The 123,694-nt window shown below is 45.0% G+C and overlaps 7 protein-coding genes and 1 pseudogene across 17 annotated transcripts; 5 read left to right on the forward strand and 3 right to left on the reverse strand.

Moving 5' to 3' along the window:
- Positions 1-1,375: 1,375 nt before the first annotated feature.
- Positions 1,376-16,724, reverse strand: LOC121567061 (porphobilinogen deaminase-like). 2 transcript variants are annotated; one of them, XM_041877004.2, is made up of 15 exons: positions 16,538-16,724; positions 15,680-15,783; positions 15,430-15,483; positions 14,889-14,961; positions 13,702-13,751; positions 13,443-13,498; positions 10,983-11,060; positions 10,502-10,579; positions 10,321-10,396; positions 10,051-10,164; positions 8,273-8,311; positions 4,206-4,325; positions 2,119-2,172; positions 1,926-2,012; positions 1,376-1,791 (listed from the first exon to the last, which is right to left on the reverse strand). In XM_041877004.2, the coding sequence occupies exons 2-15, from the start codon at positions 15,704-15,706 to the stop codon at positions 1,618-1,620; spliced, it is 1,080 nt and encodes a 359-aa protein (XP_041732938.1). In that variant the 5' UTR covers positions 15,707-15,783; positions 16,538-16,724; the 3' UTR covers positions 1,376-1,617. The 2 variants fall into 2 exon arrangements, with proteins under 2 accessions (XP_041732938.1, XP_041732937.1); XM_041877003.2 differs by lacking the exon at positions 16,538-16,724 and having other exon boundaries at positions 15,680-15,819.
- Positions 16,725-19,532: 2,808 nt separating this feature from the next.
- On the forward strand, positions 19,533-27,480 carry LOC121560688 (coatomer subunit delta-like). The gene is made up of 10 exons (XM_041873610.2): positions 19,533-19,877; positions 21,094-21,357; positions 21,651-21,830; positions 21,940-22,145; positions 24,252-24,413; positions 24,596-24,761; positions 25,018-25,165; positions 25,310-25,418; positions 25,663-25,867; positions 26,006-27,480. Exons 1-10 carry the CDS (start codon positions 19,875-19,877, stop codon positions 26,093-26,095), a joined length of 1,533 nt encoding a protein of 510 aa, XP_041729544.1. The 5' UTR covers positions 19,533-19,874; the 3' UTR covers positions 26,096-27,480.
- A 14,785-nt stretch (positions 27,481-42,265) lies between these two features.
- LOC121560654 (latexin) lies at positions 42,266-47,859 on the forward strand. 5 transcript variants are annotated; one of them, XM_041873580.1, is made up of 7 exons: positions 42,266-42,848; positions 45,708-45,872; positions 46,121-46,183; positions 46,448-46,622; positions 46,787-46,923; positions 47,239-47,301; positions 47,389-47,859. In XM_041873580.1, the coding sequence occupies exons 1-7, from the start codon at positions 42,609-42,611 to the stop codon at positions 47,506-47,508; spliced, it is 963 nt and encodes a 320-aa protein (XP_041729514.1). In that variant the 5' UTR covers positions 42,266-42,608; the 3' UTR covers positions 47,509-47,859. The 5 variants fall into 5 exon arrangements, with proteins under 5 accessions (XP_041729514.1, XP_041729518.1, XP_041729537.1 ...); XM_041873584.2 differs by lacking the exon at positions 42,266-42,848 and adding an exon at positions 45,349-45,431; XM_041873603.2 differs by lacking the exon at positions 42,266-42,848 and adding an exon at positions 45,355-45,435.
- Positions 43,152-51,619, reverse strand: LOC121560642 (elongation factor G, mitochondrial). The gene is made up of 18 exons (XM_041873571.2): positions 51,437-51,619; positions 51,119-51,271; positions 50,760-50,892; positions 50,368-50,572; positions 50,155-50,271; positions 49,857-50,007; positions 49,564-49,718; positions 49,312-49,396; positions 49,030-49,167; positions 48,663-48,764; positions 48,463-48,519; positions 48,206-48,343; positions 47,924-48,006; positions 44,948-45,110; positions 44,397-44,541; positions 44,111-44,271; positions 43,935-43,988; positions 43,152-43,725 (listed from the first exon to the last, which is right to left on the reverse strand). The coding sequence occupies exons 1-18, from the start codon at positions 51,509-51,511 to the stop codon at positions 43,594-43,596; spliced, it is 2,247 nt and encodes a 748-aa protein (XP_041729505.1). The 5' UTR covers positions 51,512-51,619; the 3' UTR covers positions 43,152-43,593.
- A 6,692-nt stretch (positions 51,620-58,311) lies between these two features.
- LOC121560626 lies at positions 58,312-77,379 on the forward strand. The gene is made up of 7 exons (XM_041873567.2): positions 58,312-59,935; positions 74,096-74,195; positions 74,414-74,627; positions 74,884-75,088; positions 75,316-75,417; positions 75,548-75,619; positions 76,235-77,379. Exons 1-7 carry the CDS (start codon positions 58,742-58,744, stop codon positions 76,442-76,444), a joined length of 2,097 nt encoding a protein of 698 aa, XP_041729501.1. The 5' UTR covers positions 58,312-58,741; the 3' UTR covers positions 76,445-77,379.
- Positions 77,380-79,499: 2,120 nt separating this feature from the next.
- c5h19orf54 (chromosome 5 C19orf54 homolog) lies at positions 79,500-84,189 on the reverse strand. 5 transcript variants are annotated; one of them, XM_041873550.2, is made up of 7 exons: positions 84,036-84,189; positions 82,628-82,822; positions 81,939-82,007; positions 81,618-81,742; positions 81,400-81,529; positions 81,061-81,131; positions 79,500-80,249 (listed from the first exon to the last, which is right to left on the reverse strand). In XM_041873550.2, the coding sequence occupies exons 2-7, from the start codon at positions 82,777-82,779 to the stop codon at positions 79,912-79,914; spliced, it is 885 nt and encodes a 294-aa protein (XP_041729484.1). In that variant the 5' UTR covers positions 82,780-82,822; positions 84,036-84,189; the 3' UTR covers positions 79,500-79,911. The 5 variants fall into 5 exon arrangements, with proteins under 5 accessions (XP_041729484.1, XP_041729470.1, XP_041729458.1 ...); XM_041873536.2 differs by lacking the exon at positions 84,036-84,189 and adding an exon at positions 83,311-83,567; XM_041873524.2 differs by lacking the exon at positions 84,036-84,189 and adding an exon at positions 83,104-83,564.
- LOC121560609 (U1 small nuclear ribonucleoprotein A) lies at positions 83,714-86,603 on the forward strand. 2 transcript variants are annotated; one of them, XM_041873563.2, is made up of 7 exons: positions 83,714-83,849; positions 84,229-84,301; positions 84,427-84,599; positions 84,740-84,940; positions 85,127-85,294; positions 85,473-85,561; positions 85,816-86,603. In XM_041873563.2, exons 2-7 carry the CDS (start codon positions 84,229-84,231, stop codon positions 85,973-85,975), a joined length of 864 nt encoding a protein of 287 aa, XP_041729497.1. In that variant the 5' UTR covers positions 83,714-83,849; the 3' UTR covers positions 85,976-86,603. The 2 variants fall into 2 exon arrangements, with proteins under 2 accessions (XP_041729497.1, XP_041729492.1); XM_041873558.2 differs by having other exon boundaries at positions 83,715-83,849; positions 84,226-84,301.
- Positions 86,604-115,229: 28,626 nt separating this feature from the next.
- Positions 115,230-123,694, forward strand: part of LOC121560571 — a 62,221-nt pseudogene continuing 53,756 nt past the window's right edge.

Here is a 123,694-nt window from a genome sequence, read left to right on the forward strand (position 1 = left end):
AATAAAGGAGTGGTTTTGCAGGTGGTGACTACAGACCACTTCTCAGTTCCTATGCTGATGTTTTGGTCACTTTTGAATGCTGGCGGTGCTTTCACTCTAGTGGTAGCATGAGACGGAGTCTACAACCCACACAAGTGGCTCAGGTAGTGCAGCTCATCCAGGATGGCACATCAATGCGAGCTGTGGCAAGAAGGTTTGCTGTGTCTGTCAGCGTAGTGTCCAGAGCATGGAGGCGCTACCAGGAGACAGGCCAGTACATCAGGAGACGTGGAGGAGGCCGTAGGAGGGCAACAACCCAGCAGCAGGACTGCTACCTCCGCCTTTGTGCAAGGAGGAGCAGGAGGAGCACTGCCAGAGCCCTGCAAAATTACCTCCAGAAGGCCACAAATGTGCATGTGTCTGCTCAAACGGTCAGAAACAGACTCCATGAGGGTGGTATGAGGGCCCGATGTCCACAGGTGGGGGTTGTGCTTGCAGCCCAACACCATGCAGGACGTTTGGCATTTGCCAGAGAACACCAAGATTGGCAAATTTGCCACTGGCGCCCTGTGCTCTTCACAGATGAAAGCAGGTTCACACTGAGCACATGTGACAGACGTGACAGAGTCTGGAGACGCCGTGGAGAACGTTCTGCTGCCTGCAACATCCATCAGCATGACCGGTTTGGCGGTGGGTCAGTCATGGTGTGGGGTGGCATTTCTTTGGGGGGCCGCACAGCCCTCCATGTGCTCGCCAGAGGTAGCCTGACTGCCATTAGGTACCGAGATGAGATCCTCAGACCCCTTGTGAGACCATATACTGGTGCGGTTGGCCCAGGGTTCCTCCTAATGCAAGACAATGCTAGACCTCATGTGGCTGGAGTGTGTCAGCAGTTCCTGCAAGAGGAAGGCATTGATGCTATGGACTGAGCACATCTGGGACATCATGTCTCGCGCCATCCACCAACGCCACGTTGCACCACAGACTGTCCAGGAGTTGGCGGATGCTTTAGTCCAGGTCTGGGAGGAGATCCCTCAGGAGACCATCCGCCACCTCATCAGGAGCATGCCCAGGCGTTGTAGGGAGGTCATACAGGCACGTGGAGGCCACACACACTACTGAGCCTCATTTTGACTTGTTTTAAGGACATTACATCAAAGTTGGATCAGCCTGTAGTGTGGTTTTCCACTTTAATTTTGAGGGTGACTCCAAATCCAGACCTCCATGGGTTGATACATTTGATTTCCATTGATACTTTTTGTGTGATTTTGTTGTCAGCACATTCAACTATGTAAAGAAAAACGTATTTAATAAGATTATTTCATTCATTCAGATCTAGGATGTGTTATTTTAGTGTTCCCTTTATTTTTTTGAGCAGTGTACTTTGTATCCCTCATTTACTCAAATGTTTCCATTATTTTGGCAGTTACCTGTACATTAATGTTCTGGCACTCCAAGCAGGCTCAATCAAACTCTGAATAAAAACACATACTATTCAAACCCAGGTCTGGTGGTGCTGACAGTGCTATTCAATATCATGAGTCCTCAGTCAGCCATGTGTGAGCTTTAATATTAGTGTGGACTACCGGTGAGTGCAGGTTACACCTCCAGACCCAGCTGGGGGCACATAGAGTGAGTTTATTGTGCATCGTTGAGCTGCCTGGCCACGGTAAGGATCTCCTTAGCCCCTTTACTCAGCAGTAGATTGGCCAGGTCTAGACCAAGCTTCTCAGAAGCATCCTGGGCCGGGCCTGGCATTTTGTTCGCTGTGATGCCAGCGCGCTGGACCCCCTCATCCACTTGCTCTTCCACCTACCACAGAGGAAAAACTATTTAAATAAACCAAATAAATATGCCCTGAGAAGGGAGCCCCTTGGTGAGCTGATATGTTTAATGAGAAGAGTTCACTTGTGTTCTGACTGGGAGTTAGAAATCAGTAGTCTGACCTTATTGTCTGAAGCAATGCCGGTCTGCATGGTCTCCTTGAGACTGTCTGAACCATCCAGGCTGTACACTGCACCCGTCAGGTAGAGCTGGGGTTAATAGAACACAACAGTTACAAAAACATACACGCAGGTACGCAACCATGGATATGCAATGACACACAGGCACACGTTAGCAAATGTCATAAGCCCTTACCTGAGAATCCTTGACTTCAGTGTGGACAGCAACTGGTACACTGCAACCCCCCTCCTACAACAAGCGAAAGTGATTACACTGGAGTGTAGACAGTCAAATATAATGGGACATACAAGAAAATATAGACAATTGGTTAAAGGGGGTAATCTGCAGTTGCTGCATAATTTTTTTTATGATAAATTAATACAATAAAATTAAATGGTATTCGTCACATGCTTCGTAAACAATAGGTGTAGACTAACAGTGAAATGCTGACTTATGGGCCATTCCCAACAATGCAGAGAAAATAAAATAGAGAAATAATAGAAAAGTAATACCACGTAATAATAAAAGTAATAATAAATACACAATGAGTAATGATAACTTGGCTATATACACTTGGTACCAGTACCGAGTCGATGTGCAGGGGTATGAGGTAATTGAGGTAGATATGTACATACTGTTTAACTAGGAATAAAGTGATTATTCAACAGGACAGATAATAAACAGCAGCAGCAGCGTATGTTATGAGCCAAAAAAAGGGTCAAAGCAGATAGTCCAGGTAGCTATTGGTTAACTATTTAACTAACTATACTGAACATAAATATAAATGTAACATGCAACAATTTCAAAGATTTTACTGAGTTACAGTTCATATAAGGATATCAGTCAATTTAAATAAATTCATTAGGCCCTAATGTATGAATTTTACATGACTGCACAGGGGTGCAGCTATGGGTGGGCCTTGCAGGGCATAGGCCCACCCACTTGGCAGCCAGGCCCACCCACTGGGGAGCCAGGCCCAGCCAATCAGAATGTGGAGGTCCTGGGCTGGCGTGGTTACACGTGGTCTGCGGTTGTGAGGCCGGTAGGACGTACTGCCAAATTCTCTAAAACAACATTAGAGGCAGCTTATGGTAGGGAAATTAACATTAAATTATCTGGCAACAGCTCTGGTGGACATTCCTGCAGTCAGCATGCCAATTGCACGCTCCCTCAAAACTTGAGACATCTGTGGCATTGTGTTGTGTGACAAAACCGCACATTTTAAATTGGCCTTTTACTGTCCCCAGCACAAGGTGCACCTGTATAATGATCATACTGTGGATGGATTATCTTGGCAAACGAGAAATGCTCACTAACAGGGATGTAAACAAATTTGTGCACAAAATTTGAGCTAAATAAGCGTTTTGTGCATATGGAAAATTTCAGGGATTTTTTTTTCAGCTCATGAAACATGGGACCAACACATCACATGTTGCGTTTATATTTTTGTTCAGTTTATTTAGCAGTCTTATGGCTTGGGGGTAGAAGCTGTTCAGGGTCCTGTTGGTTCCAGACTTGGTGCATCGGTACCATTTGCCGTGCGGTAGCAGAGAGAACAGTTTATGACTTGGGTGGCTGGATGCATGAAGTTTTAGGGTCTTCCTCTAACACCGCCTGGTATAGAGATCCTGAATGGCAGGGTGCTCGGCCTCAGTGATGTACTGGTATACTGAAATGATTTATACCCATTGATTCTCGAGGAATATAATTTATAAATGCCTCATGAGCTTAGTTCAACTGTCGTACCCCATCAGAACACAAAATATAAGCTTGCCTCCAAACATGCTTAAAACTATCATTTTTAAATCTTAGATGGTCAGTCCTTGCATTCATAGCTCTGTCTACGAATTTGTGAGTGGTTACATTTCTCCAGACACATCCCTCAGCCTTTTACCAAAATAAAGGTGGGGTGGATGCTTTGTGATTGTTTCAATTCCGGATTGCCCCTTTAAGTACTGTTTATGTGACATAGTTATAAAGCCTAACATTATTTTTATTTTTGTACTGTAACGTCTTCTACTTTCACTTGCAATAGTACCTCAAAGGCCGGTTTCCAAGACAAAGATTAAGTCTCGCCCTAGACTAAAAAGTCATTTCAATGGTGATTCTCCATTGAGCATGCTTTTTAGTCCAGGACAAGGCCTAGGCTAATCTGTGTCTGGGAAACTGGTCCTGTATGAGTATCTATATTAAGTAGCATCGACAATGCACTAGCAGCCAACAATTCACAGATACAGTGGACACACTATAATAAAACATCTAGGAGACAGAGTGAGACTTGCCAGTCGTCTGAGGAAGGCTCGCTCTGCTATACAGCGCAGGACCGTGTTGGGGTCGTGCAGAACAGACACCATCTCCAGGATGTCCTTGTCTCTGGCCCGCACCTCAATGGCAAGTGCCCCCTGGAACACAGCCAAGCAATGGACCCTCAGTCAGTTAAGACCACGCTGAAAATTCTAATCCTCACATACAGTGGGGAAAAAAAGTATTTAGTCAGCCACCAATTGTGCAAGTTCTCCCACTTAAAAAGATGAGAGAGGCCTGTAATTTTCATCATAGGTACACGTCAACTATGACAGACAAAATGAGGAAAAAAAATCCAGAAAATCACATTGTAGGATTTTTTATGAATTTATTTGCAAATTATGGTGGAAAATAAGTATTTGGTCAATAACAAACGTTTCTCAATACTTTGTTATATACCCTTTGTTGGCAATGACACAGGTCAAACGTTTTCTGTAAGTCTTCACAAGGTTTTCACACACTGTTGCTGGTATTTTGGCCCATTCCTCCATGCAGATTGTCACGATCGTCAGGGAGAGACCAATGCACAGCGTGATGAACAAACATACTTTAATAGTTAACGTGTAAACAAGATACAAAACAAGAAACGACTCGTGAAGTCCACGGTGACAATGACCGAACACGGAACAAAAACCCACAAACACAAAGGGAAAACAGACAGTTTAAATATGGCTCCCAATCAGAGACAACCAGCCAACAGCTGACACTCGTTGCCTCTGATTGGGAGTCACTCAGGCAAAACATAGAAATAGACGAACTAGAACCCCCAACATAGAAACACACCACATAGAACACACACACCCTGGCTCAACAACTAGAGTCCCATAGCGGACTGCGACCGCGCCTCAAAAAGAGCAAAACAGGGGAGGGCTGGGTGGGCATACCTCCTCGGCGGCGGTTCTGGCTCCGGGCTTGCCCACCACCCTCCAACAAACCCCCCATAGCGCCCCTGGTCCGGTCTGGCCCCGCTGGCTAGAGCTGGACTGGACGTAGCAGGAGCGGTTAGCTTCAACTCCGTAGTGGAGCCGTTGACCGGTACCTGGTTAGGCACCGTGACCCAGGCACGGGTTGTGCCGGACAGACGACGCGCACCCCTGGCTTGGTGCGTGAGGCAGGAAAGGACCGGACCTGGCTGACGATACGCACCCCTGGCCTGGTGCGTGGAGCAGCAACGGGCCTCACTGGACTGACGACTCGCACCCCTGGCTTGGTGCGAGTGGCCGGAACGGGCTGGACCAGGCTGACGACTCGCACCCCTGGCTTGGTGCGAGTGGCAGGAATGGGCTGGACCAGGCTGACGACTCGCACCCCTGGCTTGGTGCGAGTGGCAGGCACGGGCTGGACCAGGCTGACGACTCGCACCCCTGGCTTGGTGCGAGTAGCAGGAACGGGCTGGACCAGGCTTACGACTCGCACCGTAGACTTGGTGCGAGTGGCAGGAACAGGCCGGGCCGGGCTGGCGATGCGCACCGTAGACTTGGTGCGAGTGGCAGGAACAAGCCGGGCCGGGCTGGCGACGCGCACCGTAGGCTTGGTGCGTGGAGCAGCAACGGGCCTTACCGGGCTGGCGATGCGCACCGTAGGCTTGGTGCGAGGGGCAGGAACAGGCCGGGCCGGGCTGGCGACGCACACCGTAGGCTTGGTGCGGGGAGCAGGCACGGGCCGTGCCGGACTGACAAAGCGCACCACTGACTTGGTGCGGGGAGCAGGAACGGGCCGGACCGGGCTGGCGACGCGCACCACAGGCTCGATGCGAGGAACAGGAACAGACCGGACCGCACTGGGGACACACACCTCTGGCCCTACGCGGGGATCAGGAACGGGCCGGACCGGACTGGTAACACACCCCAGTACCTCTCGCCGTGCCTCCACACTTTCCTTCCCCTTAGTGACCAGTGGCCCCCTTAACATGGCGGCCTCCTCTGCCAACCCGCTGGACCGCTCTATCGCGGCCTCCTGCTGCCCCGACGTCGTGAGCCCCCCCCTAAAAAATTTCTGGGGGTCTCTCCTCCCCGTGGGCCAGGCCTCTATAGTTTTCGCCCAACTCTCGCTCTTCTGCCTCCAACTCCAGCCATTCTGCTCTTCATTAGGCTTGACCCAGTCGAGACTCTTCCTCCACTGTTCCCAAGTCCACCCTCTCTGCTCTTCACTCGGCTTAGCCCAGCCGAGACCCCTACTCCATCGATCCCAAGTCCTTCCTCTCTCCTCTTCACGCTGCTTGGTCCAGTTTTGGTGGGTTTTTCTGTCACGATCGTCAGGGAGAGACCAATGCGCAGCGTGATGAACAAACATACTTTAATAGTTAACGTGTAAACAAGATACAAAACAAGAAACGACTCGTGAAGTCCACGGTGACAATGACCGAACACGGAACAAAAACCCACAAACACAAAGGGAAAACAGACAGTTTAAATATGGCTCCCAATCAGAGACAACCAGCCAACAGCTGACACTCGTTGCCTCTGATTGGGAGTCACTCAGGCAAAACATAGAAATAGACGAACTAGAACCCCCAACATAGAAACACACCACATAGAACAAACACACCCTGGCTCAACAACTAGAGTCCCATAGCCAGGGTGTGACACAGATCTCCTCTAGAGCAGTGATGTTTTGAGGCTGTCGCTGGGCAACACGGACTTTCAACTCCCTCCAAAGATTTTCTATGGGGTTGAGATCTGGAGACTGGCTAGGCCACTCCAGGACCTTGAAATGCTTCTTACGAAGCCACTCCTTCGTTGCCCGGGCGGTGTGTTTGGGATCATTGTCATGCTGAAAGACCCAGCCACGTTTCATCTTCAATGTCCTTGCTGATGGAAGGAGGTTTTCACTCAAAATCTCACGGTACATGGCCCCATTCATTCTTTCCTTTACACGGATCAGTCGTCCTGGTCCCTTTGCAGAAAAACAGCCCCAAAGCATGATGTTTCCACCCCCATGCTTCACAGTAGGTATGGTGTTCTTTGGATGCAACTCAGCATTCTTTGTCCTCCAAACACGACGAGTTGAGTTTTTACCAAAAAGTTCTATTTTGGTTTCATCTGACCATATGACATTCTCCCAATTCTCTTCTGGACCATCCAAATGCACTCTAGCAAACTTCAGACGGGCCTGGACATGTACTGGCTTAAGCAGGGGGACACGTCTGGCACTGCAGGATTTGAGTCCCTGGCGGCGTAGTGTGTTACTGATGGTAGGCTTTGTTACTTTGGTCCCAGCTCTCTGCAGGTCATTCACTAGGTCCCCCCGTGTGGTTCTGGGATTTTTTGTGATCATTTTGACCCCACGGGGTGAGATCTTGCGTGGAGCCCCAGATCGAGGGAGATTATCAGTGGTCTTGTATGTCTTCCATTTCCTAATAATTGCTCCCACAGTTGATTTCTTCAAACCAAGCTGCTTACCTATTGCAGATTCAGTCTTCCCAGCCTGGTGCAGGTCTACAATTTTGTTTCTGGTGTCCTTTGACAGCTCTTTGATCTTGGCCATAGTGGAGTTTGGAGTGTGACTGTTTGAGGTTGTGGACAGGTGTCTTTTATACTGATAACAAGTTCAAACAGGTGCCATTAATACAGGTAACGAGTGGAGGACAGAGGAGCCTCTTAAAGAAGAAGTTACAGGTCTGTGAGAGCCAGAAATCTTGCTTGTTTGTAGGTGACCAAATACTTATTATCCACCATAATTTGCAAATAAATTCATTAAAAATCCTACAATGTGATTTTCTGGAGAAAAAAATTCTCAATTTGTCTGTCATAGTTGACGTGTACCTATGATGAAAATTACAGGCCTCTCTCATCTTTTTAAGTGGGAGAACTTGCACAATTGGTGGCTGACTAAATACTTTTTTTCACCACTGTATACAGTGCCAAAAGGGGTCTTGGCCGAAGGCCTGGTGATAATGGGTTATTAACTCTGATATACCCTTTCAGGGTAAAATATTCAGTTTTAACAACTGTTTAGCATTTTTTGTTATTACACAATGGAATAAGGACCACAGGTATAAGAGTTAAAGTTGCCAATGTTTCCTTCATAAAATACATCTACCCACCTGTCCAACAGCGTACATACAGTCCTCAGGGCCCAGGATCTGCAAATGCAAAGACACAAATTAAAGATACAGTGCATTTGGAAAATATTCAGAGCCCTTCACTTTTTCCACTATTTGTTACATTACAGCATTATTCAAAAATTGATAAAATTGTTTTTTTTCCCCTCATCAAATCTACACACAATACCCCATAATGACGAAGCAAAAACTGTTTTTTAGCAAAATGTTTATTTATTTAACTGAAATACCACATTTACATAAGTATTCAGACCCTTTACTCAGTACTTTGTTGAAACACCTTTGGCAGTGATTACAGCCTTGAGTCTTCTTGGGTATGACGCTACAAGCTTGGCACGCGTATTTGGGGAGTTTCTCCCATTCCTCTCTGCAGATTCTCTCAAGCTCTGTCAGGTTGGATGGGGAGTGTCGCTGCACAGCTATTTTCAGGTCTCTCCAGAGATGTTTGATCGGGTTCAAGTCCGGGCTTTGGCTGGGCCACTCAAGGACATTCAGAGACTTGTCCCGAAGCCACTTCTGCGTTGTCTTGGCTGTGTGCTTAGGGTCGTTGTCCTGTTGGAAGGTGAACCTTCGCCCCAGTCTGAGGTCCTGAGCGCTCTGGAGCAGGTTTTCATCAAGGATCTCTCTGTACTTTGCTCCATTCATCTTCCCTCGATCCTGACTAGTCTCCCAGTCCTTGCCACTGAAAATCATCCCCACAGCATGATGCTGCCACCACCATGCTTCACCGTAGGGATGGTGCCAGGTTTCCTCCAGACGTGACGCTTTGCATTCAGGCCAAAGAGTTCAATCTTGGTTTCATCAGACCAGATAATCTTGTTTCTCATGGTCTGAGTCCTTTAGGTGCCTCCTGGCAAACTCCAAGCGGGCTGTCATGTGCTTTTTACTGAGGAGTGGCTTCCGTCCGGCCACTCTACCATAAAGGCCTGATTGGTGAAGTGCTGCAGAGATGGTTGTTCTTCTGGAAGGTTCTCCCATCTTCACAGAGGAACTCTGGAGCTCTGTCAGAGTGACCATCGGGTTCTTGGTCACCTCCCTGACCAAGGCCCTACTCCCCCGATTGCTCAGTTTGGCCAGCACCTGGAAGAGTCTTGGTGGTTACAAACTTCTTCCATTTAAGGATGATGGAGGCCACTGTGTTCTTGGCGACCTTCAATGCTGCAGAAATGTTTTGGTACCCTTTCCCAGATCTGTGCCTCGACACAATCCTGTCTCGGAGCTCTACGGACAATTCCTTCGACCTCATGGCTTGGTTTTTACTCTGACATGCACTGTCAACTGTGGGACCAGAATATAGACAGGTGTGTGCCTTTCCAAATCATGTCCAATCAATTGAATTTACCACAGGTGGACTCCAATCAAGTTGTAAAAACATCTCAAGGATGATCAATGGAAACAGGATGCACCTGAGCTCAATTTCGAGTCTCATAGCATAGGGTCTGAATACTTATGTAAATAAGGTATTTCCGTTTTTTATTTTCAATGAATTTACACACATTTCTAAAAACCTGTTTTCGCATTGGGTATTCTGTGTAGATTGCTGAGATTAAAAATAAATAAAAAATCTGAATAAGGCTGTAACGTAACAAAATGTGGAAAAAGTAAAGGGGTCTGAATACTTTCCGAAGGCACCGTATACAGTAGGCTTACATTTTGTCTAAAAAACACATACAATTGAATCTTGATGAATTAAGATTAATTTTGATTTATCTCTATGGTATGGACAAAGTGTTGTAATGTGGAGTGTTGGATGTAGCTACCTGGCTGACTCGGCTCTCCCAGCCCATGCGACAGAGTCCAGCTGCAGCCAGAATAATGGCAGAGAAGTCGTCCTTTTCATCCAGCTTCTTCAACCTTGTGTTGAGGTTTCCTCGCTGGAAAAAACACACTAAGGAAACAAACTCACAACTCTCTATAGATGTATTCATTACTGATATGATGTGCATCAGATTCGAAATAAAGATTCTGTTTTGATCTTTCGCTATACTGTGAGTGGCAGTGAGAGAAAGTAGCAGTGAGAGAAAGGATACAATATCTTTAAACTCCAGGTGGGGGAATCTTTTCTTTAGCTGAGCAGCCCGTCGCAGGGAACTTGTGCCTATCACACTATGAAGAAAACCCATCAAGATCAATGTCGAGCCACTCCTTTGAAACAGAATGGAAAATAATCTTCAAACAATGTCATGAGTAAAATTCAACTGTGTTTCGTACCTCTTGTCGGGCAGGGTGTCGAGGGATTTTCCCATGTTTTTGGGATGCAAGACCACTGCGTCATGGGGGTTCTCCCGCCTTAAAAGAATAGGAAGCAAAAAAACGATTTACCATGAAAATATCGGAGGCTACTTCATTCCACAGTAGTGGTGAGACAATCCTACTTCAATAGTCCATATTCAGATAGTGATTCACTCTAGTGCGCTTGGAGTATTCAAAATAAATGTATATACACATAGCTGGCTAGCTAGATCATGATTTCAAATCTACATTATCAATTAAATCTATGTGTAGGAACCTGTAAAAACTTTGAAAGAAAGATATTTAAATATATTACAATATGTGAGTAAAACTGATAGTGTTTCACACCAAATCAGTATGTTCAAAGGTTTGAACACCAACAAAAGAGTCCCATATGAATTAGGACAGTGTGTTTGATTTCTCTGTGGATCCTTACAGAGGCACTATTGTGTCGACTTACTTTAGCACAGCTCCTATGGTAAAGCCAGGAGGTAGAGTTGTGGGCAAGTCCTTCAAAGAGTGGACCACCAAGTCTACCCTATAGGAGACACAACACAACAGAGTCATTTATTTAGCAACACTTCAGAGTGAAGACTCTGGACATAAACACCTGCACAGATCAAAGTCTTGAAGACATCAATGGTTTTGTCTGAAGTTTTGAAGCTACTCAACATGTATGCCATTACATTGTAATAAAGGAAGTACGTCAACAGCAGTAGCTTTCCAGATTAGGGCTGATAGTAATGTAGCCTACAGCTTGAATGTACAGTGCCTAGTGAGTGTCTACTCACCCCTTGCACAGTCTCCACATTTTGCTGCCTTTAAATGAAAATTGATTAAATTCGATTTTTTTCCTACTGATCTACACAACCAACTCCACATTTCCGAAGTGAAAGAAAGTTATAGAATATTTTCCAAATTAATGAAAAGTAAAAAACAAAGATGTCTTGATTGCGTATGTCTTTACAGCCCAGAGTTAATACTTGGTGGAAGCACCTTTGGTAGTCATTACAGCTGTGAAACAATTTGAATCAGATTCTACAAACTTTGCAAAACTCTAAGGGCAACATGTAGCCATAGATTTTGTCAAAATGTCTCAAGCTCAGTACATTTGGTTGGGAGTCATTGATGGACATTAATATTCAAACCTTGTCTCAGATTTTCAAGCAGATTTAAGTCAGGACCGAGACTGGACCATTCAGGAACACTCAACACCTATTGTAAAGCCATTCTGATGTGTGCTTGGCATTACAATTTGTGTACTGTCCCGCTGAAAAATAAAACTCTATTCCAGGTTTAGGTATTCAGAAGCCTGAGGCAGGGTTTCGTGTAACTTTATATGTGGGCTTTTCTCCTTTCATATATGAATATACTTTTTCTATTTTACCCCCTTTTTCGATCTTGTCTCATCGCTGCAACTCCCCAACGGGCTTGGGAGGTGAAGGTCGAGTCATGCGTCCTCCAAAACATGACCCGCCAAACCGCGCTTCTTAACACCCGCCCGCTTAACCAGGTAGCCAGCCGCACCAATGTGTCGGAGGAAACGCTGTTCACCTGACGACCGAGGTCATCCTGCAGGCACCCGGCCCACCACACGGAGTCGCAAGAGCGCGATGAGCCAAGTAAAGCCCCCCGGCCAAACCCTCCCCTACCCGGACGATGCTGGGTCAATTGTGCTCCGCCCTATGGGACTCCCGATCACGGCCGGTTGTGATACAGCCCAGGATCGAACCCAGGTCTGTAGTGACGCCTCTAGCACTGTGATGCAGTGCCTTAGACCGCTGCTCCACTCAGGAGGCCCCTTTCATATTTTTTTTATCCTGAAAAACTCCCCAGTCCCTGCCGGTGACAAGCATACCCATAACCTGATGCTGCCACCACAATACTCGAAAACACATATGATTAACAACATTGTATTCACTCCACATTACTAACCTGTATGACAAAGTGAAAATAATGAAGCCTATTTTAGAAAAGCCACTCCAAATCATCCATTCTGTTTGCAACAAGGCTGTGAAGTAATACTGCAAGATAACACTGCAAAGAAATGGACTTTTTGGCCTAAATTAAAAACTACAGGCTTGGGTCAAATCCAATACAAACACAACACAGAGTCAAGCATTGTGGTGGCAGCATCATGTTATGGGTATGCTTGTCACCGGCAGGGACTGGGGAGTTTGTCAGGATAAAATAAAATATGAAAGGAGCAAAGCCCAGGTAAAAAGTTAGAGGAAGACCCGCCTCAGTCTTCTGAAAAGCTAACCAAGGGATAGAGTTTAATTCTTCAGCGGGACAAACACACAATTTTTTGTCAAAGACACACCAGAATGGCTTTTCAAGAGGTGAGTATTCATGAGTGGTCCAGCCTCAGTCCTGACTTGAATTTGCTTGAAAATCAGAGACAAGGTTTGAATATTGCTGTCCATCAATGACTCCCACCCAAATTTACTGAGCTTGAGCCATTTTGACAAAAACAATTAATAAATGTTGCCCTTAGAGTTGTGCAAAGTTGGTAGAATCGTATTCAAAATGATTCACAGCTGTAATGGCTACCAAAGGTGCATCCAACAAGTGTTAACTCTGGGGTGTGAAGACATACGCAATCAATACATTAAATTAATTTTGAACATTTTCTATTATATTTCTTTAACATTGAAAATTTGGAGTAGGTTGTGTAGATCGATAGGAAATAAATCAAATGTATTCCCATTTGTGATTACATTTTAAGGCAGCAAAATGTGAAGCCTGTACAAGGGTTGTGTAGACCTTCACTAGCGACTGTCTATTACAAGGCTTATTCACACACAAGAGACCACTATAATCACAATTTTTTTGACAACAACATTTTTCTTGACAACACCCAAGCCTGACAAGTGGATCCAGCTGAAATGCCAGCTCCCGGTGACAAAATTAGACTTACTCGTTCCTCTCCAGAGCAGTCTCCAGTTCTTTGGTGAAAAGGCTCTTCTCTCCAATCTGCATTTAGAAAGCAAATAGGTTACTAACTGTTAACCCCATAACATTTTCAGTTCAGACCATAAGTTTATATGTACACAATGGAGAAAATACTGTATATTCTCATGCCAGTGTTTTTTGCACACTACTGAGTCCAGTAAAATGAACAATTTGGGAACAATTTAGTTCTCATGAGGCACGCTTTAGTATATAAACAGATTTACCTTTGATAATGCTGTGTCAAGGATTTTGTCCCCTGTTGTTGTCATGCCAACTGAAACAGAAAGACAAGGACATATTGAAAGTGATATAGTCATTTAATTAATGTATTGTACATATCTTATTGGTGATGCATCTCCATAGTCATAGATTACTGCACTATAAGTAACAGAACATACAGGTAACTGCAAAAAATAAAGGAAACACCAACATAAAGTGTCTTAATAGGGTGTTGGGCCAGCACGAGCCAGAACAGCTTTATGCACCTTGGCATAGATTCTACAAGTGTCTGGAACTCTATTGGAGGGATGCAACACCATTCTTGGGGCGGCAGGTAGCTTAGTGGGTAAGAGCGTTGTGCCAGTAACCGAAAGGTCGCTGGTTCTAATCCCCGAGCCGACTAGGTGAAAAATCTGTCGATGTGCCCTTAAGCAAGGCACTTAACCCTAATTGCTCCTGTAAGTCGCTCTGGATAAGAGCGTCTGCTAAATGACTAAAATGTCAATGTAATTCTTCCACAAGAAATTCCATAATTTAGTGTTTTGTTGATGGTGGTATAAAACGCTGTCTCAAGCGCCGCTCCAGAATCTCCCATAACTCTTAGATTGGGATGAGATCTGGTGACTGAGACGGCCATGGCATATGGTTTACATCGTATTCATGCTCATCAAACCATTCAGTGACCACTCTGCCCTGTGGATGGGGGCACTGTTATCCTATGGCGGCATAGCCATGGAAGCCCAAAAATTGCCTAAATAATGGCCTGCCCAGCCTTTTTATACATGACCCTAAGCATGATGGGATGTTAATTGCTTAATTAACTCAGGAAACACATATATGTGGAAGCACCTGCTTTCATTGTACTTTGTGTCCTTCATTTACTCAAGTGTTTCCATTATTTTGGCAGTTACCTGTATAAAACCTTTTTTTCATACACTCTTAGAAAAAATGGTTCCAAAAGGGTTCTTCGGCTGTCCCCATAGGAGAACCCTTATTGGTTCCAGATAGAACCCTTCTGGGTTCTAAGTAGAACTATTTTGGTTTCCAAGTAGAGTCCTCTGTGGAAAGGCTTCTACATGGAACACAAAAGGGTTCTTCAAAGGGTTCTCCTATGCGGACCGCCAAAGAACCCTTTTAGGTTCTAGATAGCACCTTTTTTTATAATAGTGTATTGCGGGACACCTGGACTCACCTATTTCTAAGTGGACATCGGGGTACAGTCCCTTCAGCTTTTCTGCAATGCTGTCCGTCTGAATACGAGCCAGCTGAGGTCAACAAATTAACAGAAATCAATTCAATTTGGATGACATAATTTGTGTGTCTGCATTTTGGATGGTTGGTTTCTAGCTAGTTCACTTCTTGGATAATATTGAATATAATATTCAAGAAGCAAATATTCAGCCGTGCGTCACCAAATCAGTGGGACATGAGCATAAGAGGCTGTAGCAAAAGGCTAGACATTAGTGAAGCAGTGAACAAACTATATCTGTTGCAGGAGGTGCAGAAGTCCCTGACTGCTGTATCTGAGGGAACAGAGAGGGGAACCTTATCTGATAAGGAGTTGCCACGCTCTGTGCCCCCCATTCAAAAGCTTAAGCTGTTTCGCCATTCAAAAGTTTAACTCTACAGTAGTTTCACTGACACTGGAAAAATAGTTAGTGTGAAATGACATTACCTGAAAAAAAAAAAAAAAGAAGCTATTTGGTTCCACTCAACCACCAAAGATATCTTACCTGGCTCTTTCGGGTTCCAATTCGTATGACCCGGCTAACTTTCCCATTCCCATCCTGTTGGAAAAACATGAAAGCAATACATTACAACAGCCATTTTTCCAATAATGGAGTTTTTAAACTTCTACTTGTAGTTGCAGTTCATGGCAGTTATTCCCTTCGTATTATGTCAACTCCTTTCACTGTAAGCCACATTTAACTGCTCCATATAACAAAATATATATAAACTCTGCTTAAATTGCTTTCCTCTTACCCTGATGTACTTATAAGGTCCCTCCATAGTTCTCAGTAAACCTTAGCTTCTCCACGCAGAGCAGCACTTTGTGTCGTCTGTAGAGCTGTGAAAGCCTGCTGTGTCTATGTGGGGAGCAGGGGCAAGTCATATAGCCTAGCCCTACAGATACTGAACAACTATGCCTCTTAACTTCCTACACACCCATTTCCCTGGTCCTAGCTGATAAGTCAAGAGTGCCGATTCATTGTGTCAGTTATTATGAGCAGGGAGGGGTAGTGATGGACTTTAGAAAGATCATTTGTTTAGGTATTTTCCAAATGGTTATGAAATTGACATGTACTGTATGTATGTGGAAAGCACCGATATGAAAAGGATAGATTTTTCTGTTTTAATCTGATCCCATTCAAAGCTGGCAACCTTTAGGTTTTATAGGACAAGACAAGAGTTGACCCACTGGATAATGCAAACATATAGTACAGCAGCTATAGAAGCTCTGACAGGCAGCAACATCATATTATGCAGTTATTTACAGTTAATTTAATGAATGAACTCCCATAATTTATATTGCAGGAACTGTCAACCTGCCATTAGAAAGGAATAGCTAAGACATAACATTACATTATATTAGCTTCTAATCTACAGGTTCAATGGGTGTGGCTGCTGATGGTGAGGCACACGTTATTTGTAATGAAACCCTTTGATATATGAGATGTATTCTCCAATGGTAGAGCTCCGAGGTGCAGAAAGGCGCGTGAGTAAACCAATCAGGGCGTTCCGGGTTGGCTGTAAAAACGGCGCATGCCTCACTGCGCGGAATATTATCACTGAGGTATGAATGTTATGAAAGAGTGCTAGCTAATTAGCCAAGTCTCTCACCTGGAAATTATTCTCTCTCTCGACGTCTTAGAGTGGCAGTAATGATCAGCGAGTATTGTCTTTGTCAGTGACAATTATTCCCGACCTGCAATCCATGAGAATATAGCTAATTCCTTGTAAACAGGGATGAAAAGGGCATATTATTATTTAAATTAGTGTAAATTGTGCCGACTGCCGGTGCCCTTCTGACGTCACGCCACGGAATTTCATTTAACTTCCGTGCGCTTTGGCTGCGTTCACGAACAGCTAAAAATGCTACTTGCAAATGTGTTCTTGGTCACACAGTAACCGTTTGAAAACAGCCCTATTTGTTGATTTTCTTATTAAGGTGTTTTATCGATTTAAAGTTCATTTCACTAGGAAAATGAGCCAACTTACTAAGAATGGCCTTTTTTGTACATTGACAATTTATAAGTAAAATGTGCGCAGCTGACCACTGTCTTCTATCGAGACCATTGTCATTGAGCAATAAAAGAAAGGGTCAAGACTGGAGAGCTAGCTACTTTCTATTTAGCCTATTTCTAGTTTTTTTCTCTTTACAAAAACGTGTTCAAGCCAGAGATAGATTAGATGGATATAACCCGTTTTAGCATGGACATTGCCATTGAGGGCTTCCATCATTCAAAGTAGTCAACTGGGTGGTGATTCCTATGAGTTGGGAGCAATCAGCCAATCAAGAAGAAGAAAATTGAATACTTTAAAATGGAGATAGCCTCAATGGCGCTGCCCTGGATGTCGATTAAGGCAGCCCCTCGCACCTCTCTGATTCAGAGTGGTTGGGTTAAATGCGGAAGACACATTTCGGTTGAATGCATTCAGTTGTGTAACTGACTAGGTATCCCCTTTCCTTTCCATGCTATCATAGACGCTATAATGGCACAGATATAAAGATAAGTCCTCTATCGAAGAGGCAGGGAGGGATGGTGATGAGCTGAGACAGGCGGTAAAATGACGGACAAGAAAAAGAGGAAGAAAGTAAAACATATTATGAATAAATATGGAGTGGGGGATTGCACAATCCTTCTGGAAGATCTGGTGAAGGAGAAGATGGTGGACAAGAAAAAAAGGAGAAAAGTGGAATATGTTTTGAGTGAATATGGAATGGAAGATCTCATAGAACTTTTGGAAGAGCTGGAGGAGTAAATTGAACGTGACGAGAGTGAGGATGATTTAACTGTGGTGGCAGGTGCAGTGATGACTGCTGAGAAGAAGTTGAGTGTCGAGGAAAGCAGTGTGGTGAGGGAGGTTGGCGTCAAGTGCAAAAAGAGGGATACATGCTCCAGTAGTTCAGAGATGGAACCTGGCGAGAGTGAGGATGAAGTACCTGCGGTGAGGACCGCCGAGTTCAGGCCTCGTCCCCAGGATGATAAGGATGATTCTGGCCCAGTGGGAGTGAGATTTATAGAGAGAATGGATCCTTGCATTTTGGCTGATCCATATGTGGTGTCAGGTTGAGTGGAGAAGAGGTTGGTGAAGGTAACTCGGAGTGGACTCGTGATGATTTATTGTGTTTCCTCCGCCCAGAGGGAGCGGGCACTCCGGATTACACGATTAGGGACAAGAATTGTGACTTGCTTTGCTCTTCGGATCAGGGTGCTGTTGAAAGGAGTGATAACGGGGTTGCATTAAGTGTTGAGGGGGAGCAATTGAAATAGAAGATTCCCGGTGTCTGCGATGCCCTTCGTTTGGCGAGACGTAGACATTGTCTGTCATGTTGAGTCTATACCAGATTATGTCAAGGTAGGAAGTGTCAGTTGTCCCGTGAGAGTTTTTGTTCCGACAACACTACGGTGTTTTAGGTGTCAAGTTTATGGGCATGTTGCAGCAGTGTGTAGGAGGGAGATGCCTAGATGTGAGAAGTGTGCCGGAGGGCATGAGATGAAGGAATGTGTGGTATCAGTGGAGAAAGTTATACAGTATGTGTTAGTTTTGGGGGTGCCCATGGGGCTGGAGATCAGAGGTGTCCGGTGAGAGAAAGGCAGATTGAGGTAGCCAGGGTTAGAGTAGTACAGAAAGTGTTTTATGCCGAAGCAGTGAAGAGAGTGGTAGAGAAAGATGGGTACAGTGTGAGGGATCCTGAGAAGATTTGTGTGAGTAGGCAAAGACCAAGAGAGAGTGATGGGAATAATATGTGCTTCAGTAAGGTGGGCTTTTTAGCATTATAGCCATGGCTGTCAATTGTATTGCAGAAATGGATCGAAAGTCACAGAAAATAGAGGTTGTGGTGGCAGAGAAGTACTTGGGATTGCGAGGATTTACTGCAATACAGCTGCAGGGGGTGTTGAGTAATAGTGTTATGTACTCTCAGACCATGGGTCTGGAATAGGACTAGATATGGTTAAGTAATGGAATGCAGTGGTGGATTATTTAGAGAGTGCTAATAGTTGGCAGGGCAATTTAACTTTTTCCCAACTTTGTATTACCGCATCAAATAATGTAATGTAGGTAGGCCGTGAATGGCCTCACACACCAGTACACTAGGTGGCGGTGTATGAACCTAAAAGTTGGATAAGATCCGCCAACCAAATTCCAAAGAAGAGTATCTATCCAAAATGTTTTATAACTAAACCGAAATAGACCACAGCCTGTCGTTTCCAATGGGAACAAGTGAGTCATAGTGGGCAGAACACGCAAAGAAGTGGGCAGAGCCAAGTACGAGCTAGCGAGATCCTATATTTCCGTTAGGGAAGGCTTACTCTGTGAAGTGCGCATGTGCAATAACTCAATTCGCCTTTGCGCTCCTTCTAAACAACGCGATTTTTAAAAACGTTTGTAAAGTGTAAAGTCTACAAAACTTAGTTCACTCTGTTCATAACATATTCTAGTTTTGGGAACAGAAAACTGTATTGAGATCAAATGTTTCTTCGATGAGAAAATGTGCAGAATCTCGGCCAAAATCCATCTCGTTCCATCTTCTCCCACTGCTGGCCAGTTGGCTTCCTGTCACTACCAAATTTGGTAGATCAAATATTTGGTAGTGAGTGGAAATGCCAAGCGGATGCTTCACATTTATACATCCGGTGAAATATCTGTCTCATTGTTCTATCTGTGATCTATCGCAATGGTTCAAGCACACATCGCGCAACATTTGACGTTGTGAAGTTTTCCACGACAAAGCGAGCGAGTGGTTTATCAAGGAAGCAACTCCTCTGGTTGGAGACGTGGCTCTGCCTAGCTGCCATATTGAAGCAACCCACGGTGAAGCACTACTAGCAACAAACAGCTTAGCTAGCTATCCAACTATATTTTCGTTCTAAAGGCGCTTTAGATATACTGGAACTCGACTGAGCAAACACCATCGGAGATTGAAGATCGTTTTCCTAAATAGAGACCAAAAATGGTGAGCACAGAGACACATGTCAAGGCTTTATCTTTTCCGCTTTAGCTTGATCATGACAACAAACATTAGCTTGCTATCATTAGCTAGCCCCGCCTTGGCACAATGAAATTAAAAACAAATCAAACTTCACTTGCCAAACAACCAAAGGTAGCCAGTCAAGGTTATTAGCTAACTTAACTATGTAATGCTACTATTACTTAGCAGCTATGTATGTAACGTATCGACGTTAGTAAGCTAGCTAAGTTAACTAGGTAACTTAACGTTACCACAAATGTCAGCTACTAGTGCTTGGTGTCAGTTCAGTTAGCTAACGCTAGCTGGCTAAATTTACTAGCTAACTAGGTAGCAAGCTAGCTACAATTTAACTAAGTTAGCTAGATCGATATTTGCATTTCACAGGTTGTCTACTGTTGGCTGTCTGCTAACTGTGTTAAGCTATGTTGGCTGGTAACGTTAAATACTTTGCCTTACTAGGCTAGTTAACTAACTAGCTAGCTAATTATCAAGATATGTCAACCAATGGATCGTGGCTGTTTGACAGTGTCATTGATTTGCACAAGGTAATCTAGTAAATTAAGTCGTTTGGATCAATACGTTATCATGCCTTGCTCCTGGTATTCTGTGATGGTAAGTGACTGAAGGGGACTGTTCACCTATAGTAAATTGTAGCCAGCATATTCCGACCCTACCTTTACACTTGTTTACACACTGAGCTGTACTTGAGCTGTACTGGGGTCAGAACGCAATCCTGGTTACATTAAGACACCATTGCGCTTGGGTGAGATATGGGTCAGAAAACGTACCTCAATGCAGGGATGGGATATGCCACTGTACTCCAAATTGTACCTTTCCACACTGATACATCAAGAAAATTGAAATACTGCAATTTTTCCTGGAAAACTGCCCATTTGTCCTCATGCTAACTAGCAGTGGCATATCCCGTCCCTGCATTGAGGTATGTTTTCCAGATCATATCTTGAGCTGGCTCCACAGTGTCTTAATTTAACCACAATTGCTTTCTTACCCCAGCGCAGCTCAGTGTAAACCAGCGCAACGGTAGGGTCGGAATCTGCTTTCTAAGTAAATTGGCACATAACTACCTTTCTTGGCCAACATATTTGTACCACTTATGGTTACCCTGTCTATCACTCTGTCATCATTAATGAAGACATCCCACTTATGAACGAATGTTTGTGATTCTCTCTGCTCCCTGCAGGTGCTTTTGGCAGCGGCGGTGTGCACCAAGGCAGGCAAAGCCATCGTGTCACGGCAGTTTGTGGAGATGACCCGGACGCGTGTTGAGGGCCTCCTGGCTGCCTTCCCCAAGCTCATGGGCTTGGGCAAGCAGCACACGTTTGTGGAGACGGAGAGCGTGCGCTACGTCTACCAGCCCTTGGAGAAGCTCTACATGGTGCTGATCACCACCAAGAACAGTAACATCCTGGAAGACCTGGAGACACTACGGCTCTTCTCACGTGTGGTATGATACGATCCAACACATCTTTATTGATCCATTACACAGAGACAATGGAAATTGTTCATTTTGCGGTCATACTATCCAGGACCCACCACACAACATACCCACAAACACGACAGGCTGGGAGCAGCACAGGGGATAACCCTACGCTGTAACAGCCCACTGCCGCTTACGAGTTCAAAATTCATCCATCCCACCATTAACTTCAAATGGGATCATATCCCACTGTAAACTAGAAAGGTATTATGACTGTTGGTTTGATATTGAAGCATTCAGTTGTGTTTTTCTCTTTTCAGATCCCAGAGTACTGCCGTGTGCTGGAGGAAGGGGAGATCTCAGACCACTGTTTCGACCTGATATTCGCCTTCGACGAAATCGTGGCCCTGGGCTACAGGGAGAACGTCAACCTGGCCCAGATCCGCACCTTCACTGAGATGGACTCTCACGAGGAGAAGGTGTTCCGGGCAGTCAGAGAGGTGAGACACTTGTAGCTAAAATGCCCATAACGTCCAGAAGACGTGTGTGTGACATTACCTTATAGTAACCATGATTTGAACGTTTTTCCTCATCTGCTCGGCCCCACAGACCCAGGAGCGAGAGGCCAAGGCAGAGATGCGGCGAAAGGCCAAAGAGCTGCAGCAGATCAGGCGAGACGCAGAGCGCTCGGGGAAGAAGGTGCCGGCCTTCGGCGGCTTCGGCAGCGCCGGGATGAGCAGCATGTCCTCAGGGTCCATCATCATAGACACCATCATCGAACCCGAGAAACCCAAGATGGCTCCCGTCCCAGTCAGGTACAGAAATGATGGAATTTAGGTGTTGAATTTGATTGTGTGTATAATTGTCTTAGACTGTGCTCCAATACACAGTGATTGGCAGATAGGGCCCAGAGTTTCTCCTGATAACGTGACCAGGGTGGGAAATTAACTTTTTGGTCCAACAGCCACTGTGCCAGGCACATTTTTTTGTTGCCATAATTACACCAAAAATCACAAAGGCTGAGCATGCTTTGTAATGTTTCTAAAACAAGAAATGTGTTAGTAGTAAGAAGTAATGTGGTATATTGCTCCATTCAATTTCATTTTTGTGACCTGAGTCTTTTAACTAATGTATGTTAAAAGCAATCATTTAGTTACAATAGTAAAACAAATAAACTGTTCTACAACTGAACGTTAAGAATCAACAAAGTGCCTGCCCTGTCACAAAATGCTGAGTGATACGACTTATTTATTATTATTTTAGTTCAGGGCTCAAACACTGACATTTTTTACAAGGAGTACATAAGTTGATATTTATGAGAGCACAATTAAAATATGCGAGTGTTTTAATGATAAGACATTACTAAAAGTTTATGAATAAAAGGTTTTTGGAGTGTTCCATGCTCAATCAAGCACAATGTACCCTGAAATATTTGAGTCATTAGGTGAGACAAATGTTCAGCTGCTCCTTTAAGGGGGGCCATTACCGTGGTAACTGCACTCAGTGTCTGTCAGAGAAGATTGAGCATTTCTGCGCTAGCAACAGACAGTTGCAGCAAACTCTAAATAATATTGGAAAAACAACCTAGCGTGTGAACAAAACGATGTAACTAGACAAGAAACATGAGGACAAAGTCACACTTTAGTCACACTTTCGTCAATTCGACCAACTTCTACATTTGGGCTTTGGATTGAAAAAAACTGTTCCCAAATGCTTTGTGTAACCATCCACCAATGTGGCTGGTGAAATAAATTATTTCCAGTCAATGCCCAAAATTCTACCCGCATTTAGCGGGTGTTGATTTCCCACCCTGTGCCGACGACACAACAGTGGTAGGCCTGATCACCGACAACGATGAGACAGCCTATAGGGAGGAGGTCAGAGACCTGGCCATGTGGTGCCAGGATAACAACCTCTCCCTCAACGTGACCAAGAAAAGGAGATGATTGTGGACTACAGGGAAAAAAAGAGGACTGAGCACGCCCCCATTCTCATCGACGGGGCTGTAGTGGAACAGGTTGAGAGCTTCAAGTTCCTTGGTGTCCACATCACCAACGAACTATCATGGTCCAAACACACCAAGACAGTCGTGAAGAGGGCACGACAAAGCCTATTCCCCCTCAGGAGACTGAAAAGATTTGGCTTGGGTCCTCAGATCCTCAAAAAATTCTACAGCTGCACCATCGAGAGCATCCTGACTGGTTGCATCACCGCCTGGTATGGCAACTGCTTGGCCTCCGACCGCAAGGCACTACAGAGGGTAGTGCGTACGGCCCAGTACATCACTGGGGCCAAGCTTCCTGCCATCCAGGACCTCTATACCAGGCGGTGTCAGAGGAAGGCCCTCAGAATTGTCAAAGACTCCAGCCACCCTAGTCATAGACTGTTCTCTCTGCTACCGCACGGCAAGCGGTACCAGAGTGCCAAGTCTAGGTCCAAAAGACTTCTCAACAGCTTCTACCCCCAAGCCATAAAACCCCTGAACAGCTAATCATGGCTACCCGGACTATTTGCACTGCCCCCCCACCCCATCTTTTTATGTTGCTGCTACTCTGTTAATTATTTATGCATAGTCACTTTAACAACCCACATGTACATATTACTTCAACTACCTCAACTAGCCGGTGCCGCCGCACATTGACTCTGCACCGGTACCCCCCTGTATATATAGCTTCCTACTGTTATTTTATTTTACTTCTGCTCTTTTTTTCTCAACACTTTTTTGTTGTTTTATTCTACTTTTTTATTAAAAATAAATGCACTGTTGGTTAAGGGCTGTAAGTAAGCATTTCACTGTAATGTCTGCACCTGTTGTGTTCGGCGCATGTGGCCAATAAAATTTTATTTTATTTGAACTGACCATGAAAAACTCTGGGCCACAGATACAGAGGCTGGTACTGACGATCGTGTGTCTCCCACAGGCCGACCGGATCCAGCAAAGCCCTCAAGCTCGGCGCCAGGGGGAAAGAGGTGGACAACTTTGTGGACAAGCTCAGGGGAGAGGGGGAAACCATCACGTCCAACACAGGGAAAAGGCCTTCGCTTGCATCCAATGTCCTACCACCACCAGTTAATGTGGAGAGGTACATTATTCTTGTTTTTAAATTTTTATTTTTGATAGTAAGCCAAGTTTATGCATCTGTCTTTATCTTCCATTCAATGTCTGTGCATGTGCTTTACTATTGACATAATTCCCATGTGTGATTGCAATGTGTGTGATGATAACCTCAATCTTAACCTTGACACCTGTGTATGTTTTCCTCAGTGTCCACATGAGAGTTGAGGAGAAGATCAGCCTGACCTGTGGACGTGACGGCGGTCTACAGAACATGGAGCTCCTGGGCATGATCACCCTGAGAGTGACTGATGACAAGGTCGGCCGCATCCGTTTGATGGTCAACAACTACGACAAGAAGGGAGTACAACTGCAGGTGAGTTGTTCAGATCCAGACTGACCCATGACCTTTTGGAAATACTCCTGGATGGTGTTCAGTAGGGCACAACATTGCGAATCCAGTGTTCTTATTTGACTAGTAACCCCAGCACCATTTCAAAATGTTTCTCCCTGTGTGCTCCTACTGAACACGGCGCAATGTATTAGAAGATTTCTGTAACAATTCATGCCATATCAGAGATATAACGTATGTCCACTGTGTTGGAATTGATTGTATCTTCCCTGGTATTTAGACACATCCCAACGTGGATAAGAAGCTCTTCACTTCAGACTCTGTGATTGGTCTGAAGAACCCAGAGAAGTCTTTCCCCCTCAACAACGATGTGGGGGTACTGAAGTGGAGGCTCCAAAGCACAGACGAGGCCCTCATACCTCTAACCAGTGAGTCTCATTCCAATGCCTTTCTCAACCTGTCATCCTACCGGCACCATCTGTGATCTGGAATTATTGTGGTATGTTTTATGATTTATTTAGTGTTAACTATAGTCTATTTTTAAATGTCATTGCGCCTTGTTTTGTCTGTAGTAAACTGCTGGCCTTCAGAGAGTGCTACTGGCTGCGATGTGAACATTGAGTATGAACTGCAGGAGGAGAGCCTTGAACTCAACGATGTAGTTATTGCTATCCCAATCCCGTGAGTACATGGGTGATGAATTTTCTTGTAATGTGTTGAGACTGTATAACAACCTTGCTTGGTTCTCTTTTGGCTGGTTTCCCAGAGACAGATTAAACATAGCCCTGGACTAAGAAGTATGTGCAATGGAGTTCCTCCATTGAGGTAGTTTTTAGTCTAAGACTATGCTTCATTTGTGTCCGGTAAACCAGCCCAAAGTTGATGGTTGCGTTGTTTACAGTATTGGGTGTATTTCCTGGTGCAGGTCTGGAGTTGGGGCACCTGTGGTAGGAGATGTGGACGGAGAGTATAAGCACGACAGCAGACGGCACGTTCTAGAGTGGATCCTACCCGTCATAGATGCCAAAAACAAAAGCGGCAGCCTGGAGTTCAGTGTCACCGGGCAACCCAACGACTTCTTCCCCGTCAACGTGTCCTTCGTGTCCAAACGCAATTACTGCGACATACAGGCAAGTTTCAGCTTTTTTTACGTTGAAGCTTACTATGGACATTTAGTCCTACAGTCAATGATGGAACACAATGCTCTTGCTGACATTGTTATCCCTGCAGTTCACTGGTCACATTGCCTTTTTCTCCTATTCCCTCAGGTTGCCAAAGTGACTCACGTAGAAGGAGACGCACCAGTAAAATTCTCTTTAGAAACTTCGTTCCTCGTCGACAAATACGAGATCCTGTAAAAAAAAATCTACGTCAAAGCTCCGGAGAAGAGAAAATAAATACTTGCCTGCACACCCGCCTGTGTAACATTTGAGACTGTACACATCAACAGGACTCAGCCCTTCAAAAGCCCTTCCTGCGGCGGAGCGCATTATTGGTGTATTTATGTTTTTATGAGCGAGAAAAGGATCTACAGTATATTTAGAGTTCAATTTAACGAGCAGCGAAACATGCTGTTATTCGCCGAGGAGAGGCAGGAAGTCACAACACAATGACTAAAGGGGAAGCAGAGGAGAGAGATGGGTGGTGCTCTTGTTGAGGGGGGAACGGTACTAGCTACAGACAAGCATCAAGGACGTGTTCACTAGGACACACAACAGAAAATATTTCACAAAGTTTTGGAACGGAAAACGAAAAATGATTTATTTCTAATTTGCGGAAAACTAAAATTAGCTTTCTAATTATACAAGTCCAGGTAGTCCCTCCCTGATTCAGTCAGTTTTCTTCCATTTGGTGCATAATGAACATGACCCTGTTGTGTTTGCTGAGGAGCTGGTCAGTATTCAGCTGGTTCATCTCCCTGCTTTTGAGGTTGAGTAATTAAAATCATCCCCACCTCCAAAGAATCATGCATCCTCTACCAGAGACATTTGGTCTTTTATACATTGAACAATAAACATTGGACCAGATTTTGAAGAAAGCAGGACTACCCAAGTGGTCTTTCATGTTTAAAAAAAAATAATAACTGCAGGCTCACCAGAAATCAGTTTTACCCACTAAAGGCAGGATTCTTCATTAGATTGATTCATCTGAATATGTTGCTTGAGGTGTTGGCTGTGGTATTGAGAAACCGTTAAGATGGAAAAGAGAGCATGAAACCATGAAAATAACAGCCAATTCACAAGGCAAACCACTGCATTTGTGGCTATAGGAGTTCTTGAAAAGTAATAATTTAAAAGCTCCATGGCAAGCTCACCGTTTACTGTTTACAAACGTATCAGTTGTTGAAAAGGGAGATCCGATCAGTATACTGTGGTCCATAATAGCTCTGTGTTCTTCCTTCTGTCATCAAACCAACATCAATAGAGGGAATACTGTGGTCCTATTGCAAGGAGGATTCTGCTGCCAGTGACACCATCTCCCTCTGATGACTCCAGTCAGTCATTTACTCCCATGACGAGCGAATGCTCTTTAAAATCCACTTCATCATAAGGACAACATGTAGTGGTTTCATATGGTTTTGTTTCAATGTTTTGTTTGTATTCCCAGAATTTTAATGCTAATGGATTTTGAAGATGGCTAGATGGGACATTTTAACTGTAAAGAAATACAGAGGGGGAATCACAACATTCCAGTATAAAATGTGAAGAAAAAAGTATATAATTGATTAAAGTGTATTATTCAACTTTGTGGTCTTTGTCTATTTCTATTTTTTTGGATAATTAATGCATTTCAATGACGTTATAGACAGGTTGGTTGTTTAGCAACAAAACTGAAGCATGTGCAACTATGGGGCAAAACAGATTGGGTTGGCTTGGATTGTTGACAACATGTAAACTATATTTTGTCTACAATGTTTATTGAAAACATACATTTTCACAGTGAGCACTTGTCTCAAATACATCATTACAGTTGTTGGTTAGCCAGCTAGTGAATTTGAGCCATATTAGTATAGACGTGACATCCGTCAAAACACCTGAAAACAAGACATGGTATCAAAAACAAGATAAAACTAGCTGAAACGAATCACCTACGATTCCCCACATGGCAGATTGTCATTGTGCCTCGTTTTCGTGACTTTGTCAACTAACCCTTTTTTTATATACTAGGTTTAGTATGATCTTAGCCGAACTCTGCATCGCATGCTCCCTTAAAAGACCTTTGCTTGAAAAATGAGAAAATATTTTTAAAAACTGTGATGTTACTGTTTGTCCCGCTTGATAGGCCGTAGCAACAACAGCAAGTATAGTCCAAAATAGTCTGAATTAATCTAAGATAAATCAAGAAATCTGTCATTTTTACATTTTTGCCTGGTAGGTCTTAGTTTCGCAATTTTACATTTAAAAGATGTTTGGTGCAGTAAAAAAAGGTGCATGAAAACTAGTCGTCTCTTGTAGCTCAGCTGGTAGAGCACGGCGCTTGTAACGCCAAGGTAGTGGGTTCGATCCCCGGGACCACCCATACACAAAACTGTATGCACGCATGACTGTAAGTCGCTTTGGATAAAAGCGTCTGCTAAATGGCATATTATTATATATTATAATTATTATATATTATAACCTACACTTCTGTAAGGAATCCCCACTTCTTTGAGTTTGTTTTATAAAAACATTTATATTTTGTTTTTATATTACTTTGTTTTCGTGTTAGGGACAGAAAGTTGTCTGTGTGAGAGGCTAGCAGCCATTTTATTTGCTGTATAGTTTCTGTTTTTTGGGATGTCACTTCTTGCCACTGTGGGGCAGTAATGCATAAGGTGATGGGTCAGATCATAGGTTAGGTCAGGTTTAAAGGTAGACAGCGAGATGACGTAGATGCACCAAGTAAACAGTAGTAGTAGGTCAATTTCCGCAACAACCAGGAGTGTTTGAAGGGCGAGGTTAAACTTCTCCACTGTTTTGGTCCCGTAGCTACAACATTGTAGCAGCGTGAAGCGCGCCTGTGCACATGAGCAGATACTCTGTGTGAGAGCCTTGCATCACGCTCATCTCAATATCTGCGGTGCTGCTCATGGCAACGTCATCTCGCTGAGTCTACCTTTAAATTATAAAGTCAATCTCAATGTGACCTGCCAGATTCGAAAAAAAACTTGAAAACCCTGTTAGATATTAGCCAAAATGTTTTAGTTTTTAAAAAACTAAAACTGAACATAATTTATGATGGTTTTTTATTTTAGTTAATTTTGGAGTCAAAGATAATAGTTTCAGTATAGTTTTCGTTTTTAAAAACGGGTTTGTTAATTATTTGATTTCATTTTAATAAATTGTATTTTTTTCATGATTATTTTTTGTTTCAGTTTATGTTTACTATAATAATCTTGAGCTGGTCTGACCAGCAAGGTCTAGCTGGTTAGGCTGGTCGACTAGCTGATGATGCTGGTGACCAAATCATGCTGGTATGCTAGTGACCAAGCTGGTCTAGCTGGCAAAACCACACCCATCATTATTATATTTCCCAGCATGCTCAATTGCAGTTAGATTTTTTTTTGTTGTTTGTTCATTGTCTGTGTTTTTGCACATATATTGATTAATGAATCTTATGCTACACAAAGATAAATAACATACATTTTTATAAACTAATCCAATCTGTTAGTTGGATTTATTGCACCTGTTACTGAAATGGTTGTTCCAGTTTAGATGGTTTAGGTAGTCTCATATATTCTTCTTTCTAACCCGGGCAGTCATTCTGAATGCAGATTGTGGGTGAATAAAAATTACAATAATCCCCACTCTGGCTGGATTCCAATAGGAATTAAACATCACTTTGCAAACCAGCATAATGTGACTTGTAGGCCTGATGTGGCCACTGCATTAGGGAAAAACTAGGACCTTAAAGTAAGGTCTTATGATATATGTAATGTATTGTCTTAAAGATGCAGTCCGGGATTTTTACATATTGTACGAATTGGATTTGTAAAAGAAAATTGCAATTCATAACATATATAAAATGGATGACATAGTACACAATTATGCAACATTTTCGGGGACCCATTTTGGCTAGTGAGCACTACTTTCAAAACTACTCGCTGAAATTATACAAAACCTTTGGAGCATCACTAACAATTAAGCACTTTCATGCTGGTTTTGCTGGTGACCAGCATATACTAGTACGCTGGTGACCAGTTTATGCTGGTATGCTGGTGACCAGCATACCTGTATCACCAGCATAAACTGGTCACCAGAATACCAGCATATCCCATCTGGACAAGAGGAATACCTATGTAAGAATGCTGTTCATTGACTATAGCTCAGCATTCAACACCATAGTACCCTCCAAGCTCATCATTAAGCTCGAGGCCCTGGGTCTGAACCCCGCCCTGTGCAACTGGGTCCTGGACTTCCTGACGGGCCACCCCCAGGCGCCTACAGGGAGGAGGTGAGGGCTCTGGGAGTGTGGTGCCAGGAAAATAACCTCTCACTCAACGTCAACAAAACAAAGGAGATGATCGTGGACTTCAGGAAACAGCAGAGGGTGCACCCCCCTATCCACATCGACGGGACCGCAGTGGAGAAGGTGGAAAGCTTCAAGTTCCTTGGCGTACACATCACTGACAAACTGAAATGGTCCACCCACGCAGACAGTGTGGTGAAGAAGGTGCAACAGAGCCTCTTCAACCTCAGGAGGCTGAAGAAATTTGGCTTGGCACCTAAAACCCTCACAAACTTTTACAGATGCACAATTGAGAACATCCTGTCGGGCTGTATCACCGCCTGGTACGGCAACTGCACCGCCCGCAACCGCAGGGCTCTCCAGAGGGTGGTGCGGTCTGCCGAACGCATTACCGGGGGCAAACTACCCGCCCTCCAGGACACCTACAGCACCTGATGTCACAGGAAGGCCAAAAAGATCATCAAGGACATCAACCACCCGAGCCACTGCCTGTTCACCCTGCTATCATCCAGAAGGCGAGGTCAGTACAGGTGCATCAAAGCTGGGACCGAGAGAACGAAAAACAGCTTCTATCTCAAGGCCATCAGACTGTTAAATAGCCATCACTAGCACATTAGAGGCTGTTGCTGCCTATTGAAATCACTGGCCACTTTAAGAAATGGAACACTAGTTTAAATGGAACATATGTTTACATATCTTGCACTACTCATCTCATATGTATATAGTGTATTCTATAATATTCTACTGTATCTTAGTCCATGCCGCTCTGTCATTGCTTGTCCATATATGTATATATTCTTAAATTCCATTCCTTACTTATATTTGTGTGTATTGGGTATATGTTTTGAAATTGTTAGATATTACTTATTAGATATTACTGCACTGTCGGAACTAGAAGCACAAGTATTTCGCTACACCCGCAATAACATCTGCTAAACACGTGTATGTGACAAATACAATTTGACTTTGATTTGATCAAAGTGTCCAAAACAACAAAGGCTGGTCACCAGCAAAACCAGCAATAGCTTACAATGCCTAGTATTCGCACCCCTTGACTTTTTCCAAAGTTTGTTGTGTTACAGCCTGAATTTAAAATGGATTAAATAGCGATTTCGTGTCACTGGCCTACACACAATACCCCATAATGTCAAAGTGGAATTATGTTTTTTTAAGTCAGTAAGTATTCAACCCCTTTGTTATGACAAGCCTAAATATGTTCAGGAGTAAAACATTTTACTTAACAAGACATAGAAAGTTGCATAGACTCACTCTGTGTACAATAATAGTGTTTAACATGATTTTTGAATGAGTACCTCATCTCTGTACCCCACACATACAATTATCTGTAAGGTCCCTCAGTTGAGTAGTGAATTTCAAACACAAATTCAACCACAAAGACCAGGGAGGTTTTCCAATGCCTCGCGGAGAAGGGCACTTATTGGTAGCCAAAATTAAATGTCCCTTTGATCAGGGTGAAGTTATTAATTACACTTTGGATGGTCTTAATACACCCAGTCACTACAAAGATACAGGCGTCCTCCTTCTTAACTTGCTGGAGAGGAAGGAAACCGCTCAGTGATTTCACCATGAGGCCAAAACAGTTACAGAGTTTAATGGCTGTGATAGGAGAAAACTGAGAATGGATCAACAACATTGTAGAATACTCCACAATACTAACTTAATTCCAAAACATGCATCCTGTTTGCAATAAGGCACTAAAGTGAAAAAAATTGGCAAAGAAATTAATCTTATGTCCTGAATATAAAGCGTTATGTTTGGGGCAAATCCAACACAACACATCACTGAGTACAACTCTTCATATGTTCAAGCATGGTGGTGGCTGCATCATGTTATGGGTATGCTTGTCATTGGCAAGAGCTAGGGAGTTTTTTAGAATAAAAAGAATGGAATAGAGCTAAGCACAGACAAAATCCTAGAGGGAAATGTGGTTGTCTGCTTTCTAACAGAAACTGGAAGACAAATTCACCTTTCAGCAGGACAATAACCTAAAACACAAGGCCAAATATACACTGGAGTTGCTTACCAAGACGACATGGAATGTTCCTGAGTGGCCAAGTTGCAATTTTGACATAAATCGACTTGAACATCTATGGCAAGACTTGAAAATGGCTGTCTAGTAATGATCAACAACCAACTTGACAGAGCTTGAAGAATATTGTACAATCCAAGTGTGCAAAGCTTTTAGAAACTTACCCAGAAAGACTCGTATCACAGCTGTAATCACTGCCAAAGGTGATTCTAACATGTATTGACTCAGGGGTGTGAATACTTATGTAGGCTAAATAAGATATTTCTGTATTTCCTTTTCAATACATTTGCAAAAAAATCTAAAAACATGCTTTCACTTTGTCATTATGGGGTGTTGTGTGTAAATGGGTGAGAAATATATATATTTAAGCCATTTTGAATTCAGGCTGTAACAACAAAATGTGGAATAAGTCAAGGGTTATGAATACTTCCTGAAGGCACTGTATGCTGGTCTATGCAGTTTATTTTTCATCAGTCTCCTGACACCTTCTCATGGTGTGCATGCATGCTTATATCTTATATCTCAACAGGCAATTCTCAGAAAAGGAGTGGAAGTGGATGAAAATAAAAAATATATACAGTGCATTCGGAAAGTACTCAGACCTCTTCCCTTTTCCACATGTTGTTACGTTACAGCCTTATTCTAAAATGGATTAAAACAAAATCTTCCTCATCAGTCTACACAAAATTCCCCATAATGACAAATCGAAAACAGGTTTTTAGAAATTTTAGCAAATTTATAAAAATAAATAAAAAACTGAAATAGCGTCTTTACATACAGTACCAGTAAAAAGTTTGGACACACCTACTCATTCAAGGGTTTTTCTTTATTTTTACTATTTTCTACATTGTAGAATAATAGTGAAGACATCAAAACCATGAAATAACACATATGGAATCATGTAGTAACCAGAAAAGTGTTAAACAAATCACTCTGCTTCTTGGTAAAATAGCCCTTACACAGCCTGGAGGTGTGTTGGGTCATTGTCCTTTTGAAAAACAAATGATAGTCCCACTAAGCCCAAACCAGATGGGATGGCGTATCGCTGCAGAATGCTGTGGTAGCCATGCTGGTTAAGTGTGCCTTGAATTCTAAATAAATCACCTCAGTGTAACCAGCAAAGCCCCCCACACCATCACACCTCCTCCATGCTTCATGGTGGGAACTACACATGCAGAGATCATACGTTCACCCACACTGCATCTCACAAAGACACAGCGGTTGTAACCAAAAATCTCAAATTTAGACTCCAGACCAAAGGACAAATTTCCACCGGTCTAATGTCCATTGCTTGTGTTTCTTGGCCCAAGCAGGTCTCTTCTTATTATTGGTGTCCTTTAGTAGTGGTTTCTTTGCAGCAATTCAACCATGAAGGCCTGATTCACGCAGTCTCCTCTGAACAGTTGATGTTGAGATGTGTCTGTTTCTTGAACTCTGTGAAGCATTTATTTGGGCTGCAATTTCTGATGCAGATAACTCTAATGAACTTATCCTCTGCAGCAGAGGTAACTCTGGGTCTTCCATTCCTGTGGCGGTCCTTTTGAGAGCCAGTTTCAACATAGCGCTTGATGGTTTTTGCGACTGCACTTGAAGAAACTTCCAAAGTTCTTGAAATGTTCCGTATTGACTGACCTTCATGTCTTAAAGTAATGATGGACTGTCGTTTCTCTTTGCTTATTTGAGCTGTTCTTGCCATAATATGGACTTGGTCTTTTACCATATAGGGCTATCTTCTGTACCCTTGAATGAGTAGGTGTGTCCAAACTTTTTACTGGTATTTTTTATTTTTTATTTTATTTTACCTTTATTTAACCAGGTAAGCCAGTTGAGAACAAGTTCTCATTTACAACTGCGACCTGGCCAAGATAAAGCAAAGCTGTGCGATAAAAACAACAACACAGAGTTACATATGGGGTAAAACAAAACATAAAATCAAAAATACAACAGAAAATATATATACAGTGTGTGCAAATGTAGCAAGTTATGGAGGTAAGGCAATAAATAGGCCATAGTGCAAAATATTTACAATTAGTATTAACACTGGAATGATAGATGTGCAAGAGATGATGTACAAATAGAGATACTGGGGTGCAAATTAGCAAAATAAATAACAATATGGGGATGAGGTAGTTGGGTGGGCTAATTTCAGATGGGCTGTGTACAGGTGCAGTGATCAGTAAGGTGCTCTGACAACTGATGCTTAAAGTTAGTGAGGGAGATAAGAGTCTCCAACTTTAGAGATTTTTGCAATTCGTTCCAGTCATTGTCAGCAGAGAACTGGAAGGAATGGCGGCCAAAGGAGGTGTTGGCTTTGGGGATGACCAGTGAGATATACCTGCTGGAGCGCATACTACGGGTGGGTGTTGCTATGGTGACCAATGAGCTAAGATAAGGTGGGGATTTGCCTAGCAGTGAATTATAGATGGCCTGGAGCCAGTGGGTTTGGCAACGAATATGTAGTGAGGACCAGCCAACCAGAGCGTACAGGTCACAGTGGTGGGTAGTATATGGGGCTTTGGTGACAAAACGGATGGCACTGTGATAGACTACATCCAATTTGCTGAGTAGAGAGTTGGAGGCTATTTTGTAAATGACATCGCCGAAGTCAAGGATCGGTAGGATAGTCAGTTTTACGAGGGCATGTTTGGCAGCATGAGTGAAGGAGGCTTTGTTGCAAAATAGGAAGCCGATTCTAGATTTAACTTTGGATTGGAGATGCTTAATGTGAGTCTGGAAGGAGAGTTTACAGTCTAACCAGACACCTAGGTATTTGTAGTTGTCCACATACTCTAGGTCAGACCCGTCGAGAGTAGTGATTCTAGTCGGGTGGGCGGGTGCCAGCAGCGTTCGATTGAAGAGCATGCATTTAGTTTTACTAGTGTTTAAGAGCAGTTGGAGGCTACTGAAGGAGTGTTGTATGGCATTGAAGCTCGTTTGGAGGTTTGTTAACACAGTGTCCAATGAAGGGCCAGATGTATACAAAATGGTGTCGTCTATGTAGAGGTGGATCTGAGAGTCACCAGCAGCAAGAGCGACATCATTAATATACACAGAGAAAAGAGTCGACCCAAGAATTGAACCCTGTGGCACCCCCATAGAGACTGCCATAGTTCCAGACAACAGGCCCTCCGATTTGACACATTGAACTCTATCTGAGAAGTAGTTGGTGAACCAGGCGAGGCAGTCATTTGAGAAACCAAGGCTATTTAGCCTGCCAATGAGAATGTGGTGGTTGACAGAGTCGAAAGCCTTGGCCAGGTCGATGAAGACGGCTGCACAGTACTGTCTATTTTCGATCGCTGTTATAATATTGTTTAGGACCTTGAGCGTGGCTGAGGTGCACCCATGACCAGCTCGGAATCCGGATTGCATAGCGGAGAAGGTACGGTGGGATTCTAAATGGTCGGTGATCTGTTTGTTAACTTCGCATTCAAAAACTTTCGAAAGGCAGGGCAGGATGGATATAGGTCTGTAACAGTTTGGATCTAGAGTGTCACCCCCTTTGAAGAGGGGGATGACCGCGGCAGCTTTCCAATCTCTGGGGATCTCAGACGTTACGAAAGACAGGTTGAACAGGCTAGTAATAGGGGTTGCGACAATTTCAGCGGCTAGTTTTAGAAAGAAAGGGTCCAGATTGTCTAGCCCAGATGATTTGTAGGGGTCCAGATTTTGCAGCTCTTTCAGAACAGGAGCTGTCTGAATTTGTGTGAAGGAGAAGCGGGGGGCATGGGCAAGTTGCAGTGGAGGGTGCAGAGCTGGTGACCGGGGTAGTGGTAGCCAGGTGGAAAGCATGGCCAGCCGTAGCAAAATGCTTGTTGAAATTCTCGATTATTGTAGATTTATCGGTGGTGATAGTGTTTCCTAGCCTCAGTGCAGTGGGCAGCTGGGAGGAGGTGCTCTTATTCTCCATGGACATTACAGTGTCCCAAAACGTTTTGGAGTTAGTGCTACAGGATGCAAATTTCTGTTTGAAAAAGCTAGCCTTTGCTTTCCTAACTGCTTTTGTATATTGGTTCCTAACTTCCCTGAAAAGTTGCATATCGCGGGGGCTATTCGATGCTAATGCAGTACGCCACAGGATGTTTTTGTGCTGGTCAAGGGCAGTCAAGTCTGAGGAGAACCAGGGGCTATATCTGTTCTTAGTTCTGTATTTTTTGAATGGGGCATGTTTATTTAAGATTGAGAGGAAATTACTTTTAAAGAACAACCAGGCATCCTCTACTGACGGAATGAGATCGATATCCATCCAGGATACCTGAGCCAGGTCAATTAGGAAGGCCTGCTCGCTAAAGTGTTTTAGGGAGCGTTTGACAGTGATGAGGGGTGGTCGTTGACCGCGGATCCGTTACAGATGCAGGCAATAAGGCAGTGATCGCTGAGATCCTGGTTGAAGACATCGGAGGTGTATTTAGAGCGTAAGTTAGTCAGGATGATATCTATGAGGGTGCCCATGTTTACGGATTTAGGGTTGTACCTGGTAGGTTCGTTGATAATTTGTGTGAGATTGAGGGCATCTAGTTTGGATTGTAGGATGCCCGGGGTGTTAAGCATATCCCAATTTAGGTCACCAAGCAGTACGAACTCTGAGGATAAATGGGGGGCAATCAATTCACATATGATGTCCAGGGCACAGCTGGGGGCTAAGGGGGGTCTGTAGCAAGCAGCAACAGTGAGAGACTTATTTCTGGAAAGGTGGATTTTTAGAAGTAGAAGCTCAAACTGTTTGGGCACAGACCTGGATAGTATGATAGAGCTCTGCAGGCTATCTCTACAGTAGATTGCAAATCCACCCCCTTTGGCAGTTCTATCTAGACGGAAAATGTTGTAGTTGGGGATGGACATTTCAGAATTTTTGGTGGCCTTCCTAAGCCAGGATTCAGACACTGCTAGAACATCAGGGTTGGCGGAGTGTGCTAACGCAGTGAATAACTCAAACTTAGGAAGGAGGCTTCTGATGTTAACGTGCAGAAAACCAAGGCTTTTACGGTTACAGAAGTCAACAAATGATAGCTCCTGGGGAGTAGGAGTGATACTGGGGGCTGCAGGGCCTGGGTTAGCCTCTACATCACCAGAGGAACAGAGGAGGACTAGAATAAGGATACGGCTAAAGGCTTTAAGAACTGGTCTTCTAGTGCGTTGGGTACAGAGAATAAAGGGGGCAGATTTCCGGGCATTGCAGAATAGATTCAGGGCATTATGTACAGACAAGGATATGGAAGGATACGAGTACAGTGGAGGTAAAGCTAAGCGTTGGGTAACAATGAAAGAGATAGCATCACTGGAGGCACCGATTGAGCCGGTCTCGGCGTGTATGGGGGGTGGAACAAAGGAACTATTTGAGGCAGTTTGAGAGGGACTTGGGGTTCTACAGTGAAATTGTATAATAAGAACTAACTGGAACAGCAATAGGCAAGGCATATTGACATGGGAGAGAGGCATAAAGCAATTATTAGAGAGAGCTAAGACAACAACTGGTAATGGCGATAAAGTTTGGGCTGAGGTATTCAGACCCTTTACTCAGTACTTTGTTGAAGCACCTTTGGCAGCAAGTACAGCCTCGAGTCTTCTTGGGTATGACGCTACAAGTTTGGCACACCTGTATTTGGGGTGTTTCTCCCATTCTTCTCTGCAGATCCTCTCAAGCTCTGACACTCACAAATGAGTTTCACACATGCTCTAGAGCCTACCCCGCTTACCCCTTCAAAAATGACTGGTCATTGGTCAAAATAATCAGATCAGATTGTGATGTCATGCTTTGGGCCAAAAACTCCCACCTGAACAGGCTGAAATTCCAGGGGCCTCATTTATTAGTCATGTGTAGGCACAAATCTGTGCATAAACCATGCATGGGATCATTTCCACGCAAAGTGTCAGATTTATGCCACGTGTTCAGGTGATAGTCGGAACTCGAAAATTCTGATATTTCCGACTTGCTAACTGGTTAAATGCTGCACGTGTATAACTACAACCAGTTAGCAAGTCGGAAATGTCAGCGTTTCCTAGTTCCGACTACCACGTAAACGTGGCATTATTGATATGAACGTTTGCTTGAGAGTGTGTGTAAATTTACGCACAGCCGTGACCATGCCTATGCACAGTGCCAGGTGGTGGAATATATGGAATAAGGGAACTACTTGTCAAGCGTAGAATGGGGAAAATATATGTTGAAAATGTGTGAAATTGTGAGAGTAATCATTGTATTTCCATTGTGAATTCATGCAAAATATCTTGACATGCTATATAATTTGACCACATCACTGCATGTGTTACAATAATAGTCCATATAAAGTACAGTAATTTGTTAAATTAGAAGTATGTGTGAGAGTGAAACCATTGTTGAAATAATATAAATCGAATGAGAGATGGCTGATATTAATGTTGGAAGATATGGTGGCGGGCACACGTTTTTAGAGACAGGTGGGACTTTTTTTTTGCAAAAAGTACAGACTGCCTCATCAGATATCGTTTGACAGCTGAAGGCCTGAAGCCAGACCCCAAGAAGGTGTAGGCAGTGTAGCAAATGCGGCCACCTACAGACGCAAAAGCAGAAAAGCAGTGCAGCTACTGCTTAGTTTTGTAAATTACTTAGCCAAATTCTTGCCTCATCTGTCTGATGTATGTGAGCCACTGCGTCGGCTGACCAATAAAGATGTGCTGTGTGCGTGGCTTCCTCAACATGATGCTGCATTGGAGCAAATCAAGAAATTGGTAAGCAACCAACCAATACTGAAGTACTATGACCTCTCTGAGGAAGTGACCCTACAATGTGATGCAAGTGACAAAGGCCTAGAGGCAGCAGAAGGGGCAGCCCATTGCACTCGCTTCAAGGACATTGACACCCACAGAGCAAGGATATGCCCAAATTGAAAAGGAGTGCCTAGCCATTGTGTTCGCCTGTGACCGTTTTGATCAATACCTTCATGGTAGGGACTTTATCACGGTGCACACTGATCACAAGTCGCTTGAGGTTATCTTCAGAAAACATTTTCTGTCTGCCCCGAAGCGACTACAAAGGATGATGCTACAGCTTCAGCGTTATCAACTACAGGTAGTATACAAGAAAGGAATAGAGCTTCACATTTCTTGTCTAGGGCTGGCCAGACACAAGAAAGAGTACGCCCATCCTGGTGAGGGAAAGAGTCCGCCCATCCTGGTGAGGGAAAGAGTATGCCCATCCTGGTGAGGGAAAGAGTACGCCCATCCTGGAAGAGGTCGTCTACAAAGGCGACAGGGTGGTTGTGCTAGAAACTCTACGCCCAATGATTCTCGTATCCATGCAGGGCACTCAGGGGTCGAAGCTAGTCTCAGGAAAGCCAGAGACTCAGTATTCTGGCCCAACATGTACCCAAGAAATTAAACATTTTGTGGCTGTGTGCAGCATATGAAATGCTAATCTACCTAAGCAGCAAAAGAAAATGCTGCAGCCACATGACATACCAGCATGTCCTTGGTCTAAAGTGGGAATGGATCTGTTCACAGTCAAGAATGTTCCTTTTCGGGGCCTCCCGAGTGGCACAACGGTCTAAGGCACTGCATCGCAGTGCTTGAGGCGTCACTACAGACCAGGGTTCAATCCCGGTCTGTGTCGCAGCCTATCACGCTCTTGTGACTCCTGTGGCAGGCCGGGCGCATGCATGCTGACACGGTCGCCAGTTGTATTGTGTTTCCTCAGACACATTGGTGCTTCCGGGTTAAGCGACAGTGTGTCAAGAAGCAGTGCGGCTCGTGTTTCAGAGGTTGCATGGCTCTCGACCTTCGCTTCTCCCGAGTCCGTACGGGAGTTGCAGCGATGGGACAAGATGGCAACTACCAATTGGGGAGAAAAAGGGGTAAAAAATAAATGAAAGAACATTCCTTTTCTGATTATAGTGGACTACTATTCAGATTTTTGGGAGGTGGAGAAAGTGATTGACACAACAGCCGCTTGCATCATCGACTGTTGTAAGCAGCAGTTTAGCAGATATGGCATACCTGACAGTGGTGTAGTTACGGATAATGGGCCCCAGTTCACGAGTCAAGACTTGGGAGTTCCATCATGTGACCTCCTCACCCTACCACAGTCAGAGTAATGGTAAGGTGGAGTCAGCAGTGAAAATAGCAAAGACTCTCATCACAAAGGCTATGCAGGAAGGCACAGATGTGTGGAAAGCCATTTTGGCGTGGAGAAATACTCCCACAGAGGTCTTCAGCAGCAGTCCTGTACAGCGCTTAATGTATAGACGCACTCGCTCTCTGTTGCCAACAACTCCCAAGCTCCTCACACCAAAGGTCATTAGGGATGTTCAGGCACACAAGCGTGCATTTCAGGACAATTCAAAACCTTACTATGACCAGCACGCAAAAAAATCTGCCTGTAATAAAACAAGGCCAAGCTGTCAGAGTGCTCCTGGCACCTCAAGCCAGGGATGCCACATGGAGTCTTGGCACATGCATAGGGCACATCAGCGCAAGGTCATATGAGCATAGGGCACAGGAGGGCCACATAGGAAGAATATCCTCTGGATGGTGTGTGCAGGACACATAATGAGGAGACGGGGAAGACCCCACCAGGTCAGTTATCTCTGCCGACCGTGCCTCCACAATTTCAGGAGGACGTGGAAGAGGAAGGAGAGGCCCTGAGGCTCCCAGAGGTGCCAGGAGAAGCACTGAGGCTCCCAGAGGTGCCAGGAGAAGCCCTGAGGATCCCAGAGGTGCCAGGAGAAGCCCTGAGGATCCCAGAGGTGCCCAACGTACCACTGCGCCACACTAGGACAAGGGCTAACATAAGACCGCCCCTGCGGTACTGGGACTACATCCCTTAAGAGATGGACAATAAAAATACAAATAAAAATGAGAACAAAATAAGAAAGGAAAAAGGTGTTGATAATGTAAATTGGTATTTTCACTGTGGTATTAAAATGGTATGAAGTGCTCGAGCTAATTCTATATGAAAAGGAAGATGTTGAGATAATGGGCATAATGCCAACCCAGAGATGGCGCTAGTGGGGCACCTATCTAGGATAGATAAATAGGTGCATTATGAGTGTCTGATTAGAATGTCGTGACCTGTAACACCTGAGTAAAGGATTACGCTTGCATCTTATCTAGCTCTCCGACGTGAGTTATTCACATACACATATTAACACCAATGTTATTGGATTTTTGTGAGGATTTAAGATCTAAGTTAATAAGGCCATTCCGGTGCACATCCAAGTGCTATCCACCCTCGGGTGTTTGGCAACCGGAGCTTGCGGATCGGCATCTCACAGCCCTCGATGAGCCAATGTTTTGGATGCAATCATCAGCAAAACGTACAGTAACGCATACAATTTCCATACACCATCGCACAACAGGTTGAAGTCAAGAGGGGTTTATTTGCCATGATGCCATCAATGGGTTCCCAAATATGAACGGGTCAATAAAAGGCACACATATTGGCATAAAATCACCATCCCAAAACGATTTCAACTATGTGAACAGAAAAGGCTTCCACTCTTTATGTGCATATGACGCGCTAAATATGCTGCTGATGGGGTGGCTAGGTGGAACGCACAGCACACCTCGTTCATTCTGCAGAACAGCATTGTTGGCCTATACGCCTACAGGAGGGAGCTGTTGAGGATGGATGGCTTATTGGTGAGTGTTGCCTACTCATTTTAAGTTTATTTGCCATTGCTAAAGCAACTTGAGTTGTCCTAATGGTCCTCTCGTTGTAGATACATTTTTATTTTTTACTGGTGAAGCCACAACTGAGCGAGCCAAAAAAAACATTTTGGTTGTCCTCATCTCTGACACTAGCACCTCTATTTCAGTGTCTGAAAAGTTTCTCTAATTTTTTCCCTTTGTTTCATGGTATGGCGTTGTATTTTCCCCCACGGACTTTAAAGGGATGATTTTGACCATATATGGTTAATTAGGGGCGTTTCGAAATGCAAACAGCCAAGGTCGTAAGAACGATTGGTATTTATCAATGGTTATCTCCTACTGGTGTGCTTATGACGCTCGTAGGATTGTTAGATAAATCACATTTTCCTATGCGTACGAACATTCTAAATTCCGTTTAAGTAGTGTTTTAGAATAGTTGATAAATGAGGCCCCAGGAGTTTTTTCTTCAAAAAGCTTTTACATTAAAAGGGCATTATCATTTTCACAATTTCAGCGTTATTGCGACCTCAGTGTGGAATATCACGTTGAAGGCACTCCTTTAAATAAAAAACTTTTCTGGAGGACTGCTCTACTCAGTGTAAAGTGTGTAGGCCTACATTTGAGACCAGAATGGCAGAAGAGCAGTTTGTTTAGATAAAGACCAAGAAAACAGAACAGGCAGCTAGGTTTGGACAGTGTTAGTTTCCTCTCACTCCATATCCACCATCTCTTACATAACCCTGAACTGGATGCCTATTCACACTCAGCTTGCATTCCTTAGGACCACAATCCTCTTTGGCATTAGTTTTCTGTTCTCAGATCTTACAGTGTGGAGTATGGGCTGGACGCTGCTTATCCTTCTGGTTGTTCTGATCGTGGTCCAGGGGAACCCGACCGTGACTGTCAGAACTGGGTCAGGACCACCAGTGGGGTCCGATCAACACCCAAACAGTGTTCCTCTGGGCGAGGACACACAGACCACTACAGAGGTGAGTGAGCTACAAACCCTTACAATCCTCTACTCAGAGAAGAGTTACGTCAGCATAGATTCAGGAGACTTGCTGTATAGGCCTACATAACATGGAGAACGAGTCTCCAGTTTGTTTTGCATGAAAATACTGCTTTGACTTAACTTTGTCCAGCTTCTTGCTGTGATGTACATTAGATAGTATTTCACAAAAGAGTTGTGCTTTCCTGTCGAATCCAGATTAGATCAAATTCAGGCAACCTAAAATTAACACATCAACCACATAACCATCTGCTAAGTAAAGGAAGGGACAATGTCAGCCTGGTGAAATGATGTATTATATCAATCTTATTTAATCATCATTACAACATATGCTGTACATAGTACAAAACCAGTTAATTACATGCCCAAGTTTAAGTCCAAACTTTGAGCTTGCCTCAAGTCGTCATAAAAACTGCTAGGCTGTGGGACAAGGCTGTTTGCTGGAGAGAAGAGGCCGAATGGAAATAAAGTCAGTAATAAATAGATACTTTAGGACAGTGTGGGGAAAAACGAGGGGGTGAATCAAGGGAATTCACTTGGTCATCTCTGTCTGATCATTTGTAGCATTTTGAATGCACATACGATATATTACACCCACCTTGGTAAGGCAGAGCCCAGTATGTTTACAGTTGATTGAGCACTGTGTATGTTTGTGTGTGTTTGTCGAGCATTCCATTGTAGTACTGTAATGTGTTTACAATTCAGTGATTGTGTGTTGTTCACGCTCAGTTCTTCCACTTCCCCTTCTTGGCAGGCAGCTGTCCCGTTGACTCCAGGTATTTGTTGATGAGCTCCTCCTGAGTGCCTGGCAGACAGGGCTGGTATCTGCTGTACTCCATGGTGTACTCTCCTTTCCCCTGGACACAACACACATATACCCACACATCAGTTCTCTAGAAAGGATCATGGACTGAGAAATTACTTTGGTCCAAAGAAATTAACAGAAAAAATGAGCAAATGCAAACTCAATTCAATATCATTGAAAATGTATGGCTTGATATCCTGGACTTTTTTTTTAATGACTAATTGACATCTTGACATCCGACTAGAGCAGCCAGTGCCTTACCTCTGTACAGGACCGGAGCTCTGTGGCGTAGCCAAACATGTCATTCAGTGGAATCTGGGTAGAGGAAATGGAGATTAACCATCAAATACACAGTGAATGGACAGACATTTAACCTATCCTGTCTTTGCAGAAAGAAAAAGGCATAGGAAGTATGAATAGGACAGAGCTGCACTCACATCAGCATACAACGTAAAGTAGCCCTCCGCCCCATCCTGCCCACTGATAACGCCATGGCGACGGTTGACCCCGGCTATGACTGTCCCTTGGAACTCATCGGGCGCCACAATTTCTACTGACATGATTGGCTCCAGCACGGCAACGTTGGCCTTCTCCATGGCTACCAAGAGAGGGACATGGATGGAAGGAGACAATCAGTAGGTTTGTCAAAAAGCTGAGAAGCACGGAAAAGTTATAAAATATGCGAGAACAATGGGGGGTGTATTCTGGTTGGTTGACACCCACCTTGTTTAAGAGCGCCCTCCCCTGCACGGATGAAGGAGATCTCATTCGAGTCCACCATGTGATGTGCTCCGTCTTCCAATAGGAACTTGACGCCTGAGATCTTGTGACCAGTCAGAGGGCCTTTCTCACACGCCTCTCTGAATCCCTGCAGGAGAGAGGGAGGAGATGGAGAAAGAGTGACGTGGGCAAACTACGACCCGCAGGCCCGTTCAATCCGGCCAACGGGGGGTTTGAGAATTATTTTAAAAAAATATATATATATATATATATATATATATATATATAAATTATAATGGACCTATATATTTTCAAATTAATGCACTTTTTGTAGCCCACAAATTCATTTTGACAAACTAATCGGTCAAAATAAAAATATGTGCAGTCCTTTGTTGAATTTCGAAATCCCGATGTGGCCCTCAGGTCCACCCTTGGGGTATGAGATAAGAGGTCTACTAGAATTTCTATCTGAATAAGATACAGGATTTTTAAAATCGTAATTACACTTACTCAAGGGCCTATGTGTTTTTCAGACTACAGCCAGGCATGCATACCTTCTCAACAGCCGGCACAAACTGTTTAGGGATGTTGGTTCCGACAGTCTGGTCTTCAAACTCCACTTTTGTGTAGTTTTCTTGGTCCAAAGGCTCAAGAACTCCTATCACTTTACCGTACTGCCCAGAACCACCAGACTGCTTCTTATGGGTGAAGTCAAACCTGCAGAGACATGCACATAGCCAACATCAGTAACTCATTCAGAGAATTTTCATTAAAGCATTGCTAGGTAAAGAACTGCCATAGTTCAATACCGAAACGATCAATACTCACATTAACATAGACAAAGTAGCTGTATGGTCATTTGCCATGCTTTTATGTTACAGTAAAGAGAGGAGAGGGGAAATGTGTGGCCTGTCCCTTTAAAAAGGGGCAGTCCTAACTGAATTCCTGGCTTGGGCGGAAGCAGGAAGTTGTTTCTCCCCCTGCATGTGGCTGCACTTCCAGCTGTCTGAGTGTCTAACCGCAACAGCCTCTCAACAGGCAGGTAGTTAGACTTTCCAGGCACAGGCAAGAACACTGTTTCCTCCCTCTGACACTTCTACCCTCCCCTTACTCACTAAATGTCTCTATATTCTCTCCCTTTCTCCTTATCTAGAACTAGGGCAGGACACTACTTCCTCCACCCTGCCCCCGCACACACAGAGGTCAAAGTCCCATCAGAGCAGACGGACTCTCCCTACCTGTCCTCACCGCCCTCTTTTCTCTCTCACTCATTCCCCCTGTTTGCTCTCATTCCTCTTCTCTCCGGCGGATTAGGGGGAAAGCGAGGTGGTGGAGAAAGTGATGACGACTGGCATGCTGAACCCAAGTCACTACCCTGCCCGTCGGGCAGCCACGGTGGTCCAACACTACCTGAACACCCGCTACGGCTCACCCTACAGGTGGATCTTTCTCAGCAAAGTACACAGCGGCAGCGCAGAGGTAAGAGTGGAGATAGAGGATCAGCATACTTTGGGGAGTGTGTTGGGCGGGGGCAGTTAATATTACAAGGCAAGGAAGGAAAGATCCTTGAAGGGGATGGATATGGGAGGTCTGTGCGGATAAAAAGTCAATTCTCAATAATGCATACAGTGGGGGCTTGTGAGGGGCGACGGCTTTATGGAACATAGTTCTGTTTACTTACACTTGTCTTAAGTGGTTCATTTCTGCTCTCTCTCCCTGACTGTCAGGATGTGGCAGAGATGGGGAGGAAGTATCAACTGGAGCTTACCATGCAGGAGATGATCAGTAACGTAAGATCCGATTCACATTCTCAGTGACTCACTATCGCACAGAACAGCTGTATGAATAAATACAAGGTGTGTTCAGTAACCATGGCTACACTGCCATGGTGATAAATACGCCTGTGTTAGAGCAACAACCTATTTTCCTTCTCTTATTTTTCCTCTCCCGTATCTTCCCCTAACATACCGCTACTTTCCTTTCCCCAACTCTCCTTTCATATTTTCACTTTCTTCTCCCCACCTCAACCCTCACCCTTTCCTCTCCCTATAAAGGTTTCGGGGCAGTGCTCTGCGGAGCTCCTCTTTCCAGGGGGAGAGGGGCAGAGTGCTCCCCAGGTCCAGGCCTCCTGTGAGGGACTGCTTCAAAGTAACACCACGGCTCAGGAAGAGGCCTTCTACCAGCAACACAGAGCCAGCAATAACCTGGTGTCAGGAAACAATATACCAGGTAGGTATAGAGCTATAAATACACACACACACACACAACTCAGTCAGCCATGGTATAATGTCCAAACATGTCCACTGAAATCACCATCTCTTTGTTCAGACTGCGGTCCCTTTTGTGGTCTAACTGACCCCATCTCTCTTCTGACCGTGATGTTTCTTTGACAGACAGCTACGGTCACATGGAGACCAGCATGAAACCCTTCTGGCAACTGGCGGGCGTGGCCTCCAGTTTTATCATGCTGAGGGAGTCCAATGAGAGCACGCTGTACAACATGGCCCAGGTGGCCAACTTCACACAGTTGGTGAGCAGTAAAAGAGAGACGTCGAGTTCCTGCCCGACTAGATGCGCAGGCGTTGCATCAACCAATGGTTGCGTGCTACGTCATCAACTGTGCAGTCGGGCACCAGATTGCTATATCATATGTGGTTAGCTGATATGTTAAATACCTATCCAGGCGTGGTATGATCTGGTCTGCGATGTAGTCGGACAGTAACTTGAGAAGAACCTCAATGGAGATATCTGCCCAATTCCAAATTGACACCTAACTCCCCACCCACACACTTTCAATCCGTCCTTCTCACACACATGGTCCCTGGTTCTGTCTGTCCCTCAACAGGAGACTGAGAATGACCAGCTGAGGTTCAACTACCATGTCCTGCTGCATGAAATGATTTCCCAGGTAACGAAAACATTCTGCCATCTGTCTTAACATAACTCAGACGTCATGTTTATTATTATAAAGGTACATTCTTGTGTGTACGTGCAGGAGATCATCCACTGGAAGCTGCTATTCACCTGGTCCCCAGAACAGGGAGTTAAAGTCCTGCAGACTGAGCTGCAGCCAAAGTGCAACCACTGTGAGGCTCCTCCGAACACCACCAACTGAGATACACACACAGAGAAATACTTACAAGTACTACAGAGAAGAGTATAGCACATCTTTCTTAGGACTTGAATGAAAGGGTAAAGCCATTTTCTACCTGATTTTGAAAAGCTGAGCTTTACACATCACACTTGTCTTAGCTTTAGTAATTATGTTTACCTTCACCACTACTGCTTCAGAGGAGAGGATAGGGCACATGTCAATGGCCTTACTGCAGCTATGCCAATGCACTGCTTTGACTGTGTCAGCTTGTAAGACTCTTGGTAAGATATAACAATGTGTTTGTAAAAACCTTTTGTTAATATACTCTATTGATGATGTGAAGGGGTCCAATAAAGCCATCACTATATACAATGTAATGCTTCTGAGAGTGGTTCAGTTGGACATCATTGCCGTGTGTGTTAGGAGTGGTACTTACGGTACCGCACTGGTCACGCTCTCCCTGAAGGCTACCTTGGGCTTTCCCATCACACAGGGGCAGTTATACTCCCTCTCCATCCTCTATAGAAAGACAGCGAGAAAGTAAGGTCAGCTTGATTTACTGCACCGAAATGCCATTAAAGATTCTAGATGTTTGGAACTCTAATACATTCTATCAGCCTTCAAGACAACTTAGGACACTGTAAAAATAAGATGAAGCCAAAACGCTGCAGACAGAAGGATCTTCAGATCTCCGGAGAGCCGAGCACTAGACTAGTACCTGTGAGTAGATCTCCAGGTGCAGCTCTCCCATACCAGAGATGATAGTCTCCTTGCTTTCTGTGTCAAAGTGGACCCTGAACGTGGGGTCTTCTCTGGTGAAGCGGTTGATGCCTTTAGAGAACTTATCCATGTCATTCTAATCCACAGGAAGAGGGAGGATGAGGTCATACATGTTTATATTCACTACTGAAATAGTATCAAGTCTTATATAGTCATTTAGACTCCTCATACTACATAGAATATGAGAGGGCCCACCTTGTTGGACGGCTTCATAGACATGGAGATGACAGCCTCTGGTATGTGGATGGACTCCTGTGGGAGAAACATGTTGAATGAAGCTCAAGGTCATAACATTATGTACACAGGCAGTGCACAACAGATTGCATCTTTAAATACACGTTAGTGAATGCTGACTGGTTGTTTATCTAGTCTGGACAATGGCCATAGGCATGTACCATGGAGAGGTTGGCGCTGGTCCGGGAGGTGAAGGTGTCTCCGCTGGCACAGTCGATCCCAAATAGGGCACAGATGTCTCCTGCATACACCTCCTCCACATCCTGACCAACCGGAGGGAGGGAGGGACACAATTTATGATAGCACGAAAATAAGATTGTTTCAGTTCTACAAATGTATAGATAAAGTTGTTTGTAATCATGAGATGTTATCACTAGGGTAAGTCCGGTTGGGGAATCAGGGTCATTGTGCTATGTCGTAGAAACAAACAAAAAACCAAATGGGGAACATCACATCACACAGTGTTGTGCTTTTCATAGTACTGAAACTGTCAGTTTATTCCATTTACATTCACTTCCTGGTTCTCACCTCCATCTGGTCAGCATGGAGACGCACTAGCCTCTGCACGCGGACCTTCTTGCCTGTGCGTGTGTTGATGATGTACTCAGTCTTCTTCAGACAGCCCTGGTACACACGCACGTACGTCAGCTGACCAAACCGACCTGCCTAGAACAGAGTAAGGGGGAGAGATAAATACATCTACAATCCCTATATAGTTTATCATACAAAAAAAGTTTATACAGTAAATGTGCAAGATTACTTGTTGAAGAGAAGATGGTTTGCTACACAGTGTTTGTGTGCTGTGCTCACCTCCAGTTTGAAGGCCAGGCCAACGAAGGGCTGCGAGGCGTCTCTGGTGGGATCCATCAGGATCTTATTGCTGTCACTGGACTCTCTGACACAGAGGAAACAACACAAGCACAGTGGTGAGATCTTCCATTGACATTGTTCAAGTTTGTCCCCGAGCCTATACTCTGTCCTGATATTGGCATATCAATTCATTAAAACACGGCTGTGTCATATTGAATGGTGTAACCGTCTAGGCACATAGGTCATACTCACTCATCGTTGAAGAGGGCATAGTTGTTGACCTCTGTGGGGTTGGGCAGATAATCCAGCACTGCGTTCAATAGTGGCTGGACCCCTTTGTTCTTCAGGGCAGTTCCCACCAGCACGGGGCTGAAGAGGCGCTGCACTGTGGCCCTGCGTATGGCTGCCTGTGGGAGGAGAGACGGGAGAGGTCAGGGCCCAGGGGGCAGAGTTCACAGGTCATAGCAGAAAATATGACTGATGCAGAAGATCAAATTACAGAATTTGTTGCGATATCCCAAGACATAATGAACAGTCACACACACCTTGAGTTCTGGCAAGGTGGGGATCCTCTCCTCCAGAAACATCTCTCCCAGTGTCTCGTCAGCGTTAGCCACACACTCCACCAGCTCCTGTCTCCTGTCTGCAGCCTCCACACGGAACTCTGCCGGGATCTCATCCAACCGGATATTCTGTCTGCAGGAAGCACAGAGGATGTCATTTTTTTAAATATTTTTTTCTTCCAGTAAGAGGGTTTCCAGCTATGGAAATATTTCAGATCTGGATAGTAATGTAAGTAATCTCTAAATCCCTGCCATGATCACACATTCTCCATTCTCTTACCCGAATGGGCCCTCGAAGTACATGCTGCGCTCCTCTATGAGGTCTATGATCCCCTTCATGTTCCCCTCCAGACCGATGGGGATGTTCACAAAGGCTGCGTTGTGGTTCAGCTTGGTCCTGAAAGAGAGAACACAGGAGGAGTCAGAACACAGAGCTAATGAAAAACCAGACTAGTCTATCTGTCTACTCTTCAGTATCTGTATATCTGCTGACCTCATGGCCTGCAGGGCGCGGTTGGGGTTGGCTCCCATGCGGTCCAGCTTGTTGATGAAGGTGAGGAAGGGAACATTGTAGCGTTTCATCTGTCTGTTGACGGTCAGGGTCTGGCACTGGACCCCTCCAACCGCACATAGGACCAGGATCGCCCCGTCCAAAACACGCAGGGCTCGCTCCACCTCGATGGTGAAGTCTACATGGCCTGGACAGGACAGAGGAGGAAACTGGGGTTAAAGTTAAAAGCAAAAATACATCCTAAGTTCATCAGCTGTTGGGTACACTAGTATCGATCTGTGACTGTGATTTATGGTATATCCGTCAAAAAAAGAACCTGGTCATAAGATCTGTGTTGCCACTAACGCAAATCTTTCTGCCAGGTACCTCCATACCTGGGGTGTCGATGATGTTGATGTTGTAATCCTTATAGACGGTGTATGTGGCAGCTGACTGGATGGTGATGCCTCTCTGCCTCTCCAGCTCCATCGAGTCCATGGTGGCCCCGACTCCATCCTTTCCCTTTACCTATAGGGTTAGAGGAACCACAGTGTGTATACAGTACATTAAAATAAACACAATAGTTTTAGTCTGTCTCCCTCCCTCTAAAACGCAGGCAGGCAGGCAGGCGCGCGACACACACACACACACACACACACACACACACACACACACACACACACACACACACACACACACACACACACACACACTTCAATATATCAGAGCCAGTTTATGATCATGATTAACTCACCTCATGGATCTCTGCTATTCTGCCCGTGTAGAAGAGGACGCGCTCGGTGAGTGTGGTCTTCCCCGAGTCGATGTGCGCCGAGATTCCGATGTTGCGGATTCTTTCATTGGGAACGATACCAGAGGAGCACGACCGAGAACTGTTCATCAACACCTATACATTTTTAAAAAAAACAGACAGCTTTCAGATAAGCTTTCTATTATTAGTTAACGTTATACAACGCAAGACAGGACAGCCAGTGGTTAGCTAACTAGTGTGTCCATTTCCATCCCTTCTCACCTGTGCTATTCTCAACATCTTGTGGTCTTTTTTTCTTACCTTTTTGAATGTTAGTGTTCCCGGTTTCCTTAAATGTATTTGACCTAAGGTTAGCCCTGCTTTTAGAAGTCGCATTTTGGTGGTGGACAGGACGGGTTTAGCTCCGTTTACACAACCCCCCACTGGATGTCAGTCAACCCGTGAAAGTCACGGCACCGCACGCCGGTTCGTTGTGAAACATTACTTCCTGGACTACGGCAAGTCTGAAGTCAAATTTGCATTTCAACAAATCCGCTTTGCCAAGCTCAACAGTGACGAACATTGGCAAGGCGGACAAACGTGTGCTAGTTCATCCCCCCATACTGGGTTATTCTGTGGCGTCTGCTTGGTTGCTAAATGTATCTCACCATCAGTGATGTGTGTTAATCTCTGCAATTTCCTCCATACGCAGCAATGACCAGTTTCCCTAAAAGGACATTGTATTTCACCTAACATCCCTATCCGTGAGTGTGTGTCAACGCAGCACAGTGTTGTCATCATCCTTATCAAATAAAATACAATTTTATTTCTCACATGCGCCGAAATGCTTACTTACAAGCCCTTAACCAACAATGCAGTTTTAAGAAAATAGAGTTAAGAAAATGTTTACTAAATAAACTAAAGTAAAAAATGTAATATAAAAAGTAATACAATAACAATAATGAGGCTATATACAGGGGGTACCGGTACAGCAGGTCACATTGCAACACACAGTTGATCCATATGTCAAACACCAGCCCAAGAGGCTTGTAGGAAGTCATCAAAAAGGCGGTGACTTTGTCCGCTGCTACAGAATCACAGTGTTCACAAAATGTAATCAATGCAACAGTGAATAATCAGTGTGTCCTTGGTCCTTGGACCTCCAGTCTGGCGTCAATCACTATCAACAGATATGAGAATAATCCATAACATTTAGCATCAAGTCTAGTGACCATCAATCCGCACCTTGAGTATCACAAACAGAACACTGGAAATTGTGTATTACAGAAACTCAAAATATGCTAAACATTGTGTTAAACTAAATATGAACTTTAGTCATATAACATTTCCCCATTACAATGTGTGGTGAAAGACTAAATTACATTTGTCCTGCCTTTTTCTGTTATGCTCATTTTTCTTGGTGATTAAGACACATCAGTGTTACAAGGTCAAATTCAGTGTCACAAACTAGAAACGGAACTGACTCATTTCCAATGTCCTAGATTCTCTCTATTCTGTAGGGCAGGGATGGGCAACTGGTGGCCCACGGCCCCTCCCTTTGTAGGCCCGCAGAACAATAACAAATTAAAATAAACACTTTTTGGGGAGGGGCGGGGGGACTCAGTCGGGGTCTCAACTTACTGTTGAGAGTTAGAGTAATAGAATACACAAGGTGCAATTTCAAAATTCGGTTGTGGATCAGCAGTCACTTAATTAGCCCATGTCATCTAAATCTTTTTAGATTGGTAAGGTAGTCTAGCGGCCAGCTATCTAAACTTGTAGTAAGCATGGTCGAATTACCGACTGGGGTGGGGCCCATTGATCATCAGTTATCATATTAAAAACGGCAAACATTTACCTCCAACCTATTGCAAAATGTGTAGAATTGCAGGAAAGTGGTTATAAAACTGAAAAAATCACCCGGACAGCTGATGAAACTGTGGCTTTGCACAACCGAATAATTTCTGCACCAACTGTCAGAAACCGTCTCAGGGAATCTCATTTGTGTGCTCGTTGTCCTCACCAGGGTCTTGACCTGACTGCAGTTCGGCGTCGTAACCGACTTCAGTGGACAAATCCTCACCTTCGATGGCCACTGGTACGCTGAAGAAGTGTGCTCTTCACAGATGAATCCCGGTTTCAACAGTACCAGGCAGATGGCAGACAGCTTGTATGGCGTCAAGTGGGCGAGCGGTTTGCTGATGTCAACGTTGTGAACAGAGTGCTCCATGGTGGCGGTGGCGTTATGGTATGGGCAGGCATAAACTACGGACAACAAACACAATTGCATTTTATTGATGGCAATTTTAATGCACAGAGATACTGTGACGAGATCCTGAGGCCCATTGTCGTGCCATTCATCCACCACCATCACCTCATGTTTCAGCATGATAATGCACAGCCCCATGTCGCAAGGATCTGTACACAATTCCTGGAAGCTGACAATGTCCCAGTTCTTTCATGGCCTGCATACTCACCAGACATGTCACCCATTGAGCATGTTTGGGATGCTCTGGATTGACGTGTACAACAACGTGTTCCAGTTCCCGCCAATATCCAGCAACTTCGCACAGCCATTGAAGAGGAATGGAACAACATTCCACAGGCCACAATCAACAGCCTGATCAACTCTATGCGAAGGAGATGTGTCATGCTGCATGAGGCAAATGGTGGTCACACCAGATACTGACTGATTTTCTGATCCAAGGTATAAGGTATCTGTGACCAACATATGCATATCTGTATTCCCACTCTTGTGGGAATACAGATAATCTATCTGTCCGTAGATTAGGGCCTAATGAATTTATTTCAGTTGACTGATTTCCTTCTATGAACTGTAACTCAGTAAAATCTTTGAAATTGTTGCGTTCATATTTTTGTTCAGTGTAGATATAATGACGAGATGCTTGTGTCACCGCCCTAACAATGGGATCCGTTGTCCACAGAGCGGAAAGGCGGCCTGTCAAGATCCCGCCTATTCCTCTCTTTAGATTGGTGGATACATCTCCTTATTTTAAAACTTTTTTAAATATTCGATGAGGAGTGTTAATGTCAACCGCCTGTATTCAATGGAGAGTGAGATGCATAGATCGTTTAACATTTCAACAGGGACAACGCCGATACAAAGTGTTTTTGCTCAAAGTTGCCGGGATATGTGTCACACACATCACACTTATATCAGTACACTCGTAACAACCTAAGCATTACGAAACTTCTACTAGATCAAATAAGCCTTAGGTATCAAAATAGCAATATATTTGTATATCTTGACTGCATTCGACACTCTCATTGCCCCCCATACAAAAACTCCTCACTTGCCTCATAACGTGGTCCTCTGTAGCTCAATTGGTAGAGCATGGCGCTTGTAACGCCAGGGTAGTGGGTTTGATCCCCGGGACCACCCATACGTTAAAATGTATGCACACATGACTGTAAGTCGCTTTGGATAAAAGCGTCTGCTAAATGGCATATTATTATAATGAATGATCTGCTTAATGTGGACAGATTTTGGGAGGAGTAAACCCTCTCACTTCGCCTCTTCCTCTCTGCTTTAGGAAGGCCTAGACCAGAGTGGTATACTATGAAGCAAGCTAGATCTACTCAGGGTTTTCTAAAGTTAGCCAGCTTAAATTAGCTTCACATTCCAGCTCACATCTGTCCTATAGTGGAGGATATTGCTCATCCACCTGGCGCTTACTCTAGCAGGCTTGTAACTTCACGTGCTGAAACAATGCTGAAACATCAATCCAGTGCCCAGTGCCACATTTTAATTTGTGCCGAAATCTAAATGAAAGACAAGTTTAGGTAAATTTAGCAATGGTGTGAAATAGGCTTTTAGAAGTGCAGTCTTTATTTTATTACTAATAGTTAATGCCGTCTTCGGTGTACTTTGGTGTGCTTATCAGTGCAAGAGCACCTTTTCCCCCCACTCCTATCAATAAAATAATTGAATTTCCATACAGAAGTTCTACTGTGTGTGAAGGTTCAAATGCATTGTCATATTTAAATGTGTAATGTGATAGGTATTTTAACATTTAAAAAAAGGTTTTACACACAAAAAAACATTTGATTAATAAAATATTGAATCAGTCATCTTCCTCAAATGAAGGGAATGATGACGCAATCTTTGCGAGAGGGAGGGAATCTGATTTCATTGGTCCTCAACTTGTGGCTCAGTCTCTTCATTCAGGATAAATCAAGTTAGCCTGCCCTGGAGCAGGTTAGTTCTGAAGGATTCGTTGCCATAGAAATGTGCCTGGCTAAAAGGTGAGCCACTTTCATGGTACTGGTTCCCCCGAGTTGAACTCAAGAATTGACCAAAGTTATCTCAGTTAAAGGTTTTGCATGGTCAATCTGCCATTGTCGTGGATAATTATCACTATACTTGTTAACAATCAAAAGTTCTTCCAGAGTTTTTGTTGAATCAAGATAGACTTTTATTACACGAAGCAACGAAAGCTGAGCTGGTCCATGGAGTAGCTGCTTGCCATGACTCTCCTTTTATACAGACACAAATGCATAGTCAAGCTTATACAACATACAGTGGGGGAAAAAAGTATTTAGTCAGTCACCAATTGTGCAAGTTCTCCCACTTAAAAAGATGAGAGGCCTGTAATTTTCATCATAGGTACACGTCAACTATGACAGACAAATTGAGAAAAAAAAATCCAGAAAATCACATTGTAGGATTTTTAATAAATTTATTTGCAAATTATGGTGGAAAATAAGTATTTGGTCACCTACAAACAAGCAAGATTTCTGGCTCTCACAGACCTGTAACTTCTTCTTTAAGAGGCTCCTCTGTCCTCCACTCGTTACCTGTATTAATGGCACCTGTTTGAACTTGTTATCAGTATAAAAGACACCTGTCCACAACCTCAAACAGTCACACTCCAAACTCCACTATGGCCAAGACCAAAGAGCTGTCAAAGGACACCAGAAACAAAATTGTAGACCTGCACCAGGCTGGGAAGACTGAATCTGCAATAGGTAAGCAGCTTGGTTTGAAGAAATCAACTGTGGGAGCAATTATTAGGAAATGGAAGACATTCAAGACCACTGATAATCTCCCTCGATCTGGGGCTCCACGCAAGATCTCACCCCGTGGGGTCAAAATGATCACAAGAACGGTGAGCAAAAATCCCAGAACCACACGGGGGGACCTAGTGAATGACCTGCAGAGAGCTGGGACCAAAGTAACAAAGCCTACCATCAGTAACACTACGCCGCCAGGGACTCAAATCCTGCAGTGCCAGACGTGTCCCCCTGCTTAAGCCAGTACATGTCCAGGCCCGTCTGAAGATTGTTAGAGTGCATTTGGATGATCCAGAAGAGGATTGGGAGAATGTCATATGGTCAGATGAAACCAAAAATAGAACTTTTTGGTAAAAACTCAACTCGTCGTGTTTGGAGGACAAAGAATGCTGAGTTGCATCCAAAGAACACCATACCTACTGTGAAGCATGGGGGTGGAAACATCATGCTTTGGGGCTGTTTTTCTGCAAAGGGACCAGGACGACTGATCCGTGTAAAGGAAAGAATGAATGGGGCCATGTATCGTGAGATTTTGAGTGAAAACCTCCTTCCATCAGCAAGGGCATTGAAGATGAAACGTGGCTGGGTCTTTCAGCATGACAATGATCCCAAACACACCGCCCGGGCAACGAAGGAGTGGCTTCGTAAGAAGCATTTCAAGGTCCTGGAGTGGCCTAGCCAGTCTCCAGATCTCAACCCCATAGAAAATCTTTGGAGGGAGTTGAAAGTCTGTGTTGCCCAGCGACAGCCCCAAAACATCACTGCTCTAGAGGAGATCTGCATGGAGGAATGGGCCAAAATACCAGAAACAGTGTGTGAAAACCTTGTGAAGACTTACAGCAAACGTTTGACCTGTGTCATTGCCAACAAAGGGTATATAACAAAGTATTGAGAAACGTTTGTTATTGACCAAATACTTATTTTCCACCATAATTTGTAAATAAATTCATAAAAAATCCTACAATGTGATTTTCTGGATTTTCTTTTCTCATTTTGTCTGTCATAGTTGACGTGTACCTATGATGAAAATTACAGGCCTCTCATCTTTTTAAGTGGGAGAACTTGCACAATTGGTGGCTGACTAAATACTTTTTTCCCCCCACTGTACATAGTTACTCCTCTCTATGTAAATGAATAACATCTTTCAGTGTCACATGTTGGCTACTCACAAGGCTACGTGCATTTCTCTAAGTGAGGCTTCTGTCTCTTATTAGTGGCGTGACTCAAAAAATTATATACATACATACGTTAAAGAACAATCACACTCTGTATTGACTATATTCACTATCCAGACATGCATCTGGAGTACAAAGTATCAATCATGTTCATTCTGTTTTACCCTTATCCTTTCATTACACATTAATCCTTTCATTAAACATGGTTTAAACATGTCATCCGTAACCCATTCTCAACCACATATATTTAAGCATTTACCAACAGCCATCCTCCCTGGCCTTTGAGATGATGTGCATGTGGCTATGTGTCAGGTCATAAGCACAAACATGTGATAACACCAGTTCCATTGTTACTCCAATCTCCACACAGCTACCACGAGAAGTTTTATCTCCATCACATGTCATTGACATACCCAGATCAGCTGCAGGGAGTTATCAGAAGCACAGCGTTTGCACTAAAGAAATGTCTCTGCTCTGTTTTAACCCTTTAATTGGTTCTTAATCCATAAGCATTTAAGGCATATAGGTGTTTCATTCTACAACATATGTACTAGAAAATCATCCATACCATCTGTGGTGGCAGTACAGCATTTACTGCAATGTGGCTTCCACAGAAGTCAGAGCAAACATACTTTTTACTCCCAGAGCAGAGCTGTTGTGAAGGAAATTGTCAAGGAAGTGAGTTTGTGTTTATACAAGAACTCACGCACCCACTTATCGTCAACCAATTATGTCATTGTGGAGCTATACAGCTACACAATTTGAGAGGCACACACCGATGCTGGATGGAGCTTGATTTGGCCTCTACATGCCTCTGGAGTCTCCGCAATTGCATCACACCCTCCATGCGAATCCTGCGACCACATTTTCGGATCAAGCATAAATTGGCTTTAACTCTTCAACCCTGATTCGTAGCGTAGGGCTCTGTGCTCTGGCCTAAACCATCAATCTCAAGCCAAACAAAACAGACTTGAGGCAACAATCTCGAGGCAAGAAACATGAGCAAAGCAATGTTATTGGCCTCAAAAGGCACAATCAAATACATAAAAGCGTTCCTGTTTTACAACCAAATTGATTTGTGTTCTCCCTCCACCCAGACGCATACATTTCACTCTTATCTCTTTAATGAAAGCTAAATGGTGTACCTTATGACGTTGTTTGGAGTTGTTTATTGCAGTATGACATAGACAAGACCAAATGGAAAGCATTACACTAGCCTATATGAAGTGTTTTTGCAAAATGTTCTAAAACTGTTTTCATATTTTTTCTTGCAGATATGGAACATTCAAACATGTTCCTCTAGTTGTCATTCATCATTGGCAAGAATGAGTGGAGCACGTGACTCACGTGTTACTTTGTTTCAAATTGGAAACATCTTGGAAGGTGTGACTTGTGCGCTACTACTACAGTGTACAGAATGGGTCAAACGCGCTCTGGTCTCTCGTGCTCCACCACCGCTCCAGGCAAAGCGAAATGGAAACCAACTGAAACAGCCAAACGACTCCCTATCCGCAGATTTACCAGTGAGGAGCGAAGGGGTGACCGGTTTTACAGGAATCTAATAAAAACGAAGCAGTTGCCAGAGGTACGGCTGGTAATCGGATCTGGAAATTCGGAAACCCTTCGTTGTCACGGGCAAGGGAAGTTGTTGAGAGGCCAGATAGAGTCGAAGGTAGTGGACCACACCACCCCGGTCGCCGAATACCCATCTGGAATTCATTATGAAAAGATTCAGGCTCTCGATGGTGACGCTGTGAACAAGGGAGCGGCCGACTCGTCCTTCGATGCGACGGGCTTGGATACACGGGCCAGAGGATTCGACAGAACCGCCTGCGCAGTTACGCAGCGCAGCGGCCCAGAAACAACGGGAGAGGAGCATGTCCGGAATGCCCCGGCTAGGGCCATGGAAAACAAGCCATTCGGATTTGATAAACAGGGTGGGGTTGCCTCTGAGGTCAGGGCAGTATCGGGGGCTGTAGCAAGGGATGGTTCAGTCCATTGGCGCACATCTGGCGAGGAGAATTTAAGAGAGGCTCTGGCATCACTGACCTTGCGTTTGGACGAACCTCTGACAAGTGGCGTGTCAGAACCGATAGGGTATGATATACCCCACACAGAGGTAGAAATGACCAAATCTAACTTTCTCAGTGCTTCTTGTGACCCCGAAGCTGACAGGAAAAATGACCAAAACAGTTGTCCCGTTGAGTCGGGGAACCAGGAGGACCCCTCGACCAACTCTCCAAAACAGGTCCAAAGTCCACTAGGTAGCCAAAGTTTCCCCGGTACTATCCCAAAGCTTATTATAACCAGAGATCCAAGCCCCAGTTGGACCAAGGAAACACTAGATCCAAGGACCATGGGACTCGGAGTCGGTGGATCATCGCTGGACCCACACGCCGATGATGAATCTCCCTGCTCGGACAGTGGCTGCGGAGGCTCCCCTGCGCTAATGCGCTTTCGCCGAAAGCTCTCCAACTCGTCCTCCGCCGGCTGCTTGTCCTCCGCCTCGTCCTTTGAGGAGTCGGAGGATGACTTCACCGGCAGCGACATCGAGTCCAGCCTGTCCCCAGTCATATGCAACACGCTGGGCAGCCCCGACGAAGGCATGGGGGTAAGTGTGCCATACTTTTATTTTTTACTGTGCGTAAAATGTGGTGGAGGTCTGCTGACTAGAGTGTTTTTCTTCTGTATGAAGTTGCATACAAAAACACCCAGTAGTATTATGTTAAACTCCTTGGCTATAATCGGTCCTAAATGTTGACTAGAAGTGCCATAGATGGGCTCATACTTAAACACACATAGGCCTATTTACTTTCTGTACACAAATAGTGTTGCATACTCTCTATATAAACTCCCAGTAATTTATTGGGTAAATTCTCTTTATTTATTTGTATAGCTTGCAGTATATTCGCCATTAGTCTGCACCTCTACACAAAATAATGTATCTGGGTGTATGCCAGCTCATGCTTTTTATTAGACTACTTTCTGTACACACACACTTCCACGGTACAGTTGTAGCTTACTCTATGCTCTCATGCTATTGATATAAGGCAAAATATTTTTTCATTTATGCAGAAGAGATGCACTATGATTGAAATGATACCATAATGCGCAGAGCAGACATTCACTGATAATGCATGTTCCAGTACCACAACCCCATTGTTGTTTACTTACAGACTCCATGTCAATAGCACACACACACACACTCAAAAACACACCTTGGAGACTGAGGAATTAACAATTCTCGATGTCAGTGTTTGTGTCAGATCTACTCCTAGAAAACGTCTCTGTATCTCACTCACGTCACATACACAAAGCCGCCAAGCCCCTGTGCTCCTACCACAGGGTGTGTGGTGAATATTAGGTTAATGGCTGTGTCAAGGGTCAAATATTTCACCCTTGCCGCATATGACGTTTTAGCCTGAAGGAGTTTGGAGTGCAATTGTATTTACCCATAGATCAGAAAGAATCTAACTGGTGCCCCCGCACATTGACTCTGTACCGGTACCCCCTGTATATAGCCTCCCTACTGTTATTTTATTTTACTGCTGCTCTTTAATTATTTGCTATTTTTAATTTTTTACTTATCTATTTTTGACTTAACACTTTTTTTTGTTCTTTCTTTTCTTAAAAACTGCATTGTTGGTTAAGGGCTTGTAAGTAAGCATTTCACTGTAAGGTCTACTACACCTGTTGTATTCGGCGCATGTGGCAAATACAATTTTATTTGATCAGTTGGGTGTAAACAATATGATGGAACTCAGCTGGCCTATCAGAGGGCTAGGTGAACTTTTGGTGTCTCTTTCATAATACACCTAAGCCAATAAATAGGGCCTTTATTGGTGATCGGTGAATCTTTGACTTCTGAGTGACTCTTTACCCATGACCCCAACCACTATGACCGTTAGCTATGATTGTCACTAATGAGCTTGGCTTGATAAACACGGGGTCATTTGCTGAACCCCAAGTTGTTCTTGTTTTGTCCAATGTATGATCCAGCTCTAACCTTTTACAGTGGTAAATGATGATGTTTCCCTCCCCAGTCAGAGGTCTTTGATGCGCCCTGACCAGAAATGCTTGGAATGACATGAGCTCAAAAACAGGATGTCTTTCCTGGAAATTGACCAATTGAAACGCAGGCAAGCTCTCTTCCTGAACAGGAATGGTGTGAATCCTTGAAGTCACCACTGAGAGAGACTGTGTGGAAATACTAGAATTTCTACATGTTACATATCACCAACACACACATACTTTCTCTCTCTCCCTGTTACTTTCTGTCTCTCTCTGAGTGCAGAGTCAATGTTGTAATCAATGTGTCTTTGTTTATGAGAGAAACTACTTCAGGAGAACATCTGTTCAGTCCTAATTTCTTCATGTCTCTGAGATGGAGATGGTCTTCCAAATAATACATAATGACTGATCTATTTAGGTGACATTGATGTGTAAACTCACTCTCACATTGTGTGTGTGCTCCAGTGGGTTTCTATGCTGTGTGTGTGAGTCAATGTGTGGAGAGAGTGAGCCTTAAGAAAATGTACCCAAACATCCTGAATTCAGCACTTAGCCATAGCTCTCTCCCTTGCTCACGTTCATCCTACTTTGTCTTGCTCTCTCTTTTCCTCAGACATTTGCTTTATCTCTTGTCTTGCTCTCTCTTTCTTTATCTTCTGTGGGTCCAGATATTTCCATATCTGTGTATGTGTCATCCTTGTTAATGTATGAATGTAGTCTGGATGAAAGGGGGTATGTCAGCAGTTCCCATGTTATAGATCCCACGCTACTGTTATGATTGAATATCTGGAACATAGTGAAATACCAAGGAGTGAGTGACTGTACTGGGCATCCATTTTGGATCTAGCTGGTGTGATACGGTAGCACTGAGGGGAGTGTTGTGGTAATATTAGGGCCTTGGTTGTTATTGGCTTACCATATGCTTTCAAAGTGTGGCCAAACCAGTTGTTACACTTTGCTCAATGACGTACATAGTAGATACTTGCCTGCTCACACTATGCATATTCAGAGTTTAAGGCACGCACTCACACACTACACACTCTGCCATCTTGCATTCACAGCTCAGTGTGTCATGGAAAATTGGGCTGAAGGCAGTTGCGTTGCTAGGCGACCTCATTGCCAAATATGGTGCAGTTTCTATTTTTTTTTCATTTTCTCTCCCTCCCTCTCTCTCTCTGGTCTGTATTTTGAATGTAACGGCTTACATTTTTCAAATGACTTTTAACATTTTCATAGTCTCTCTTTCTGTCTGCATCATCCCTTCATTTCTCTGACACTATCTCCCCCCCCCTGTTTAGCCTTGCAGCACGGCATAAGGTTTTCCCCTGATACACAGGCAGTGGAACAGAACGCAGAGGAAAATATAGATAAGTGGAGGAGTAGTGATAAAGTACTATCCCTACACACACACATGCACATACACTCTACAATATACCCCACAACACATACAGGCTCATACAGTGCATACAGCACATACTCCATGTGCACACACAAGAACCAACTCGAACACAAACTCACATTATGCAACTCACAATCGCAAAGTTGCCGTACTCAAACCTGCATACACATACAAACACTCACCCATACTTGTAAGTGTTCACAAAAGCATTAAAACACACATTTGTATCAGCCTTCTGTTTTTTATGTTAACTGGGTTGTGGTTGAGCTGTGCTGCTAATGCCAAAGAGAGCAGAAGGGAGGGGATTTGGTTTACATGTAAACCAGGCCTGAAAAATAATAATAATAATAATAATATGCCATTTAGCAGACGCTTTTATCCAAAGCGACTTACAGTCATGTGTGCATACATTTTTACGTATGGGTGGTCCCGGGGATCGAACCCACTACCATGGCGTTACAAGCGCCATGCTCTACCAATTGAGCTACAGAGGAGCAGCATCACACCTAAAAGTAAGACGTCCTCCAGCGATTTTTGAACTTTTCCTGTTGAAAAGCGATATCCCAAGATTTACTTAACAGAAGGCACATCTCAGTAGGTGGTCCAGGTAAGTAATGACATAGCACAAGTGTGTGTGTGTGGTTTTTTTCTTCCTCATTTGTTCTCTGTTGTTCCTCAAGCAAGGGGGAAGGCCATCAATCTGGCATCACAGATTCCGATCAGACCAACTTCTTGAATGGCCTACTCCTTGAAGTTTGCAGTTGTCAAAAAAAAAAAACTATTTTGCGCAACATTTTTTTTACCCTTTAGTGTGTGTACTTTACTGTATTTATACGTGGGATATCGCTTTTCAACAGTAAAAGTAAAATAAATTGTTGGACGTCTTTAAAGACAACAGCAGGGACCCACTGGTGTTGTGAGCACTAAAACAGGGAGTACCCCCTTTATAAATCAAAAGCTATTCATAACAGCTACATACCTGTGTTTGACTCTCGCTCTCACTCTCTGTCTCTATTTCTCTCTGGGCTTACATACTGTATGTTTGAGGAATTTCTCAGAGGGACAAAGAGAAACAGGACAGCGGAGGAAGGGTTTAGAAGGAGCTATTGGGGAGTACTCTAGTGGATTTCAATTTTTCTTTATTTAGTCAGGATAGTCCACTCAGTAACAATTGCCACTGTTTTCCAAGGAGTCCTGGGTTCCATAGAATCAATACAAACGAGAGAGAGAGCAAAACTGTGCTTAGTGGTATTTAGAAATGTTATTTTCCTCCTCTGAATATCTAATCTAGTAATTCACTTTGGCTCCAGCATGATGACTCCCACAAAACAGAATTGGCTACGTTAGGTAGATGTATTTAGCATCATACTCACACACTTGTGCCTTTGCCCCACTATTGCTCTCTCTCTTTCTCTCTCTTTTCTGTCTGTCTGTCTCTGGATTTACATTAGTAAAACATGTGTGGATATTTCAATTTAGCTAACAGAGCAAAAATGCTGTCTGCTGGTATTAAGGTCCTTCTTGCAGGAACATGTGGTTGGGAAGAGCCATTCTCTTTACACTACTCAGGGGTATGTGGGGTAGATGTCTCCCACACTATCTCCAGAGCTATTGTAGGAGACATCTCTCAGAGAGATTTTGAATCGAGATCCCTCTTTACACTATAGAAGTATATTACCTGGGACTAGTATGTGTCGTCAAAGTAGTGTAGAGTAAAGAGGCCATTTCTCTCTGGGTATTACAGTCATGTTTGTCACTGGGGACTCTGGCTTTCTGAGGACACAGGCTCAGGACAGGCTGCTGGAGGGATTAGAGAGGGGGAGAGACTACTATAAGCAGATTGTGAGAGGAAGAGTGGAGGACTCTGAAATCGAAAGACAGTTGGTGTGAGAGAGGGGAAAGAAACTTGGAGAGGGAAAATTGACAGTGGGAGGCAGAGGTCATAATAAACCTGGGGAGAGGGAAGTGACAGATTAGTGAGAGGAGGGAGAGTGACGAGTTAAAGAGCGAGCACGAGATGGGGAGGGAGGGAGAAGAGAACACCAGGGAGATAGAATATCAGGTAGGGAGACGGTGGTACAGTAAGAGAGGAGTGACAAAATGCTGCTGAGAGGACAGAGATGATGAGTTGGTGTTAAAACGAAAGCAGAGAGAGAGAGAGAGAGAGAGAGGGAGAGGGAGGGCTCAGTGGGAGAGGGATTATAGTGTGACCTCATACAAGAGGGGATGTTCACCAGAAAACACAAGTTAACAAAGCCAGGCAATTACATTGGCTGATTGCTAATGCTGCAGGGCTAACTGAGGGACAGATCGACGGGCTGTAGCTAAATGGTAGGGCTAAATGCTCATGCTAGGCTAACAGAGTGACATACAGAGAGGGGCAAGGCTAAATGCTAACCCCGCTAGGCTAACTGAGGGACAGTCTGATGGAGCGCCGGATGCACGTGGAGGTCACGTTTGGAGACCCTGTGCTGATGGTGCGGAGTGTGTGGGACTGGCTACGCTCTCACCTCCTCTCTGTGTCGGTCTGCTGCTACACTACTGCTCCGTCTGCCAAGAGATGAGACCGAGACCGAGACAAACAGATTAGACATACTAGATTAGATATACTGTTGGGAAGAGCTGAGATGGAGATGGATGTCAACAGGTGAGGGCAGGCTTAGATACAGTACATTATAAACTGGGTGGTTTGAGCCCTGAATGCTGATTGGCTGAAAGCCGTGGTATATCAGACCGTATACCACAGGTATGACAAAATAGCAATATAACAGCAATAAGGCACCTCTGGGTTTGTGATATATGGCCAACATACCCCGGCTAAGTGCTGTATCCAGGCACTCCGCGTTGAGTCGGCTGAACAGCCCTTAGCCGTGGTATATTGGCCATATACCACACACCCCCGGCCTTATTGCTTAAGTATAGTATAGCTAGGAGGTGGTCAGATGACACTGGTCTTCTATAGTCATAGATATAATATACTTAGGTGTGGACAGGTGAAGACTGTCCTTGTCCTTGTGGGCATGGATGTAGTCAGGACCACATTGTCAAACTTTGCAAATAAAAATGCCACGAATAGAGCCGACGTGATTCCTTATTCTACTTGTCAGAGAGGCATGTTTGTTCTACATAGCATATTTATATCTGAACATTCCAAAATGTTGCGTCCTGCTGAATGCGCCCCTGGTGTACATCCAGTATATAAGGCTGTCTTTCTCTCTAGGATTAGATATGAGGTGGGCAGGTAAACAGTCTCTCCTCTCTCTGTGCTGATCCACACAGGTATGTGTGTAGGTGCTGCTACATACCCTGTCCTCTCTAGTTGAGGCAGGTCTGGACAGGTGAGTTACAGTGAGGGGAAAAAAGTATTTGATGTATCTGATTTTGTACGTTTGCCCACTGACAAAGACATGATCAGTCTATAATTTTAATGGTAGGTTTATTTGAACAGTGAGAGACAGAATAACAACAACAAAATCCAGAAAAACGCATGTCAAAAATGTTATAAATTGATTTGCATTTTAATGAGGGAAATAAGTATTTGACCCCTCTGCAAAACATGACTTAGTACTTGGTGGCAAAACCCTTGTTGGATATCACAGAGGTCAGACGTTTCTTGGAGTTGGCCACCAGGTTTGCACACATCTCAGGAGGGATTTTGTCCCACTCCTCTTTGCAGATCTTCTCCAAGTCATTAAGGTTTCGAGGCTGACGTTTGGCAACTCGAACCTTCAGCTCCCTCCACAGATTTTCTATGGGATTAAGGTCTGGAGACTGGCTAGACTACTCCAGGACCTTAATGTGCTTCTTCTTGAGCCACTCCTTTGTTGCCTTGGCCGTGTGTTTTGGGTCATTGTCATGCTGGAATACACATCCACGACCCATTTTCAATGCCCTGGCTGAGGGAAGGAGGTTCTCACCCAAGATTTGATGGTACATGGCCCCGTCCATCGTCCCTTTGATGCGGTGAAGTTGTCCTGTCCACTTAGCAGAAAAACACCCCCAAAGCATAATGTTTCCACCTCCATGTTTGACGGTGGGGATGGTGTTCTTGGGGTCATAGGCAGCATTCCTCCTCCTCCAAATATGGTGAGTTGAGGTGATGCCGAAGAGCTCCATTTTGGTCTCATCTGACCACAACACTTTCACCCAGTTCTCCTCTGAATCATTCAGATGTTCATTGGCAAACTTCAGACGGCCCTGTATATGTGCTTTCTTGAGCAGGGGGACCTTGCGGGTGCTGCAGGATTTCAGTCCTTCACGGCGTAGTGTGTTACCAATTGTTTTCTTGGTGATTATGGTCCCAGCTGCCTTGAGATCATTGACAAGGTCCTCCCGTGTAGTTCTGGGCTGATTCCTCACCGTTCTCATAATCATTGCAACTCCACGAGGTGAGATCTTGCATGGAGCCCCAGGCCGAGGGAGATTGACAGTGATTTTGTGTTTCTTCCATTTGCGAATAATCGCACCAACTGTTGTCACCTTCTCACCAAGCTGCTTGGCGATGGTCTTGTAGCCCATTCCAGCCTTGCGTAGGTCTACAATCTTGTCCCTGACATCCTTGGAGAGCTCTTTGGTCTTGGCCATGGTGGAGACTTTGGAATCTGATTGATTGCTTCTGTGGACAGGTGTCTTTTATACAGGTAACAAACTGAGATTAGAAGCACTCCCTTTAAGAGTGTGCTCCTAATCTCAGCTCGTTACCTGTATAAAAGACACCTGGGAGCCAGAAATCTTTCTGATTGAGAGGGGGTCAAATACTTCTTTCCCTCATTAAAATGCAAATCAATTTATAACATTTTTGACATGCGTTTTTCTGGATTTTTTTGTTGTTATTCTGTCTCTCACTGTTCAAATAAACCTACCATTAAAATTATAGACGGATCATTTCTTTGTCAGTGGGCAAACATACAAAATCAGCAGGGGATCAAATACTTTTTTCCCTCACTGTAGATAATCCTTCTACAGAGAGAAATATATCTGCTTTTGCATTAGCCAATATGGACGGGTCTGTAGGCTGGGTCAGGTGTGTATTGGGTCATTAGGTCCAACACAAGATCTGATTGTATCTTTATTTGACCAGGTTTGTGACACCTAGGATCTGTCTTTATTATGAAAAGCTGTAATCATGTCGTGGGTGTTAATAAGGTGCTCTGAGTTGATGTTTCTATCTGGGCTAAGGCGGTGGTAAGCCAGGGGGATTTATGATGATGGTTGCTGTCTGAATAGACATCAGGGCTGTAGCTCAGTAGGTCAGAGTTTCACAACTGTTAGTTTTTGACCTCATGAACAGAGCTTTTGTGTTCCTCTTGCAGACCGCACTGACGTCCAGAATGTCACTGCTGACGTGTGTGTGTTTCATGGCTGCTATCATTGACAGGGGCCAGACACATTCCCAGCATTCCAAGAGTGTAGTGTAGGATGAAGGGAAGGAAAGGGGGAGGGAGGGAGCAAAGGGACAGAGCCCTGCTGTTAATAGTGGAGGAGAGGTAGGAATATAGAGGGGGATAAGGATGACAGCGGGAAGCAATGCGTGAAGGCAGGAGAGAGGGAGTGATACTGTGAGGAAGGGAAAAGTATGGGGATTACGAAAAGAAGAAGTAAGGGCAAAGTTTGGGCAAGAGTGAGGGAAGGAGAAAGAAGATCAAGTGAGAGACTCCGTATCATCATTCTCCTCTCCAGGGTCATTCAGGTCAGGTAATAATGGAGGTGGAGATGGGAGGAGGGGGTGAAATCTAATAGAGGGGATTGAGTTACGTCTGACCTCCCCCTGGCCATTCATTAAGCTGTCTGGGCTGAACTGCTGGAGAGCGAGTGAGTGGGAGATAAACGAGTGGATGAGAGAGGAGTGAAAGAGGAGACGGTAGCCGTTTAGAAGGGGTATAGCTCTGCTTTGCTTACCCATTCCTCTCCAGACCCCCTGGAGTGACACCCATCACCCAATGCTCAGCTCAGAGAGGGACAGAGAGCGAGAATGATAGACAAAGTGATTGATTTAGCTGAAAGCCCCCTGCAGATTAGTGCTGTGCTACCTTGGAGTTAGCTCATCGCTCACCTGTCACATTTACCTCTGCCTCTTTGCACTTTTCCTTCTGTCTCGAAAGGAAGGGGCTTTGTCTTCATTTTGCAATGTTTTCAATCTGGCATGTCTGCAAGTTTCAAGTTTTAATGTCAAATGCACAAGTACAGTGAAATGCCTTTCTTGCAAACTCAAAACAATGCTATAACTAATAACAATGTATTATTAAAACAAAAACACAAGAAATAAGAATAAGAAATATGAAATACACAATAAAGTAAGTAAGTAAGTAAGCAACTAATATACAGGAAATATTTAAAAGGTCAGTTCCGATACCATATTTACATGTGCAGGGATGCTGGAGTGATGGAGGTAGATATGTATTGGCGTAAGGTGACTAGGCAACAGGATGTAAGATAAACAGAGTAGCAGCAGTTTGTATGTGAGTGGGTGTGCGGTTGTGTAGAGTCAGTATAAATGTATGTGTATATTATGTGCGAGTGAGCAAATGATGGAGTGAGTGTTTGTGTGTGTGTGTTGGAGTGACAGTGTGTGTAAGTGTGTAGGGCCCTGTGAGTGTGCATAGACAGTGCAAATTCTGAAAAAAAAGGTCAATAAAGATGCTTGGGGCTAGAAGCTGTTCAAGAGCCTGTTGATGTCAGACTTGATGCACCGGTACCTCTTGCCATGCTGCTGCAGAGAAAATAGTCTATGGCTTGGGTGGTTGGGTTCTTTGCCGATTTGCCGGGCCTTCTTTTCACATCGCCTGATATAGAGGTCCTGGATGGCAGGGAGCTCGGCCCCAGTTATGTACTGGGCTGTCCGCACAACCCTCTGTAGCACCATGCGATCGAGGGCGGTGCTATTGCCATTTCAAGCAGTGAAGCAGCCAGTCAATATGCTCTCAATGGTACAGCTGTAGAACCTTTTCAGGATTTGAGGGCCCATGCCAAACCTTTTAGAGGTTGTTGCTCCGGCACCACACTGCCAGGTCACTGACCTCCTCCCTGTAGGCTGACTCATCGTCGCCGGTGATCAGGCCTACCACTGTCGTGATGTCAGCAAACTTGATAATGGTGTTGGAGTCGTGGGTGAACAGGGAGAACAGGAAGGGACTAAGAACACACCCAATGTTCAAGAATGGCCCTTTTCCCTTTATTCAGATTACAACCTCTCACTTTCAGTTATTTGAAAAGGAAATAATCTCCCAAATATCACTATTTCTAAAACAAGCCATAGAAAGTTGGTTGCAATTTCAATTTAAGTTTTGAGAATTACACAAATATTAATTTTCGCAAAGTCTGCTGCCTCAGTTTTTATGATGGCAATTTGCATATACTCCAGAATGTTATGAAGAGTGATCAGATGAATTGCAATTAATTGCAAAGTCCCTCTTCGCCATGAAAATGAATTTAATCCCCCCAAAAAACATTTCCACTGCATTTCAGCCCTGCCACAAAAGGACCAGCTGACATCATGTCAGTGATTCTCTCGTTAACACAGGTGAGAGTGTTGACGAGGACAAGGCTGGAGATCACTCTGTCATGCTGATTGAGTTAGAATAACAGACTGGAAGCTTTAAAAGGAGGGTGGTGCTTGAAATCATTGTTCTTCCTCTGTTAACCATGGTTACCTGCAAGGAAACACGTGCCGTCATCATTGCTTTGCACAAAAAGGGTTTCACAGGCAATGATATTGCTGCTAGTAAGATTGCACCTACATCAACCATTTATCGGATCATCAAGAACTTCAAGGAGAGAGGTTCAATCTTACTGTATGTATATACAGTTGAAGTCGGAAGTTTACATACACCTTAGCCAAATACATTTAACCTCAGTTTTTCACAATACCTGACATTTTAATCCTAGTAAAAATTCCCCGTTTTAGGTCAGTTAGGATCACCACTTTATTTTAAGAATGTGAAATGTCAGAATAATAGTAGAGTGATTTATTTCAGCATTTATTTATTTCATCACATTCCCAGTGGGTCAGAAGTTTACATACACTCAATTAGTATTTGGTAGCATTGCCTTTTAAATTGTTTAATTTGGGTCAAACTTCCAAAAGCCTTCCAAAAGCTTCCCACAATAAGTTGGGTGAATTTTGGCCCATTCCTCCTGACAGAGCTGGTGTAACTGAGTCAGGTTTGTAGGCCTCCTTGCTCGCACACGTTTTTCAGTTCTGCCCACAACTTTTCTATAGGATTGAGGTCAGGGCTTTGTGATGGCCACTCCAATACCTTGACTTTGTTGTCCTTAAGCCATTTTGCCACACCTTTGGAAGTATGCTTGGGGTCATTGTCCATTTGGAAGACCCATTTGCGACCAAGCTTTAACTTCCTGACTGATGTCTTGAGATGTTGCTTCAATATATCCACATAATTGATGCCATCCATCAATATGAAAATGTATGCACTCTGGATAAGAGCGTCTGCTAAATGACTAAAATGTAAATGTTAATCTATTTTGTGAAGTGCACCAGTCCCTCCTGTAGCAAAGCACCCCCACAGCATGATGCTGCCACCCCTGTGCTTCACGGTTGGGATGGTGTTCTTCGGCTTGCAAGCATCCCCCTTTTTCCCTCCAAACATAACGATGGTCATTATGGCCAAACAGTTCTATTTTTGTTTCATCAGACCAGAGGACATTTCTCCAAAAAGTACAATCTTTGTCCCCATGTGCAGTTGCAAACCATAGTCTGGCTTTTTTATGGTGGTTTTGGAGCAGTGGCTTCTTCCTTGCTGAGCAGCCTTTCAGGTTATGTCGATTTATATAGGACTCGTTTTACTGTGGATATAGATACATTTGTTCCTGTTTCCTCCAGCATCTTCACAAGGTCCTTTGCTGTTGTTCTGGGATTGATTTGCACTTTTTGCACTAAAGTACGTTCATCTCTAGGTGACAGAACGCGTCTCCTTCCTGAGCGGTATGACGGCTGCGTGGTCCCATGGTGTTTATACTTGCGTACTATTGTTTGTACAGATGAACGTGGTACTTTCAGGCATTTGGAAATTGCTCCCAAGGATGAACCAGACTTGTGGAGGTCTACAATTTTTTTCTGAGGTCTTGGCTGATTTATTTTAATTTTCCCATGATGTCAAGCAAAGAGGCACTGAGTATGAAGGTAGGCCTTGAAATACATCCACAGGTACACCTCCAATTGACTCAAATGATGTCAATTAGCCTATCAGAAACTTCTAAAGCCTGTTTAAAGGCACAGTCAACTTAGTGTATGTAAACTTCTGACCCACTGGAATTGTGATACAGTGAATTATAAGTGAAATAATCTGTCTGTAAACAATTGTTGGACAAATTACTTGTGTCATGCACAAAGTAGATGTCCTAACCGACTTGCCAAAACTATAGTTTGTTAACAAGAAATGTGTGGAGTGGTTGAAAAACAAGTTTTAATGACTCCAACCTAAGTGTATGTAAACTTCTGACTTCAACTGTATATACACATATATTTGCAAGAAAAAAAAACATATGGGGGATTGGAAGTGATGCAGACAATTACATTGATGGAAGTTACAATCTATCTGCAATATTAAAGCTGATCTACACCCTAAAAAAAAGACACTAAAGAAAGAACACACCCCTGTGGGGAACCCTGTGTTGAGGGTCAGCTTGGGGGAGGTGATGCTGCCTACCCTCACCACCTGGTTTCGGCCCGTCAGGAAGTCCAGGATCCAGTTGCAAAGGGAGGTGTTCAGACCCAGAGTCCTAAGCTTGGTGACGAGCTTGGAGTGGATAATGTTGTTGAACGCTGAGCTGCAGTCAATGAACACCATTCTCACATAGGTATTCCTCTTATCTAGGTTGGTGAGAGCAGTGTGGAGAGCAATTGAGATTGCGTCATCTATGGATCTGTTGGGGCGGTATGCAAATTGAGTGAGTCTAGGGTGGCTGGGTTGGTGGAGTTAATGTGTGCCATAACCAGCCTCTCAAAGCAATTCATGATTACAGAAGTGAGTGCTACAGGGTGGTAGTCATTGTGGCATGAAGCTTTAGAGTTCTTAGGAACAGGGATGATTGTGGTCATCTTAAAACATGTGGGGATTACAGAATGGGAGAGGAGAGGTTGAAAATTGTGAGTGTGAATGTGTCATCTGCTCTGAGGTAAGGGTTATGTTTGGGTTAAGCTGGTAAAGAGCTTTAGAGCTCGGAAGTCTCTGTTGGCATTGACCAGCCACGGGACTATTAGGCTTACATGCCTGCTCTGTGTCTGTTCTTTACCATGTATTCAGTACAACTTCAGGGCCCGTATCCACAAAGCGTCTCAGAATAGGAGTGTTGATTTAGGATCAGTTTGCCTTTTAGATAATAATGAATAAGATTTATATGGACATATCCTAGATCAGCACTCCTACTCTGAGATACTTTCTGAATAGTCTTTTTATCACTACTCTTTCCTCGCTCTGTATTCAACACAAAATTACAGCAGTCCAGTAGAAAGAATGTGTGAGTGTGGAGTCAGACAGACAGACAAACATTTGGCTGGGGTTGGTTGGTTGTACTTGGCTGTAGTGTAGTGGGGCATGCATTCTTTCGTGGTCTGAGGATTGAAAATGATCATAGAAGACTGGCTTATGATACCCTGTCCTTCCACTGAATTACCTTTGATGAGGACCTCTGCCTCCCTCTTCTTTCTATTGTTGTCTCTTTCTCAAACGTTTTGTCTACCTTTTACGCTCTCCTTCTGTCTCTCCATCTGTCTCTCTCTGTCCCTATCGCTCTTGTTCGCTCTCTTTCTCCCTCCTGTGATTTCCCACACACGTACATTATCATTTCCTAGTCAGTGACGTGTGTAATCGATACTGTGTTCTCCTCTCTGCTTGCTTGCGTCAAAGCCCCTTGCATAGTGACCTTGCTGTATTTTTCCAATAAAGATAAACCAACTCTACATACACATTCACTGCACATACACACATTCACAGATACTCAAGCAGACTCACAGCAAACCCACACACTCACACAGTGTTCCTGTGTAGGCCAGGGGCGTGTTTTCTGTTGTTGTGGCACCAGTGTGATGGTTCTGGTCAATGTTTTGCGAATGAGGGCTGTGAGAAACGTTGTGTACCTGGCCTTGGCTCAAACGGGCTAGGACCTCTCACGCTCTGCCTCCTGTCGAGTCTGCATAAATGTCTGTGTGTCTTTAGATCATTGGTTTTCACACCATTTTTACCAACCTCTCAAATGGTCTTATGACCCACTGATAAGCGAGACAACATTTCTATCCAGTTTTCTGCTGTGGCCAAGTAGGAATGAGTCGGGACAACCATGTGTAAACCACTAGTTTAGCCGACTGGTGGTGTGTAACCCATTTTGTTGCTTCTCTCCATCCAGACCAAGCCGTGGCAGAAGCTGAAGACTATGGTGCACTGGTCTCCCTTCATCGTGTCCTTTAAGAAGCGCTATCCCTGGGTGCAGCTCGCTGGGCACGCAGGTATACACCACTCCCTTTCACTCTCTCAGTTTCTCTCTCCCTCTCTTTCTCCCTCTCTCTGTTTCTCTCGCTCGCTCTCCCTCCCTCTCTTTCTCTCCCTGCTGGCCTCTTTCTTTCTTTCACACCCTCTCTCTGTACTCGCGCTCTCTCGCTCAGTATTTCTCACTTTCTTTTCCTCTGTCACTCACTTTCCCCCCTCCCTCCCTCCTCTCTCGTAGGTAACTTCCATGCGGGGGAGTATGGGCGTTTGTTGAAGCGCTACTGTGAGTGTGAGCAGCTGTGCCTGTCGAAGCTGATGGGGGAAACTCTGCGGCCCTACGTCCCTGGCTACTACGGCGTGGTGCAGCGGGACGAACAGGACTACAACCTAATGGACGACCTCCTGGCTGACTTTGACTCTCCCTCCATCATGGATTGCAAGATGGGCAGCAGGTGAGAGACCAGGGGAAGAGTTAGGTGTTTTAGTACTGAGCTGGAAAAGTATAGGTAGAATCTACCACACACCCAAAACCGATTAGTGGAAGGCGCTGGAGGCAAAATGTCAGTCGACCTTCATCAGAGCAAAACGAATTCCTGCACGCCCTGAGGCTCTCCAGGACCAATGCTGGAGAGGAGATCACTAGTGTTAGATAACTCAGCTGTTAGATAATGAACTGGCCCACTAACCCTGTCTTCCCTGTCCTATCAGGACTTACCTGGAGGAGGAGCTACTGAAGGCCAGGGAGCGTCCGCGGCTCCGCAGGGACATGTATGAAAAGATGGTGGCCGTGGACCCCGGGGCCCCTACGGATCAGGAGAGGGCCCAACAAGGCATCCTGAAGCCCAGATACATGCAGTGGAGAGAGACCCTCAGCTCCACTGCCACCCTTGGCTTCCGCATCGAGGGCATCAAGGTCAGGGGGCACACTGGGTTCAACTGGGCATCAAAATATAATTTTTAGTGTTTCAAATGTAGGTGCCCAATAACTTGTTCCTGGTCACAATAATAAGACAAGGAAATTGGTGTGATCTGTCCGCACTCAAAAATATGTCACATAAAGCTTACTTCATTTAAAAAAAATGATTTTCACTGCATCAATAATTAGACTAAATACTGTTGTTTGTTATTTGTGCTGTGCAGAGAGCGGACGGGACATGTAACACCAACTTTAAGAAGACCAAACACACGGAGCAGGTCATGCAGGCCCTGAGAGATTTTGTGGATGGGAACATTCAAATCCTGGTACGTGTTTCTAGAGGGACATTTAGTCGGGTGGCACATAAGGGAACTTGAGTTCTAGGGGGACCTACTCAGTCCCTTCAGATTGACCGTCTGTTTGACTGTTTGTCTCCCCTTCTGCTCTCTCTGGTAGAAACTCTACCTGCAACGTCTGAAGGAGCTGCGATCCGTGCTGGAGAAATCACAGTTCTTTAGAACACATGAGGTAACACACACTCACACACTCACACCCTATACTGCTTCCTACTTATCTATACCCATAGTACTCTGCTTTACTTACTGGTGGTAAATTAAGACAATATTTACAGTAATGTTCGGTATGAGTACTTTCCCTCAACAAACCTGTTTGCTGGGTTATGATTCAATGTGATTGATATGAACATGATTCAAATTCCTTATTAAAGCCGCAATATGTAACTTTTTGGGCTACCTGACCAAATTCACATAGAGATGTTAGTTATAGATCTGTCATCCTCATTGAAAGCAGGTCTAAGAAGCAGTAGATCTGTTCTATGTGCGCTATTTCTATGCTTCCCGTTCTTAAGTTTCGTTTTTGCATCTTTTACTTTCAGTTTTGTACACCAGCTTCAAACAGCTTAAAATACAATATTTTTGGTTATGGAAAATATATTTCAAAGTGGTTTAGATGGTACAATGAATCTGTGCACTATACATGCTTGTTTTGTCACATAAACTGAAATTAGGCGAACTATTAGAATTTTAGCAGCCAGAAATGGCAGAGCGATTTCTGCGTAGTGCAGCTTTAAATCACAAACACTCACACTGACATACTGAACTCAACTGTCCTGTTTTCTCCCAGGTGGTGGGCAGCTCCCTGCTGTTTGTGCATGATGCGTCGGGGCAGGCCTGTGTGTGGATGATAGACTTTGGGAAGACTGTGCCCGTGCCTGCCCCCCTCACCCTGGACCACCGGACCCCCTGGATGGAGGGCAACCACGAGGATGGCTACCTGTGGGGTCTGGACAACCTCATCGACATCCTCAGTACCATGCTCCCCCCCAGCCCCTGAGAGAGAGGGGCTGTGTGAGAGAACAAAGGGATGGCCTGGAAGAGAGAGAAAGAGGATGGAGAGAACACTCATCCTAGTCGGAGCGGAGAATGTAGGTGGGGGCGAACAGATGATACTGGTCATTACCCAAACTAGATGTGAGACTGGAGAGATGGAGGGAAAGGATAGGATGATGACTGTGAAAGAGAGCGAGGGAGCACACGGAGCATGGTGGACACTAGCCAGAGTGAGGAAACCTGTCCACACAACCAGTGGTGTGTCCACCGTCATCAACTTCTCTCATTATAAGAGCTATGACGTCAACTATCACTGCCGCGCGCAGACACAGACACACGCACACTACTCTTCCTTCATATTATCACAAGTATGATGATAATGTAGTGAACTTTTCCAATGGGATATATCCTCCTCAAGTGACCTTAGAGGAGCAATGGAGAACATTTTATTTTCACTATGGACCACTTGACTTTATGCTTTTAAAACGATTTTATATACATGTCAATACTAGAAACACTGGAAAACATGTATATTTTAAACTTTACCTGGTGCTTAGCCTTTTAATGTAAATACAGTTTTATTTTATTTGTTTGCCTTCACAAATAGCCTCTTTACTCTTTGTAATTTTTCTGTGCCTAGATTGTGGGATTGGAGGTAGATTTTTTTTTATTTGAATGTTATTTATTTTTTAAAGTTTGCTGGAGAGTTGACCCAAGGTATGAACTGATGTTTGTAACATTATATTATTTGTAAATTGGATTGACACATGGTGAAAACTGGAGGCTGTTGTTGATTTGGCTCTGTCTGACCCGCGTGGTGTCTGATTGGCAGCATTGACCCAGCAGATAAACTAACAGTAGTTCCTAACCAGGGGTACTAGGACCCCTGGGGGTACTTGGTCTATCCACAGGGGGTACTTGAGAATATTCATGAGACCATAGGCCTACTGGTAAAATGCACATGATGGGGTACTTCAGGTGTACTCCGGGCAGAGCAAAATTCAGTTGGTGGTACAGTAACCGAAAAGGGTTGGGAACCACTGAACTAATAGATGGGATGAATGTTTTTTCTTCTTTACTTTCACATGACTTGGTGGTCATGGCTAACTAGACTGTGTTGCACAAATGGGTTCCTCACAAAAGCCATTGATCAAAGCTAGCCCTGCCTCTGTGTCTCTGAATATGAATTCACTCTGGTGTCCCAGGTTCTTATAAGCAAACAATTTTTTGGTGAATGGCAGTTGACTCATCTGCATAATCGTGACCATTATGCCTTCAGTTCGGTTCAATGATACTCAATTTTTCTGGGAAGGGTAACAATTGGCCTGACAACTGAAATGACTAGTTGAACAAGTCACCTGCAATGAATGCGCTACCGTTTGTTATAATGAGACGTTCATCTATACGTCAGACTTTTATATAAACTGGGAAATGTGTATCTGATTTAATATTGAATCATTGATATCAAAGACGACATTGTGGTGACATTTATTTTTTCTAATTGAAGGAGGATTCTGCATCTGTCATTGTTTGGTACACTTTTTCTTTCAAGGTAATGATGGTTTAACACTACCATTCCTCTGTAAGTTGAGATATAAATATAAAAACAAAAACTCACCCATAATGACAGAGGTCAATTTTATGTGTTGCTGCTGATGACCATATTTGACACCTTTTCTGAACGGTGTCAGGTCTTGTGTCACTGGATTTATAGAACTGTCAGCCAACATTCCCATCCATGTCTTCCTCCATATTCTTCAACAGAGTCAGACAACACTGTTTGTGTATTTGTGGTGTGAGCAGATTTCTCTATCTAGAAAATAGAGGGGCTCTGTGTATGACTGGTATGTAACTGTCAGCATTGACAACATGGAACTGGAATTCTGTTTCTACTGTTGACATCTCTCAAATAATCCACACCATAAAAGCACACATTCTGGAAGTATATATTCTGGAACAATGTATTGTTTACAAAGTATTATATATCTTACGTACCATGTATCCTCTTTATCTTAACCTGACAGTTACAAGCTTTCAGACCGTTTGGGTTGTTTGTATGTGGCTGAGAGCTGGACTGTGTATTAGGGTAGGAGGTTGGAGAGGTCTAAGATATTTTATAGTTTGGATAATCCTTTCCTCTGCTGTACTTCAGGAAACAGTGCATTGCAAGATGCTGGGGGACACAAATACGAATGTTCTGAGGATTGAGACTGGTCCTTGCTCTCTTTGTCTAGAATACCATTGATTGTAATAAACTGGAACTAAGAGCTCAAGTCTTTCTAATCTGAAACCCCTTGTCTCCTCATTCTTCAACACCAAACATATCAGAAGTATGAATCATATTGATGGAAAGGGTTTTTACACTCCCCTACGTATGTATTTGGACAGTGAAGCTACATTTTAAAAATGTGGCTCTATACTCCAGCATTTTCTTTTTGAGATACTGTTTCATATTAGGCGACAGTACAGAATGTCAGCTTTATTTGATGGTATTTTCACACACGTTTTACCATTTGGAAATGAAAGCACTAAGTATCTAGTCCCCCCATTTCAAGAAGTAATACGCACTTGGACAAATTCACTCCGTGTATTATAGTAGCCAAAAGGTGAGTGAAACAAACTGTAAATGCATCCAACGAGTGTGTAGAGTCACAAGCTTGATGTAGTCATTGCATGCTAGGTATATGGGACCAAATACTAAACTTTTGACAACTTTAATACACTAAGTGACTTTGTCCAAATACTTATGACTTCTTCACATTGGGGGGACTAGATACATAAAGCGCTTTCATTTCTAAATGGTAAAACAGATATTTATGAAAATACCCTCAAATAAAAGGTGACATTATGTACTGTCGCCTCATATGAAACATTTTATCTCAAATCCAAAATGCTGGAGTATAATTCAAAATACATATGGAGGGGACAGTACAGTATATGGTTCCTGTGAGCATTACATTGTGGAATGACATAAAAGAGCATATCTGATAACTATTTTGCATCATATCCAGAAACACTCATATACACAACAAGGTCACGATTCAATGATATTTCAACTATTGACAACAGTAAATATGTTTATTCTGTGTGCACTTGGAATTGCTTGATAATCAGTATAAATACAGGTAGGTACAGGGTTCTCATCGTATGCAATATTACAGCCTGTTCGACCATGTGAAGTGAATCAAACATTTCAGTAAGGCACAGGGTCCATAGAGGAGCCACAGATTTGGCAAAGGGCCACTTCACATTCAAACTCTTCATTCTGATAAGTAGTATACAGATAAGAACTGTCTTATGATCATCCTCCAGTGTCCTATAAAATAAATTAATGCCAACCCATGAAAACATCCTTAGATCCTTTCATCATGTCCTCTACTTACAGTATTATAGACTGTCATGCTGTCCTGTGTCCAGGCCAATGAGTCACCATTTGTACCATAGCAGTGTTCCAAGAGAGAAGGCCCATGATCACTGAGTCTGCCCCCCAGTGTGGAGCAACACGACCTGGCCTGCCAGCCCAACCTCCACCCCTCCCTTGGGCACCACGTACTGGGTACTGTCCCCAGCCCTCTGGGGATCTATCTCCCTCAGCTGGGCATTGCTTTGGGCTACCATGTCCAGGCTCCACAGCTGGTAGCGCAGGCTCTTACCCTGCTTGGCCAGGATGTAAGCTTCTCTTGCCCCCACTGTGGGACAGGGGCATGGGCATGAGGGGCTGTCCTGTGGCAGGAGTAGCCAGGGCAGGGTGGGGTCAGGTTGGGTGTGCTCTCTGCTCACGCTGTCCTGGTCCAGACCCAACAAGACACCTGGGAGAGATAGAGAGGTTATAGGAAGTGTCAAGACATGGGTTGTGCGTGTGTACGACCCTGCCTTACACAGGAAGCGGCACAGGTCCTAATCCAGGCACTTGTCATCTCCCGTCTGGACTACTGCAACTCGCTGTTGGCTGGCCTCCCTGCCTGTGCCATTAAACCCCTACAACTCATCCAGAATGCCGCAGCCCGTCTGGTGTTCAACCTTCCCAAGTTCTCTCACGTCACCCCCCTCCTCCGCACACTCCACTGGCTTCCAGTTGAAGCTCGCATCCGCTACAAGACCATGGTGCTTGCCTATGGAGCAGTGAGGGGAACGGCACCTCTGTACCTTCAGGCTCTGATCAGTCCCTACACCCAAACGAGGGCATTGCGTTCATCCACCTCTGGCCTGCTGGCTCCCTTCCTCTGCGGAAGCATAGCTCCCGCTCAGCCCAGTCAAAACTGTTCGCTGCTCTGGCACCCCAATGGTGGAACAAGCTCCCTCACGACGCCAGGACAGCGGAGTCACTCACCACCTTCCGGAGACATTTGAAACCCCACCTCTTTAAGGAATACCTGGGATAGGATAAAGTGTTCCTTCTAACCCCCCCAAATTGTAAAGTGGTTATCCCACTGGCTATAGGGTGAACGCACCAATTTGTGAGTCGCTCTGGCTAAGAGCGTCTGCTAAATGACGTTAATGTGCCCTTGAGCAAGGCACTTAACCCTAATTGCTCCTGTAAGTCGCTCTGGATAAGAGCGTCTGCTAAATGACTAAAATGTAAATGTAAAATGTGTTGCAGTCAAGGAGCTCCAGTCTAACCTGAGGCCACTGCCCAGTGTGCCCTGTGTCCGCTGCGTTGGCATGGCTCATGGTTGAAGTCCTCGTCATATCTGTGTTTATGCAGTCAAAGACCTCAAACACATACAGTACACATCACATTACTCATATATTGTATAATAAATATTTGCGGTAACAGCTATTACTTAAGAAATGTTGTTGTAAAATGGTCAAATGCATGGTAACAACCTAATAATTACCACTAGGTTACCTTAAGAACACCACCATCTATCAGTACCTAACTACCACTACCTGAGACAGACTAACTAGAGCAGATGGGTCCTTTCGAACAGCCTGAATGTGAGAGAGTATAAAGGATCCGGGATGAGGACGGGTTGCCCGTCAGCCAGGTGTTTCAGGACGGCTGTAGAGTTGTCTCCAGTCATCCCTCCTGACAGGAGCTCAGCCCTGCACTCACACACCTCCTCTGCAAGCATGGCCATGTCTCTAGCTGAATCACACACACATTAGTCTCACTAATAGAGTATAGCTCCGCTGGTGTTGTTGAGAGTATGCAGCATAGATGACTAAAGCATTACCCGAGAACATCTCCCCCTGTGCTGTGTAGCCCCTGTCCATCGCTGTCTGGACTATGGTCTCCATGGAAACACTCAGAGGGGGCTGTCGTAGGTGACCTGCCATCCATAGAGCCACCAGACCACATCTACAGGTAAAAACACACACACCTCAGGCAGCGGTACGTACCTTAGGAAGTATAACATGACCTTTAATGACAAAACTACAAACAAGAGACATCAGATTAGGGAAGGAAGATTAATTCACACGTATTAGATCAGTGATTACTTCAATGGAGGAAGGCTCCATTTTGAAAAGCCTAAATAAAGCTTCACGTGACTTACTGTGGGCCGTCTTGGATGAGGGAAGGCACATACTTGTTCAACAGCATCCAGTGCAGGTCCTTCCTAAAACTATGTCAACCAGTAAACAGTCAGCCACACCACAAAACAGACTTTCTTACTGCCACCTGGTGACAAATGAGTTATTGAACAATGCATATATCCCAATAGTATGTACTGTAGCTTGGTCTTGGTGGGATAGCTCAGCGCGTCCTCTCTTTTCTTGCATTTGTGTTCTATTTGTAGTTGCAACTCCCACAGGATCACTACAGTGCTGCTTTCATGGACAGAAACTGTTCTAAACGCAATGCCCAGGTGCAGAACACCCCCACCCCAGTGCACTGATTATTAAGGTGGAGAGTGTTACCCAATGTGCAACTGATGACCCCATTCCATAATCTGTAGGACATTTTACATTTTAGTCATTTAGCAGACGCTCTTATCCAGAGTGACTTACAGGAGCAATTACGGGTTAAGTGCCTTGCTCAAGGGCACATAGACAGATTTTTCACCTAGTCGGCTTTGGAATTCAAACCAGCAACCTTTCAGTTACTGGCCCAACACTCTTAACCGCTAGGCTAACTGCAGAACTCTTTCAGTGGTTTTCCAACCACCATGTTGGATATCCTGAATAGGCTTTAGCTGCAACGCTTGTCTGATAACTTCTGTTTTCTGTAGACAGCTCGCCTCACCTACTCTCCCTCTGACAGAGCAGCAACCGAGCCTCTGCATGATCCCCCTCGACAGGGGTCTTTCCTGCCGCTATGGCCTGGTACAGCTTCTTCTTGCTTGGCCCCGAGGCAGCTGTAGGTGGGGGTGGTCCTGGAGGAGGTGGATGCTCCATTGAAATACCCTGTCACTGCAGTGCAATTCTGTGTGATAAGAGACTGAGAAAAGGGAATGATAAGGGCTCCACTCCATGACAGGAAGCTATTGAAATGACACATATGACCCACTGATGGAATAAAGTTGCATTAATGATTTAGTGATACATAAAAAAATTAACATTACTGTGTAGGCCTATTACCTGATCTCCTTATTGCTTAACTTACTGTCAGAGCTTCTCCATCTGATGCCATGTCTAGCTAGATATGTTACACCATGATAAAAGTTGCAAAATACGTTTCTGAAATATGTGCATATGACATGCAGTTTTATTAACACTCACTTTATTGCATGGCTGTTTTAGCTGTAATGAGACGACTACAAGTGCAGACCTGAGAGCTATTTTCAAGTTTTTACACGTTAGGACTAGTACCTAGCTAGCTAGCTGAATATAGCCATATTTGGTAACAAACACGGCGATCATTTAAAGTGGTAGCTGCGGCTACAATGTGGCATTTTCTACAGCAAGGTTAAAGAACAGAAGACCTACTTAGCTAGCTTTCAATAACAAAATAATTGAAAAGTAGTTCATCTTTTGAACCAAATAATAGCTGTTTGAAACATACGGATGGCTCTCAAACTCAGTAGATTGCACGATGATAATATCATAAGGATATGTTAAAGCCTATTTCTTTAGATGTGTAAAAGTAAATCAATATGATTTACAGATTTGATCATCTGCGCAGCATCTCGCTCAGGCTGACTCTTGCGAATGAGCACCAATTTTACAAGGGGCAGGAGCGTCTGAAATGTAGCACTACATATCCAATGATGTTCAGGGGGTGGCTAAAACAATCCAATGAAAAGCTGTCTGGACAGGATCCGGAAATTACACCAGCCAATCAAAATAGTTGGCTTTGTTAGCTATCAAGGCTTTCTATGTCTTCTACGTTAGCTAGCAAGCTCCAGCAGAAATAATAAAGTGATTCTGGCTCCAGGGGTAGAGAGTTGTCCGCTACACGTGTAACGTGAGCTAGTTTCATTCATTTCTTTCGAGGCCGATTAGATTGTGCGTCCCAGGACTGAAATGTAAATACGTCTTAATTATTATGTATTTGTCTATTTCACATATTTTCTCATTTGCAAGTTAGCTACCAGTTTGGAACGATGATTGGAGATTGATGCGTCAGCCAACTAACGACGCTATATCGGTGACGTTAGTAGTTAGCAAATGGCAGCTAGTAGCTTGTTAGTTATATATTTTTAGCTAGTTACCTGTCTACTTTTTCATTGTAAAACACTTCGTACATGTTGCATAATGGTTGAAACTAGCTAGCTACCAACTTCTTCTACATCTAGCTAATTCTTGCAGACTTTAATGAGGTAATAGGCCGCTAACAGTAACGGAGGCTAGCTAACGTTACCTGACCTGTTTTCTAAGTGACCAATTTGTTTTATTTCACAGAAGATGGCTGCTCCGGATATGCGCCTCAACCACACTATATACATCAACAACCTAAACGAGAAGATTAAAAAAGATGGTTAGAGCTGGCTACCCCTTCATTTTTTGTTACGATTTTGCCCTCATGTCTGTGTTTGTTTACCCATCAACCATGCCAATGGCTCCTTGCCTAAACATGTATTGTTTGTACCCTTTGTCACGCAGAACTGAAGAAGTCGTTGTACGCGATCTTCTCTCAGTTTGGTCAAATCCTGGACATTTTGGTTGCCCGCTCCCTGAAAATGAGGGGTCAGGCCTTTGTCATCTTCAAGGAGGTCAACAGCGCCTCCAATGCCCTGCGTTCCATGCAGGGGTTCCCATTCTATGAAAAACCTATGGTGAGCTACTGCCAATAATACCTTGGTACACATCAGATAGCTTTTGCCTGACACATGTTTAGCTAGAGAATAATTATTCTCTAATATGCAGTCCTGTAAATAGTCCTGTCGTCATCAACTGTCCCTCTTTCTCATGGCAGCGTATTGGGTACGCCAAGGGGGACTCTGACATAATCGCTAAAATGAAGGGCACCTACGTGGAGCGGGACCGTAAGAAGGAGAAGAGGGTCAAGGGCCCAGAGGCAGCAGGGGCCAAAAAGGGTGTGCCAGGAACCCCTGTAGTACCCATGGGCCCTGGAGTTCCAACACCCATGGGCCCTGGAGTTCCAACACCCATGCCCGTAAGTGTTGTACTGTGAGCCTGAAGACAGAACCACGTTTGTAGCCACAAATGCACTGTTAGCCTCTGCGCTTAACATGTTTCCTTTAAGACATGTCTATCTAAAATGGTGGATTGTGTGTTATTCCACGTGTATCGCTAAATGATAGTGCGGCTGATTTCATTGAACATTCTTGTTCTTCTGAAGGGAATGCCACCCATGAGCGGGGCTCCTCGTATGATGCAAATGCCAGGGCAGCCCCCCTACATGCCCCCGCCAGGCATGATGCCACCTCCAGGGATGGGCCCTGGGGGGATGCTCCCTGGTGCCATGCCTCCGGGTGGGATGATGCCCGGGCAAATGCCCCACGCCCAGGTATGGATCACATGTTTATCCGTGTTAGTTTATGTCTTGTCAGTGCCCTTTTTATTAACTACACAGCAGGTCTGTTTAGTGGAACACTGTAATCATGAGTTTGCTTGTCGTTCATCTTACTGTATAATCTCACTCTGTAACTTATTATATAGATAAATGTAATCTTCCTTTCCTCCAGGTTGCAGAAAACCCTCCCAACCACATCCTGTTCCTCACCAACCTCCCAGAGGAGACCAACGAGCTCATGCTGTCTATGCTCTTCAACCAGTTAGTACATCTTCATTTTATTCTCCCCTTCTACTATACTCCTTGGTGCGGTGTGAAAATGTAATGTTTATTCTTCCATGTCCTGTGGTATTGGAACATATCTGTTTGGTTTTCAGCTTCCAATGTTGTGGTTATGTCAACTACTAGTGTTTGTGTATGGTGAGATTGAATATGTTGACAAGTATAGACCCTTGATGTCTTTAACAAGTCTGCCCCGAAGCTCTGTCCTGATGTTGACCGTTTTCCCACTTCAGGTTCCCTGGGTTCAAAGAGGTACGTCTGGTGCCTGGTCGCCACGATATCGCCTTTGTGGAGTTTGATAATGACGTGCAGGCTGGAGCAGCCAGGGAGGCACTACAGGGCTTCAAGATCACCCAGACCAACGCCATGAAGATCTCTTTCGCCAAGAAATAACACACCAGAGAGCTCTTGAGTGGTTTACAATCTCACACACACACACCAGAGAGACCTCCTCCCCTTAAACTATACCAGCACAGAGCCGACTACTAACCTGTCCATCGCCAAGGAAGCACAGTGTGTTACAAGTCCGCCTATAGAAGAGCAAATATTTTTAGCCTCTTCTTTTTTAAGTTGAGATTTTTATTGTAATTGTCCTGTTACTGCCCTTCCTGTGATCCCCCATACTCATTTAGAATAACTGGAGATGACCTGCCTTGTATGTGATGGTAGGTTACCAGCGGTTTAGAGAAGAGACATAGACAGAGGTCAGCATTTTGATGATTGAAATGCTGGCACCAGGCTTGAAAATGATAACTTGTAAGGACTATATTGGTATAGTGATTTGGTGCCAACATAGAGGATAGTTAGCTGACATTTGCATATCCATAGCTCTGGTTAAGAAAAAATGAAAATGTCAGTTTCTGCACCCATTCATTGAGGATAAAATCTGGTGTTTGTATGTAAGTATATTTTCATTTTTACTGTCTTGTCTGTTATAAAGCATTGCACCCAGGGTCTGTTTCGCCCAGACATTGTACCTGGAGCTTTTCTGTTTGATTAAAACATGTGCTTTTTATAATGACTAATGCTGTACGTGTTCCTTTCTGCTTTTATGTTCGGGGAGACACCAGGGGCTGTATAGATGGGTTGGTTGTTTAACAACAAAACCAATGCGTGTGCAACTATGGGCCAAAACAGGCTGGGTTGGTGTAGATTATCAACAATCTATATTTTGTCTCAATGTTTGAAAATATAACTACATTTGCACAATGAGCACTTGTCTCTCAAGTACATTGTTACAGTTGTTGTTTTGCCATATTACCATTGACATGAAATCAGTCAAAACGCTTCCAGACAAGAACAAGATAAAACTAGCTGAAATTAGCCACGTACGTTTCCCCACGTGGCAGCGTCACATCATTGTTGCTAGCTATCTGACTGTTCAAAATCATAACAAAGCATGTCTTCTGGCCCCATCAATGCGGGCATCTTTTTTGTGATGTCAGCCAACCCGTCTACTGATTTATGATAGGTCTTTCCTTCTAGAGCACAATTCATAATATTACGTTGAGAAGAGGGGCCTGGGCCCCTATCTACAAGCATCTCGGTAGGAGATGCCTTTCAGATAATGACTGATTTATATGGACAGATCCTAGTTCAGCACTCCTACTCTGATATGCTTTGTGGATACAGCCCCTGATCCTAGTTCAGCACTCCTACTCTGATATGCTTTGTGGATACAGCCCCTGATCCTAGTTCAGCACTCCTACTCTGATATGCTTTGTGGATACAGCCCCTGATCCTAGTTCAGCACTCCTACTCTGATATGCTTTGTGGATACAGCCCCTGATCCTAGTTCAGCACTCCTACTCTGATATGCTTTGTGGATACAGCCCCTGATCCTAGTTCAGCACTCTTATTCCGAGACGTTTGTTACATACGGCCCCAGAAATGGGATCAAGTATCTCTAGACCAGAGATGTAATTACATCTATAGTGATTCAAACAGCCTACTGTAACTTCATGAACATCTTATACTGAACCAGTGTTTCAGTATTAAAAGTTTGTTTTCCATCTCATACAAGTAGTAGAAGAAAATTGACTACATCAAAATGGAGATGCCCATGCTCTCACAGACACTAATGGGACAGATACAATATTGCTTCCTCTAACTATCTCTGTGTCTAACTAACTAATGCGGTGAGAAATATGACGCTTTCCCCAGCATGATGCAGTAAGCGGACTGGTGGGACTGTAGTCTAAACGTTGATCTGGCCTCTTGTCTGCACTTTTGCAAGAGTTTGTGCCCTCCCCTTGATAATTCTGCAATCAATTAAAACATTTTGGGGAAATGTTTCCATTTGATTATTATAACCTATAAAGTAATGATATTTCTTTCTTTCTGGAGCATTGTGTCTTAATGGAATGGCTCTGTACTACCACGTAAATCATCATTACTGACTACCTCCCGACCCTGTCTGGCCTCAGCCACGGCAGTTTCATCTCATTTCTACCATGAATCAGACCACAATGTCTGGATGGCCCATTTCATCAATGCTATTTTCCCTTTGTGCTCAATTCGTTTAAAGAAGTTTTGGAGATTTAATTTAAAAAATGTCCCCTTTGAATATCTTTAGCATTGATTGTGCCTGTGAGTTCAGGTGGGCCGTGAGCCTATAAATCAGCACAATCTACTTTTTAGTTTTTTCAAATTGTCTTGGAGCTAGAATTGGGAGCATGTATACTGTGCTAATGCCAATACAAAACAAAGAGAAATGGAGAGCACTGTACAATACTACGAACTTGGCAAGTACATGGGGGCTGCCATCTTTACGCACCTTCGTATTAAGCCCTTTTTTTAAAAACTTACACAGCGTCAGATGAACTCAAGGATACCCTTTTTATGTTTGAAGGAAGTTGAAGGTAGTTTCTGGAGCTATTGCTAGCTGTTCTTGTTGACTTCCAGTCATTGCGCTAACGCTATTAGCAGTGGCTCCAGAAACTACCTTCAACTTTCTACAAACTGCACGCAGTAACATAAAAATGGTATCCATGAGTTGATTGATTGAATTTATTACATAACTAAAAGTAGTAGACTGCTCCAGCCAGAGACAACATTACATACATAAAACAATGATCGAGGATAATAACACAATAAAGGCCGGAGGCTTATTTCCATTGTGGTCCTCATCAAGTTCATCTGACTCTGGGTATGTAGAAAAAAGGGCTTAATTGCCAAAACGTCGTATTATGCCTTTAATGACCACTGATCTGAAAGGTCTCGATAGGAGAAAGTAATATGAAATATAGCTACGGGCAGCAATGAGCGGGGTTCACAGGATGACAGAAAGAACAGAAGATCAGCTGGATAACAAAGCAAACACTATCATGTAGGAACCATCTTCCTTTATGTGCAATCAGTGAAAGCATGACCATGTTTATCTCAATACCACAAGGATAACACATATGAAGTTTAGTCTAGTGCTGTAGGTTGGTTATCTTTTAATGCAGCCGGTAATCTTCTAAGCACATCTACAGTTGAAGTTGGAAGTTTACATACACCTTAGTCAAATACATTTAAACTCCTGACATTTAATCCTAGTAAAAATCCCCTGTCTTAGGTCAGTTAGGATCACCACTTTATTTTAAGAATGTGAAATGTCAGAATAATAGTAGAGAGAATTATTTATTTCAGCTTTTATTTATTTAATCACATTCCCAGTGGGTCAGAAGTGTACGTACACTCAATTAGTGTTTCGTAGCATTGCCATTAAATTGTTTAACTTGGGTCAAACGTTTCGGGTAGCCTTCCACAATAATTTGGGTGAATTTTGGCCCATTCCTCCTGACAGAGCTGGTGTAACTGAGTCAGGTTTGTAGGCCTCCTTGCTCGCACACGTTTTTCAGTTCTGCCAACAACTTTTCTATAGGATTGAGGTCAGGGCTTTGTGATGGCCACTCCAATACCTTGACTTTGTTGTCCTTAAGCCATTTTGCCACAACTTTGGAAGTATGCTTGGGGTCATTGTCCATTTGGAAGACCCATTTGCGACCAAGTTTTAACTTCCTGACTGATGTCTTGAGATGTTGCTTCAATATATCCACATAATTTTCCTTCCTCATGATGCCATCTATTTTGTGAAGTGCACCAGTCCCTCCTGCAGCAAAGCACCCCCACAGCATGATGCTGCCACCCCTGTGCTTCACGGTTGGGATGGTGTTCTTCGGCTTGCAAGCATCCCCCTTTTTCCCTCCAAACATAACGATGGTCATTATGGCCAAACAGTTATATTTTTGTTTCATCAGACCAGAGGACATTTCTCCAAAAAGTATGATCTTTGTCCCCATGTGCAGTTGCAAACCTTCCTTGCTGAGCGGCCTTTCAGGTTATGTCGATTATATAGGACTCGCTTTACTGTGGATATAGATACTTTTGTACCTGTTTCATCCAGCATCTTCACAAGGTCCTTTGCTGTTGTTCTGGGATTGATTTGCACTTTTCGCACCAAACTACATTCATCTCTAGGAGACAGAACGCGTCTCCTTCCTGAGCGGTATGACGGCGGCGTGGTCCCATGGTGTTTATACTTGCGTACTATTGTTTGTACAGATGAACATGGTACCTTCAGGCGTTTGGAAATTGCTCCCAAGGATGAACCAGACTTGTGGAGGTCTACAATTTTTTTTCTGAGGTCTTGGCTGATTTCTTTTGATTTTGCCATGATGTCAAGCAAAGAGGCACTGAGTTTGAAGGTAGGCCTTGAAATACATCCACAGGTACACCTCCAATTGACTCAAATGATGTCAATTAGCCTATCAGAAGCTTCTAAAGCCATGACATCATTTTCTGGAATTTTCCAAGCTGTTTAAAGGCACAGTCAACTTAGTGTATGTAAACCTCTGACCCACAGGAATTGTGATACAATGAATTATAAGTTAAATAATCTGTCTGTAAACAATTGCTGGAAAAATTACTTGTGTCATGCACAAAGTAGATGTCCTAACCGACTTGCCAAAACTATAGTTTGTTAACAAGAAATTTGTGGAGTGGTTGGAAAACGAGTATAAATGACTCCAACCTAAGTGTATGTAAACTTCCGACTTCAACTGTATATAAGGTTTACATCCCAGATTTCATGGCCCATGTCCATCGGTTCAGCCCTTATAGCCCTATATGGTGCCATCTGTTGGTGTAGCATGGCCGAATTTGAATGCAGCAACTAGTCATTCTCAAATTCATTAGAAAAAGGAAAGGGAAAGAGGGATACCCAGTCACTTGTACAACTGAACGCATTCAACTGAAATGTGTCTTCCGCATTTAACCCAACCCCTCTGAGGCTAATTCATTGAGTCTATATACTACATCTGGAGTCAATCTGACTTATGGGTCATGAGAAAAATGTATTTTTAGCATTAGCTTATGTGCTAACGTGCATCTATAGGTACAGTGCAGCCATTTTTGAATGCAGAAACAAAATCAACCATTAAAGACTGATGTAATAAGTCTAAATACAGGGATCAGGAGAAGATGATTGCAGATGATTTTGAGCATTAGTATTACATATGCAAAGAATGAGTTGTTAATAGTTTCCTTGTTTTTTTTTATATATCAATACCTTTATTCAGGGTGGTTCATCTTAGGGATGTCCATGATAGCGATGACAAGTTTCAAGTTGATATGCCTGTGGGAAGTGGATTTACAGTGGTTCAATGGACACGTGAAATCTGGTTTTTGATTTGTCATTAATTCAGCCATCTTTTGACCAATCCCTTACTTTTTCTCAAACTAAGTTAAGACATGTACCTTGGGCCTACATTCCAATATGGTGTTATTCGGTTCTATGGGTCATGAGAAGAAGATTTTAACAGTAATTTTTGTATATTTTAGCATATTAGCGTATGTGCTACTACTGGTAGGGAATGTGGAAAGAGGGGGACATTATATAAACTGGGATATACAGTACATTCGGAAAGTATTCAGACCCCTTGACTTTTTCCACATTTTGTTACGTTACAGCCTTATTCTAAAATTGATAAAATAGTTTTTTTCCCCCTCATCAATCTACACACAATACCCCATAATGACAAAGCAAAAACAGGTTTTTAGACATTTTTGCACATTTATTAAAATAAAAAATGGAAATATCACATTTACATAAGTATTCAGACCCTTTACTCAGTCCCGTGTTGAAGCACCTTTGGCAGCGATTACAGCCTCCAGTCTTCTTGGGTATGACGCTATAAGCTTGGCACAACTGTATTTGGGGAGATTCTCCCATTCTTCTCTGCAGATCTTTCGCCCCCAGTCTCAGGTCCTGAGCGCTCTGGAGCAGGTGAACATCCCTACAGCATGATGCTACCACCACCATTCTTCAACGTAGGGATGGTGCCAGGTTTCCTCCAGACGTGACGCTTGGAATTCAGGCCAAAGAGTTCAATCTTGGTTTCATCAGACCAGAGAATCTTGTTTCTCATGGTCTGAGAGTCCATTAAGTGCCTTTTGGCAAACTCCAAGCGGGCTGTCATGTGCCTTTTACTGAGGAGTGTCTACCGTCTGGCCACTCTACCATAAAGGCCTGATTGGTGGAATGCTGCAGAGATGGTTGTCCTTCTGGAAGGTTCTCCCATCTCCACAGAGGAACTCTGGAGCTCTGTCAGAGTGACCATCAGGTTCTTGGTCACCTCCATGACCAAGGCCCTTCTCCCCCGATTGTTCAGTTTGGCCGGGCGGCCAGCTCTAGGAAAAGTCTTAGTGGTTCCAAACTTCTTCCATTTAAGAATGATGGAGGGCACTGTGTTCTTGGGGACCTTCAATGCTGCAGAAATGTTTTGGTACCCTTCCCCAGATCTTAGCCTCAACATAATCCTGTCTCAGAGCTCTACGGACAATTCCTTCAACCTCATGGCTTGGTTTTTGCTCTGACATGTACTGTCAACTGTGGGACCTTATATAGATAGGTGTGTGCCTTTCAAAATCATGCCCAATCAGTTGAATTTAACACAGGTGGTCTCCAATCAAGTTGTAGAAACATCTCACGGATGATCAATGGAAACAGGATGCACCTGAGCTCAATTTCGAAGGGTCTGAATACTTACATTTTACATTTTAGTCATTTAGCAGACGCTCTTATCCAGAGCGACTTACAGTTAGTGAGTGCATACATTTCATTTTTGTTTTGTTCATACTGGTCCCCCGTGGGAAACGAACCCACAACCCTGGCGTTGCAAACGCCATGCTCTACCAACTGAGCTACACGGGACTTTACTTATGTAAAGAAGGTATTTGTCAGTAGCTGAGTGTAGATGCGGTGAGGAATCAAGCGCAGGAAACACGGGCGTTCGTCAACAGACTTTAGTAACAAAAATACAGCACGAAACAGGCGAACAGCCAACCCAACCGGGAGGCAAAATACAAAGTACGCACAACCCACACAGTGCGTAAAAATGACGATAACGCACACAGTGCGGACTCTCGGAAAAACAACAATCCAGAGAGTAAATACCAAAGAGCAACAGCTTGACAAATAAACAATACCACATAACACCTGCCCCCACACACGAAAACTAAATAGGCAACCAACTCAAACACTAACAAGGGACAGGTGTACAAACAGACAAAACCAAACAAACATGAAACATCGAACGGTGGCAGCTAGTACTCCGGGGACGACGACCACCGAAGCCTGCCCGAACAAGGAGGAGGAGCAGCCTCGGCCGAAACCGTGACAGTACCCCCCCCTTGACGCGCGGCTCCAGCCGTGCGCCGATCCCGGCCTCGGGGACGACCAGGACGACGCGGAGCAGGGCGCGTAGGATGACCCCGATGGAACTCGGTCAGCAGGGACAGGTCTAATATGTCCCTCCTCGGCACCCAGCACCGCTCCTCCGGGCCGTACCTCCCACTCCACGAGATATTGGAGACCCCCCATCCGGCGTCTCGAATCAAGGATGGACCTCACAGTGTGCGCCGGGAGCCCCCTCGATGTCCAACGGGGCGGAGGAGTCTCTTCTATCTCATAGTCCTGGAGTGGACCAGCTACCACCGGCCTGAGGAGAGACACATGGAACAAGGGGTTAATATTCCTGTAATCAATAGGCAGTTCTAACCTGTAACACACCTCGTTCAACCTCCTCAGGACTTTGAATGGCCCCACAAACCGCCGACCCAGCTTCCGGCAGGGCAGGCGGAGGGGCAGGTTTCTGGTCGAGAGCCAGACTCGATCTCCAGGTGCGTACACAGGCCCCTCACTGCGGTAGAGATCGGCGCTTGTCTTATGCCGACGGATGGCCCGCTGCAGATGAACGTGGGCAGCGTTCCATGTCTCCTCCGAGCGCCGCACCCACTCATCCACCGCAGGGGCCTCGATCTGGCTCTCGTGCCAAGGTGCCAGAACCGGCTGGTACCCTAACAAACACTGGAAAGGGGTTAGTTGGGTGGAGGAGTGGCGGAGAGAGTTCTGTGCCATCTCGGCCCACGGAACGTATCTCGCCCACTCCTCCGGCCGGCCCTGGCAATAAGACCTCAGAAACCTACCCACATCCTGGTTGACACGTTCAACCTGCCCATTACTCTCCGGGTGGTAACCCGAGTAAAGGCTCACCGAAACCCCCAACCGTTCCATAAACGCTCTCCACACTCTGGAGGTGAACTGGGGGCCTCGATCAGACACTATATCCTCGGGTACCCGTAATGCCGGAAGACATGGGTAAACAGAGCCTCAGCGGTCTGTAGGGCAGTAGGGAGACCCGGCATGGGAAGGAGACGACAGGCCTTCGAGAACCGATCCACAACGACCAGGATGGTAGTATTCCCCTGTGAGGGGGGAAGGTCTGTAACAAAATCCACCGAGAGGTGGGACCAGGGTCGTTCTGGAACGGGCAGGGGTTGTAGCTTACCCTGGGCAAATGTCTGGGCGCCTTACACTGGGCACACACCGAACAGGAGGAGACATAAACCCTCACATCCCTGGCTAACGTTGGCCACCAGTACTTAGTGCTAAGGCAGTGAACTGTCCGGCCGATACCTGGATGTCCAGAGGAGGGGGGACGTATGAGCCCAATAAATGAGGCGATCGCGTACCTCGAGCGGAACGTACGTCCGACCCACTGGACACTGTGGAGGACTTGGGTCGGTGCGTAACGCCCGCTCGATCTCTGCATCGACCTCCCATACCACCGGTGCCACCAGACAAGACTTTGGTAGTATGGGAGTGGGCTCAACGGACCTCTCCTCCGTGTCATACCGCCGAGACAGGGCATCTGCCTTCCCGTTCTGGGACCCAGGGATGTAAGTGATTTTAAACACAAACTGGGCTAGAAACATAGTCCAGCGGGCCTGGCGAGGATTCAGTCTCCTAGCTGCCCGGATGTATTCCAGGTTACGGTGGTCAGTCAAAATGAGGAAAGGGGTGTTGAGCCCCCTCAAGCCAATGCCTCCACACCTTTAGGGCCTGTACCACGGCTAACAGCTCCCTGTCCCCTACGTCATAATTCCCGCTCCGCCGGACTGAGTTTCTTAGAATAAAAAGCACAGGGGCGGAGTTTAGGTGGTGTGCCAGACCGTTGTGAGAGAACGGCCCCAATACCGGCCTCGGACACGTCTACCTCTACCTGGAATGGTAAAGCGGGATCCGGATGCGCCTAACACCGGCGCCGAGGTAAACAGGTCCTTCAGTCTCCCAAAAGCCCTGTCCGCCTCAGCTGACCACCGCAAGCGCACGGACCCCCTTCAACAGAGACGTTATGGGAGCTGCCACCTGTCCAAAACCCCGGATAAACCTCCGGTAGTAATTCGCAAAACCCAAGAACTGTTGCACCTCTTTCACAGTGGTTGGGGTTTGCCAATCTACGCACAGCTGACACCCGGTCAACCTCCATCTTTACCCCTGACGCAGACAACTGATAACCCAAAAAGGAGACCGACTTCTGAAAGAACAGACATTTCTCTGCCTTGACATATAGGTCATGCTCCAACAGCCTCCTCAACACTCGGCGCACCAGGGCTACATGCTCTGCTCGGGTAGAACTGTACACCAGAATATCGTCGATGTACACGACTACTCCCTGCCCCTGCATGTCCCGGAAAATCTCATCGACGAAGGATTGGAAGACTGAGGGAGCATTCATTAACCCATATGGCATGACGAGATACTCGTAATGACCGGAGGTCGTGCTAAACGCTGTCTTCCATTCATCGCCCTCTCTAATGCGCACCAAGTTATATGCGCTCCTGAGATCCAATTTTGTGAAGAACTGAGCACCGTGTAATGATTCCGTCATAGTCGCAATCAGAGGAAGTGGATAGCTGTACTTCACCGTAATCTGATTGAGACCGCGGTAATCAATACACGGGCGCAGACCTCCATCCTTTTCTCCACAAAAAAGAAGCTTGAGGAAGCGGGTGAAGTGGAGGCCCGTATGTATCCCTGTCTCAGAGACTCGGCGATGTAAGTTTCCATCGCCTTCCTCTCCTCTTGAGACAAGGGATACACATGGCTCAGCGAGGAGGGCTGCTCCTAACTGGAGATCTATCGCACAATCCCCCTGTCTATGAGGCGGCAGCTGCGCCGCCCTAGTCTTACTAAACACCAGTGTCAAATCCTCATACTCGGGGGGAATGTGCAGTGCAGGCATTAGATTCGGACTTTCCACCGAGGTCGCCCTATGGAAACACCCAGACACAGCCCCTCACACTGAGCAGACCACCCTTTAAGAGCTTTCTCTCGCCACGAAATAGTAGGGTCATGGGTAATCAACCAGGGAAGCCCCAGCACCACCGGATACGCAGGAGAGTCAATCAGATAGAGCTGAATCGTCTCCTCATGACCCCCCTGCGCCTCCATCTTAAGGGGCGCTGTGACCTCCCTAATCAACCCAGATCCTAACGGACGGCTATCTAGGGCATGTACAGGGAAAGGCTTATCAACGGGAAGGAGAGGAATCCCTAATTCTACACAGAACTGGCGATCTACAAAGTTCCCAGCTGCGCCTGAATCGACTAGCGCCTTATGCTGGGAACGAGGTGCTACCTGTGGAAAACAAACAGGCAAGGTTATGTGAACGACAGAAAGCTCTGGGTAAGTAGGGCGCCTACTCACCTGGGAGGACTCCCCCAATGCGTGGCCTGCCTTCACCTCCACCGGGGACCCTCCCCAACACCTAGCCGCGGTGTGCCCTCCACGGCCACAGTTGGTGCAGGGGACGGCCCCCCCTCGGGTTCCTACTCGTCCTTTCTCTAGCGCCAGCACCTCCGAGCTCCATAGGGCTCGGCTCGGGAGGTGCTGGAGGGTGAAATGGGCGACCCCCATCCGGGGACGTCCCACGGGTGGCGAGCAGGGTGTCCAACCGAATGGCCATGTCGACTAGTTGGTCAAACGTCAACATGGTATCCCTGCACGCCAACTCTCTTTGGACGTCCTCCCGGAGGCTACAACGAAAGTGGTCTATGAGGGCCCGCTCATTCCACCCCTGCATCTGCCGCTAGAGTCCGGAACTCCAGGGCAAAATCCTGTGCGCTCCTCATCCCCTGTCGGAGGAAGAACAGACGCTCCCCCGCCGCCTTCCCTTCTGGTGGATGGTCGAACACGGCCCGGAAGCGGCGGGAGAACTCCGCATAAGTGATGGTAGCGGCGTCCATTCTCCTCCATTCGGCGTTGGCCCACTCCAACGCCTTGCCGGTGAGACAGGAGATGAGGGCGGAGACGCTCTCGTGTCCCGAGGGCGCCGGGTGTACGGTGGCGAGGTAGAGCTCCACCTGTAGCAGGAACCCTTGACACCCGGCAGCGGAGCCGTCGTACGCCCTCGGGAGCGAGAGCCGAATCCCACTGGGTTCCGGAATGTGGACAGGAGGACTGACCGATGGGGATGGTCCGGTAGGTGGGGGCGTGGGTACCCCGCTGCTTTCCCATCGGTGGAGAGTGTTCATCACCCGATCCAAGGCGTGCCCGATCTGGTTAATCCGGTCCTCCTGTCCACGAAGACGGTCCCCCATGACCTCTGTCGGCGCGTGTGCTCCTGCTGACTCCATGATGATGTGGTATTCTGTCAGTAGCTGAGTGTAGATGCGGTGAGGAATCAAGCGCAGGAAACACGGGCGTTCGTCAACAGACTTTAGTAACAAAAATACAGCACCAAACAGGCGAACAGCCAACCCAACCGGGAGGCAAAATACAAAGTACGCACAACCCACACAGTGCGTAAAAATTACGATAGCGCACACAGTGCGGACTCTCGGAAAAACAACAATCCAGAGAGTAAATACCAAAGAGCAACAGCTTGACAAATAAACAATACCACATAACACCTGCCCCCACACACGAAAACTAAATAGGCAACCAACTCAAACACTAACAAGGGACAGGTGTACAAACAGACAAAACCAAACAAACATGAAACATCGAACGGTGGCAGCTAGTACTCCGGGGACGACGACCGCCGAAGCCTGCCCGAACAAGGAGGAGGAGCAGCCTCGGCCGAAACCGTGACAGTATTTCTAAAAACCTGTTTTAGCTTTGTCATTATGGGGTATTGTGTAGATTGATGAGGAAGAAAATTAATGTAATCCATTTTAGAATAAGGCTGTAATGTTACAAAATGTGGAAAAAGAGAAGGGATCTGAATACTTTCCGAATGCACTATATACACAGTGCCCTTCATAATTATTGGGACAGTGACACATTTTTGTTGTTTTGGCTCTGTACTCCAGCATTTTGGATTTGAAATGATACAATGACTATTAGGTTAAAGTGCAGACTGTCAGCTTTAATTTGAGGCTATTTTCATTCATATCGCGTGAACTGTTTAGAATTACAGCACTTTTAGTAAATAGTCCACCCATTTTAGGAGACCAAACGTATTGGGACAAATTCACTTATATGTCACTTATAGTCAAAAGTTTAGTATTTGGTCCCATATTCCTAGCGCGCAATGATTACATCAAGGTTGTGACTCTACATTTGCTATTTGTTTTGGTTGTGTTTCAGATTATATTGTGCCCAATAGAAATTAATGGTAAATAATGTGTTGTGTCATTTTGGAGTCACTTTTATTGTAAATAATAATATAATATGTTTCTAAAGACTTCTACATTAATGTGGATGCTACTGTGATTACGGATAGTCCTGAATGAATTGTGAACAATGATGAGTGAGAAAGTAATCTAAATCACATCACTTCATTGGTGTGACATCATAGATGGGGGCAGAGCAAGCTTATATATATTTTTTTCTGTTTTGATGTTAAGGTTATAAAACTGTCATTAATAATGTACAGTTCCAAATTGGAATGTAAATGTGCCTACTATGTACTGGTGCATCAAAATACATAAAAAAAAGTTGCCAATATTATGTTTCAATTTTGTAATTCTGTTATTTTTTTGGTTGTCCCGCTTTACTAATCATAGCTAGCTAAAGTAGGACAACATGGAGTAGTTAAAGTAGGACAACATGGAGTAGTTAAAGTAGGACAACATGGAGTAGTTAAAGTAGGACAACATGGAGTAGTTAAAGTAGGACAACATGGAGTAGTTAAAGTAGGACAACATGGAGTAGTTAAAGTGGGACAGTCTTAACAGCTTTTCCAATAGAGGAAAGATATTCCGTTTACATTAGGGACCCCCTGTACCTAGGTTAGGCAGGGCTCTGGTTCTTATAGCACTATATCCTTTAAATGTTTTCTTGTAGTACAGTTATTAATACTGTTCTTTGAGTGAATTCAGAAAGAGTGGGACACTTTTTACATTTCCGTCTTCTGTAATCTCTTCAGACATCTATCCAACATACAGTGCCTTCAGAAAGTATTCACACCTCTTGACTTTTTCCACAATTTGTTGTTACAAAGGGGGATTACAATGGATTTGTCATGTTTTGTCAACGATCTACACAATACTCTGTAATGTCAAAGTGGAAGAAGAATTCTTTCTGGGTAAGTCTCTAAAAGCTCTGTCAAGTTGGTTGTTGATCATTGCTAGACAGCCATTTCAAGTCTTGCTGGGACCCCCATGGGACCAGGTCAGGGCTGGACAGATCATCGGAGGTAGCAGCAGACCGGTCCGGTGCTGCAGGAGTTTCCGCTAGTGCAGGGACAGGCAGAGAGTCAGAGGCAGACAAGGCCTCTGTCGCTGGCGACTGCTCACCGGGTAGCTCTTGCTGGTGATGATCTGGTGGCGGCAAGGAATAGGGTCCAGTCAGCAACGTAGGCTCACTACTGCATGGCGATGCTGCTAGAATCACCTAGGCCGCCTGAGCCGGGGAGAGGGTTCCCCCAGACTACAGCAGTGGAGGGGGTATTGGGAATGACATCTGGTTTGGGCTCAGTCTCCGTAGCGGGCAACTCCTGAGGACCAGCGAGGGTAGAGGACATGACGTGTCCCTGCCCGGTCTCAGTTGCAGCCGTGCCCGACAACGTTGACAGGGCTGGAGAGGCAATATAGTCACACCCGATGGTCACAGTCACACCTGGCGGTGCTGGGGCTGAAGAGACAACTTCTCTCTGCTGTCCCCCATATGACTGTCCCATCTTCTCCACTGCAGCCTGTTGGAGAGGGCTCCCCTGACAGGAGGACGCCCGGGATCTGGTCTTCTGTTGCGTAATGAAAAGATGACTTGCTCAATACGGGCAAAACGTGCTTCCTGTACTCCATATGACGTATGCAGCAATGTCCACAGCGCTGCAACTCCCTACTACTCCAACGTAGAAGAATAATCCACACGCTGGGTTGTTGGGGATGCGGCCCCACCTGGGGCAGAGTAGTATCCCACAAGTGGAGGAGAGGGAGAGAGAGGGAGAGAGAGGGAGAGAGAGGGAGAGAGAGAGAGAGAGAGAGAGAGAGAGGGAGAGGGAGAGAGAGAGAGAGAGGGGGAGAGAGAGACAGAAACCGCAGGTTTATTTAGTGCTTTATATGGGTAGTCTTAGAGCATTGCTGTCACGGTTTACTACGCCAGAACCCAGAAGCAGACCAGGACAAGGTACTTAGAGAAAAAGGTGAGTGTTTATTAATTGACTCCCGAGTGAGGCTGAATAATCCAGGGACAGAGCGGGTGGCGTGGATGGGTTGTTGAGGGTGCAGTGGTAGGTCCAGACATGGCTCGGCAGCCGCCGACCATCAGGCAGAGGTTGGGTGAAGGTTCCGGGTGAGAGACTGCAGACAGAACAAAACGGAGGTGAGTACACAGCAAATCAACAAGGTGCAAAACAACAAAAACTAACGCTAGAACTCAAGGCTGATACGCTGACAAACATACTGTTCATGGCTAACGATCCGGCAGGAACTGGATGTTAGGCCAGAGCCTAAGAAGGGTGATGATCAGGACCAGGTGTGCAGATTGCTGATGGGATGCAGGTGCGGAAAACAAGAGCGCTCCCCGGAGCGTTCCCGAACCCTCGGGAAACTGGAGATTACGAACAGGAACACTAGTCACCAGCCAGGACCCGACTCAGACAGCCGGGATCGTTACAATTGCTGTAGTCTAATCTAGAAGTGACAAATGCATGGATTAACTTTTCTGCATAATTTCTGGACAAAACCTTTCAGATTTTAGCAATGTTAAGAAGATGGAAAAAAGCTGCCCTTGAAATATTTTTTTGATGTTCGTCAAAAGAGAGATCAGGGTCAAGAGTAACGCCAAGGTCCATCACAGTTTTATTTAAGATGGCTGTACATCCATCAAGATTATTTGTCAGATCAAACAACAGATCTCTTTGTTTCTTCGGACCTTGAACTAGCATCTCTGTTTTGTCCGAGTTTAAAAGTAAAACATTTGTCGCCATCCACTTCCTTATGCCTGAAACATAGGCTTCCAGGGTAGGCAATTTTGGGACTTCACCATGATGCCTCGAAATGTACAGCTGTGTGGCATCTGCATCGCAGTGAAAGTTGACATAGAATATATAGTGAAAACTATATCGTCAAAGAAGTTCATGAATTCATCACTGCTGAAGTGAAGGCCATCCTCACTTGGGGAATGCTGCTTTTTAGTTAGCTTTGCGACAGTATCAAAAATACATGTTGGATTGTTTTTATTTTCCTCAATCGGGTTGGAAAAGTAGGCTGATCGAGCAGCAGTGAGGGCTCTTTGATATTTCACGGTACGGTCTTTCCAAACTAATCGGAAGAATTCCAGTTTGGTGGAGCACCATTTCAGTTCCAATTTTCTGGAAGCTTGCTTCAGGGGTCAGGTATTTTCTGTATACCCGGGAGTTAGTTTCTTGTGACAAATGGTTTTTGTTTTTAGAGGTGCGACTGCATCTAGGGTATTACGCAAGGTTAAGTTTAGATCCTCGGTTAGGTGGTTAACTGATTTTTGTACTTCAATGTCCTTGGGTAGGTGGATGGAGTCTGGAAGGGCATCTAGGAATCTTTGGGTTGTCCGAGAATTTATAGCGCAGTTTTTGATCATCCTTTTTTGGGGTCATGAGCAGATTATTTTTGCGATTGCAAACGTAATAAAACGGTGGTCCGATAGTCCAGGATTATGTGGAAAAACATTTAGATCCACAATATTTATTCCACGCGACAAAACCAGATCTATGTTGGATAGATGTCAAAAGAGGTTACAGAAGACCGAAATGCAAATATTGCCCCACTTATTCCAAAATCACCCTATAGTGTGGCCATCTTTGAATGCATCAATGTTATGTTTTCTAACTCTTTCGGGACTATTGTGTCCAAAGACCACATTTGGAGTGAATCTGACTTTTAGTCCATGAGAAGACGATTCTTTATGTTTATTTTAAGCATTAGCGTTGCATAGTCAAAAATTGAATTGTTAATAGTTTCCTTTCGGTTCCATTCTTTTTGATCAAGTTACTCATGGCCTCTAGTTTCTTTGTGCCATACTAGAAAAAAAGTTACCAATCAATGCTTTAGTTATAAATAAATATAATAACAATAGGTTTCACAGTGTTGCTGTGCACCCCTACCTAAACATTATTAATGACCATGAAGGATAGGAGAGGATAGGAAAGGGTGTCATTTCATAGCACTGGGAGCTAGCCAGACAAGGCCTTTTAGGGGTCCTTTTAGCACTTCGGTGGTCACTGACTTTTTACTAGTGGCCTACTGTCAATAAATCATTTGTTTTCTTTCCAGGACAGCTTTGCTCCCACAAAACTGTAAAGGTTCCACTGCTCTTTGTCTGTAGAGGTAGCTGCTCAAAAGTGTGTAGTTCATGAAGTGTCTTAAGTGCATGTGGTTGAATTTTAGGTCATTCCAAGGCAACATCAACCATACTGTTTTGCCTGTGCTTATGACACATTTATGTTTATGAAACATACCAAGTTTGTTTAGTCATGAGTTAGAATGGGTTGGACCCATGATTTTTCCCTGGTTTAGTCAGAACAGGTTCTTCAAAAGATAATGGAGAGTAATTGCTAGTCAAGAAGGAGCACCTTCCCCTCTCCAACTGGATTTAAGAAGGGAGAGGCCTGTACCATCAACTGTACCCAGTGCAAACAAGGGCCTCCTGTTGTTTTTTTTCTGCAGTTTGCCAAGCCCTTCCACACTCCCTTATTTTGCCTTGAGAAAGCGCTGACCTTAGCTGCTGGGGCACTGTGTGTGTGTGTGTGTGTGTGTGTGTGTGTGTGTGTGTGTGTGTGTGTGTGTGTGTGTGTGTGTGTGTGTGTGTGTGTCAATGTCCCACGCTCTTGGCGATACGCCTAATGACTCTCCATTCACTACATTGGGATCTTTCAGCCGGGTAACTGTGGCAACTTATCTGCTGTCTGCGTGGGACATCTCCAAGCATGTCTACGTATATATTCACATTAAACACATCAATAGCATTCCAAAGACAATAACAGTTTAGGCTAACCCTGTATTAAGTACATCACCTTTTTATGTTTAAGGGGTATTTACTGTAGGCTACTCCTGTCCTGTTGAAGGGTCTTTCAGACAACGGCTACTGCTCATCTGTGTACGGCTTGCTGCGTCACTGGGGAGTACTGGTTGGCCATCATTCACTATCCGGAGTACATCTATCTGTAGATGTAGCTATCTTCAAAGCCCTCGGGCCGTTCTCATGCTTTGACACTTAACAGTAAACTGGCTACTGTGATTGTGCACATTTGTTATTGCTTTGAAGTAAGGTAGCCTATGGGGTTATTGAATGGTCATATAGGGACAAATAGGCCTATTATAAGGATAGCCTTGATCCTGTTGAAAACAGCCTCCAATGATGCATGGACCCTATATATTCATCCTTAATGTCGTAAAACGTAATCAGTTAGAACTACTATGCGGTTAAAGTAGTGGATAGTTTGGGGCCCCTTGATGATCTCTCATTACTTATGTATGTGTCACCATCAGATGGCGCCAAACACCCAACCACTAAAGTCGGGTATTCCAAAACAATTATCGACCAAGTCGCTCTGTACATTGAGCTGCCAGTGTAGATGATAACAACAGGCCCTTCACTCGTCACCAGGTGCCAATATAATGTAGAATCAACCTGCAGATCGCTTCATTCTGGAGGGAGGGAGGATGATTGAAATTCAGCATGTTTCAGGGTCACTGCTGCTCTATGCTAATGAGCACTGTGCGCTTCATGAGCCCTCTGTTCTGTCCACGGGTCACGGCGCAGCGCGGGGCAATGGAGATACTAGGCCTACTGGTTGCCATGGGCGTCAGCGTAAGCAGCAAGTCCATCCCTGCTCTCACAGAGTAGGGAGGGAAAGAGAGGGGGAGGACCGGGGTCACTAGAATTGGCTCATTATATTTCAGGCATGAAGCGGACACATTGTCCTGTAGTCTTGGTTCCAACAGACTCTTGGACAATGTAAAATATTTAGTGGAATCAGTGCCAAAATGCAAAAAGACGCAACCTACACTTCTCTTTCATCGTATGCTTCTCATCCATTTGTATACAATTTATTCAATGTCAAGATGGCTCCATACAACGTTATCTTTATGCAAATACAGGAAACCAGATGCTTTGGGTAGTTGATGTAACACGCCTATTTCTGACCATGATGTCAAACACAAATATAACAACTTAAATTTGGCTAACATTGTAATAGCATATTATACTAAAAGCTTTTTTATCATGAGTAAATTTACATTTTAGTAATTTAGCAGACACTCTTATCCAGAGCGACTTACATGAGCAATTAGGGTTAAGTGCCTTGCTTAAGGGCACATCGACAGATTTTTCACCTAGTCGGCTCAGGGATTAGAACCAGCAACCTTTTGGTTACTGGCACAACGCTCTTACCCACTAAGCTACCTGCCGCTAAATTCATGCAGTTTATTATTTTTCTAACAATTTTGAACGAAACGTTACAATTGTCCAACGGAATGAATGTCCCAGGTAAGGTTGTGGAACTTTGTAAATGTTTAAAAAAAATGAATAACATTCCTTTCACCTATTCTTTTAGTTATCACACAGAAGTGTATTTCAAGAGACAATAGTCCCCAAGTCTATTCATGATATTTCCAAATAGTTCTGAATGATTACATTTTGTCCCTAAAAGCAATGTCAACTTGGTGTGTGACACAATTCTGTGATTAAACAGCAAGCCAGCATTTGGGCACCATTGCGCTGGGGAGGGTTCTCTTGCAAGAAGGAACAGAAGACATGGCTGGAGCACATGGCATGAACAGGTTGTAAACTTTATCAGGAATATTTAGGAAAATATTGCACTTCTCTGCCATTGCCATAAAAGGGGTAAATGTCTTAGTGCTTTGGTGTGAAAGCCATTCATTACGCGCTGACATTAGAGACACATTGCGTTTCTCAAACCCTGCAGTTTGCTCTGTTGTGCGGTATACTCCAAAACCCCTCCAATAGAACACCTCTCGAACGGCTTCAGCTGTGGGTAGGTTGGGGCCTCCCACTCAGTGCCCACAAGTGAGCTTGGTTCTTCTTCATCACTGATTTATCTGTTGTTGCCCGCTACAGACGGCTATATTGGTCCACTAATACAGGACTAGTAAAGGCCCAGTGCACTACTTTTGTGAAATGTATTCATTATTATTATTATTTCAGGGGGTGCTGCCTCAGCACTGCTACTTCCCACGGCTATGCATACGGGTGTCCTGAGTGGCGCAGTGGTCTAAGGCACTGCATCGCAGTGCTAACTGTGCCACTAGAGATCCTGGTTCGAATCCAGGCTCTGTCGCAGCCGGACGCGACCGGGAGACTCATGGGCGGCGCACAATTGGCCCAGGGTAGGGGAGGGAATGGCTGGCAGGGATGTAGCTCAGTTGATAGAGCATGGCGTTTGTAACGCCAGGGTTGTGGGTTTGTTTCCCACAGGGGGCCAGTATAAAAATATATGTATTCACTAACTGTAAGTCGCTCTGGATAAGAGCGTCTGCTAAATGACTAAAATGTAAATGTAAAATGGGTGTGCTCTCGCTTTTGGCACAGGCTTATCATTCGAATGTGTGCCCAATCAACTTTAGATGGTAGTTTCTGTGCCTACCATGGTGACCATGGGTAAAGGGGGATGAGGGTTCGATTTCGGAGCAGGAGCCTGAGAAACAGCTACCACATCCAAGGGAGGCAGCAGCACACCCGTCGCTATGGGCGGGCCATAGGGGGCCGGGCCCGCCCCCTAAAATGCTTGTGCCCCCCCCCCCCCACACACCTTGAGGGAATTTATTATTAAATATAGGTATTGTAGGCTAATAATAATTGTGCCGTGCCCTCCCATGCATTTCATATGCCCCCCTTAAGACTGAGGTCTGGCGACGGGTCTGGGCAGCAGGCACACAAATTCTCCACTCCTGATTCGGGGAGGTAATGACGAAAAATAACAATACAGGACTCTTTTGTGTCCCTGTAATTGGAATGAGTAGGCTACACTTCAAATCCTTTAATGAGGATCCATTATGGATGTTTAGAACGAATGTTTTGAAGCATTTTTACAGTGGTCAGAAACTTCTGAAAGTGTCATTAATTATGTTTTAACAGTACAATTTGACTGCCTGTTATGTATTGTCCATCGTTGTGACATAATGTCCTATGGTGTGAAGCCAATAGCCTAAATAAAAGGGAAAAAATTGTTGTCTTGGACGAAATGTAAAAATAATTGTTAAGCATGAGGCAGATAACGTTAGAATAATACACAAGTAAGATAATTGCTTTTTTATCAAGGTTTAGTGAAATTACTGTGAATCTTAACCCAAAATGTAATAGTGAGACACTTGGTTATCATCAAGAACATTTAATAAAAATAATCATCATCATTTTCTTGTCTATTTGGAAATCATTAAACCTTTACATTAACAATAATTGTAATGTCACACCAGAGGACAAATTCAAGGCAGTAATGCATGAAATACTTCATTAAATTTGATATAAACTCAATATTGAAGGTGGCCATATAACATTTAGAGTTGTTTAGACACAGTTTATTGTAACTATGCTATAGGTTTTAGAGGAAATTATTTTTTCACTTTTATTATGGGTATATGGCAACTACCCCTTTATAGTTGGCGGTATAATGAAGCAGTGTGTAGTTCTCCAGGCATGTATCATTGTAAATGTGCATAAGCAGTCACACACACAGACACTAGACGGTCAGAGCTGGGAGAAATTATGTCATAGCCTTGCGTGTACATGCATAATCAAACGATTTAAAACAGCCAATCATCAGCTGCGGTCCGGCTTTGTAAGAATAGCACAGCATAAACACCAAATACTTTGCTCAGCCACCCGTATGGGCACCCTCAATGGCGAGGGGTCCCTTCAAACTCAAACTTGATCAAACAGACAAACTTTAGTGAATTTTTTCTCCGCTTCATTTTGCACACAGGCCTGATTGGAGTCTGTTAGTAAATACATTATCCACTACCATAATAAGTGGTCTCCTAATTGCTCAGAGGTAGTCCCATAGAAACTCTTTCAGTTTGCCGACCAGTTACTGACAGTGCAGGCTGTGACAGATAGCCTACTTAATTGGCACAGCAGAGCTTTGATCTATACCGGATTAACCGAGGCCCGAAACTAGGGTTAGGCACTGTAACGATCCCTGCAGTCTGAGTCGGTTCCTGTCTGTGTACTAGTTTTTCTGCTCGGGATCTCCAGTTTCCCGAGGGTTCTGGAACGCTCCCTGCCTGGTTGCCGGGCAACGTTGCTAGGCGGGAGATCTCCCGATTAACCGCACCTGCATCTCATCAGCAATCTGCACACCTGGTCCTGATCATCACCCTTCTTAAGCCCTGACCTGACATCCATTCCCTGCCGGATCGTTAGCCATGAACAGTATGTTTGTCCGTGTATCAGCCTTGGAACTTCTAGCGTTAGTTTTGTTGTTTTGCACCTTTTTGACTTGCTGTATACTTACCTCCGTTTTGTTCTATCTGCAGTCACTCACCCGGAACCTTCACCCAACCTCTGCCTGATGGTCGGCGGCTGCCGAGCCATTACTGGACCTACCACTGCACCCTCAACAACCCATCCACGCCACCCGCTCTGTTCCCTGGATTATTCAGCCTCACTGCGTGGATCTATTAAATAAACACTCACCTTTGTTTCAAATTACCTTGTCCTGGTCTGCTTCTGGGTTCTGGCTTAGTAAACCGTGACAGAACGATCCGGCCCGTAATGAACCCAGCGGACCTGGACTCTGTTCGCCATGCCATTTCCCATCAGGAGAAGATGTTGGGCCATCATAGCACGGAGCTACAGGAGATCGCGTTGGCAGTTCGGAACCTTTCTACCGGTCTGACGGAGGTCCAGAACCAGCGCAAGTTTCCGGTGGAGGATCCACTACCGGTTTCACCCATCTCGCCTGCCGCTTCTGGAGCTGTGTCCTTCCGTGAGCCCAAGGTTCCGACGCCGGATAAATATGAGGGGGAGCTGGGAAGATGCCGTTCTTTCCTTATGCAGTGTGGGTTAGTGTTCGATCTACAGCCCTACTCTTATGCCACAGACAAGGCTAGGATAGCCTTTGTGATTGAGTTGCTGCGTGGTCGAGCGCTGGAGTGGGCTTCAGCCGTTTGGGAACGACAGGACCCCTGCATGGCTTCATACCAGGGGTTCACGGCCGAGATGAGGAAGCTCTTCGACCATTCCGTCCGAGGGAGGGACGCAGCTAGGCGCCTGTTTTCGCTTCGCCAAGGAACTCGCAGCGTGGCCGACTTCGTGATCGAGTTCAAGACGTTGGCTGTGGAGAGTGGGTGGAATGAGGAGTCTCTGCAAGCGGCCTTTTACCAGGGTCTGTCGGAGCAGCTCAAGGATGAGTTGATCTCCTATCCGGAGCCTAGTGACCTGGACAGCTTGGTAGCCTTGTCTATTCGGGTGGATAATCGAGTCCGAGAGCGAAGGAGGGAGAAGCAATGGGTTCCGTCCAATCGATCAGCTTCTCAGGTTCCAGTCGGGTCGGGGATTGGACCAGAATACGTCGATCATCGTCCACCACACAGGATTAGTGGAGAGGTCCTGTCTCCCGATTCTGAACCAATGCAAGTAGGGCGGCACGGGTTAACCAAGGAGGAACGCCAACTCAGACGTAGGACTAACTGTTGCCTCTACTGTGGTGGTTCGGGACATTACCTCGCCACCTGTTCCCGGCGGTCGTCAAACTGCGCGGCTCGCTAAAGTTGGGAGGACTTTTAGCGAGCCAGTTTCGACCTCTCAATACCTCTGTCAGACCCCGTTTCCCGGCTACCCTTATGAACAGGAATCAGAGCTTAGCGATTAACGCTTTTATCGATTCAGGTGCCGATGGAAGCTTTCTTGATGCCGAGTTGGTGGAACAGCTGGGGCTTTCCAAGGAGCAATTGCCGGAAGCCATTGAAGCGACCACTCTGAACGGCAGTAGTCTGGCACGTATCACGATGAGGACTGAACCGGTTAAGATGCTGTTGTCGGGGAATCATTCGGAGATGATTTCATTCTTCATTCTGCCGTCTTCCCATGTTCCTCTGGTCCTTGGATACCCCTGGCTGAAGGAACACAATCCCACGTTCGATTGGGTGACGGGCAAGGTAACGAGTTGGAGCCTTGATTGTCATGCTAACTGTCTCAAGACTGCCTGTCCCCATTCGGTTCCCAGTCAGGTGATTGAGGCTAAACCCCCAGATTTGTCCCTGGTTCCCGAGACATATCACGATTTGGGGAAAGTGTTCAGTAAGCAGAAGGCTCTGTCACTCCCTCCCCACCGACCATATGATTGTGCCATCAACCTGTTCCCTGGAGCTGTCTACCCCAAGGGGAAGGTTATACAGTATCTCCCGACCTGAACGTGAGGCTTTGGAGACCTACATCAAGGAGTCCCTAGCTGCTGGTCTCGTTCGTCCCTCGTCATCACCCCTGGGGGCAGGATTCTTCTTTGTGGGTAAGAAGGATGGCTCTCTTCGACCGTGTATTGATTATCGGGGGTTGAATGACATCACGGTCAAGAACAAGTATCCCCTGCCCTTGATGAGTTCTGCCTTCGACTCCTTACAGGGTGCTACGGTGTTCACCAAGCTAGACCTACGCAATGCGTATCACATGGTCCGGATCAGAGAGGGGGACGAGTGGTTGACGGGTTTCAATACACCGATGGGTCACCGAGTATCAGGTGATGCCGTTTGGACTGACCAATGCTCCAGCGGTATTCCAGAGTATGGTGAACGACGTCCTGAGAGATATGATCGGTCTCTTTGTGTTTGTTTACCTGGATGACATTCTGATCTTCTCGAAGGAACCTTCCGACCACGTCCAGCATGTCCGGCAGGTTCTGCAGCGATTGTTGGAGAATCGCCTGTTCGTGAAGGCCGAGAAGTGCGAGTTTCACGCCCACACGACATCCTTCCTCGGGTACATCATCTCCAGGGGAGAGATTAGGATGGACCAGGAGAAGGTTAGAGTGGTTCTGGAATGGGCCCAGCCCGGTACGAGATTGCAGCTCCAGAGATTTTTGGGGGTTTGCGAATTTCTACCGCAGATTCATCCGGGATTACAGCCGTGTGGCCGCTCCGTTAACTGCCTTGACTTCCAGTATCAGGACCTTCAAGTGGAATCCGGAGGCGGATCGAGCGTTTCTGGATTTGAAGAGGCGATTCACCAACGCACCGATTCTCTCTCAACCGGACACGGCCCGTCAGTTCGGTCGTTGAAGTGGGCCGCGTCTGATGTGGGAGTTGGCGCCATCCTGTCGCAGCGATGCTCCACGGACAGTAAACTCCATCCCTGCGCCTACTACTCTCGTCGCCTTTCGCCTGCGGAGAGGAACTACGATGTGGGTAACCGGGAGCTTCTCGCGGTGAAACTTGCCTTGGAGGAGTGGCGCCACTGGTTGGAGGGGGGCGGAGCAACCGTTTATTGTCTGGACTGACCACAAGAATCTTGCTTACGTGCAATCGGCTAGACGTCTCAACTCCCGTCAGGCCAGGTGGGCGTTGTTTTTCGGACGATTCAATTTTTTCCCTGACGTTCCGACCTGGATCTAAGAACGGCAAGGCGGACGCCTTGTCCCGGATGTTCTCCAAGACGGAAGAGAGTGGGTCCAAGACCGAGACAATTCTCCCCCGGAACTGCGTCGTGGGAGCAGTTATGTGGAAGATTGAGGAGGAGGTGATGGCGGCCCTTCGGACGCAGCCCGGTCCCGTAACGGTCCACCCGGTCGGTTGTTTGTGCCTGAGTCGGTTCGTCCTGCTGTCCTCAAATGGTCCCACGCCAGCAAGATGGCTTGTCACCCTGGCGTGGCTCGGACGATGGCGTTTCTTCGCAGAGCGTTTTTGGTGGCCTGCCATGGCCGAGGATACTCTGGGTTTTGTTGCTGCCTGTCCAGTGTGTGCGCAGAATAAGAGTACCAATCGGCCCAGCTCTGGACTACTTCACCCCTTCCTATTCCCCGGCGACCATGGTCGCATCTGGCCCTGGACTTTGTCACTGGGTTGCCCTCTTCTGAGGGGAACACGGTCGTTCTGACTATCGTGGACAGATTCAGCAAGTTCGCCCACTTTGTGCCAATTGCCAAGCTTCCCTCTGCCTCGGAGACGTCCGAGATCCTGGTTAGGGAGGTTTTCAGGGTCCACGGTTTGCCCAGTGATATCGTTTCCGACCGTGGTCCCTCAGTTTACCTCTGCTGTCTGGAAGTCCTTCTGTTTGGCCATTGGAGCTACAGTCAGTCTCACATCTGGTTTTCACCCCCAATCTAATGGTCAGGCGGAGAGAGCCAACCAGAAGATGGAATCCACGCTACGCTGCCTTGTCTCCTCCAACCCCACCTCCTGGGTCTCTCAGTTGCCTTGGGTTGAGTATGCCCACAATACTCTCCCTACATCTGCCACTGGGATGTCTCCCTTCCAGTGCCTGTATGGCTACCAACCTCCCTTGTTCCCTTCTCAGGAGAAGGAGCTCTCAGTGCCCTCTGTTCAGGCCCATATTCGTCGTTGCCACCGGACCTGGCATCGGGCCAGAAAGGCACTCCTTAGAGTTTCGGACCGGTATCAGCTCCAGGCGAATCGTCGCCGGATCCCCGCTCCCACCTATACCATCGGAGATAGGGTCTGGTTGGCCACACGGGGATCTTCCTTTACGGACTGAGTCTAGGAAGTTGTCACCGAAGTTCATTGGTCCGTTTGTGGTGGAGAAGGTGATCAATCCGGTTGCGGTTCGACTCAAACTACCGAGAACGCTCAGAGTCCATCCCACCTTTCATGTCTCCTGCCTCAAGCCTGTTCTCCTCAGTCCTCTGTTGCCTCCTCCGCCTCCTCCTCCTCCTCCTCTGATGATCGGAGGTGGTCCTGCCTACACGGTGCGACGCATCATGGATTCCAGACGGCGGGGCCGGGGTTTCCAGTATCTCGTGGACTGGGAGGGGTATGGTCCTGAAGAGAGGAGTTGGATTCCGCGGCGACAGATCCTAGATGCTGACCTCATTCGTGACTTCTACCGCCTCCATCCTGGCGCTCCGGGGAGTCCGCCCGGTGGCGTTCGTCGGAGGGGGGGTACTGTAACGATCCCTGCAGTCTGAGTCGGTTCCTGTCTGTGTACTAGTTTTTCTGCTCGGGATCTCCAGTTTCCCGAGGGTTCTGGAACGCTCCCTGCCTGGTTGCCGGGCAACGTTGCTAGGCGGGAGATCTCCCGATTAACCGCACCTGCATCTCATCAGCAATCTGCACACCTGGTCCTGATCATCACCCTTCTTAAGCCCTGACCTGACATCCATTCCCTGCCGGATCGTTAGCCATGAACAGTATGTTTGTCCGTGTATCAGCCTTGGAACTTCTAGCGTTAGTTTTGTTGTTTTGCACCTTTTTGACTTGCTGTATACTTACCTCCGTTTTGTTCTATCTGCAGTCACTCACCCGGAACCTTCACCCAACCTCTGCCTGATGGTCGGCGGCTGCCGAGCCATTACTGGACCTACCACTGCACCCTCAACAACCCATCCACGCCACCCGCTCTGTTCCCTGGATTATTCAGCCTCACTCGTGGATCTATTAAATAAACACTCACCTTTGTTTCAAATTACCTTGTCCTGGTCTGCTTCTGGGTTCTGGCTTAGTAAACCGTGACAGGCACATTCATTGGCGATTTTAGCATGTTAATCTTGGTGGGGCAAACAAACAAAAAAATGTACGCATGCCAGCAAAGCCACTACACAACACATTAATTGCACTATAACGGTGACAAATGGTGCCCACAAACTGCCTACATAAAGCTGTCCCAACAGCAGAGTTTTCGTTCCAGCACCATGGAGTGAATCATTACATTTTACATTTGAGTCATTTAGCAGACGCTCTTATCCAGAGCGACTTACAGCTAGTGAGTGCATAAATGTTTCATACTGGCCCCCCGTGGGAATCAAACCCACAACCCTGGCGTTGCAAGCGCCATGCTCTACCAACTGAGCTACAGAAGGGTATTAGTGGACCTTACCACTGCTACACCTCAGCTGAGCCTTGTCTGGCAGTGAAACAGTTAATTCAGCCTCATTTACTGCCTTTTTAAAAAACATATCCGATGAGTGGATAAGAAGCAATCCGTAATTTCGATTAAGACATTAATGAGAGAGCTAAGACGGACGTAGTCAATATAACTATTTGTTCAGTACTTTTAAAATGTACAGCGACAGAATTCAGAACATGGGCCATTCTTACAGTATTCTCCCTGTACACCAAGTCAGAACCATAGGATAAAGTTATGAGCGGGAAAGGGACCAAATTGGGTGAGGCACATGGGCTACTAACAGCTTACTACACAACAAACACTTAGTATTATGTTCTTAGCTACAGTATACATATCTTCCTGGCATATTACAAAATGTATGCAGCAGCATACAAGACCTTGTTGTGCTCACTTGAACAGGAAGGTGGCGCAGCGGTCCTTCTTGTGGACAAATTTTGTCATCAATCTTTGTCATCAAAGCCTGGCATTCTCTGGATTTATGGTGCTTTCAAGACGACTGGGAACTCTGAAAAAAACAAGGTTGAATCATGACGCCAGTGATCTTCAGGTCAGAGCTCTAGAAAGAGGTACGAGTTCCCAACTTGGAATTCCGAGTTGGATGACCGTTCAAAGCATATTTTCCCAGTCGGAGCTCGTTTTTTTCAGAGTTCCCATTTGTCTTGAACCCACTAAAGTCTGACATTTCCCAGTTCCGAGTTTCCAGTTGTTTTGAAGGCGGCAGAAGTCATGCTGGATTGACAGCATGGCCAATTTATTCAAACTTTTCTGACCCATGTTGTTGCTTGTGAATGTTTATCCTTTTAAGCTTGGAAAAAAGACCCTTAAACCCAGACTTGGACCACACACCCACTCCACTGAATAGCAGGCTAGTGATTGATTTGCAACACTTGCAGTTAGCCACTGATTCCTTCCAAACCACTCATATGTTCAATGGCCGATGCGCACCAATACGTTTTATCTATAATTTCTCTTCACATGACAAGGGTTGAAAAGGATTTGCCAGTAGATTGTCGACGTGATTCATGATGATGACTGCTTGTCTAGCTTGCTAGTTAAGATTTTGAAAGTATGATGTTGACATGATCAGTCCAATCAAAGCTACGGTAGATATAATGTGATTTGACGTCATTTTATCTGTGGCCAATGACCTTGACCTTGGATGGGCACTTCTAATGTAAATCTATGTCAGCACCCAAGGGGCTTGAACTTTCTAGCTCTCCCTGTAGATTTTGCGGTGTGGTAGTGTCCCAATGAGTGACAGAACACTGAACTAGAGAACATTACCAACCCCTACGCTCTGTATTTTCCACTGGCTGCCCCACCACCACAGAAAGCACTGAGCTAGGCTGAAACACCTGCATTTTGGAGCTGCCTTACTCAAGAAAACAAAAAAGAGACCCACCTGTCCTGAATGACAGGTCGCCACTGGGCACATTATTCTATTACAGAGTCGAGTTGAATTACACAATATCTAATTTCATGGTCAAATAGGCGAGATAAGTGATTTGAAAAGAGGTTCAATATGCCAATTTTTTATAGGCTATCAAAAGTCTGCTCATGCAGTTACACTTTTCTACAAAGGTAATTAAAACAGTATCAGTTTAATCAATACCTACATAGTCCTTGGTTTAATGGCTCTGTGAGGTGGTGAGAGACGGAAAGGAGAGGACAGGCATTCCAGCAACGATGAGAACCCATGGGAACCGTCCACGGGTGCGAGCGCACAGACCGCGTGCACAAGAAACGAGAAGACTGATATCCCCTGCCTGAGGACACACCCCCCTCGCGCACATTCACTCACTTTCTCCCCCCCCCACCACCCCAACACACACAGCCTATTGTCACTGGCTGGCATCCCTTTTCGCTGAGTTCTTTCCCACAGCCGATACGCACGGTTCCTTGCCCAGGACCTGGGTGATTCGGATCGGTTAGCCCTGAGCGAAAGTAACCACACGGGGTTGGAAAGCCTACGGAAAGAGTGAGGGACGCAGCATGCAGTGGATAAACAAGAGAGAGTAGAGTCTGGACTTGTAGAGAGGGAGATCCTACTTCATTTGGGTATCAATTTGAGTCCTTTGCGCAAAGAAGGAAAGGGTGTATGTGTATAGTTTGAAGGGCGAGTGCGTTGCGCAGAGGGAGAGTGTACTTGGGATGAGAGCTCAAGTCAGGGAGCCAGCAGGTCTGACATTCAAAGCCTTAACGGCAGGTGGAGGGAAGATCGACCTGGTGGAGTGAGTGTTTTTTTTTTTTTATTCTGTGGAAAGACCCACTCTGGAAACTGCACCACGAGAGGGAGAAGCCGGGGAGAGGGGTCGAGGAGGGGCGGGCAGGCAGGAGGAACTCCGCAAGGGGAACAATGCAAGTAAGGCAATAATGCATTCGCTCAAGCCTAGTACGACACGATGAACTGGCGCTCAAAGACAGCTGAGAAAGGGTTATAGAGAAGAGGGGACACCGCGTCGTTTTTAAGTCCTCGATCCTGTGACGTTGAGATGGAGAGAGAAAGAGCGCACGGACGAAAGCCGGTTGATTGCTGCAGAGGAGGCGCGAGGATCAGCCCCAGGACAGAGATGTTGAAAGATCGGCGCCGGGGACAGCAGTGGACGGTGATTTTTCTCGTCGCCCTCTCTCTGCAACCGCAGGTAAACCGCACCGATTAAACGCTATTTTCGGCCGTTGTTAACCCTGCCCTGACTTTTACAGTCGGTGTTTTCTTCCCACAGAGTAAATAATGGTGCACACATTCTACTTCCCTGTTTATCTTGTCAATATGTCACCCCTTGCTCCTAATGGCGCTGTGCCCACCTGTTGTCGTGCGTCTTAATTGTCGCGTGTCACCCACTTGTTGCTCCATGGGCGTGTCCTTTCTTCTGTAGGCTACAGGAGAAAACCTTCACGTCTTTACCAAGCATGGTCTTTAGTTACACCAATGTTTGTTATTGGGATTCTAAGCCTATTACACTGTATTTTTTTATTCTTTCCCGTTGAAAAGGGCTAGACGGCCCATCCATGAAGTGTATTGTTTGAACCAGAACTGCAGAGGGAAATACAATACAGTCTCCTGTAGGCTATAATGGAGTAAAAATAAATACTTTATGGGAAATAACAAGCTAAATGTTATGGTGTCTGTGGATGGAGTAAGGCTGTCTTCTATGTGTTTACTACTACACCCACAGGTCAACCTCAGATTATGTTTACTTACAAGGTGAGAGGGAATTCAAGGGAATTGTTCGTCAGTCTGTCCCTGTGTGTGTGTTTGCGCGCGCGCGTCTATTCATGTATTTCACAGTCAGTGGCTCCCTGCCTCACACCTTCCCATGAATGCAGTCCATCCTCTTTCTACAGCAGGGGTACTCAACTACTATTTGAGAAGGTCTAGTGACACACATTTCCTAGTTGGCAAAGGTCCGGATGGATATTGTCCTTTATCGGCGCTGTGGTACAGCGTAGTAACAAACATAGTCGTCTACGACTTAGGAAACATGTTGTTATATAAAATGTTCATTAAATACATTAAATGAGACTAAGAATTTGAATTAATTTCAACTTCTTTCGTATGTAAACACGTGTAACATTGCATCAACATTGCTGAAGAACAAAAGTGGTTGCATAACTGTCTATGCAAAAAGTGCACTGTGAACCACTGTACATGGGCCTTCAATTAAAAAAAAAATAAAAAATAAAAAAATAAAGTGCATGTTTTCTGGAGAACAAAGGAGAGTTGAACACAAATAATAATCTGAATGCACAGAATGTCACTGTGGGCCATGCAATATTCATGTATAAATCACTCTGGGCCTTGCCCTGCATTAATGAGAGAAATTACACTTTCTGTCTCCTGCCAATGCTTTGAACTTTGCCACAAATGGTGTGAGAGCAACTCTGAGACACTGGTGCAGGTGTTCATTGGTGAGCCTGGTGCCGTATTTGTTTTTAATAAAGTTCATTGTGGAGAAGGCTGATTCACAGCTGTATGTGGAGCCAAACGTGGTCAGGATGTCTAGTGGCAGTTTCTTGAGAACAGAGACATCAGCTACAGGCACCATCTTTCCCCAGAAAGTGACAAGGTCACAATCACCAGCCTGCTCCTTCTAAGCCACATTTCCTTCCCTGAGCTCATCTTTTTGTTTAGCTTCAAGCAAGGTGTCAGCAACTTCACACATGCATTATTTTCCCATCTCAGCGTCTGAATTGTTTTTTGTTGTGTTTTCCCAAAACCCAAGCTATCCTCAGTGAACACTCATTGCACGTTGTTGGGCTGTCAGGGAATTGCCAAGGACTTTCGTGGACCTCTCATATTGGGATTTGAGTTGGTTAATCTTGTTTGTTCTCACCCCTGTGTTCAGAGGATATGTCTGATCGAATTTACTATGCCTGGTGTCATAATGGCGCTTAACATTGGCACTTTTCACGATAGCTACGGACTCACTGAATATCAGGCACATTGGTTTTGTGCTAGTTGTGAGGAGACTGAATAAATACTGTTCCGTCCACTCGTCTTTGTATATACGGTTTTCAGAGTCTTTTTTTTTTTAAACAAGCCATATTAACACAGATACTGGTAACTAAACTCCTTCTATCTGTGATATTTACAGTTGAACCGCGGTCAAATCTTTCTGTTTCTTTCTTTCTGCCTGCTTGTCCCAAGGTTCCCCTAAGGATATTTGGATTAATGTGATTGGGTAACACGCGGCCTCTTTTATTTGCATATAACCACACGATTGGATTAGACAGGGCACTGGTAGAGGTGGGCGTTGCTTCGAGAGAGAGCGAGAAAGAGAGGTTGCTGAGTTAAAGAGCCCGGTTGATTTTTTAAAAACAGTCTAAAAATAATATATTGACTTTTATATAACAAAATGTGATGTTGTCCGATCCGGATTGACCCTTCTCTGGGTCCGGACCCGGACCGTGGTCCGCCAATTGAGTTTGGCTGCTCTACAGTATGTAAAAGCTCTGCAGATGACCAGGAATAGTCCAGCATAGTATAGGCTACCTTATAAATGAAATCACATTTTATTTGTCACATGCACCCCAATACAACAGGTGTAGACCTAACCGTGAAATGCTTACTTACAAGCCCTTAACCAACAATGCAGTTCAAGAAATAGAGTTAAGAAAATATTTACTAAATAAACTAAAGTACAAAATAAAATAAATAGTAACACAATAAAATAACAATAACGAGGCTATATACATGGGGTACCCGTATCGAGTCAATGTGCGGGGGTACAGGTTAGTCGAGGTAATTTGTACATGTAGGTAGGGGTAAAGTGACTATGCATTGATAATAATAAACAGCGAGTAGCAGCAGTGTAAAAACAAAGGGGGGTCAATGTAAATAGTCCGGGTGGCCATTTTATTAATTGTTCAGCATTCTTATGGTAGAAGCTGTTAAGGAGCCTTTTGGACCTAGACTTGGCGCTCCAGTACCGCTTGCTGTGCAGTAGCAGAGAGTACAGTCTATGACTTGGGTGACTGGAGTCTTTGACAATTTTTTCGGCCTTTCTCTGACACTGCCTAGTGTGTGTGTGTGTGTGTGTGTGTGTGTGTGTGTGGGTGTGTGTGTGGACTAATGGACTGGGGTGTGTGTGTTGGGCCAGCGGCCACAGCCATGTAGCACTGGGGCGTTTGAATGTACAGAAAGATCCACATGGATCCACTGCACCCAGCTCTGAAGCTTTTCACGAAAATAACACTGCCTTCCCCTACTGCAGTACGATGCAGGCCTTGCTACTGTGCTGTGGGACATTTATAATGTAGGAGGAGAGCAGTGGAGTTGATTTACTGCATCAATTTAAGCATTGAAGATACTATAACATGTAACAGTAGTGTAACATTTAACAACAGCATTACTCAGGTCTGGGGATGTGTCAGATTCAGTGCACTGCAGATAAGAGCATTCAGGATGATTTATTAATGTGGTTTGATACAGTGTATAATGTTGTCCTGATATTACACTGTTATTACAGGATAGTGCCATATTTAACAGTGTTAAAAGGCAAGTGTTTAACAATAGTGTTAGTCAGTGTACATATCCAACCGTGTTAATCCAGTGGTCAGGTTGTGGTCCTGGTCTCGCCCTGTTTTGGGGTTAAATGGGTACTTCATGACCGCAGCTCTCCATGGTGATGGTCGAGGCTGAGCGCTCAGAGCGGTCAGATGGAGCGCTGAAACGCAGGTATGCCCGGAATGGCTGAGAGAGGGGGGGAAAGAGGAGAGGAAGAAAGGAGGATGCGGAGTGATGATTGGGCCTGTATCTCCACAGGTCGTTTGATGTAGGAGAGCCCTCTAGCCCAGGGGCAGGGGCAGGTGAGGGACAGAATGCCACGAAATAAAAATGGGCTGACTTAACAGCTATTCTTCTAACTGGCTTTGCTCTTTCTAAGTTGTCTTTAGTCAGGTTGTGTGTACCAGGACTATTACACCACTATTCTTTGTCGCATCATTTCATTGATTGTGACGTGTGTGTGTGTGTGTGTGTGTGTGTGTGTGACTTGTGTGTGTGTGACTTGTGTGTATGTGACGTGTGTGTATGTGATGTGTGTGTGTGTGTGTGTGTGACGTGTGTGTATGGTTTGTGCTTTTATAGTCGTTGGAAATCATAACAATTATTTCCTTGCTATGCAACACACCAACACACCTGTCTCTCTGGGGGGCTTGTTAGCTCTACCAGTGTGTCTGTGCCCTTCTGCATCCAGCTGAGGAGAAAATGCTTTATACGCTCTGGGAGGAGGGAGAGACAGAGAAACAGAGAGAGACAGAGAGAGGGAGAGGGAGAAGGAGAGATTCTGGTACAGAGAGGAGGAGAGAAGGCAAGAGTTACAGCCTGTTCCCAGATAGAGAAAGAAGGGAGGAGGAGGAGTGAGAAACTGTGGCCAGATTCCCAGTGTCTAAGTCCCCCTGGGGAGAGAGGGAGAGAAAAGAAGGGAGGGTTACTGATACAGATGAGGAAAGAAAGAAAGGAGCTAGATGGAGAGGTGTAGGAAGTGCGTGACACAGAGGAGGGGAGAGGTAAAAGAGGAAGACAAAGACGGCGAGGGAGAAGGGTAAATAAGCGGGGAGGGAAAGATGAAGACAGATAGAGAGAGAGAGAGAGAGAGAGAGAGGAATTGCTGGAGTGGGTGGCGTATCTCTCCATTTGGATGAGGGATTTTAATTTTCTTCCGCTGTGGGGATGAAGTGGTGTGAATCAACGTTTCCTTTCTCAATCGCCCACTCTTTCTACCTCTTAGAATAGGATGACGGTAGTCTGGTAACCCTAATGAAGCAAATGATACAGCGAGAGAGTGAGGGATGGCATGCTATCCATAGATTCCCATTGCTGGAAAGCACTGGGATGAAATACGATTCTCCACCCATTGAGCAGGAGTATTCATCACATTCATTAACGTTTTTTCAACAAATATGACATCGGGAACCAGACCTTTTTTATTCCCATAGATTCACCCTCTCTTTGGGTGGTGTGTATTATTCCCTGTGTGTGTGTATGTGTGTGTATGTGTGTGTATGTGTGCGTGCGTGTATGAGTTCTACCTCATCCTAACTCTCCTGTCTCCCTCTCTCTCCAGGCTGTGTGTGCAGTGGGAATGTTTGAGCTGCAGATCCGTCACTTCCAGAACCCCCATGGTGTGCTGCAGAGTGGGGAGTGCTGTGACCTCGAGGACACAGGGGAAGCAGCACTGCTCTCTCACGGACCAGTGTGACACCTTCTTCAGGGCCTGCCTCAAGGAATACCAGGCCCGGGTCATCCCCACTGGAGCCTGCACCTTCGGTGTGGGCAGCACCACCGTCCTGGGGGGCAACACCCAATCCCTCCGTCATCAAGGGCACGACAGAGGAGGAGCAGGTGATGGCACTACAGGACACATTGTCATTCCCTTCAAATACGCCTGGCCGGTGAGTACAGAAGTGTAGCTACAATGTGGTTACCATGGTAACATGATACAGTTCAAGTAGGTACACACTCACAGGGACCTGTGACAGTGTTGACACTAGCCCTTAGCGTTCAGTCAAGCGGCTTTGCTACTATTTGCACAAACTAGTAGCAGTTTTCTACTTGTCTAAACATGGGCATTGGATGCTGAGATAATACTCTTTCTCTCCGTCCTCTCACTTCCTCTCTCTCCTCCTAAACTCTTCCCTGTTGTGTTGTTGCATCATTAAGGTCTCTGATATCGCTCCTCTCTGTCTGACTTCGTGTATTGACTTTTCTGTGTCTGTATCAGACATGGAGTCCAGGCTGGTGGCTATGACTCTTCATTAAAGAGCAGGCCTATTAATCGCACATTAGACTCATCGATAATCCAATTCTATCTCTCTCCTCTTCAATCCTCCATCCCCCTCTCCTGACCCAAACAAAACAGAAACAACAAATAAAAGTGAAGAGGAATTTTGATGCCTTGAGGTTGAGTGGAGGACTTGATGGGGGATAGAAAAGCCCTCTGACCAAAGACTGTCCAAGTCAGTTGGTTCTAGCTCACAGAGTTTGTGTATTGCTGCTGCTCACAAATATGTTGTTTTATTTGCCTGTTACTAAGCCCTGAGATGTTCGCTAGGGGGGTGAGGGAGGGCGGGCATGCATCTGGAGGGGGATGAAAGCTTTTAGCTGGTGGAAGAGAGGGACACTAATGTTCTCAATGAGCAGAGTTCATCCCTCCATTTCCATCCTTTTACTCCTTCCATCCCTCCATCAGCGCCCATTAGAAGTAGTTCCCTGGCTTTTTACTGTAATTACTGTCTGTTTGTTTCCGAGTCATTTCGGGGCCAGAGCCACAGCGACTAGAATCCCTTTTAAAGGACTTGGCACACGTGGGACCACTGCTCCCAATTGTCTTCCTTCCAGAGATCGGAACAGTTGTTTGTTTCTTTGTTTACTGTCTCAATGAGAGCATTCTATTTCTTATTATGGTCTGGAATGCTTCATTTCTGACCTCTCCGTGAGGTTGAATGGTTATTCATAATGAAAGTATTATAATAATGGCCAATGAGAGCTGAGAATGTGGTTGTAATTATATTCATATTGCCTAGTAATACTATTTTTAATATTGTGCAAAGCCCTGGTGGAGATTTAGAGGCGGACTGGGAATAAGTCTGGTCATGCTCACCAGCCTGGCCTGGTATTGGAGTGCACAGGTCTGTGTATCCTAGCTTCAGGCATCTGCGTTTATTTAACTCACATTGATCGCTATCTGTCCATTCACCTGTGGAAGTGTTTGTCTCACTAAGGTCATTATCTGTGTGTTTGTGTTTGTGTGTTAAAAAAAAAAAAACACTGTCATTGTCTCTCCTCCATGTTGGGGAGGTGTGTGAGTGGCAGGTGTGAGTGTGAGAAATTTCTACGGAAGAAAGTCTATCTGGATCAGTTTCAGGGCCATGGGGCGGGCTGGGCTGCAGTGGAGAGGAGAGGGACACACAGAGGCAGCATGAATGCATTTCTATGGGGAGAGCTGCGGTTGAATGACTCACATTATCTGGCCGTCCCTGGGAGGTAGGGGGGAGGCCGGGGAAATAGGGGGGAGACGAGGGGAGGCTCAGGCAGTATTCTGATCCCTCTGCCCCAGGTGAGGGGATGAACAGGTGAGCACAGTCATTATGAGGAAAGGTGAGCTCCCTTTATCCTTCGCCCTCGCTCTTTCTCTCCACTAATCTATTCAGGGAAATGAGGGTGTGCGTGTGCATGTGTGTGTGTGCACACGTTTGTATTTGCTTGTGTTTTGGGTGTGAATAATCTGCATGTGTGTGTGTGTGTTTTTGTGAATGTGTATTATATTTCCCCATTGGCTCCCAGCCCGTCACTGTCTGATCATATGGACTGAAGGATTTGGCTGCAGTTTGACCCCAAGTCCAGGGACAGCTAGTGGCCTGGTCTGGGATGTTTTAGCTAAGGCGTTTCCGTTGAGATATAAAATATCAAAGCATTTAGAACCGTGAGGTCATTTCTCAAGTCTCACAGTCTCCTGTTGTTTCCACTCTCATATCTGATTGGCGGAAGGGGGGACTATGGGGATTGTCTTTTTTTGTCTATGTGGCAGAGGAAACTTACACAGTTTATGAATGAATGGATGGAGTGAATAGGTGGTGCACCAGAAGGAGTAGCCAGGTAGCACTTAGACAAAGGTGCATTGTAATCTCTCTAAAGTCTTGTTCCTCTCAAAGATCAGAATCCTATAGCATCACTACTCTAGATCTGCTGTGCTTAGCTTGAACTTCCGGGCTCCCATTGACATCAATGTACAGTATGATTTACACTAAACTGTTTAAGTGTCCTGCTTTGCTTTCTCCTCTAACAACGTTTTCCATCGTGCTGTTGTTGCCTTGGGATAGCTTCA

This window comes from Coregonus clupeaformis, chromosome 5 (assembly GCF_020615455.1).
Source record: "Coregonus clupeaformis isolate EN_2021a chromosome 5, ASM2061545v1, whole genome shotgun sequence".
NCBI lineage: Eukaryota > Metazoa > Chordata > Actinopteri > Salmoniformes > Salmonidae > Coregonus > Coregonus clupeaformis.

Bases quoted from the DNA above. Each gene is read 5' to 3' on its own strand.
- LOC121567061 (XM_041877004.2), bottom strand. From the start codon at position 15,706: ATGGAGGGACCTTATAAGTACATCAGG. The intron at 14,962-15,429 runs GTAAGATATCTT...TGTTGACCTCAG, and splicing joins TTGGAACCCGAAAGAGCCAG to CTGGCTCGTATTCAGACGGA. The intron at 8,312-10,050 runs GTAGCTACATCC...TTGCATTTGCAG, and splicing joins GGGAGAGCCGAGTCAGCCAG to ATCCTGGGCCCTGAGGACTG.
- LOC121560688 (XM_041873610.2), top strand. The intron at 21,358-21,650 runs GTATGATACGAT...TTCTCTTTTCAG, and splicing joins TACGGCTCTTCTCACGTGTG to ATCCCAGAGTACTGCCGTGT. The intron at 25,166-25,309 runs GTGAGTCTCATT...TTTTGTCTGTAG, and splicing joins GGCCCTCATACCTCTAACCA to TAAACTGCTGGCCTTCAGAG.
- LOC121560654 (XM_041873580.1), top strand. From the start codon at position 42,609: ATGCCTATTCACACTCAGCTTGCATTCCTTAGGACCACAATCCTCTTT. The intron at 45,873-46,120 runs GTAAGAGTGGAG...CCTGACTGTCAG, and splicing joins TACACAGCGGCAGCGCAGAG to GATGTGGCAGAGATGGGGAG. The intron at 46,184-46,447 runs GTAAGATCCGAT...CTCCCTATAAAG, and splicing joins TGCAGGAGATGATCAGTAAC to GTTTCGGGGCAGTGCTCTGC.
- LOC121560642 (XM_041873571.2), bottom strand. From the start codon at position 51,511: ATGCGACTTCTAAAAGCAGGGCTAACCTTAGGTCAAATACATTTAAGG. The intron at 50,008-50,154 runs GTAAGAGAATGG...TGCTTCCTGCAG, and splicing joins TACTTCGAGGGCCCATTCGG to ACAGAATATCCGGTTGGATG. The intron at 49,168-49,311 runs GTGAGCACAGCA...ACTCTGTTCTAG, and splicing joins GCCTGGCCTTCAAACTGGAG to GCAGGTCGGTTTGGTCAGCT.
- LOC121560626 (XM_041873567.2), top strand. From the start codon at position 58,742: ATGGGTCAAACGCGCTCTGGTCTCTCGTGCTCCACCACCGCTCCAGGC. The intron at 74,628-74,883 runs GTGAGAGACCAG...CTGTCCTATCAG, and splicing joins GATTGCAAGATGGGCAGCAG to GACTTACCTGGAGGAGGAGC. The intron at 75,418-75,547 runs GTACGTGTTTCT...TCTCTCTGGTAG, and splicing joins ATGGGAACATTCAAATCCTG to AAACTCTACCTGCAACGTCT.
- c5h19orf54 (XM_041873550.2), bottom strand. From the start codon at position 82,779: ATGGAGCATCCACCTCCTCCAGGACCACCCCCACCTACAGCTGCCTCG. The intron at 82,008-82,627 runs GTGAGGCGAGCT...TGGTTGACATAG, and splicing joins CTCTGTCAGAGGGAGAGTAG to TTTTAGGAAGGACCTGCACT. The intron at 81,132-81,399 runs GGATCCTTTATA...GCATAAACACAG, and splicing joins GGGCAACCCGTCCTCATCCC to ATATGACGAGGACTTCAACC.
- LOC121560609 (XM_041873563.2), top strand. From the start codon at position 84,229: ATGGCTGCTCCGGATATGCGCCTCAACCACACTATATACATCAACAAC. The intron at 84,302-84,426 runs GTTAGAGCTGGC...TTTGTCACGCAG, and splicing joins CGAGAAGATTAAAAAAGATG to AACTGAAGAAGTCGTTGTAC. The intron at 85,295-85,472 runs GTATGGATCACA...CCTTTCCTCCAG, and splicing joins GGCAAATGCCCCACGCCCAG to GTTGCAGAAAACCCTCCCAA.